The sequence below is a fragment of the Chrysemys picta genome, chromosome 1 (assembly GCF_011386835.1).
Source record: "Chrysemys picta bellii isolate R12L10 chromosome 1, ASM1138683v2, whole genome shotgun sequence".
In the NCBI taxonomy this organism is placed as follows: Eukaryota; Metazoa; Chordata; order Testudines; family Emydidae; genus Chrysemys; species Chrysemys picta.
The window spans coordinates 346,006,511-346,139,226 of NC_088791.1; the positions used below are offsets into that span (position 1 = coordinate 346,006,511).

The following is a 132,716-nucleotide window of genomic DNA, read 5'->3' on the forward strand; positions in this document are numbered from 1 at the left end:
AGCACCAGTCGCTGACATTATCTGAAACTGCACCTCCATGGTGAACAGAAGGAGAGGAGTCGTCTTCTGAGTCAGAGGTTCAATCCTATGTTTTTCGTCCTCTGAGCCACTTTCACTGCTCCTCCTCCTGCCATTTCCACTCTTCCATGGATCCACTCATGGGAGTACCATTGAGTGGTTGATGAGGAATTCACTGGGGGCCTACGCCTATCCAGTGGGGTCTTTGGAATCCATGGGGCTTTCCCCCCATTTACATATTGTATTGCAAGCACTCCAATTCAGTTACCTCGGAAAGGGAAGTGGCACCTACCCACTGGCCACACCTGTACTTCTTCATGTAGTGTCCCTATGGGCGCTCCACTGTAGGTGTGCTTGCATCCCTGCGCTGCTAATTGGAGAACTTCAGTAGCAGTGTCCATTGGGCTCACACATGCATTGTCTCTCCTCGTGCTGCGCCACAAGGCTAGCCCATGTGCATCGGCTAGCCCTCCTCAGTTCCTTCTCAACCACCTCTGGCTAGAGACAGAGCCATTAGCAGTCCATTAAGACTGTCATCTTAATCTACATACCTATAGTTAGTTAGTCTCCTAGTTATAGTTATAGTTGCGGTTTTTCCCCTTAAAAAGAAAAAGAAACTTTATTTTTCCTCCCATGTTTTCTTACCCATTGGGGATCCTTTCCCCTAACAAGGTATGCCCCCTTTGCTGGGCTTCGAAAAGTGCTTCACTTGTAAAGAGAGGTTTCAGAGTAGCAGCCGTGTTAGTCTGTATCCGCAAAAAGAAGAACAGGAGTACTTGTGGCACCTTAGAGACTAACAAATTTATTAGAGCATAAGCTTTCACATCCGAAGAAGTGGGCTGTAGTCCACGAAAGCTTATGCTCTAATAAATTTGTTAGTCTCTAAGGTGCCACAAGTACTCCTGTTCTTCTTTTTACTTGTAAAGAGGTGATTCCAATTGCAGATAAGTGCACTCATTGCATTCACTGCCTCAGGGAAGGCCACATACAATAGAAGTGCGGTCTTTGCCAACAACTCTGGCCAAGATCCTGCAAAGAGAGAGAGCTTTCCCAGAAGATTATCTTCATGGAGGCAGCTAAAACACCAGTTGCCTGGCAGACATGAGTCTTCCGTACAGCCTTCTACACCTAAGGACTGAGGGTTGAAGAAGCAGGCTGTGGAGATCTCTCACAAACCATCTAAGAAAAGAGCAGGAAGCCCCCATAGTGAGTCATGAGATAGCTGCAAGCGCTCACCATCTCATTCGGTATCTTTGGCAATGAAGCCATCTCAGTCTGGCACCCATGGCTCATGGAAACTGACAGCAACTGGTACCGCTGACAAGTCCATGGATTTGATGGGCACAGGCACAGAGTCATCAGCACCGAAGGACAGGATTAAGCACTCCTTTAAAAAGACGTTCCTGGTACGCAAGTCCACATTGATACCACCAGCAATGGTTCACCCAGCATAGAAGCGACCGATGTGGACAAGATCTTCGTCCCCCCAGCACCGCCACCGATACCAGGATGATTGGTAAAGGCATAAGTCTGCCATTCAAGAAACATCTGCATGCCGGATGCACCCGAGTCCCCTCCTCTCAGTAATCAAGACCTCTGCACCAAGCCTCTACCAAGCACTGAAATTAGCCCCGCTGCCATGCCATGCCATGCCATGCCATGCCATGCCATGCCCCTCTGCTCTCTATTGAGGGTTCAGACAGTTATCCTGAGGAGGTAGTGTTGTAGTACTCCTCCCTCCTCATTATGGTGCTCACTACCAACAGAGCCCAAGGATATACCCACAGATGGCTCCACCACCACCATCCTGGTATGGCAACACATGGGCACCACCTCCAGGCTCTATGCCATCACCATCCCAATAACCATATTGGGACCTTTGGGCAGCACACTGCCAGCATGCCTCACCCAAGCTCTGACCCTCGCCCAAGAACCCTTGAGGCACACTCCCTGGGCTGCACCATCCAGGGCTTTGGAACCATCTCACAATTTAGAGGAACAGGAAGCCAATACTGATGAGGAAGTGACTCCAAGGACCATATCCTCCTCCTCTCCAGATGAACCTGTCATGGCTTCTCCACCATCTTTGGTGGATGACTTTCATCTCTTCCTGGAACTGGCAAAGAGGGTGTCAGACACTCTCCAGATTCCATTGGAGGAAGTCAAGGATACCCACCATCAACTCCTTGATATTCCTCATTCTCCCGCCTCCTCAAAGATCACCCTTCCAAATAATGAGGCCATTTTAGACTTGGCAAAGTCTGTGTGGCAAACCCAGCATCAGTGGCCCCAACCTGCAAGCGAGCAGACAAAAAATACAATGTGCCCGCCAAAGAATCTGAATTCCTATTCTCCCACCTGCCACCCAACTCCATCGTGGTGGACACTGTCAACTCTCACAGCCAGCAACACCAGTCAAGGGCTTCTACCTACGACAGACATTGGAACTACAGGCCAGTCAGCCTCACCTCAGTCCCTGGAAAAATCATGGAGCAGGTCTTCAAGGAATCAATTCTGAAGCACTTAGAGGAGAGGAAAGTGATCAGGAACAGTCAGCATGGATTCACCAAGGGTAAGTCATGCCTGACTAACCTAATTGCCTTCTATGATGAGATAACTGGCTCTGTGGATGAGGGTAAAACAGTGGATGTGTTATTCCTTGACTTTAGCAAAGCTTTTGATACGGTCTCCCACAGTATTCTTGCCAGCAAGTTAAAGAAGTATGGGCTGGATGAATGGACTGTAAGGTGGATAGAAAGCTGACTAGATCGCCGGGCTCAATGGGTAGTGATCAATGGCTCCATGTCTAGTTGGCAGCTGGTATCAAGCGGAGTGCCCCAAGGGTTGGTCCTGGGGCTGGTTTTGTTCAATACCTTCATTAATGATCTGGAGGATGGCATGGACTGCACCCTCAGCAAGTTTACAGATGACACTAAACTGGGAGGAGTGATAGATACACTGGAGTGTAGGGTTAGAATACAGAGGGACCTAGACAAATTAGAGGATTGGGCCAAAAGAAATCTGATGAGGTTCAATAAGGACAAGTGCAGAGTCCTCCACTTAGGACGGAAGAATCCCATGCACTGCTACAGACTAGGGACCGAATGGCTAGGCCACAGTTCTGCAGAAAAGGACCTAGGGGTTACAGTGGACGAGAAGCTGGATATGAGTCAACAGTGTGCCCTTGTTGCCAAGAAGGCTAATGGCATTTTGGGCTGTATAAGTAGGGGCATTGCCAGCTGATCGAGGAACGTGATCATTCCCCTCTATTTGGCATTGGCGAGGCCTCATCTGGAGTACTGGGTCCAGTTTCCACACTACAAGAAGGATGTGGAAAAATTGGAAAGAGTCCAGCGGAGGGCAACAAAAATGATTAGGGGGCAGGAGCACAGGACTTATGAGGAGAGGCTGAGGGAACTGGGACTGTTTAGTCTGCAGAAGAGAAGAATGAGGGGGGATTTGATAGCTGCTTTCAACTACCTGAAAGGGGGTTCCAAAGAAGATGGATCTAGACTGTTCTCAGTGGTAGCAGATGACAGAACAAGGAGTAATGGTCTCAAGTTGCAGTGGAGGAGGTGTAGGTTGGATATTAGGAAGAACTTCTTCACTAGAAGGGTGGTGAAGCACTGGAATGGGTTACCTAGGGGGATGGTGTAATGTCCTTCCTTAGAGGTTTTTAAGGTCAGGCTTGACAAAGCCCTGGCTGGGATGATGTAGTTGGGGATTGGTCCTGCTTTGGACTAGATGACCACCTGAGGTCCCTTCCAACCCTGATATTCTATGATTCTATGAAGTGCCTTGATTAATTTGGTAGAAAAGCGTTCTCAGGCACACTACAATTTTGTATTGCCGACTACTAGGCCCTCACAGCGAAATACAATTACATAAATTATTTGAGCTGAATGACTTTATTGAAAAGATGCCAGAAGCACATTGTGACTCATTCAAGGCCATTATCCAGGAGGGTCAATTAGTAGCTAAGACATAACTGCAATCTGCCCTCAATGTGGCCAACATGGCAGCTAGGTCCATCTCCTTTGTGGGTATGAAGCTCTTTGCCAAGAAGACTGATGCCTCCCTTCACACCCTGAAAGACTCCAGGGCTACCCTGCGGTCATTGGGTATCTCTGCACCGAGACAAAAGAGATTACTTAGTCCCCAATCCCAGCACAGACCACAGACCTCTCAGTACCAAACTCAGCGCCACTAAGAGCTGCAAAGAAAGAAAGGGAAATTCCCTAAACACAAACCACATGGCCCACAACCTTCATTGCAGCTCTCTACGTCTAAGCACCACTTCTGATGGGCAGGTCAAGGCACTGTTAGACCACTCCCCTTAATTGACACAGCCGACCATTGTTCCACACCCATTTGTCCACCGATTGGCAGCATTCTGCAGTGCCCGGGAACACATAACATCGGAGTGATGTGTCCTACTGATCATTCTAACCGGGTACTCCATCCATTTTACCTACCTACCCCCTCCAGAACTCCCTTCCCAGTCCCTCTTCAGGGACCCTTCTCATGAGCGCTTACTACAACAGGAGATAGATCGCCACCTCCAGTTAAGATCCATAGAACCAGTACCTCTTTTTCCTACTCCCACATGGGAGCTGAACCTTGTATTGAAAAGACTGATGAGGCCCACCTTTGAACCCATGGCCACCTGTTCACTAACATACCTATCCATGAAAAGGGCCATCCTGGAAGCAATTACATCAGCCAGGAGAACAGGAGAGATAGCAGCTCTGATGGTGCATCTTCCCTACACAATATTTTTTCCGGACAAGATTATACTGAGACTGCACCAAAACGCATGCACTTTTGGGCAGGTAAGAGTTTAATTTGTGGGTCTCTATGCTGAAATGTAAAGATATGCTCCCAGAATAGGCTAGGCAGGAATTCTCCTTGCTAGTGGATAAGGGAAAATTGATTTAGAATGTCTCAGTGCAAGCTTCTCTGAATGTAGCTGACTTGGCTGCCAGGTCCATGGCTTCAGCGGAGGCCATGCATAAGAATTCCTGGTTGTGGTCCTTGTGGCCCCCACAGGAGGTCAAACAAACTATGCAGGATCTGCCCTTCAAAGAATCTTAGTTCTTTTCAGAGCAGGCTGATGCTAAGCCCCATGGGTTACAGGACTCAAGGGCAACAAGTTGTACACTCCAGCTCCTTCCAGGAAGCACTTCAGGCCTCAACAACCCCTCCGGTATTCTGCTCGCACTCTCCAACAAGACCTGCAGAGAAAGAAGTTTTAAGTGTAAACCACCTCCTCCTCCTACCTCTGCTTCAGTGCCAGTTCTCAGGATGCCAGACCCACCCTCTTTTTCCTTTATTTGCAAACTGCCTTTCCTATTTCCTCAGTGCTTGGTCCCATATCACCATGCATCGTTGGGTGTTGAGCACGACAGAAGTGGAGTACACCCTACAAATTATTTCTACCCCTCCTACTTACCCTCCCTTCCCATCCCTCTTCAGGCACTCCACTTCTGGTCCAGGAGGTTCAATCTCTCCTTCAGGTAGGAGCCATAGAGGAGGTGACACAAAATTTAAGAGGGAAGGTTTTCTACTCCCATTATTTCCTAATCCCCAAAACCAAGAGAGGACTCGCACCTATTTTACACCTGTCTCTGTTCAACAATTATCTAAAAAAAAAAAAAGGTTTCACATGGTAACCTTGACATGCATTATTCCCTCTCGGGGTGCTGGAGACCAGTACACCATCCTCAGTTTAAGAGATGCCCACTTTCATGTATCAATATACCAAGAGCACAGAAAGTTCCTCATTACCAGTTCACAGTGCTTCCATTCGGCCTATCTGTAGCTCCTTGAGTGTTAACAGAACATGTCTTCATGGTAGAAGTGTTCTTTAGGAGACTAGGAGTGCAAGTCTACCTTTAAATGAATGACTGGCAAGTCAAGGGCTGTCCAAAGCTTCGGTTATATCCAGTGTTCATCTCATTCAGTCAGCCTTCAAGGCCTAAGGACTACTGATCAATGCGGACAAGTCTATCCTCTCTCTAGTAGAGAGGATAGAGTTTATAGGGGCTATGTTGGACTCTACCCAGGCCAAAGAGTCAAGATTTCAATCTATTGAATCTCTCATGAGATTCCTCGAGATTCATTGAATCACAACAGCCGAAAACTGTATGAGGCTGTTAGAAAATATAGCCTTGTACAGTTATGTAGTACCACATGAGAGGTGGCACGTCAGACTCCTTCAGATGTGGTTGGCCTCAATGTACTCTCCAAGCTGACTGCATCTGGATCCTGTGCTTATGGTACCTTCCCAGGTTCTAATTTTGCTGAATTAGTGGTTGAATCCTCTCAAGATTTGTGTGGGCGTTCCCCTCCTCTGCCTTCAACCATTGGTGATTCTGGTCTCAGATGTGTCGGCTCTAGGGTGGGGAGCTCACCTGGGGCCACTCCAAACTCAGGGTCTTTGGTCCTCAATAGAGCTTTCTCTTCATATCAATGTCAGATAGTTCAAAGTGATTTGTCTTGCCTGTCAGGCTTCCCTACCTCATGCCAGGGGGAGAAACCTGTTTGTCCTTATGGACAACATCATAGCTATGTTTTACCTCAACAGGCAGGGAGGAACTCAGTCATCCCTCCTGTGTCAGGAAGTAGTTCAACTATGGGAATTTTGCATAGCTCTTTCAGTCAACCTCGAGGCCTCTTACCTTCCAGGGGTGCAGAATAAGTTAGCAGATTTTATGAGCAGGTCTTTCTCCAGTCACCACAAATGGTCTCTTCACCTGGATATAGCTATGTGCATTTTCCAGCAGTGGGGGACACCACAAATTGACCTATTTATGAACAAATACAACAGAAAATGTCTTCAATTCTTCTCTCTAAAAGGTCATAGCCTAGGTTCCATCACAAATGCCTTCTTGCTATCCTGGGACGGGAAAGCTTTACTATGTTTTTCCCCCACTCCCACTCCCACACAGAGTGCTACTAAAGATCAAGGGGTCCCATACCTGGGTTATATTAATAATCCCAGCATGGTCCCACCCAACACTGGTTCTCCACTCTACTGGAGCTATCAGTGGCAACTCCAATCTCACTCTCGTTGCACCTGGATTTGATCTCCCAGGACCATGGTCAGTTGCTCCACCTGAACCTGCAATTCCTTCATGTAATGGCCTAGAGGCTCCATCTCAAAGAGCAGGCTTGTTTGGAGCAAGTTTGCCAGGTCTTACTAGGTTGCAGAAAGCCCTCCACCAGGGCCACTACCTGTCAAAATCGAAGAGGTTCTCTATCTGGGCTTGTCAAACTGGAGTCTCGCTGATGCATTTGTCCATCCAACAAATACTTGACTATCTGCTGCACCTGAAACAGCAAGCCACGTTCACCACAGCAGACACACAAGTGGTGCTGCCGGCACCATTCTTTTTCTTTAGGATTCAGCTGCTGACAAGCCACATTGGCTTGTATCAGTTCAGCGGGTATCAATTCAGAAGGTCATGGCACGTGGGTAGAGGGACTGCAGGGACCCCCTTTTCTCCTCTCTTTATTCTCGCTGACCATCGTCAATGCAGATAGTAAGGTCCACAAGGGCATCTAGGCCCTATGGCCCTATGTATCTCTACATGGACCAGTTCATCTTTAATTTGTTCCTGCAAGCCCCACTGCAATTAGTACAGGTGTGCTGCTTCATTCCACTCTGTATCCACTGTGAGGTGGTGGAAGTGTGCTGCGCAGGATGCCACTGTGCCTTGCCCCTGCTGGAGTCTCCTCAGGGTGGCCTCAGCTGTTCAAACTCAGTGCGGGTCATCAAAGATGGCTGATATTGACTGCAGAAAATCTTCCCAGTTTGACAGTACCAGGCTATGGCCTTCTGGCAGAGGGAACAAAAGAACATAAGAATGGCAATACTAGGTTGACCAAAGGTCCATCTAGCCCAGTATCATGGCCAGGTCGTGCACAGCCAGACCTAATGATCAGAGCCAGAGTCCACACTCACGAGCCAGGAGTCAAAAGTCAGCTGTGTCAGGATACTGGAAGGTCAAAAGCAGGAGACAAACTTAAGATCAGAACCATGAGTCAGGCCATGTCAGGATATCTGGGGCTCGGAGGAAGGAGGTCAACTGAAGATCAGAACCATGAATCAGATGCCACGAAATCAAGCTGGGGGAGCAGGAAACACAAGGTGCATAGTCCAGAACAGGGAGGGGCCCAGTTGTTCAGACACCTTCCTCTTCTTGCTGCTGGCTTCAGTAAGGCCAGCAGGCCCATCAGCTGTTTCAGGACTCTGCCAATAGGACCTCAGGGGCAGAGCTTCAAACTGGGACTGGGCTTCATGGGCCCTAGGTAAGCAGTTGGCAGCAGGCTGCTGGGTGGAGGATGGAGTTTGGCTTCACCCTGTGGACTCAAATTCAAGACCCATGAGTCATGACATGCAGCTAGTTCTTTAGGTGTTTGTTTATAAAACAAAACAAAACAAAAGATCATCTTCTGTTCCACTTGATGATGATGATACTCCACCTTCTTCTTCAGCTTCTTCTTCATGTGCCAAAGAAGGAATTATTAAATGGCAAAAAATGCATTAATGTGGAGATAAGGTTGGGACAAAATACAACATGGTTTTACAAAAGGTAGATCGTGCCAAACCAACCTAATATCCTTCTTTGAAAAGGTAACAGATTTTCTAGGCAAAGGAAATGTAGTGGATCTAATTTACCTCGATTTCAGTAAGACATTTGATACAGTTCCACATGGGGAATTATTAGCTAAATTGGAAAAGATGGGGATCAATATGAAAATTGAAAGGTGGATAAGGAACTGGTTAAAGGGGAGACTACAACGGGTCGTACTGAAAGGTGAACTGTCAGGCTGGAGGGAGGTTACTAGTGGAGTTCCTCAGGGATCTTATTTAATCTTTTTATTACTGACCTTAGCACAAAAAGTGGGAATGTGCTAATAAAGTTTGCGGATGACACAAAGCTGGGAGGTATTGCCAATACAGAGAAGGACCGGGATATCCTACAGGAAGATCTGGATGACCTTGTAAACTGGAATAATAGTAATAGGATGAAATTTAATAGTGAAAAGTGCAAGGTCATGCATTTACGGATTAATAAAAAGAATTATTGTTATAAGCTGGGGACGCATCAGTTGGAAATAACAGAGGAGGAGAAGGACCTTGGAATATTGGTTGATCACAGGATGACTATGAGCCCTAGGTAAGCAGTTGGCAGCAGGGCTCATATGGCCGTGATAAAAGCTAATGCGGTCTTGGGATGCATCAGGCGAGGTATTTCCAGTAGAGATAAGGAGGTGTTAGTACCGTTATACAAGGCACTGGTCAGACCTCATCTGGAATACTGTGTGCAGTTCTGGTCTCCCATGTTTACGAAGGATGAATTCAAACTGGTACAGAAAAGGGCTACTAGGATGATCTGAGGAATGAAAAACCTGTCTTATAAAAGGAGACTCAAAGAGCTTGGCTTGTTTAGCCTAACCAAAAGAAGGCTGAGGGGAGATATGATTGCTCTCTATAAATATATCAGAGGGATAAATACCAGGGAGGGAGAGGAATTATTTAAGTTCAGTACCAATGTGGACACCAGAACAAATGGATATAAACTGGCCATCAGGAAGTTTAGATTTGAAATTAGACAAAAGATTCTAACCATCAGAGGAGCAAAGTTCTGGAACAGCCTTCCAAGGGAAGCAGTGGGGGCAAAAGACATATCTTGCTTCAAGACTAAGCTTGATAAGTTTATGGAGGGGATGGTATAATGGGATAGTCTAATTTTGGCAATTAATTGGTCTTTGACTATTAGCGGTAAATATGCCCAATGGCCTGTGATGGGATGTTAGATGGAGTGGGATCTGAGTTACTACAGAGAATTCTTTCCTGGGTGTCTGGCTGGTGAGTCTTGCCCACATGCTCAGGGTTTAGCTGATCACCATATTTGGGGTTGGGAAGGAATTTTCCTCCAGGGAAGATTGGCAGAGGCCCTGGGGTTTTTTCACCTTCCTCTGCAGCGTGGGGCATGGGTCACTTGCTGGAGGATTCTCTGCACCTTGAAGTCTTTAAACCATGATTTGAGGACTTCAGTGGCTCAGACATAGGTTTGATACAGGAGTAGGTGGGTGAGATTCTCCTGCCCTATGCTGCTGTATACACATGTTGTAGGCAACAGGTTACTGGAGGGTCACATGTTACTTTGTTTATGTAGCCCAAGGTGTATGCTGAGTTGGGCCCTTTCTGCCTTCTACTCACCTCCAGCTGTGACTCCTGCCTTGGCTTCAGCCAGGCTTCCCCAGCCATGCCCCAGGTTGACCCACTCTACTTCTCCAATGTGGTCCTCTCCCTGACATGCCCTTCCCCCTACCAGGACATGTCCAAACAGAATGCCCCCTTATGGAATGTGAGTATGCGCAGGTATGGAGAGCAGAACAAGGACCCATTAAAATAATGGTCCTGTATAGATCAATGGGACAAAAGTACAAGGTCTGTTGGACTTTCTACCAGGGCTAAGGCAGCTTCTATGGTTTTTCCCAAACACGTTCCTCTTGTGGAAATTTGTAGAGCAACAACCTGGACTTCAATGCATACTTTCACTAAGTACTACTCATTAGACTTAGAGTCTATATCAGATGCAAAGTGTAGTATGGCTGTTCTACAATCATTGTTCAGTTAGGACTCCATATCCCACCATTTTGGGTTACAGTTACTGCTTGTTCGTCTATCCCATGAGTGGGAGTATGCAGAGGCCCCGCAAAGAAATAATTAAGATTACTTTTGTGTAACTGGGGTTCTTTGAGATGGACTCTGCATATGGATACTCCCCGCCCATCTTTCCCCATTTCCTTGGAATCCTACTCACCAAGGGATCTGGGATGTCGGGGAAAGGAACTGAGGTGGCTGGAGAGCCACACCCTTTTATACCCTTACCATCTTGGGTTCCACCGATCAGAGCATCCCATGAGTGTGAATATGCAGAGTCCATCTCGAAGAACTCTGATTACAGGTAAATAACCTTCATTTTTCTAAGATTACCTTTCATAGGCCCTTGCTAGGACAGCTCTCTCCTCCCCCATCCCCCACTTCTCCAAAGGCACAATGTCTGGTTCTTTCTGACCAGTCTTCTCCCTCCTAGCCCCTGCTGGGAGAGAGGATATTCCTTTCAAAACAGCTTTGTCTATCATCATGTTAGAAACAGGATGCAGAAGAAAGAATTTCTCACTTGGGAATTTTTTTCTGTGAACCAAGTCCAAAACTACACATCCCTCACACTTCAGTTACTGACTAACCTAAGCTGAAGTTATAGTTTTGCTAAACTTTGACTGGAGAATAACGGAGAGGAGTCAGTGGAAAAAGTTGGAAAATTCTTAACTACTACTGGTAGGCTCTAAGTTGATTTACATATAGAGGAAGACTACCGATCTGGCCTGTACTGATGGAATCAGTCTGCAGGAAAGAATGACCCAGGTATGGAACTCTATTTTTAAACTGGGATTTATTATAAAATCAAAAGTATTTTAATTCATTTAAATTTTCACTTGTTGACCAGAGAATATTCCATTGAAAATGTAATACAGGTTGATTTGGTGCTACAGTATATACATTTTTAATGATCAGTGTTATTCCTCAGCCAAGCATAGTTAGTCCGATTTTATATCTAAGTGCATAGTCAGTTGGTCTCCATTCTATGTTGTGTGTTAGAGAAGTTCATTTAATTTTAAATCAGATCTTCAAATTTTATCTGGGTGAATGGCTTGAAGGTAATACACGTTTCTGCTTCAAGAAGAATGTTGTTTGGGTTGCAAAGTCAAGCACTTAAAAATTAGGAAAATGCCACATTTAAGATTCCCATTATATCTTTGTGCATCCATCTTGAGTGCTGAATGAAGCTATTAGTTCCATTTTCTATTGTTTGAATTTGTCTAGCTTCAATTTCCAGCCATTGGATTTTGATATATTGACAGATTAAAGTGCTCTCTAGTATTAGATATTTTCTCGCTGTGCAGGCGGATATTGTGCACAGAGTTCAGTAACTGCTCCAGAGGATTCTATTTCGACACAATAAGAAAACCAGGAAAAACATGCCTTCTTAACATACCAGAAAAGAAAATATTTGGAACACAGACGTGTGGTAATGGTAAACTAGAAGATGAGGAGGAATGTGACTGTGGTATGGATGAGGTTAGTAATTAAATACTTTAGCTTCATGCACATTTTACAGAAGTATTGTTAAGATTGGTTTATCCAACTTCAAAACTACTCCGCGAGACATATGGTTTTATGATGGAAGTGCTGTTCATGGTTCCATAGTTAAGACTAAAAGTTGAGGTTTGCATTTAAAATAGGATTCAACTATTTTTTTATTATGTATGAAGAACACATCTTATGCACATCAAAATTACAGCTTTGAGTACAAAGAAAATTACTCCTTGAGTACACAATAAATTATGAGGATATTTAAAAAAAAAAAAAAAACAGGAATACATTTCCCCCTTCTGTTTAATTAATCCATAAACTCAGGGACCACACCGTATGACTGGAGAATTGCTTAATATAGTACCTATTTTTAAGAAAGGGAAAAAAGCGATCCAGGAAATTACAGGCCTGTTAGAATGACCTCAATTGGAAGCAAGATCTTGTAACAAATTTTGATAGTGAAAGTAGTTAAGTTCATAGAGGTAAACAGCAATTAGGGTAAAATACAACATGGTTTTATAAAAGTTAGATCATGCCAGAGCAATCTGATCTCTTTCTTTGTGAAGATTACTGATTTTTTAAGACAAAAGAAGTGCAGGAGATCAAATCTACCTGGATTTCAGTAATGCATTTTATACAGTTACACATGAGAAATTATTAGTTAAATTGGAGAAGATGGGGATTAATATGAGAATTCAAAGGAGGATAAGGAACTGGTGAAAGGGGAGACTGCAACACATCATATTGAAAGGGTAGCCGTCAGGCTAGAGGGAGGCTACTGGTGGAGTTCCTCGGGGATCGGTCTTGGGGCCAATCTGATTTAACATTTTTATTGGCACAAAAAGTGTAAGTGTGCTAATAAAATTCGCAGCTGACACAGTCAGGAGGCCAATATGGAGGAGGATCAGAATATCATACAAGAAGATCTTGATCACCTTGAAAATGGACTAACAGAAATGGGATGAAATTTAATAGTGCAAAGTGCAAGGTCATGCACTTGAGGACTAAGAATAAGAATTTTTTTTAAAAGCTGGGGACTTATCAGTTGGAAACAAAGGAGGAGAAAGTCTTGGGGTGTATTGGTTGATCACAGGATGACTATGAGCCGCCAATGTGATTCATCTGTGAAAAAGGCTAATGCATTCCTAGGATGCATCAGGTGAGGTGTTTCCTGTAGAGATAGGGAAGTGTTAGTACCATTATACAAGGCACTGGTGAGACCTCATCTGGAATATTGTGTGCAATTCTGGTCTCCCATTTAAAAAAAAAAGATGAAATCAAACTGAAACAAGTGCAGAGAAGGACTATTAGGATGATCAGAAGAATGGAAAACCTACCTTATGAGAAGAGACTGAAAGAGCTTAGCCTAACCAAGAAAAGGCTAACAAAGAAATGGCTTAACCAAGAGAAGGCCTAACCAAGAGCAGGCTTAGCCTAACCAAGAGAAGGCTGAGAGAAGATTTCATTGCTCTCTATAAATACATAAGAGGGATAAATAGAGGGATAAAGAGGGAGAGGAGTCATTTAATTTAATTTAAGCACCAATGTGGACACAAGAACAAATGGATATAACTGTCCATCAACAAGTTTAGGCTTGAAATGAGATGGTGGTTTCTTACCATCAGTGGAGTGAAGTTCTGAAACATCCTTTCAAAGGGAACAGTGGGGGCAAAAAACCTAACTGGTTTCAAGATTGAGCTTGATATGTTTATGGAGGGGGATGGTATGATGAGACTGTCTACAATGGAATGTAGCCAATCTGTGACTGAAAGTAGCAAATATCTCTAACAGCCCATGATGAGACAAAGATAGGGAGGTATCTGAGTTACTACAGAGAATACTTTCCCTGGTGTCTGGCTGTTTGGTTTTCTGCAATGCTAAAGGTCCAAATGACCTCTTTATTTGTGGTCAGGAAGGAATTTCCCCCCAAGTCAGATTGGCAGAGACTCGGGGTAGGGGGAATTTGCCTTCCTTTGCAGCATGGGGTATGGGGCACTTGCAGGTTTAAACTAGAGGAAATGGTGGATTCTCTGTAACTTTAAGTCTTTAAATCATGATTTGAGGACTTCAGTAACTCAACCAGAGGTTATGGGTCTATTACAAGAGTGGGTGGGCAAGGTTCTGTGTCCTGCAATGTACGTCCAGACTAGATGATCATGATGGTCCTTTTTGGCCTTAAAGTGTATCAGTTTGAGCCCAGAACTGATCATAAGGTCTACAACTTCCATTCAAATCAACAGAAGTCATGTATAATGAGCCACCACTTTGTGTACATTTCTTGTGTGAATTCTACTGTATGTATTACTTGCCTACAAACAGGATGAAGCCCTTTGTATACAAACCTAGCCCTATCTTCCATGGCCACAGAGAGCCCTTTTGCAAGAGGCCTGTGTGCTTCCACTGGTAAACAGATGTGGGGGGATTGTACAAAGGGTGTGCAACGCACAAACCCCCTGCAATCTTTACTTCAGCCATTGGGATGTAGCTTTTGTGGAACAAAGAACTGGAAGTCATTGAGTCCAGTCCCCTGCTATCGCAGGCAATCCCTTCATATAATCCCATCAAGTTCCATCTTAAAACTAGTTAGTTTGCCCCCTACTACTCCTACTGGAAAGCTGTTCCAGAACCTCACGCCTCTGATAGTTACTTCTAATTTCCAGCCTGATTTTATTTATGGCCAGTTCATTGTCCTGGGTAGCCTGGCTTCTTTCCTTTTTATGTATCTTCAGAACGCATGCCAGACTTACTTGGTCCTAGTGTTTAAATTTGATTTCCTAACACTTGTGTTAATGTAAACGCTCAAGTCTTGTATGCAGTAGTCAAGTCTGGAGAAAGACTGATGGGTTAGCCATGCACACAGGGGGAACTGATAGTTTTTTCTTCTACTTCTTCCTCTTACCCCACTAGTGGCACTAAACCTGGACCCCAGCAGGAGTGGTCAGAAGTACTGGACCCTTACTTCTTCTTTGAATGCTGTCCCTGTGGGTGCTCCACTTCAGGTGTTGGTGCATCCCAGCACCATCGATCACAAATTTATGGTAGCAATGTCCATGCACTAGGCTGTCCTCAGCTGAAGATGGAGCTCTGGGGCAGTGTTCGTCACTCTCGACAAACCTTTAGAAAAATAAGTTTCAGTAGTCATTTAAAAAGTTATAGTTAGTGCTGGTGCTAGTTTTCATTAAAAAAAACATTTACTTTTCCAAGTTTTACCCTCCTCGTAGTTTCCCCGCACTGGGGTTGCATAACCATTAGAGATGCCTGGCTCCCCAGGCTTTAAGCGATGCTGCTCTTTCCATGGAGCAATGCCCATTTCTGACAGGCACTCTTTGTGTGTCCAAGGTCTCAGGGAGGTGCGTATCCCGCAAAAACGCGCCTACTGCAGTAATCTGAAATAAGAGCCCGGCGTGACCAGGATCTCTGCTTTAAAATGGTACTGATGGAGAAATCTCTCCAACCAGAGGCAGACCAATGGACCTCTTGGCAGGGACAGAAGACATGCCTTCCTCTAAAAGACTGAGGAAGAGGGCACAGTTGTCTCCGCAGAGAGCACCACAGAAACATAGGCGGTCTCTCCCCATTGGCACCGATGGTACCGACATCAGAACCACCACAAAATCTACTGCAACAGAGCGATTTGTCTGTCTTGTTGGCACTGCAGTCCCTACTATTTGGTACTGAGGGCTCTCCTGTAAGTTATAGAGGAGATCCCCTACTTCTTATAACGCTGTACACTCGTCCAGTGAAGATGATGATGATGTGCAAGAACCATGCACTTTTTCACCACATCACTCATCACCAAAAGAGCGACGACCACCCTGGAGCCAGATGGAATACAAATGCCCTTACAACCAGATAGCTCAACTGTGGTACGGACCACTGTGGATGTATCCACCAATAGCCTTCCCAATGCAATGGGCCCAACTCTAGGCAATTTACCAGGGCCTCCACTCCAGGCCACCCACGGCTCATAGAGGCGAGCTGATGTCTAATCCCACATCTCCCATCCTGCAGTCAATGGAGGCTCAGGATGTTGGGGATAACACAGAAACAGGCACAGATTGGGAAATGACATCTCCAGCTCACAAGTCTTCCTCCTCCCGAGATGAGACAATTATGCCACCGCTGCCTATCTCGGTGGATGACTTCAAACAGTTTCAGGAACTGTTTAAGTGGGTTGTCCGAAGCCAGGACATCCTGTTGGAGGAAGTGCAGACAAACCAGCACAAGTTGGAACAAATTCTACAACCTTCATCTGCTTGCAAAAGTGCTCTGCCCATCAATGATGTGATTTTGAAACCAGCAGAGACAATCTGGCAGACACCAACCTCAATTCCGCCGGCATGCTAAAGGGCGGATAAAAAGTATTCATCCCCGCCAAAGGGGTGGACTTCCTCTTCTCACACCCACCTCCCAACTCCTTGGTGGTCAATGCAGCTAATCAACGTGGCAAACAACAACAGTTTAGATCGACTGAACAAGATAAGGAACACAAGAGGCTCGATCTCTTCAGGCAAAAAGCTTACTCCTCGGCGACATTTCAATTCCAAGTCACCAACTATTCAGTCTTGTTGGCTAAATATGATTATGATAACTATGGCAAACTTAGCTCATTCATGGTGGCGCTCCCCAAGGAGAAATGATCACAATTTCAGGCCATTGTAAATGAGGGTCAACTCATAGCTGTCTCAGAACAATGGTTGCACTCTTCACTCGAATCCAGAGAAACTCTACCTTCAAGCGTAGCTCCTGTATGGTTCGATTGTGGCGAACTAGCCTGCTTGGAACAAGTTAAACACATATTACTAAACAGCAAGAAAGTGACCATGCATAATAACTTTCTTCAAACATGGAAAAGATTCCCTGCCTGGCGTGAAGAAAAATATGCGACGGCCTCCACAGCGTTACTACCATTAGTAAAAAGAAGAACAGGAGTACTTGTGGCACCTTAGAGACTAACAAATTTATTAGAACATAAGCTTTCGTGGACTACAGCCCACTTCTTCGGATGCATATAGAATGGAACATATATTGAGGAGATATATATACACACATTCAGAGAGCATAAACAGGTGGGAGTTGTCTTACCAACTCTGAGAGGCCAATTAATTAAGAGAAAAAAAAAAACTTTTGAAGTGATAATCAAGCTAGCCCAGTACAGACAGTGTGAGAATACTTACAAGGGGAGATAGATTCAATGTTTCATAGAATCATAGAATATCAGAGTTGGAAGGGACCTCAAGAGGTCATCTAGTCCAACCCCCTGCTCAAAGCCGGACCAATTCCCAGCTAAATCATCCCAGCCAGGGCTTTGTCAAGCCGGGCCTTAAAAACCTCCAAGGAAGGAGACTCCACCACCTCCCTAGGTAACGCATTCCAGTGTTTCACCACCCTCCTAGTGAAATAGTTTTTCCTGATATCCAACCTGGACCTCCCCCACTGCAATTTGAGACCATTGCTCCTTGTTCTGTCGTCTGCCACCACTGAGAACAGCCGAGCTCCATCCTCTTTGGAACCCCCCTTCAGGTAGTTGAAGGCTGCTATCAAATCCCCCCTCATTCTTCTCTTCTGGAGACTAAACAATCCCAGTTCCCTCAGCCTCTCCTCATAAGTCATGTGCTCCAGACCCCTAATCATTTTTGTTGCCCTCCACTGGACTCTTTCCAATTTTTCCACATCCTTCTTGTAGTGTGGGGACCAAAACTGGACACAGTATTCCAGATGAGGCCTCACCAATGTCGAATAAAGGGGAACGATTACGTCCCTCGATCTGCTGGCAATGCCCCTACTTATACAGCCCAAAATGCCGTTAGCCTTCTTGGCAACAAGAGCACACTGTTGACTCATATCCAGCTTCTCGTCCACTGTGACCCCTAGGTCCTTTTCTGCAGAACTGCTACCTAGCCATTCGGTCCCTAGTCTGTAGCAGTGCATGGGATTCTTCCGTCCTAAGTGCAGGACTCTGCACTTGTCCTTGTTGAACCTCATCAGGTTTTTTTCGGCCCAATCTTCTAATTTGTCTAGGTCCCTCTGTATCCGATCCCTACCCTCTAGTGTATCTACCACGCCTCCTAGTTTAGTGTCATCTGCAAACTTGCTGAGAGTGCAGTCCACACCATCCTCCAGATCATTAATAAAGATATTAAACAAAACCGGCCCCAGGACCGACCCTTGGGGCACTCCGCTTGAAACCGGCTGCCAACTAGACATGGAGCCATTGATCACTACCCGTTGAGCCCGACGATCTAGCCAGCTTTCTATCCACCTTACAGTCCATTCATCCAGCCCATACTTCTTTAACTTGGCGGCAAGAATACTGTGGGAGACCGTATCAAAAGCTTTGCTAAAGTCAAGGAATAACACATCCACTGCTTTCCCCTCATCCACAGAGCCAGTTATCTCATCATAGAAGGCAATTAGGTTAGTCAGGCACGACTTCCCCTTCATGAAACCATGCTGACTGTTCCTGATCACTTTCCTCTCCTCTAAATGTTTCATAATTGATTCCTTGAGGACCTGCTCCATGATTTTTCCAGGGACTGAGGTGAGGCTGACTGGCCTGTAGTTCCCCGGATCCTCCTTCTTCCCTTTTTTAAAGATGGGCACTACATTAGCCTTTTTCCAGTCATCTGGGACCTCCCCCGATCGCCATGAGTTTTCAAAAATAATGGCTAATGGCTCTGCAATCTCACCCGCCAACTCCTTTAGCACCCTCGGATGCAGCGCATCCGGCCCCATGGACTTGTGCACGTCCAGTTTTTCTAAATAGTCCCGAACCACTTCTTTCTCCACAGAGGGTTGGTCACCTTCTCCCCATGCTGTACTGCCCAGTGCAGCAGTCTGGGAGCTGACCTTGTTCGTGAAGACAGAGGCAAAAAAATCATTGAGTACATTAGCTTTTTCCACATCCTCGGTCACTAGGTTGCCTCCCTCATTCAGTAAGGGGCCCACACTTTCCTTGATTTTCTTCTTGTTGCTAACATACCTGAAGAAACCCTTCTTGTTACTCTTAACATCTCTTGCTAACTGCAACTCCAAGTGTGATTTGGCCTTCCTTATTTCACTCCTGCACGCCTGAGCAATATTTTTATACTCCTCCCTGGTCATTTGTCCAATCTTCCACTTCTTGTAAGCTTCTTTTTTGCGTTTAAGATCAGCAAGGATTTCACTGTTTAGCCAAGCTGGTCGCCTGCCATATTTACTATTCTTTCTACACATCGGGATGGTTTGTTCCTGCAACCTCAATAAGGATTCTTTAAAATACAGCCAGTTCTCCTGGACCCCTTTGCCCTTCATGTTATTCTCCCAGGGGATCCTGCCCATCTGTTCCCTGAGGGAGTCAAAGTCTGCTTTTCTGAAGTCCAGGGTCCGTATTCTGCTGCTCTCCTTTCTTCCTTGTGTCAGGATCCTGAACTCGACCATCTCATGGTCACTGCCTCCCAGGTTCCCATCCACTTTTGCTTCCCCTACTAGTTCTTCTCTGTTTGTGAGTAGCAGGTCAAGAAAAGCTTTGCCCCTAGTTGGTTCCTCCAGCACTTGCACCAGGAAATTGTCCCCTACACTATCCAAAAATTTCCTGGATTGCCTGTGCACCGCTGTATTGCTCTCCCAGCAGATATCAGGGTGATTAAAGTCTCCCATGAGAACCAGGGCCTGCGATCTAGCAACTTCTGCTAGTTGCCAGAAGAAAGCCTCGTCCACCTCATCCCCCTGGTCTGGTGGTCTATAGCAGACTCCAACCACGACATCACCCTTGTTGCTCACACTTCTCAACTTTATCCAGAGACTCTCAGGTTTTTCTGCAGTTTCATACCGGAGCTCTGAGCAGTCATACTCCTCTCTTACATATAACGCAACTCCCCCACCTTTTCTGCCCTGCCTGTCCTTCCTGAACAGTTTATATCCATCCATGACAGTACTCCAGTCATGTGAGTTATCCCACCAAGTCTCTGTTATTCCAATCACATCATAGTTCCCTGACTGTGCCAGGACTTCCAGTTCTCCCTGCTTGTTTCCCAGGCTTCTTGCATTTGTGTATAGGCACTTAAGATAACTCATCGATCGTCCCTCTTTCTCAGCATGAGATAGGAGTCCTCCCCTCTTGTGCTCTCCTGCTTGTGCTTCCTCCCAGGATCCCATTTCCCCACTTACCTCAGGGCTTTGGTCTCCTTCCCCCGGTGAACCTAGTTTAAAGCCCTCCTCACTAGGTTAGCCAGCCTGCTGGCGAAGATGCTCTTCCCTCTCTTCGTTAGGTGGAGCCCGTCTCTGCCTAGCACTCCTTCTTCTTGGAACACTATCCCATGGTCGAAGAATCCAAAGCCTTCTCTCCGACACCACCTGCGTAGCCATTCGTTGACTTCCACGATTCGACGGTCTCTACCCCGGCCTTTTCCTTGCACAGGGAGGATGGACGAGAACACCACTTGCGCCTCAAACTCCTTTATCCTTCTTCCCAGAGCCACGTAGTCTGCAGTGATCCGCTCAAGGTCATTCTTGGCAGTATCATTGGTGCCCACGTGGAGAAGCAGGAAGGGGTAGCGATCCGAGGGCTTGATGAGTCTCGGCAGTCTCTCCGTCACATCGTGTATCCTAGCTCCTGGCAAGCAGCAGACCTCTCGGTTTTCCCGGTCGGGGCGGCAGATAGATGACTCAGTCCCCCTGAGGAGGGAGTCCCCGACCACCACCACCCTCCTCCTCCTCTTGGGAGTGGTGGTCGTGGAACCCCCATCCCTAGGACAGTGCATCTTTTGCCTTCCAATCGGTGGAGTCTCCTTCTGCTCCCTTCCCTCAGATGGGTCATCTAGTCCACTCTCCACATTAGTACCTGTAGCGAGAACATGGAAACGATTGCTCACCTGTATTTCCATTGCTGGTGCATGGACGCTCCTCTTTCTCCTTCTGGAGGTCACATGCTGCCAAACCTCCTCACAATCCTTCTGTCCCTGCTGCGCCTGCTCTGAATCTTCAGAACAATGCGGCCGTAGAAGCATCTCCTGACGTCTGTCCAGGAAATCTTCATTTTCCCTTATGCAACTCAGAGTCGATACTCGTTTCTCCAGCCCTCGAACCTTCTCTTCCAATATGGAGACCAGCTTGCACTTTGTACAGACAAAGTCGCTTCTGTCCTGTGGAAGAAAGACAAACATGGCACAACCTGTGCAGGTTACAACAGCTGATCGCTCACCTTCCATATCACCGTTCTCTTAAGAGCTTCCTCAACTGTTGCAGGAACTACTCAGAGAAACCTGCAGATGAAAGCCTCGGTGCGCTCTCCCCACGCGAACTCCCAGGCAATGGCTCAGCCATTCCCAGTCCTTATTCAAACCGGAGTTGATTGTGTCTAGTCTGCATATCAATTCTAGCTCAGCAGTCTCTCGTTGGAGTCTGTTTTTGAAGTTTTTCTGTTGTAATATAGCCACCCGCAGGTCTGTCACTGAATGACCAGACAGGTTAAAGTGTTCTTTAACGAGAGACTGCTGAGCTAGAATTGATATGCAAACTAGACACAATCAACTCCGGTTTGAATAAGGACTGGGAATGGCTGAGCCATTACAAACATTGAATCTATCTCCCCTTGTAAGTATTCTCACACTGTCTGTACTGGGCTAGCTTGATTATCACTTCAAAAGTTTTTTTTTTCTCTTAATTAATTGGCCTCTCAGAGTTGGTAAGACAACTCCCACCTGTTTATGCTCTCTGTATGTGTGTATATATATCTCCTCAATATATGTTCCATTCTATATGCATCCGAAGAAGTGGGCTATAGTCCACAAAAGCTTATGCTCTAATAAATTTGTTAGTCTCTAAGGTGCCACAAGTACTCCTGTTCTTCTTTTTGCGGATACAGACTAACACGGCTGCTACTCTGAAAACTACCATTAGTGTCAGAATACCTACTGGAGCTGAAACGTTCGGGTTTAGCAATGAGCTCAATCAAAGTCTATCTTGCGGTCATTTCAGCATTACATCATGAGTTTGATGGGACCTCGATCTTCGCACACTCCATTACTAAACACTTCCTCACGGATCTCCAGAACATTTACCCAGAAATTCGCCAACCTACTTCGGCCTGGGACTTCAATCTGGTATTGAAGTGCCTCACCAGACTGCCATTTGAACCATTAGCCACCTGTTTCCTCCTACATTTATCCATGGAAGTGGCCTTTTTGGTTCCTATTACTTAGGCCAATCCTCCCTACACAATATTCCTCAAAGACAAGGTCATGCTACGTCCGCACTCAAACTTTTTACCAAAGGTAACATCATGCTTTCGTGTGAACCAACCAATCCATCTTCCTATGTTCTGTCACAAGCCTCATGGGACTCCAACAGAGACTGGCTTCCATTCATTGGATGTCAGACATGCATTATCATTTTACCTGGAAAAGACCAAATCTTTCTGGAAATCTTCTAGACTTTTCGTTTCCACTACCGAGTGTCTGAAAGGCTGCACAATATCCACTCAGAGACTGTCTAAATGGATTTCCATGTGCATTCAACATTGCTATCGTATTCTGAACACGGACCCCCCTATGCACATGAGTGCATTCCATATGATCAGTGTCTACCTTGATAGTATTCCTCAACAATGTTCTGATATTAGAGATTTGTAGGGTGGCCACTTAGGCTTCTGTCCACACATTCATTGAGCACTATGCAATCACTCAAGACTCCAGGGCTGATGCCATAGTTGGCCTAACCATACTCACCTCTATGACTCAAATGAACCCGAAGTCTTTCCTGCATTCTCAGGGGCACTGCTCTACAGTCACCTGAAGTGGAGCACCCACAGGAACAGCACTCAAAGAAGAAGAGAGGATTACTCACCTTGTGCTATAACTGAGGTTCAAGATGTGTGTCCCTATGGGTGCTCCAATACCCACCCTCCTCCTCTCTGCTTTGGAGTTTGCAGTAAGGATTCTGCGGTAGAGAAGGAACTGCAGGGTTCAGGTTGTGCTTGCGCTAGATACAGCACCAATGGCACTGCAAGACGCCTACTGCGCACGCGCGACCACCATGGATACTGCTACCGTAAATCTCTGATCAGATGTCAGTGCATTCCAGCGCCATTGAAGTGGAGCACCTCCAGGGACACACATCTCAAAGAACCTCAATAACTGCACAAGGTAAGTAACCCTCTCTTCTGATGCAAACGACTATTGTTCTGAACATAGGGCACTGGCCCTCTCAATGAAAGTCAATCCTGATCTGAGAAGGTCCCTTACCGCATAGTAAGGCATTTGATACTGTCTCGCATGATATTCTTATGAATAAACTAGGCAAATACAATTTAGATGGGGCTACTATAAAGTGGGTGCATAACTGGCTGGATAACCGTACTCAGAGAGTTGCTATTAATGGTTCCCAATCCTGCTGGAAAGGCATAACGAGTGGGGTTCCGCAGGGGTCTGTTTTGGGACCGGCTCTGTTCAATATCTTCATTAACGACTTAGATATTGGCATAGAAAGTACGCTTATTGAGTTTGCGGATGATACCAAACTGGGAGGGATTGCAACTGCTTTGGAGGACAGGGTCATAATTCAAAATGATCTGGACAAATTGGAGAAATGGTCTGAGTTAAACAGGATGAAGTTTAACAAAGACAAATGCAAAGTGCTCCACTTAGGAAGGAAAAATCAGTTTCACACATACAGAATGGGAAGAGACTATCTAGGAAGGAGTACGGCAGAAAGGGATCTAGGGGTTATAGTGGACCACAAGCTAACTATGAGTCAACAGTGTGATGCTGTTGCAAAAAAAGGAAACATGATTCTGGGATGTATTAACAGGTGTGTTGTGAGCAAGACACGAGAAGTCATTCTTCTGCTCTACTCTGCTCTGGTTAGGCCTCAGCTGGAGTATTGTGTCCAGTTCTGGGCACTGCATTTCAAGAAAGATGTGGAGAAATTGGAAAGGGTCCAGAGGAGAGCAACAAGAATGATTAAAGGTCTTGAGAACATGATCTATGAAGGAAGGCTGAAAGAACTGGGTTTGTTTAGTCTGGAAAAGAGAAGACTGAGAGGGGACATGATAGCAGTTTTCAGGTATCTAAAAGGGTGTCATAAGGAGGAGGGAGAAAACTTGTTCAACTTAGCCTCTAAGGATAGAACAAGAAGCAATGGGCTTAAACTGCAACAAGGGAGGTCTAGGCTGGACATTAGGAAAAAGTTCCTAACTGTCAGTGTGGTTAAACACTGGAATAAATTGCCTAGGGAGGTTGTGGAATCTCCATCTCTGGAGATATTTAAGAGTAGGTTAGATAAATGTCTATCAGGGGTGGTCTAGACAGTATTTGGTCCTGCCATGAGGGCAGGGGACTGGACTCGATGACCTCTCAAGGTCCCTTCCAGTCCTAGAATCTATGAATCTATCATGAGTGCAACTCTTCACCCAAGAGTCTCCATCAGTGAATGTGATCAACCAGCACAGTTACATTGTCAGAGTGGAGTGGTTACCAGAGGATGAGTTGACAAGAGTAAGGCCTGTAGAACTTGCTGCTGGACTCAGCCAAAGGGAATCCACTCTGCAATTGTGAACCTGATGGGCTCTTGAATCTTGTTCCCCTGCATGCTGATCTGGTGTCTCTGAACCAAACTATACTGCCCCTAATTTCAGCAAACCATGGTACTTCAGGAACGCCTTGTGATATGCTTGTCCACCCAGAAATCTTTCTGTTTGACTGAGCTATTGTTCACACACTCATTTTACAATCCATGTCCAGCTCCTTATAACTACTCTGGATACCATAGCAAAGAGGTTGAATTCTGGCTTTAAGTGCAAAGTGGAACTCAACCTAAATTATGATATCATTGCCAGCACCCCCATAATAGATGTGTTGTACTAATTTAGATGGAATATATGAGTCCAAAGAGTCAAAGTTGTTAACATAACCCAGTCACTGTCCAACGTTAACCAGTGTTAAACAAGGTTTGGTATACAGACACCACAACCTACTTAGTATCATGGCAAGCACCCCAAATCCATTTGACCTATTATTAAAGATGCAGAAGAAAAGGAAAAACAGTTCAAGCATTTGAAATGTAAGGTCTTAGAAAAGGCTTTTATTTTAACAATATCCCTTATTCTTTTTCCTTAACTGGACAGAGATTTTAGAAGGAAAAAAAACCTCATTTGGCAGTGTTTTAGAGGTGTCAAAGATGGTAATAACTATTCTTTAGATGGTGTCAAAGAGGAAAGTCAGTTGAAATGGGCTGGAACTGTTGTTTTAGCATTTTTTCTTGAAGTCCGATCCTGACAAACCAAGACAATCACACAAAACAAGATAGAAAAGAACAGCAAAGATAGAAAATGCAACTTCTATTTCTGGTGCTGACCCTTACTTACAACCTTATTATGGGAGAAATACAGACACAGCACACGGGCTTATCAGCCACTCTGAGACCTGACAAACTTGGGCTGTTTAGGGCATTGTTTTTAGCTGCCTTTCTGCTCACAGGCTTACAGCCATGTTGCAAAATATACAGTCTTGGCCCGCTAAGCCAGGCTGTTATTAAACAGAAGGAAAAAGAAGAGCAATGGAAAAGAGAAGAAACAAGGTGGGAAAGGAAGAGGGCAAGCTGGGGAAGCTTAGGGGTGGGAGTGGAGAAAGATGAAGTATCACATCCGAGCTGGGGTTCAGGATTTAGTCAGAGCATGTGGAGGTGTCAGTGCCCTTCTGGGTTCCTTTCTGTGGCCTACGTTGGTCAGTGGTATCAGTAAAACCCTCTTTGTTTAATTTAATTCACTCTGTCTCCATCTTACATCTTTTCTTAAACAATTTCATATAACAGGTCATTGTGACAATTTATAAACCTTCACTTTCTTTAGGACTTATTTCCCCTTTCGTGAACAGCTGACATATATCCTCTCTATCTGGTACTATTCTCTTCTTGGTTCTTTTAGACAGAGTTAAAAGGGTTTAGTCTTTTCTTCCTGGGAACTGGAAAACCAAGAGATACACTCTTGTTTGTGGTAATTATTATACAGCATCACTTCAAAGCCTAACTCACTTAAGGCTTGTCTGTACTTGAAATGCAAGAGTGCCACATCTGCAGCACTGCAGTTCTGTCTACATCATGGTGTTGTTTATACCAGGAATGATTTCAGCTTAAATATGTCACACAGGGGCGTGGATTTTTCACACACTTGAGTGACTTAGCTGGATCAACCCAACTTTTTAGTTTAGACCAGGTCTTACACCATCATACACCATGATCTACTTACGTGGGAAGCTTCTGGGGCTAGGGACATCAAGCTCAGCTTTCTTCAGCCTCTTCAGGTTCCCTTCTCAGAACTCTACTAACGTTTCCTCTCTTAGCCCATTCTCCAGGCAAGTCTAGCCTGTGATTGTCCTGTCACAATTACTAGATCTCCCTCTTTCAAGATCCACTTTCCAACTGTCACCTTGACCAACCCCTCCCGGGGTTCAACAGCTTGGGTAACTTCACTGGGGTCAGTGTGACATCAGTGCTAACTCAACTAAGCACCACCCATTGTCTGCAGCTAATTTGCATGTCACTGTTCTATTGGTTATGACGACTCTGGTATGAGGAGTGACTGTACACATGTAGCTTTCTTGGGCAAATTCACGGCTCTTTAAACATTATGTGGCTGCATATTAGCTTGGACATCAGTGCTTAAAAGGCTCCCCACCTTAAAAGGTTGCCTTGGCACCACTCCCATTTTGGCAACACAGCCAGGAGAACTAAGGCAGAAGTACAGGGGGTGCCCTTAAACCATGGAGACAGGGACTATGCTATCCCCACACCTAATATCACATAGTACCAGTCTCACTAACATAACCCTGCAAGCCAGTAAGTCAATTACAAATTCAGTGTTGTGTCAGAATCACAAGTACACTTTGGTTTCTTTGTGCTACTCTAGTGTATTGGTGAAACTAGGTTTAAAAGTTTATATTAAAATAAAACTTTAATTTTGTTTCCACGTATCTTAAAATCATTAGAAATATCACATATATCTGTGGTACCTATGTGACCCACGTCACTGTAATGACTAGCACCTCTCCATCTTTTTAAACATAAGAACGGCCGTACCGGGTCAGACCAAAGGTCCATCTAGCCCAGTATCCTGTTTATCGACAGCGGCCAATGCCAGGTGCCCCAGAGGGAGTGGACCAACAGGCAATGATCAAGTGATCTCTCTCCTGCCATCCATCTCCATCCTCTGACAAACAGAGGCTAGGGACACCATTCCTTACCCATCCTGGCTAATAGCCATTAATGGACTTAACCACCATGAATTTATCCAGTTCTCTTTTAAATGCTGTTATAGTCCTAGCCTTCACAACCTCCTCAGGTAAGGAGTTCCACAAGTTGACTGTGCGCTGCGTGAAGAAGAACTTCCTTGTATTTGTTTTAAACCTGCTGCCCATTAATTTCATTTGATGACCCCTAGTTCTTTTATTATGGGAATAAGTAAATAACTTTTCCTTATCCACTTTCTCCACATCACTCATGATTTTATATACCTCTATCATATCCCCTCTTAGTCTCCTCTTTTCCAAGCTGAAGAGTCCTAGCCTCTTTAATCTCTCCTCATATGGGACCCGTTCCAAACCCCTAATCGTTTTAGTTGCCCTTCTCTGAACCTTTTCTAGTGCCAGTATATCTTTTTTGAGATGAGGAGACCACATGTGTACGCAGTATTCGAGATGTGGGCATACCATCGATTTATATAAGGGCAATAATATATTCTCAGTCTTATTCTCTATCCCCATTTTAATGATCCCTAACATCCTGTTTGCTTTTTTGACCGCCTCTGCACACTGCACAGACATCTTCAGAGAACTATCCACGACGACTCCAAGATCTTTTTCCTGACTTCTTGTAGCTAAATTAGCCCCCATCATATTGTATGTATAGTTGGGGTTATTTTTCCCACTGTGCATTACTTTACATTTATCCACATTAAATTTCATTTGCCATTTTGTTGCCCAATCACTTAGTTTTGTGAGATCTTTTTGAAGTTCATCAAGTCTGCTTTGGTCTTAACTATCTTGAGCAGTTTAGTATCATCTGCAAACTTTGCCACCTCACTGTTTACCCCTTTCTCCAGATCATTTATAAATAAGTTGAATAGGATTGGTCCGAGGACTGACCCTTGGGGAACACCACTAGTTACCCCTCTCCATTCTGAGAATTTACCATTAATTCCTACCCTTTGTTCCCGGTCTTTTAACCAGTTCTCAATCCATGAAAGGACCTTCCCTTTTATCCCATTTAATGTATTTATACTCAAACACACCTGTGAGATAGTATTTCTCTATTGCCCGATTTTTACAGATAGGGGACTGAGGAAGAGAAAAACTTAGTGACTTGTCCAAGCTCCAGCAGAGCAGGGAATTGAATCCAGTGTCCTTTGTCCCAGGCTGCTGGACCATCCTTCCTCTCTTGGTAGCATTGTCTTTGGAGTCTTTGTGTAGCAGAAATAGCAAATAATAAGAATGATACTTTATAAAAATGCTGTGTAATTAAAACTATGGTTAGGTTAACCATATTTCCCAAAAGGAAAACGGGACACCATGTTGGGCTATCCTGAGCCGCCTCCTCCACCCTCCCCACACTGAGCTGACCCCAGACGCTCATCTGGGCCCTGCCTGCCCCCTGCATGAGTCTATGGCTGGAGCTAGCATTGTTGCTCGCTCGAGCTCTGCCTCCTCCCCTGTGTGAGGCTGGCATCACCACTTACCCACTCCTGCACATTCCTCTGCACCCCACTTTTTTGACAAAAGAGGGCATTTGTCCTGTTTGTTGGCAAGAGCAAATGGGAAAAATGCCCACTTTTGCCAAAAAGGTTGAGTCAGCTGGGACAGGGCTTAGAAAAGGGACTGCCCTGGCCAAAACGGCATATTTTGAGAAATGGGAGTTTGTCTCTCAAATTCACTGAGTTTTGTTACCCTTTGAAATCAAACAATAAATGGTAAGAGTGGTCTTATTACAGGAGAGTCCAACAACAGATTTTTAAGGTGAGGTGCCATTCATTTTGTACTTGAAGGTGTGCCTACGGAGTGGTTGTTGCCTATCCAATTGTACAATAAAACCAGGTGCTGCCTGTATTTCTGGACTTTGCTGCAAAAACTGTCAGGTAAGAAAAACATATAGTAGGTTTGTATTTAATGGTAAACTGAATGTTTAATTACTTTCTTTTAAAGTTAACACCAATGGCAATGCTATTCATTTTCACAGTTTCCTTCTCAAGTACTAGATCTGCTAATCCCATGTAGATGTGTTGGGATTAGAGCTGGGCAACTTGTTTTTAGCAAATAGTTGCCTAACCCAAAACTATTCGCTACTTCATGTAGAGTTCACTGAATGATTTTGACCAAACCAAAATATCGAAATGTTTCAATGATGTTCAAATCAAATGTTTTTGTTTTGACTTTAGGCATTTTGACAAAAGCAAAGGAGGAAAAATTTGCAAAGTTCTGGGGTAGGGCTCCCTTATAACTATTAGCCCAATGGCTAGGATCCTCTCCTGGGATGTGGGAAGCTGATATACAATTCCCCCCCTTTGGCTGATGTGGAGAAGGGACTTAAACTTGGGTTTCCTATATTACAGGAGAGTGCCCTAGCCACTGAGATATGGGGTGTCAGTGTATCTCAATGTCACCTGTTGAAGCTGTTCCATTTTTAATAAATAATTAAGTAGTCATTGGAGTAGGGACTTGAACTTGGGTCCCCTATATCCTAGGTAAATGCCCAAACTACCAGCCTAGAGAATCATTCTCACTTTCCTTCCTAGGCCCAATAACTATCCATTATCATTATGCATGAACGAATAATCATTGGGCCAGGGAAAGCTTGAGAATGATTTTATAACCTGGCAGTTATGACACTCACCTAAGATAGCAGCTAAACCTGTCAGTGACAGACTGGTGAGAGGGTGAAAGGACCCGCCCATCAACATCCTCTCCAGAATGTTCTGCCTCCATTGGCAGTGCATGTTACCAAGCCCTATCGGAATGTCTACTCAGCTTTTGGGAGTGAGCCTCCCAGCCTAGGTCATCAGACTTGTGCTAGTAGTGTGTGCTCTAGCGTGCTGTGTAGACAGTGCTTTGATATTGCGTCTTGGGCTGGAGCTCAGACTCCAAACCTGGGGTGGGTGGAGCGGGCTTGAGAGCACAAGTTCCAGCCTGAGTCAAAATGTCAAAGCACCTCAACACAGCTAAAAATAGTGCACTAGCACAAGCTCTGCTAGCACAAGTCTGTGGACCTTGGCTGGGAAGCTCGCTCCCAAATGCTGTGTAGACATACCCTATGTGACTTCAAAACATCCCCAAATTGATATTTCCCCCAATATTATCTTCCTACACGGACTTCCAATTTCTCTCGGTTGTCCTTCTCTTCCTTCATCGTCCTTCTTGGCTTCCTGCCATAGCCTGGACCACCTTTATTTCCAGAGTCATCTGAGCCTGAGAAGAAAAGGAGAGCCAAGTCTCCATCTCCCAGTACAAGGCATCCTTATTTAGACGGAAAGAAGTTCTTCTGCTCCCTCTGGAGATCTCTCTGAGATTCCTCAGATCAACTGGAGAAGACATAGTTGACAGCCAGGCTCCCAACTAAGGGTTCTGCAATAAAGGATAAAGTCACCTCCTCTAGACTCTAGAAAAGCCTATGTCAATAGCAGAGAGTTCTTGTGCTATCACTAATGCAATAAATGTGATATCTGCTGCCACAGGATCCAGTACAGTAGCAGAAAGTGCTTCCATTCAGCCCACCCTATAGATCAGTATCTTAACTGGTGAGGAAATACGGGACTCAGCAGAGAAGCTCCCTGGGATTGGAGAAAATCTTTCTCTACCATCCTTTCAGACCTTTACTTCTGTTTTCATGAGTAGGAGCCCTCTCGGAGCAATCCAGCTTCATCACACCACCTGATCCTTCCACCCCAGTTGCTCAAGAAAACTGGGGAAACATTCCAAATGATATTTCTGATAGATGTGTAGTGTTGGACACACGGATAGGCCTTTTCCCCCCAGTGCCCAGTTATTCAGAAATATTTGCCACAAGGCTGCATTTACTCAAAGATTCATGGAATCCTCTAGAATCAACATAGGAGGATGCATCCAGACTCTACTTTCAGGTCACAGATAAAACAAAACACATTCTTACAGATCTACTTTGCTACCCCAGACCTGTCTTTCTTTCTGAAAACAGAAATCTCAGCCTCTGTCTCCGATTTCTCCTTGTGGGTGTCCAGCCATCTGCTCAAGCTCAACATAGCTACGACATAACTCTTCAGCTGTTTCTCTCCAGCCCCTCCACGCCCTCCCCACTACCGCCTTTCTTGATCACTGGACAATACCATCATGTCTGTCCCTTAGGCCGGTAACCTGGGTGCCATCTTTGGCTTAGACCTCTGTCTAGGACCTCAAATCCAGGCAGTTTGTAAACCTTGCCAATTCTTTCTGTATAACATATCTAAGATATGGCCTTTCTTTTCCAATCACATACCTAAAACTCATCCTTGTTTCCATCATCTCAATTCGATTACTGCAACATCCTTTTCTCTGGTCTTGACAAATGCAATCTTTGCCCACTCATATTCTTTCAGAATGCTGCTGCAAATTTCATTTTTCTAGTCTGTCACTTTGATCATGTCACCTGCCTCTTTGCTTCCCTCCACTGACTCCCTCTTCTCTATCACATTTGTCTTCACCTAATTGTCTTTACCTTCAAGGCCCTTCATAGCCAATCCCCACAATATCATCTCATTTGCTATTGAGCGCTCAACGCTCAACTCTAATCTACCCATGATGCCAGCCTCCATTACCCACTTGTTAAATTTTCAAACAAGGACTTTCATGCTTTCTCCCATGCTGCCCCTCATGTTTGGGAGGAGCTCTCCATAAACATTGATTAAAACTAAGCAATTACCCTCCAAAACCCATCTCAAAACTCTCCTTTTCCTTAATGCCTACCAAAAATTGACAGTAGTTAGGCCGCTGGTGAGCTGATACCACTGTCTAGCTAGCTGTCCAATACTGTCAGACTGTTTCCTTGTATGCTCCCACATCTATCTGTATCCATCATTTGTCTCTTGTCTTATACTTGGGTTCTGGCTCTTTGGGGCAGGACTGTCTTGTTCTGTGTTTGTACAGCACCAAGCAAAATGGGGTCTGCTTCCTTGACTACGTCTCCTAAGTGCTACAGTAATACCACTTGTACTAAGTGCTCATTCTGGAGAGGATATAGATAGATGGGTCCCATCCCCTTCTCCCCAATGACTGACAGATCCAGTTCTGAACACTGTGGGTGAAGTGTCCCCAGCTCTAGTCTCAGCAGACTCAACATGGAAAAAAATTAGTAGATGGGCAAAAACTATTTTTCCTTTCTTCATTGTTATTGATTAAAAGCATGAAAAGTTGATCATCATTTGAGAGTGGAAAAGAATCACACATTTTAAATATTGGAATTAGAGCGCACTCCTTAATAAACAGCACAAGGAGTATTTATGTTGCATCTTCCTCTTATCTTATCTGTGTTAAAATAAATGGCAAGGAAACTGCAGGTGGTTTTTTTCTTACCTGTTAGATGTTTGGGGACTTCTAAAACAAACATTTTAAGAAGGTAAATGGTGGCTCATGAAGTAGGCCTCCAGAGAGAAATCACATCCAGATCCTTGTATTCTTATTTTTAACAGTTTCATAGACAAGGGAAAATATGCAGAGAAAGTATTGGTGAGTGTGACCTTCCTGAGTACTGCAATGGGACTTCAGACTGGTGCCCAGAGGATGTATTTAAGCAAGATGGAACTCCATGCGGTGACAATGACTGTTGTTTCCAAGGGAGATGCCGTAACCACGAGAGACAGTGCAAAGCTGTATTTGGCAAAGGCAAGACCTGCATTATTATTTAGAAAAACACATAGCCACATCAATTAACTCTTACGAAATTGGCCAGTTCTTAAATGATACCTAATCCCAAGAGGGCAAACCAACTTTTTTGGCCAGGGGGCTCTGCACAAAGGAGAGAGAGTTTGTGTGCCTGCTGAGAGTGGCTGCAGTCTTGGTTGATCCTGCCTCACATCTGCTAGGAATCTGTCCTTCTCCCTGAGCTTCCCCGTCTAATCAGTGGATTTTGCATATCACGCCTACAGATAAGGATTGTTATTCTATAATACCAATCACTGAAATATCTAAACAGTCTCACTGTGCCCTACTTCCCCTGTTGGTGGATTCTACATGCTTCCTCAGCTCAGGAAGCAATAGAAGAGGTTTGGACTGGCTCCTAGTACACAAGACAGCTGACTTTGGGAACAGGTGGTTTGGAAAGTTGGGGTAGATATCTTCTTAAGTGGTATGAGTGTCTTCTTTGGCTACAGAAGGTGCTAAGTGAGAGCTAATGAGATGGGAAGCATTTTAAAGAGGAAAGAGTGCTGAGATACGCAGGAAGAATGTAGTCATTCTCAATATCTACTTTGGTGTGATAGGGTGGACTAGATCTGGAGGCCCCCTGCTGGAGGCCTTGTGGCCCTGCCACTTCATTCCCCAGAAAAGAGCAGAGAAGTCCTCCAGTCAGCCAATCAGAGGAGCTGCTGGAGTGACCAATCAGGGGCCAGAAGTGCTATATAAATGGAAGCAGCAGAGGCAGAGCTGCCAGTTCCTTCTGGTAGGTCAAAGAGGGAGGACTGGGTGCCTGGAAGAGCAATAGAACCATGGACAGGTCAGTGCAGGCAGGCTGACCCCAGGGGACTGAACCCAGAATCTAGCCAGACTGGGGGAGGGCTGTGATGGGCCCTGCTGTTCTGGTTGAAGACTGAGCCCAGGGAGGGCTGCTGAAAGGACATCAATGGAATGTACTGAGATGGGCCCCTGTTGGGCTCTTAAAGAAGGCAGTGCCTCTGGAGAGGAAACCTTGGTTCTATGTCCATATACCAGGGCCGTGAAAAAGAACTGGTGATTGTATAACCCAGAATGGGGGACTGTGTCTGACTGAAGGGCTGAGTCACTGAAGACCCGCCCAAAGAACCATCAGCCGGGGAGGCACTCATGAGAAGCAAATGCAGCCCCATTGTAAGAACTGAAAGAAAAGCAGGCATACACCCAACCAGAAAGGGAGCACCTGTGAGATATGGGTGCCTTGGTCATAGTACAGGGGAGTCCAGTGTTAAAACATTTTATTCCAGGTACTTCCTAATCCCAAAGAAGGACTGAGATCTCTGTCTTATAATAGACCCAAAGAAACTCAATTCTTTGACCCTGGCTCAACCAGGCTATCTTCAATTATCTGAAACTCAAAAAAAAAAATAATCCTGCTAAAAGTGGAAACTATCAAATTACAAAGGATGAATATAAACAAAGAACACAAGTATGTAGGGAAATATTAGAAAGGCCAATACACAAAATGAGACTAAACTAGCTAGAGACATAAAGGGTAATAGGAAAACATTCTACAGCTACATAAGAAGCAAGAGGAAGATCAAGTAAAGGATAGGCCTGTTACTCAGTGAGGGAGGGGGAAACAATAACAGAAAATATGGAAATGGTTGAAGTGCTAAATGACTTTTTTGATTCAGTTTTCATCAGAAAGGTTAGGAGCGATTGGATGTCCAACATAGTGAATACCAGGGAAAATGAGGTAGGATGAGAGGCTAAAATAGGGAAGGAAGAAGTTAAAAATTACTTGGACAAGTTAGATGTCTTCAAGTCATCAGGGCCTGATGAAAAACATCATAGAGTACTCAAGGAGCAGACAGAGGCGATGTCTGAGCTATTACCGATTATCTTTGAAAACTCATGGAAGATGGGAGCGATTCCAGAGGACTGGAAAAGGGCAAATATGGTGCCCATCTATAGAAAGGAAAACAACCACCCAGGGAATTACAGACCAATCAGCTTAACTTCAGTCTCCAGAAAGATAATAGAGCAATTAATCAGGCAATCAGTTTGCAAACATCTAGAAGATAATAAGGGGATAAGTAATAGTCAGCATGGATTTGTCAAGAACAAATAGCCAGCCCAACACATTAGCTTTCTTTGACAGAGTAACAAGCCTTCTGGCTGTGGGGGAGTGGTAGATGTGGTATATCTTGACTTTAGTAAGGCTTTGATACTTTCTTGCATGGCCTTTTCATAAACAAACTAGGGAAATTCAACCTAGATGGAACTACTATAAGGTCTCTGTATATACATGATCAATGGTTCACAGTCAAGCTGGAAGGGCATATCAAGTGGGATCCCGCAGGGATCAGTTCTGGGTGCTATTCAGTTCAATATCTTCATCAGTTATTTAGATAATGGCATAAAGAGTACACTTACAAAGTTTGTGGATGACATCAAGCTAGGAGGGGTTGCAAATTCTTTGATAGATGGGATTAAAATTTAAAAATGATCTGGACAAACTGGAGAAATGATCTGAAGGAAATAGGATGAAAATTCAATAAGGACAAATGCAAAGTACTCCACTTAAGAAGAAGCAATCAATCAATTGCACACATATAAAATGGGAAATGACTGCCTAGGAAGGGGGTACTGAAGAAAGGGATCTGGGGATCATAGTGGATCACAAGCTTAAGTGTTATAGCTTCAAATGGAAGAGAGTCAGACTCTACATAAAGAGTAGTAATGTAGCTACAACAATGGCTCCAGTTCATCATATTTTAGAATAACTGCTACAGCTAACAAGTATCAGAGGGTTGCCGTGTTAGTCTGTATCCACAAAAACAACAAGGAGTCCGGTGGCACCTTAAAGATGTCGGAGAAAAACAGAGTTCTCACTATTTGTTTAGGTATAGCAAGTCAGATGCTTTATTAACTCTCACAATTGCGCAGAGGGAGAGAGCTAAGCAGGTCTCTCAACAGGTAAACAATTACAGCAAGCATTTATACCTTTTGTTACAGACAATAATGAGCAACAGTTGCATTTTGTTTATACATAGGCCATCTTGATATCTCATTTCCTCACTTGTTTTGACTCTTGCCAACATACAATATTTTCTATACCTTATCTACACAAGGTCTTCTACACCTTATCTATACCAGGTCATAATGACTTCTTACACAGTTCTTTCTCACCCACCTCACACAATTCTCGCTTCTACAAATCTCGCGTTATCAGGGTTACAGTTAGCCTGACTCTTGCTAACGAACTGTCATGTATTGCATCCCCTTCCTGTCAGTTCTTTCTCTGCTTCCACAAAGACTAACAGATATATTTGGCCATAAGTTTTCAGATGCATCTGAAGAAGTGAGGTTTTTTACCCACGAAAGCTTATGCCCAAATATATCTGTTAGTCTTTAAGGCGCCACCAGACTCCTTGTTGCTACAGCTGAAACTTTTAGACCTTTTTTATCAGCAATTAATGTCCATCTAGCAGCTATATTGGTATACGACTCTCTCATAGATAACTATGTTGTGTGTGAATACAGACTTGTTAAGACCTTCATGAAAGTGTTCAGTAAATCTTCCTACACGTTGAAGACCCTTATCCAGCATGGAACCTCCAATAGCTAATGAAGCTTCCCTTTGAGCCAATAGCAGAATGGTGTTTATTTTAACTCTCAGTTAAAACAGCCGTTATCATAGAATCATAGAAATGTAGGACTGGAAGGGACCTTGAGAGGTCATGAAGTCTAGCCCCCTGTGCTGAGTCAGAACCAAATAAACCTAGACCATCCCTGACAAGTGTTTGTCCAATCTGTTCTAAAAAAACCTCCAATGGGGATTCCAAAGCCTCACTTGGAAGCCTATTCCATAGCTTAACTAACCTTATAGTTGGAAAGTTTTTCCTAATATCTAATCTAAATTCCCTTTCTGCAGGAAGTGAGATAGCCATAACATCTGTGTAGTTACGGCGGGCTGCTCTGTGTTGAAGTACTGTAAATTCCTAAGGTACTAGCAGCATACTTAGTGTACAGCAACTTTGAAGCAAGTCCCGTAGGTGGTTCAGCAGCTAAGCCTTGTAGATGATAGCCCTGATAGGTCCCAATAATCACGCAGCCCAATGGTTAAGTGAAAGGGTAATGCACTAGGGCTGGCAGGGAAGGAAAAGTCTGCAAATATGCTAGGTATAAAGGCTTAAGAGTTACAGTTCAAAGTTCATAATAGGAGGTTCTTGTTTTGGGCCGTTGGGCAGTCCTATTGAAAATCAGGGTTCTTCAGGATAGTGCCTGGGGTGCCCTTTCCAGTCCAGTCCCTATTGAAGTGAATAGGCTCTTGCTGGTTTCCAAGCTATGCTCAGTTTCTCTCATTGGGGCCCTCTGCTCTGGCTTCCTGTCACTGCCCCATAAGTCCCATACACACTTGCTCCCAGCTGTAACATTCAGCAGTCACAGCCTGTTCCACAGGTGGCTCCGCATACAGTTCCTGGAGTTTCTTCTTTGCAGCTCCTGGTTTGTCATGTGGCTGCTGCTTTTTAAACAAACAGAGCCCAGCCCCTTCCTGGTTCAGGACCTTTTCTCCTGCCCAGAGAAAAAGGAAATACAGTGTGAAGGGCTAATGGGGATTGAAGTCTCTTGCTTAGCCAATCCATCACATCTGCTAGAAGAGAGTAAATTGCAGGCCGTCATGGTTGACCAACCATTCACTGTTTTTCATAAGGATAGAGGAGAGCTACATCTGCATCCCTAATGTGGTGACTGAGTTTTAACTTTATCTGTCAATTAACTCGCTAGTATTTTTTTCTAAGGCCACACCTGTGCAGGATAAAACATGCTTCTTATTGTAGGTGCCCAAAGATCTTTAGCTTATTATTTCAATAGGGCTAAATGATTCAGATAGTGCTGTAATCTATTCATTTCTATCCTGATAAAAAGAAACAAGTCCTCAGGTCTCCTACACGCTCCGAATTAGTTAAGCTGTACTTTCACGAGACCTACACTTTGAATTCTATCCAGAATAGGGTCTGATGCTAGTCACATTCCACTAGGACCAAGGCAGCTTCAATGGTATGCCTTAGACATATTCCTTTTATACAGATCTGTAGTGTTGCAACTTTGAACTCTTTGCAAACATTTTACAAAACCCTATTCTTTGTATTTAGGATCCAGATTGGATGCATAATTTGGCAGGGCAGTACTTCAGTCTCTCTCTGTTTTATAGGACCCATCTCCATCCAAAGGGAGTACTGCTTGTCTAATTGTCCCACAAGGTGGAATATGCAGAGGACACTCGAAGAAGAAATGGAAGTTATCAACCTGTAGCCAGAATTCAAGTTGTACTCTGTATATTCACTCTCCACACTCAACCTTCCTCTTCTTTAGAGTCCTAAGTACAACCTGAGAATGGGAGGAAGTGGTGGAAGTCACTGAGGTGGGTGAAGTGCCATGCCCCCTGTTATAGCCTTGCTAGGGTGACCAGACAGCAAATGTGGAAAATCGGGACAGGGGGCGGGGGTAATAGGAGCCTATATAAGAAAAAGACCCCAAAATTGGGACTCTCTATAAAAGCGGGACATCTGGTCACCCTAAGCCTTGCCCTCACAAAATTCAGGAACAGTGAGGGCAGGGGTGGGAGAGTATGTAAGAGTTCCAACCAGCACTGCTACCTAAAGGTTCCATCATCATATCTGCACTAGGAGTGCCTCCCATGAGTATGAATATGCAGACTTCATTCCAAAGAACTCTGGTTACAGATGAATAACTTCAGTTTCCCCTTAACTCCTTGAAATGATTGGAGGAATGAATAGAATACATTGTGTGCTTTATTTCTGTCTTGTCATTTACCTTGTGCTTCCCCCCACCTCCCCTTGCAGCAGCACATCTGGCCCCATTGAGTTGTTTCAAAGCAGTGAATACTAAAGGTGACCGGTGTGGCAACTGCGGTGGGGATGGACTTACTTACAATAAGTGTCAAGACAAGTAAGTTATATATATATATATATTGATGTCTCTGATCCACTGGAAAATGTACTAAGAAGAAACCACTGTAAAAAACAAACAAACCCCCTTATTTTAAGTAGTGTCGGAAAATAAATCAGACAAGTGAGAGGAGATGCAGAGGGCATTTTACGAGCAGTACAGTTTGTTTAAACCCTTCATGTTCACCCCCACTGTGTTTAATAAGGCTTGATTTTTTTTAAAGGTAGTTATACATATTCTTCTGTGCAGGCTAGGAGGAGACAGAAGCAGCATTGGTACTAGCAATGTGACTCTTCCAAACCATAGCAATTATATTATGACTCCCTCTTACAAACTCCCTCATTTCCTAGCTCCCCTTCATCACTTAACCTGTGGCTTTTAAGGCCTTCTCTCCTAGATCAGACCAACCCTCTCATTAATCAAACAGGGGGAGGATGATCATAAGGCTGATTGAGGCTAATCCAGGAAACAAAGGCTCAAGCAGTCCCCAAACACACAGTCCCAACTGATCCTGTAACTTTAAGTAACCTGAAAGAGAGAGAGAGAGAGAGAGAGAAACAAGCAGTCAAACAAACTCACTAACCTCAAGATTAGTAGTCCTGAACTGCCCGTGGGGTGCTTTTCTCTTGTTAAGTTAATAAGAGGTATTATTTTCCCAAATTACTGAGAGTCCAGAAAACAGGACTGCTAATATAAATGGGAATAAAAGGACAATGAAGGGGTGACCTGTCTCCTCTCCATCCAACCCCACCACCTTTTCTCACACAAGGATCTGGGCTGGCAGTTTAGTTTAATAAGAAGTCAAGAAACTTTAATGAAAGTTTGTTTCATCAACACACAGCCCATTTGGGCTCCTTTCTTGGGGTAAGTGTCCAAAAACAAACTTAAAAACAGATTTTCCCCAGTCACTTACAGAATCCCAAAAATCTATCCCAGGTCATGCCTCTTACCTCAGAGCCTTGGCAAATGAAAAAGGTTCCTTCCCAGGGTCTCTTATCCATTTGACTCTGAGAAGCTGCAATCTGTCCATCCTTCCTCCCCAAGAAATGCTTCAGCTCTTTTATAGGGGATCAGCTGCTTGGGGTTCCTTCCTGTGCCAGGTGTCTTTGGTTGAGTTATTTAGCAAGACTGCTCCAGGCTTCGTCTCCTCATATTGGGTTTTTCCTCATATTGGGTTCTTCAAGACTCCTGCAGGGCAGCTCTCTCACTCCATCTCACTCCTTTTCTTTCTCACAATGGGCCAAAGAACTTTGTTTCAGGATAGGTGAGTTCTGTTGGTTATCAGGAATAACAGTTTATAATTGTTTACTATGCTCAATCTTAACTTAATCCTGTGAACTCAAAGAAAGTATTGATATTATTTAGAAGAAGTCATTTGACGAGCTGTTTTAAGACAGGCCAAGTAATGAATGTTAAGAATCTTAAATCCAATTAAATCCCAACCTTTTCTGTTTACCAATAATTGATATTCTCTCCAGGAATTCTATGTTCTCCAGGAATAAAGGGTCTAATCATTTGGTACATAACAGGAGAAACTGTTAACAAAAAGCATTTCAGTATCACAATAAAACCAGTTTTTTAATCTAATCTATTGACAGGATTCCAGTTAACTTCCTGTCACCAATCTATATTGAACTCTTCAGAAGGTTGCCCTTGGATAGGTTTTCATGAGCTTTCTCTGGTGACAGCTTCTTTGTTCTTCTTATGTATCTGTAGCACTTTGTTTGTAGAGATAGACAGGATGAATTGATGGGTGTTATGTGTTGTAGCAAAGGCTGAGGGTGTTCATTGCAGAGTTTTTATACTCTTCTTCCTATTGTCGTGAAATTATAGGAAAATACACCTCTCTAAGTCTTGTCATCCTTTCACTGGCTCCATGCCTTCGAGGGCTGGTTTTAGTGACACCTGCAGCTTGTAAATATGCAGTCTGCTTAATGACTATGCAATGAATGAAGAATTAATATGCTTCTAATTGTCTTTATTCTTCTGTGGCAGGAAAATCTCAGATAACTTGTAGAGTTTTAATTTTCTTTTTATCCTGTCTATTTTCTGAGATATTCCTTCAGTTATATTAGAATTCAACAGGAGATAAAATTCTGTTCTCAAATAGTCCTAATTCTCCTGTTCTTTATGTTAAAGAGAGCTTGTAGCTTAAATAGTTATTAAAGAAATTGTTATTTCTTAATAATTTTGGAGAGATGATTCTTTTTGTCTTCCTGAGTTCGGTGAGGGAGTTGCTTATGTACTGTTAAATAATTAAGTAATCCCTCACCAATATAAATATTCTATACTTTAAATAGCTTCTTGTATTATTAATCAGTTTAGTAGTTTATAGTACTAAATTCCATTCTGGTACATATAACATTTGACATAGCAATGATATTAGGAAATTATATTAGAAGCTTTGCATTTAGGTAACATATTTACAAGTATGCATTTCATAGAGATGTTTGCCATTTCAACATGTAAGAAATAAACAAAAGGTTTATAACATTTCCAACTATATACATTTTTCTTAAAGGCTTTTCTTTGCGAAAAGAGATGGGAAGGGTTCACTTTCTGCTTAGAGAACACATCCCTACATTCCTCTGTGAAATATCCTGAGTAAAGAACATCCTCACATTGTGTTACATGACCAGGTTTTTCCTAAAATATCTTCTTTACAATGTTTGTTTTCTTGAGATAAGGATTTATATGTCTACTGAACGGGTATCTTATACCAGGCAGAAGTGCCCTGATCTTGATAAGACACTCTTTTCATTTAGTTGCCTTTTAGACCAAATGGTTTTGCCAGTTGCTATTTTTAGAATTAAATCTCCTATCAAATATTCTATAGAAAGCACCCATTACAACAACCATATTTACATCTATATCCAAATAATTAGTATAAAGAAATTGGCATAGAAAGTTAAAGCAAAATAAAGTTCAAAATGGAGCTTTACTGAGTTTGTATATTCCCTCTTAGGAGTAATAAATATGGTCTGATCTCCCTGGACATTTGGGGACATATCCCCAAGATAACAGAAAGCAGAAGTCTCTTGGAATTCCTTTGATTAGCTTGAACATCTCATAACATAACTAACTAAAAACATAACATGCATTGTCCTATTCACCAAGCATCCTGGCTACAACATACATGTAGATGTATCTTAATATTCAGGAAAAGTGCAAATAACTTTGTAATTAATTTATATTGTAAGAATAATTTAATAAATACCCATTTTTGTTTTGATATTGAGGTATTTCCACAGACCACTCTCTGAGCACATTCCCCTTGCCTGAGATTCTCCCAATCTTCAACCAGATCTTGGGCATGGTGAACCAACCATGATTAAGGCTCTATGTTTGTCATAGCAGTCATGGAAGTCACAGATTCCGTGATCTCCATGACTTCTGCAGCAGCTGGTGTGCCTGGCCCGGGGGCCACCTGAGCAGCTTGGGCAGCCTCTGGGCCAGGTGCACCTGCCACTTCTGGGGCAGTCTCATGCCGCCACGCCGCCCAACAGCAGAAGTTTGGGGGGGGGCTGGGGTGCGGGGCAGTGCTTACCGGGGGAGCCCCAGAAGGGTGACATGAACTCCCCTCCCTCAGCTCCTAGCTCCACGTGCTGCCTCCGCCCACAGGCACTGTACCCGCAGCTCCTATTGGCCACAGTTCCCAGCTAATGGGAGCTACAGAACCGTGGCTTGGGGTGGAGCGGAGGCAGCACAGGGGTGGGCAAACTATGGCCCCCGGGCCAGAGGGCTCAGTGCACTGCCCTTGCCTGTAGGCACTGCCCCCCGCAGCTCCCATTGGCTGGAAACAGGGAACCGCAGCCAATGGGAGCTTCGGGGGAGGTACCCACAGGCAAGTGTAAGCGCGTGGAGCCCTCTTCCCCCCCCCCCCCCCGCCCCTGCCCCCAGGGGCTGCAGGGACATGGTGCCAGCCACTTCCGGGAGCAGCGCGGGGCCAGGGCAGACAGAGAGGGAGCCTGCCCTAGCACCTGTGCGTGCCGCTGCCACCCCATAGCTGCTCCAGGTAAGTAGCGCCAGGCTAGAGCCCAAATCCCTCCTGCACCCCGCACACCAACTCCCTGCCCTGAGCTCCCTGCCTGCATCCCAACCCCTTTCGGCACCTCTCCTGCACCCCAACCCCCTGCCCTGAGCCCCCTGCCACACCCTGCACCCCTCCTGTACCCCACTTCCCTGCCCTGAGCCCCCTGCCACACCCCACGCCCCTCCTGCATCCCAACCCTCTGCCCTGAGCTCCCTGCCACACCCCTCCTGCACCCCAACCTGCTTCCCTGAGCCCCCTCATGCACCCTGCACCCCTCCTCTGCTCTAATCCCTTGCCCTGAGCTCCTTCTTACACACTGCACTCCCTCCTGCATCCCAACCCCCTGCCCCGGCCCTGCATGCAATTTCCCCAGCTAGATGTGGCCCTCGGGCCAAAACGTTTGCCCACCCCTGAGCTAGGAGCTGGGGTCGACGCTTCCCAGGAGCTGGGTAGGGAGCCTGCCCCAGCCCTGCCAACCCCCTCCCCAGCATCCACTGTGCCCCCTGGGCCGTCCTCCCCCCTCTCCCAGCACCCGCGGCGCACTCAGGGCCGCCCTCCCAAGCCACCCCTACCCCAAGTTTTAGTCAGGGGTATATAGTAAAAGTCATGGACAAGTCACGGGCCGTGAATTTTTGTTTACTGCCCGTGACATGTATATGACTAAAACATAGCCTTAACCATGATTCTTCAGTAGGTCTGACTGAGTTTGGCTCCTGCAGGTCTTTCCTTTGGGAGTTATGACCAATGGGTAATACAATGACCAGGCAGATGGTGCTGCTGCCACCACCACCTCTGTCGTCCTCCACTTCCTGCCAGCAGTAAAGATGAGTGACCTACTACACTGCACCTTCTCTGAGCTATGAGGAGCAGAAAGGGCTGAAGTGCTGGTTTGTAGCAAGCAGGGTCAGGATTGCAGGAGAAGTTGGCTGCTGTCCAAGACTGTAGGCTCTATTTCTTGAAAGACTCTTCAAACCCCTTCCTTTCTTCCCTGAAAACTTGCTTCCACCCCTTCTGCTTCCTCTTACCACACCATTAACCTCTGATTCCCCAGCTGGTCACCTACTCCAAAAAGATCACATAGAATTATAGAAATGTAGGGCTGGAATGGACCTTGAGAGGTCATCTAGTCCACACACTCATGTTGATGCAGGGCCAAGTAAACCTAGACCATCCCTGAAAGGTGTTTGTGTAACTTGTTATTAAAGGCCTTCAATGACAGGGAATCTACAACCTTCCTTGGAAGCTTGTTCCAGTGCTTAATTGTCCTTATAGTATGAATGTTTTTTGTAATAGCTAACCTTAATCTCCCTTGCTGCAGAGTAAGCCCATTACTTCTTGTCCTACCTTCAGAGGTGGATCACTGTCCTATTTATAACAGCCCTTAACATTTTGGAAGACTTCTTTCAGGGCTCCCACCCCATCCCATCCTACCCGACCCCCAATCTTCTCTTTCATTTTGTTGGTATCTTTTAGTCTGTAAGAGACAGTGGGAATTGCAGCCTATGATGTAGATGGTTTGCAATGTCTCATGTGACTCAATAGATCAATCAGAGATTTCCATGATCTTTGGCAGTTATTGCAAATGTATGTATCTTGGTTGGGAGCTGTTCTTCTCTTCTCAGCACTAAACATACCCAGTTACTTTAACCTATCCGCATAAGTCAGCTTTTTAAAAACCTTTTATCATTTTTATTGCTGTCCTTGGGACTCTTCAATTTGTCAATATCTTTTTTTAAAGTATGACTCCCAAAACTGGACACATACTCTAGGCAAGGCTTCACCAAGTCAAGCAGAAGAATTAATCCCATGTCTTAAATACAACTCTCTTGTTAATACACCCCAGAATGATATTAGCCTTTTTCACGCTGCACTATATTGTTTCCTACCATACTAAATTGATCCCTCAGATTTGAAACAGGACAACCATGATAGAGCCAGTGAGAACTCCAATAGAAATGAGAAAACTACCAGTTTTCATCCATACATACCAGAGCACTTTACAGAGGGTAGGAGGACTGGTGGTAGAACAGTAGACTTACAGTATAGGATCCAAATTCAGGACACAAACTCAATTCCTTATTCCTAGGCATTAGGCTAGGAGTACTGCAGAAGCAGCCATTGACATTGCTGTGCTGTCGCCTCTGTACCTTGCTGCTGCAACATTGAGCTCCTGATTGCCACGAATGGCTGTGTTCACTTCAGAATGATCAGTAATTGTGCTGGAACATTACTGGGATTAACAAGTCACACAGAGAATGGGTGTTGGAAAAGATTTATGGGAGAGACTTTGCTTCTTCCATAGTATGACATACCACAACTCTCACACAGAGTTCTTCAAATCTTGTATAAATTTTTAAGCAACTGTTCTTATTTTTTTTCTTTCAGAGATGTCTTGTGTGGAAGACTGCAGTGTGTTAATGTTAAAAAAATACCTCAGATGAAAAGTCTTGGGTCCATAGTTCAAACCCCAGTTGATGATATCTTGTGTTGGGGTACAGAATTTAATAGTGGGAGAGACATGGTGGATGTTGGCTCAGTGGGAGATGGCACCGCATGTGGTGATAACAAGGTACTGTAGTAAGTATAGTTAGATTTGTGAATGGGGTGGAATAGGGGTTAAATGGAGAGGAAGGCCTTGAACTCCTCTTCCCCACTCCAGGTTTCCTTCCCTTCTCTTACTTGAAAAACCTTAGAGATACCTATAAGCACAGCCTGTTCTCACCCAGAAGCAACTGAAGAAGACCAGCTTAACTCTTTACAAGGATCAGCAGATGTTCTATTCCCTTTTGTGTGGTGGATGGAAAAATGGTAAGTAGAGGTCAGTGTCACAATCCTGAGGTTCTCTGCGCTGTTGACAATTCCACCTCAGGGCCTAAATACTTTTAAAAATCTGTCCCTAGATGTCTTCTTCCCTCCTGAAGTTGCTAAGCTATCTAAATCCATCTTCATTTGCTCAGTATATGCTAGAGCATGACTAAAAAGACAATACTCTTCAGGAAGAATGTTTTCCCAAAAAAGTTGATCTTGCAACATGCTCTGAGTATAGTTAGACTTGAATTAAGCCTTCTCTGCCTGGGTATCTATCTGGGTTTGAACTACAAATCTAGATACAAAATCCTCAAGTGTTAAAATAGTGGTTAAAACATGCCTATCTCATAGAGCTGGAAGGAACCCTGAAAGGTCATTGAGTCCAGCCCCCTGCTTTCACTAGCAGGACTGAGTACTGATTTTGCCCAGGTCCCTAAGTGGCCCCCTCAAGGATTGAACTCATAACCCTGGGTTTAGCTGGCTAATACTCAAATCACTGAGCTATCCCTCCCCCCATCTGGGGTCTATTTCAGGAGTGGGCAAACTACGGCCCGTGGGCCACATCCGGCCCATCAAACCATTTGATCCGGCCCTCAGCTCCCGCCGGTGAGCAGGGTTGGGATTTGCCCTGCTCTGGCACTCCAGCCGGGGAGTGGAGTCGGGGGCTTGCCCCACTCCGCACAGCTCCCAGGAAGCAGCCAGCATGACCCCCCTCTGGCTCAAACCCTCCCCCCCCAGCTCCTCTGTAGAACACGGAGGTGTCGCCAGGTGGCTTTGCGCACCGCCTCATCCACAGGCGCCACCCCCGCAGCTCCCATTGGTCACAGTTCCTGGCTAACGGGAGCTGTAGGGGTGGTGCCTGCGGACAGGGCGGCGCGCAGAGCCGCCTGGCTGCGCCTCAAAGCCAGAGGGGGACATGCTTCAGGGAGCTGCTTGCGGTAATTGTCGCCTGGAGCCTGCACCCCTGAGCCTCCTCCCCCATGATCCAATCCCCTATCACAGCCCTGATATCCCTTCTGCCCTCCAATCCCCTCGATCCCAGCACAGAGCCCTCTCTTGTACCCCAAAGTCTGCACCCCCAGCCAGAGCCCTCACACCCCTCCCCATATCCCAACCCTGATCCCCCTACTGCCCTCCGAACCCCTCAGTCTCAGCCTGGAGCCCCCTCCTGTACCCCAAACCCCTCATCCCCCCCAAACCCTCGCCCCCGTACCCCAACCTGGAGCCCCCTCCCACTCCCTGAACTTCTCATTTCTGGCTCTACCCCAGAGCCCGTACCCCCAGTCGGAGTCCTCATCCCCTCCTACACCTCTACCCCCAATTTTGTGAGCATTCATGGCCCGCTATACAATTTCCATATCCCAATGTGGCCCTTGGCCCAAAAAGTTTGCCCACCCCCTGGTCTATTTGTTCCATCACATGTAAAGATACAACTGATGGGATGACTAGGCACCATGTTATTCTTCCATTGGGTGGGTATACAGAAGTTTATCCATCTAATTAGCTTCTTATATGTCCACTGTAACTGTATTTTTATTTTGATACCTGAGACTATCTGCACAATCCAGTCTCCTAGATGCATAGTACTCGTTTTCTCAGGTTAAGTAAGTAAATCAATTTATTCATGTCTGAATACTGGTGACATCATAGGAGAATTTTCTGAAGCCTTCAAGATCCATTGTAGCTGTATTTTAAAAGTGCTTTAAAGTCTGCCTTAAAAATGGGAAAAGACCCTGGAAATTTAAAAATAACATAATTTTTTCTTCAGATAGTGGCCCTGTGGGTCCTCCACTTCAGGTGCACCCCATGTGCCTTTGATCAGAGATTTTCAGTACCAGTACTTGTTTGGCCCACACATGTGTTGCAGACATCATGCCCCATACTGAGGGTATATAGAGTGCGAGCAAACCAATCTCAATTCCTTTTTAGCCACCTCGGCTTGAGAAGGAGCTTCTAGCAAGCACATTTCTAGTGTTGTCCAAAGCTTAGCTTTAGCATCTTCTAGATTTTAGTTTAGTTTAGTGTAGTTATTTATTTCTATTCTAAGTAATATATCCTACTGATTTTTTTTACTTCATTTGAGGGTTATTTTTTCCAGTCCTTCTCCCCTGTCTTCCCTTCCTCCCTACTGACGAGTTTCCACTTGGAAATTGTAACCAGGATATTCCAGGATCTCCAGGATTCAAGCACTGCCTCACCTGCTGGGAATCTATCCTGGACAGTGGCGGGCATTCCTGGTACATTTTCTGTCTGTGGGACATTGACATCCCACAAAAGTGCAATATTTGTTCAACTTTTAAGAGCACAGCTAGAAAAAAAACAGGGAGATTAGGCTCAGGCTCCTTATGTTGGAACACTTCCTTTTGCCCTACCTTGGATCCAGGCTAAGATACCGGCCCCATACATCAATCTCTTATGAGCAAGTGTAGTTCCCCATTAACATCCACACCTCGTTGTCCCAGACCTTCATGACAAAAGACATCAGAAGGTACTGGGAAGGCCCCTAAGAAGAGGAGTTCTAGTTCTCCTCATAAAGACCCTATTTGAAAAAAGCCTCTGTCTCCTCAGAAATCAACTGCATCAGATATCTCATATCCTGGACTGGGTACTGCTGAGGTTCCAGGCTTCTAAGGTACTGGGAGCCCTTCTAAGACTCCAAGCTCATCAAAAAGCCATGGTACTAAGCATACCTTGGTACCGCCTAAGTATAACTATACTAGCAGAGACTCTAAACGCTCTGCTTACAGAAGGTCTGTCAATACAGTCTTTCCTGTACTACTTTTGGTACCTAGACAAGCGACCCAGACTCCTTCAGTACTGCCGTAGTCTAATCCGGCATCTCGCGATACTTCGCTACCTCCAAAGCAGTTGATCTGTTCTATAGTGACAACTTCCACCAGGCGGGATCTGTCAAAGCAGGCTCCACCATCATGAATCTCACTCATTCTCTGTGCAAATCCATCTGGTACCATAGAAGTTTAAATATTCAAGAGACTTGATTGTCTCAGACAAGCTGGAGTCTCCCTCTTAATGGGTGTCAAATGCCTGTTGGTACCGAGATCAACAGGGTCACTTGGATTGGATCTTTCCACAGTACCATCTGCTTCTCCAGTACTACCCGAGCTAGGCAGACCTCCTCCTCTAGATGATGTTGAGATTCCCTCTCTTCCGATTCCCAAATTTCTGTGCAAGGTTCCCCTATCTGCCAACATAGGACCAATCTCCCTGACACCATTATGGAAAGAGAGGACCTAGAGACAAGACAACCCTTCTTGTTGGTATAAGCAGCATTAGCTGCCACCTCCTATGCCTTATGGATCCCCTCTGTGGCCATGCTGGGACCCTTGAGCCACCTATTGACAACAGTTTTCAAGAGCCCCAAGTCTTTCTTGTGCTGACCATGGGGGTCTCTTGCTCCATCTCTTCTTCCTCAACAAGCTCAACTGAAGGAGATGAGCAAGAGGCAAGAGCAAACAAGAAAGTCACTCCACAAACAAATAACATCTTTTCTCCAAATGAGGCCATAATACCTCGCCCACCTTTTCTGGCTGACAAAATCTTGACAGAAATCAAGAGCTGATGAAACAAATTGCTGATTTGCCACAGACACCATTAAAGGAGGTCCAAGAGTTGAAGCATAAGTTTTAGACATTCTTCATTTGACTGCCTCACCTCGAGGGACTTTCCCAGTAAATGATGCTTTACCAAAACCCATCAAGACCATCTGGCAGACCCTGGTAACGGTACCACCTACATGTAAAGGCTCCAAAAAAAAAAAAGCATTACATTTCAGCCAAAAAATCTGAACTTTTATTTTCTCACCCTTCACCTAACTCCTTGGTTATCAAGGCCATCAATGAACATGGCAGACAATACCACACTAAACCAACACCATATGATCAGGAATAAAAATGCCTCAACCTGTTTGGTCGTAAGACTTACTCATCTGTGATGCTGCAGTTTAGGATCATGGACCACTAAAATTTGATGGTGAAGAATAACATCAACTATACTGAGTTAAACAGCTTTATTGAGCACCTTCCTGTGTAACATCCTGAATAGTTTTAGGCCATCATAGCTGACGATTAGCTCTTATAGCAAGAACTTCATTATAAGCTTCCTTAGATGCAGCTGCTTTTGCAGCTCGTTCCTTTTCTATAGGCTCCTACTTTCCCCAAAGATTCCCTAGTTCCTAATAAACCTAAATCCCTGCTCCCTATACCATCATCTCATCCATGTATTGACATCCTTCCATTCTGCCTGTCTAACTGACCCTGCATGTGGAATTGGAAGCATTTCAGAGAATGCTACCATGGAGGTCCTGGACTTCAATCTCTTACCTAGCATCCTAAATTTGGCCTCCAGACCCTCTTTCCTCCTTTCTGTATGTTATTAATACCTACATGAACCACGACCACCAACTCTACCCCAGCACTGTACATAAGTCTGTCTAGATGTCTCAAGAAATCCACAGCCTTCACAACCAGCAGGCATTTCACCATATGGTTCTCCCAGTCATCACAAAGCCAACTATCTATGTTTCTAATGATTGAATCCCCCATTATTATTACCTGTCTCTTCCTAAATAACTGAGATTCCCTCCTGAGAGGTATCCTCAGTGCTAGAGGATACCATGATCTAAAAAGAGGGTCCCAACTACGGGATCATTTCCCTCTGCTCCAGTTTGATGTTCTCCTTCCCCAAGACTTTCATCCTCCTCAGCAGCACAGAGGCTGTCAGACTGGAGCTGGGATCACTCTACAGTGTCCCAGAAAGTCTCATTTGTGTACTTCTGTCTCCCTTTACTCCTCCAGTTCAGCCACTCTGGTTTCAGGAGCTCATACTCAGTCTCTGAGGGCCATGAGCTCTTTGCACCAGATGCACACACACATGCTACCTGCCCACAAGGTAATCCTACATGCTGTATTCAGTGCAATCAACTGGATAGCCCCAACTCTGCAGCTGGACTTCTGCATGCATTCTTTTTACTCCTGCAACTTTTTTATTTTTGGGGGTTTTGTTTTGTTTTAACTCAGAAGACACCAGGAACAACAATCTCAGCAGGCACTTATTCCAAATGGGAGCTGGATTTACAGAACCTCAGTCACATTTTTCTGACCATAGGGTTTCTAAAGGTGGACCTTTTGCCACAGCCACCAACAGGAAGTGCTTCTTGAGAGGTGGGCTGGGTCCTCACTCCTTGGGGGATGCGTTCCTCATTCCTTGGATGAAGGGGTTTCTCTATGGATCTCCTCCAATACTGTTGATCTTGAGAGTATTGAACAAGGTCAAACATGATGATGTCAGGGCCATCGTTTTAGTTGTCCCAATGTGTCTAAGACAAGTCTGGTACCCTTACCTGATTCACCTTGCCTCTTTTCTGGTGTTGTCTTCTGGCCATTCCCCACCTGTTGTTTTAGGACTCCAGTCGGACTTTTTCATCCCATTCTGGGAATTCTTCATCTCAGAACTTGGTTACTGAATGGTTCTCGGAGATAGAGACTTCCTGTTCTGCAGAGGTAAAACAGGTACTGTTAAACCGTATGAAGTTGTCTACACAAAACACTTACCTTCAGAATTCAGCACTGGTTTATCTGGTGACAGTTTTCACGTGTTCACAATTTCCTCTATGCTGTTCTTGACTACCATTTAGAATTGAAAAAGTCAGGACTCTCCATGAGTTCTATCAAGGATCACTTGGTGGCAATAGTTGCCTTTCATTCCTCTGTTGAGGGATTTTCAGTGTTTGCTCACCCCACAACAGCAAGATTCATTAAGATGCTGATGAACCTTTTTCCACTGATTAGAGAGCCCACCCTTGTATGTGATCTAAACTTGGTCCTTATTTGTTACATGGAATCCCCCTTTGAGACACTTGCCACCTGTCCCCATCTTCACCTGGCCATGAAAAATGGCTTTCAGGACGGTATCACTTCTGCATGAAGAGTTGGGGAACTAAGGGTGTTATGGGACGTCCACCCCACGATGGCCAAGCAAGCGCTGGATGGGCCCAGGTAGGCCTATGCTACTAATTAGGCTACAAACAAGAGAGTTAATTGATGAGGAACAGGCTCCCTTGGACAGGACAGGCCGGGCTTCTAGAAAGCCAAGTAGCTGGCTAGAGAGGAGCATGGCAGCTAGGGAAGGGCAATCACTCCCTGAAAAGAGGGAAGGAGTGTTTGTGGCTGCAGGATGGCAAGCTGCACAGACTTCCTGAAAGGCGAGAGTAGAGAAGATGAACCCAGAGGGGGAGCCAGTTAGGTAGGAAAAAGCTCAGGGAAACAGCAGTAAGGTCACAGGCAGTACAGGCCTAGGCTGCATGTTATAGGGTCCCTGTGATGGAACCCAGCATAGAGGGTGGGCTTGGGTACCCATACCAGACACTGGGTAGTGGTTCAGGGCACTGGAGATGCCTGCCAGACAGCTTGTCCGTAAATACTGTGATTTTCTCCAGAAAGGGAGGGACTTAGTAACCTGGATGGAGTACCAAGCCACGGACCTGAAGTGGTAGCACCGAGAGCGAGAGAGGACACATACGGAGAGAAGACGGGCGGAGAGACTGATGAGGAGGATGCAGCTAAGAGACTGAGCTAATCTCCAGAGCGACGAACAGGAGATGCCACGAGCAGAGAGGGAGCACTGTCACTGGGGGGCTCTAATTGCAATTCCTCCCAGTACAGTATTCTTCAGGAAGAAAGTTTCATTACAACCATATCCCAAGTTTCTCCCAAAATTATCGTCTGAATTCCATATTAATTAGATTATTCAGCTTCCAGTCTCCTTCCTGAAACCACACCAGACCAGGGAGCAAATTATTGGATGTCAGAAGGGCATTAGCCTTCTGTCTGAACAAAACAACACTTTTGAAAGTCTCCCAGACTGTTTCATTTACAGACAGATTCAGGGAATCCACAGTCTCCATTCAAAGACTCTCAAGGTGGATCTCTTCTGAGGTGTTAGCCCATTCTGCAAGATCCCAGTCTACTTCTAGAGCACTCTTGAATGATGCTCTAGTGGCTGAAATTTGTAGGGCAGCAGCTAACACTAAGCCTTGGCTCATGCAGCCAGATCCCATATGGTAGTTGACAATCAAGTTGTGTCTTCAGTGTTGGACTCCAATCCAAAGCTCTTTCCAGGGATAGGGCTCAGGAATCTGTAAATTCAAGCATCCTCAGGGACACTACTGAATGGAGAGGTTACTACCTTGAGCAGTAACTGCAGTTCTTTCAGATATGTTTCCCTATGGGTGCTCCATTATCCTCCTTCCTTCCCCTTTGCTTCAGAGTTTTATCTTGTTGGACTTCATGGTAGAGAAGGAACTGAGGGAAATTCACTAGCACAGCTCTATATATCCTCAGTACAGGGCATGAGGAAGTCTGGAGCACATGAGTGGGCCAAATGGTTACTGCTACCGAATATGTCCAATCAGAGGCGTATGGATGCGTGCACAACTGACATGGAGTACCCATAGGGATGCAGCTCTTGAAAAACTGCAGTTACTGCACAAAGCGAGTGACCTCTCCTTCTGCACAGCACTTTTATCTTCTGAACTGGTAACTTTTCTCCCCAACAGCATCAAATAAAATCTGTATTTTGATGCCGGATCCACCCTTTTCCCTCTCAGCTCAGTTTACCACCATCATCCCAGGAATTTCAGGTTGATGCCCCATCTGACCCAGTTGTTACTCAGCTCTTTGCTCTCACCTCCCCATATGATCTTTAACCATGGATCGATTTGTAAATAGGGCCCTACCAAATTAACAGCCATGAAAAATGCGTCACGGACCATGAAATCTGGTCTCCCCTGTGAAATCTTGTCTTTTGTGTGCTTTTACCCTATACTATACCAATTTCATGGGAGAGACCAGAGTTTCTCAAATTGGGGGACCTGATCCAAGAGGAAGTTGTAGTTGTAAGAGTGTCAATACCATATGAGGCCATCTTTACTTCTGCACTGCTGCTGGCAGCAACTCTGCCTTTAGAGATGGGCTCACAGCCAGCAGCCACTACTCTCTGGCCATCCAGCTCTGAAGGCAGCGCCGCCACCTGCAGCAGCACGGAAGTAAGGATAGCAGTACAACAACCATTACTACAATAACCTTGCAGAACCCCCTCCCCCCCATAACTCCTTTTTTGGGTCAGGACCCCTATAATTACAAAAACATGACATTTCAGTTTTAAATAGCTGAAATCATGAAATTTACTATTTTAAAAATCTTATGACCGTGAAATTGACTAAAGTGGACCATGAATTTGGTAGAGTCCTATTTATAAAGCACAAATCATAATCCTAAATGTCCATTTGATACTCTAGAGACTTTCTTTTGTGCAGCTACTCATTGGGAATCTCCCCAGCAATAATTTTTCTTAATCCTTCAAAAGGCAGAGGATATAAAATAACATTCTAGTTTTCTACCAAGTAATGCTGAAAATACTGGCCAAAAATGATTAAATCTGACCAGGTGACAGGGTAACAGGTGAAGGTAAGGAATTTTAAATGCAATGCAATGAATAAAAGGTGAGACAGTAAAGGAATACAAAGGAGGAGGAGGGTTACATGGTCAGAAAATTGAGCTAGGATGATAATTTTGAATTGATGGGAAGCAATGGGGAGATGCTAGAAAAAAGGATGTTGCAGTAGTCATGAGGCTATAGATGACTTTTAGCTGTTACCATGTATGGTTGCTCCTTAAAACTCAATTCATACATTCATCCAGCATTACTCTCTTAACTTGGCAGCTGATGCCTGTTTCAAGAAAGCAATAGTGCAAGGCTTTACACTAAGAATACTTAAATGAGAAATGCTATTTGCCAGAAACTGACTCTTTGAGTAGATTGTCCACATAGTTTCACCCTTTCCACTTCTTCACTGTCTCTGATATGGATTCTGAAGAAGTGGAAGTAACTCTGTTCTGCAAATGAGCACATGCATGACCTTAATGCTTCCTGTTTTCTAGAGGGTTTTGATTGTGGTGCCAAGATCACGCTGTGCTAAGAAACTCTGTAAAAAAAGTTATTTAGCATTAACCTTTCTTTTTGACCTGTAGTGTGGTTTCCACATTGAATAGCCAGTCAGAATACAGGCTTTCCTAATGCCATTCTATTATCTAATGTATATTTATTTGTGAACTTTTACAGATATGTATAAACAGGACATGTGTCAATATAACAATTCTGGATTACGATTGTAATTACACAAAATGCAGTAACAGAGGGGTAAGTAGTAAAGATTTTAACATCCTCAGAATTTCAGAGTATAATACGTAGAGCACTGAACTTAGTCTCTTAGCAGTGATGCTTCACATTAGACTTAAGATTATTTTAGTCAGATGATCTTGAAAAGCAGTAATTAAAGTATTTTGAAGGCAGTATCTTATCAACTGTACATCATTTGATGAAAAGCCCCATATGACACATGATACAGTCAGGTCTGCAAAATAGCCAGATCTCATGCCATTTTGGATTTTATTGCTAAAAAATTATTTCTATATGTTGCACTTACAGTCAGCTGGGAAGTCAGTGCAGAACAAGAAACTTGGGTGTTACAGTCTCATAGCACAAGATAAAGGTTTCCTGGGGTCTTCAAGAATAGCCCTACGTGGAGTACTTTACATTAATGCATCGTGGCGCTAACACGGATAGGATTTAGAGGGTTCCACACTTCATTGCTTCTGTAGGCCGAGTTCACTGTTTGCACAGTCTTGCATCCCTCTGTTAGAGAGTGAACTGCCACATAGGGGGAGTGGGGAAAAAAACACAAGTAACTGACTCCAATTAAGTAGTCCCCTCAGAGGCTAATGGGGAGGGGAGGGTTCTGGACCTATATAAGTAAGACCCAGATCATTCCAAGGAGGGACAGAAAGGTGTGGTGACACTCTAAAAGACTGGAATGCTGAAGCAGTACTGTTGGAAATAATTTTCCTAGTACATTTACTAAGGTTTACCATGACTTAGCTTGTACACAAGTATTCCTTTATTAGTCGAAAGGCCACTTGGTGTTGATTATATTCAAAATACAAATATCAGTATATTATATTTTAGTGACAATACAATTATAAGCATTGCACAAACATGCACAATAGGATCAGGCTTGGGATAAATCTTTTTATCTTGGTGTCGGAGAATAACAGAGTTCTCACTTTTTGTTTGGGTACAGCAAGTCAGATACTTTATTTTCTCAAGCAATTGCGTAGAGGGAGAGAGCTAAACAGGTCTCTCAACAGGTAAACAATTACAGCAAGCATTTATACCTTTTGTTACAGACAATAATGAGCAACAGCTGCATTTTGTTTATACATAGGTCATTCTGATATCTTGTTTTGCTCACTAATGTAGACTGTTAGTCTACATTCCATATTATCTACACATTATCTACACAAGGTCGCAACAACTTCTCACACAGTTCTTTCCCACTTGCCTCACACATTCCTCGCTTCTACAAATCTCACGTTATTAGGGTTACAGTTAGCCTGACTCTTGCTAACGAACTGTCATACATTGCATCCCCTTCCTGTCAGTTCTTTCTCTGCTTCCACATTGGCATGACTGCAGAGGAATAAGAAAAAAACGTGACAAAGGAACCCCTAACATTTTGCCTTTTATAACATTATAATAAGCAAGTGATGTCATTGCTGATTATCACACCTTAGCTAAAGCCTGATGAGTCAGTTTATGGCTGAACCCTGTCCTCTGGACTGACTGAGACAAGATTAATGGCTGGACTCCCCCTCTCTTCCAGGTTTTCTTCTTTTCTTATTTTACTGTATTTCTCCCTAGCTACTGGACTAAGCAGTTCTTTATAATAAATTAAGGAAGCATATACAATCAATTATTTACTGCACCTGGTACCCAATTAACCATGTTTTCTTTATTTTTAAAGAATTGTTTACTGCATCTGAACCCAAACTTTACAGAAGATAATGCTGGTATTTCAAGGATCAGTATAAATTTAACACAAATATCCTTTCTTCTCATTTCACCCTCTCCACTTCTCATTCTTTTTGGTCACATGTTTTGGGCTTATCACTTGCACTAACATCCAAACTCAATTTAAAATCATAATTTACAAGGTCTATATTCCTACAAGTACGTAGGGGAAAACAGCTCCAGAAATGGTCAGGAGAAGAGAAAAACACTGATGGGGGAAAAAACTAAATACTCATATACGCCTTTTTAAGTATAAGTACATTAATGATATCTGCCAAACTCCCTGGTCCAGGTGAGAATCCACCAGTTCACATCTTCCATTTCTCCCTATAAGTTCCTTGTGCCACCTTCCAAACCACCTTTATTTCAGGAAGTCGCTGCAACCTCCCTGCCCCTTCCCTCATACCAGAGGCTCTGTGTTACCCTCTATGCTCTGCCTTCCCTGCCCCCAACCCCTGTGGCAGGGGCTCTGTGTGTGTCTCCTCTTCTCCCCACCCCCACCCCCACCCCCAGGATCTTTTTCTCCCCTGGGATGGAAGGGAGGGACAGACAGCTTGTTTCTTGTTTCTTCCTCCCCCAACAACAACTATGGAGCGGACTTTGGAGAGGCTGCACACACAGAGAGAGAGGAAGGAAGAGAAATATTGTGTAGTTGTGTTTAGGGCCACTTCATTTTGCTCAGCCAAAAACTGAGGTCAGGTGTCCATCTGACAGCAAAGATCATAATATCCAGGCCAGCAGAAGATGATGATAAAACATTTTCGACCATCATTGTTACCTGGGATTCCTTGGTTTACTGATGGATACAGTACTACCCATATTGCTCACAAAGGGGTGTGGGACTTGCAAATCTCTGTTAACTAAAGTCCTTTGAGCTCCTTAGATGAATGGTGCAAAATTCTTGAGTAATTTTATTTCTTCTGAGTAGGCTTCTCATCCACATACAACCATGTCTCCTCTTCTATATTGTCTCTTGTTTTCTCTCCCAACAATTTTCATCCCTTCTTCAACAAGAAAATGATAGAACTTGAGGCCTATGAACTTTGGAATTTCTAGATGAACTTCATAGGAATGTTTACAAACCCTATATTTTATGGCAGTCCTATTACAAACAGCCCTTGTTCTGTCACTTACTTAGTGAAGAGACTGAAAGGCTTCAGAATATTAGCAGAATGGGAAAACCTCAGAAAAAAACTTGCTCTCTGTAGTAGGAAGAGGGCCTGAAACATAAGCCCATATATCAGAGGCCTGATATGAGGCCTGAGGCCTAAAGTAGTTAAAACCTTGCTGATATGAAGCAAAGTTAAGTTGTGAGTAAGAGGCAGGCCCTGCTCACAGAATTTGGCAAGCATAGGGTTGATATTGTAAAAACACATATTCCTAAGAGGTGCTAGCACAAAACACTTACGCAAGCACATTCTAGAAGGGTGGTACAAGAACACCCCGAAAAACACATTCCCCAAAGATAACAGGAACATGCTGACCCATCTTAAGGATAAGGTCAAGATGACAGCATAATAAATATAGATGTTTTGATCTAACCTATAGGTACAAGGCAATGGGTGGCACCCTGATACATCAAGGGTGATATGTAACTTGTTTGTATTGGTGTATAAAGATGTATCTCAGCGGGAGTGTCTTTGTCTGGCCTAGGGGATAGTGGAAAGTCCTGCCACCACCTGAGCCTGTCCATTGTCACAAGCGTATATGTGTTAGTGTACCTGTAACCATTGAGCTGGGGCATTAGCACCTTGCTTCATCGGGAATAAACTTAACAAATGCCTTCGCTACAAGCCAAGTCTGGATTTATTAGGTGGTTCGCTTGAGGTTTGCTGTGCCAGCTGTCTGCGCAGAGCTGGGACAGCACATGGTAAAACACACGTGAGAAAATGCACAAAGCCAAACATCTGACAACACTCTCCTCAGTAAGACCGAATCTATCCCATGCTAACTTTAAGGCTATTAACTGTAGGTAGTATCTTAGCTTATACTCCAAAATTAATGTGAGGAATCAGGAAGAGATTAACATAGTTATTTCAAATCCTTTTGCAATGACTGACAATGAGAAACAGGAAGACTTAACTTTCCCTCAAATTCCAGTATGCAATATTTATGTGTATCACTACAGCAAATTTCTTCTTCGAGAGATGTCCCTGTGAGTGCTCCACTCCAGGTGTTGGTGCATCCCTGCGCCTTTGCTCGGAGATTTTTGTAGCAGTACTCGTACCGGCCATGCATGCGCAGAGCCTGCCCCACGCTCGGAGTATACCTTAATAGTATGCATGCGCGGCTGGTCTCCTCAGTTCCTTCTCTACCGCCCCTGGCCTGAGATGGAGCTCAGCAGACTCGTTAAGAACTTCTTTCCTCTTGTTACAATTACCCTTCTAGTTAGTTAGTTTGTTGTTAGTTCCTTGTTAGTCATAGTTAGTTACCATTTCTATCTCTTTCTTCAAAAAAAAAAAATTTATTTGTTCCTGTCAGCCGCAACCACTTCGGACATGCCTGGCTCCACAGGCTTTAAGCGCTGCTCTACCTGCAAGGAGCATATCCCTCTGTCAGATGGCCACTCACAATGTATAAAATGTTTGGGGGAGACCCACATCCCTCAAAGATGTGCCCACTGCAGTAAACTTAGCTCCAGGGCACGGAAGGACAGGGAGCTTAGATTGAAACTGTTCCTCCTTCAGAAATCCCTAGGGTCAGCTTCAGACCCAAGTGCTGATTCTGGCTCCACTGCCCACCACAGCCCCCTCGCCTCAAAGAAGCACAAGGATACCTCGACGATTGCCTCCTCAAAGCCTCAACGTTCGACGAAGCTCTCCGATTCAAGCGGCTCACCGTCGATTGTTTCCTATCTCTCGGCCTACAAATAAACAAAAACAAATCCACATTATGCCCCATCCAGCACCTGGAGTTCATAGGAGCATACCTTAACTCCCGGACGGGATTGGCATCTCTCCCACCCGACCGCTTCAACTCCATAAGCCTACTGGCCACAAAACTTCGCAAAAGTCCGCCGATCGCTGCCCGAGACTGTCTACAACTACTAAGTCACATGGCCTCGTGCACTTTCGTGGTCCAAAATGCACGACTATACATGAGGTGCTTCCAAGCATGGTTGGCCATGGTTTACAGACCAAATGTGCACTCTCTAAACAAGCCTCTCTCCATACCTTTCCAAGTCAAAGACTCTCTACTGTGGTGGACAGCTCCCTCCAATGTCTGTGCTGGAGTCCCTTTTCTCCAGAAGGCTCCATCCCTCATACTGACTACCTATGCATCCCTGACAGGATGGGGTGCACACATGTCTCACCACACAGTCCAGGGGCAATGGTCTTCATCCAAAACCTCCCTGCACATAAATGTCCTAGAACTTCAAGCCATACACAATGCGTGCCGTTACTTCCTCCCACTAATCAGGAATCAACATGTACGCATAATGACAGACAACATTGCCTGCATGTTCTATGTAAACAGGCAGGGAGGAGCTTGCTCCCACTCACTTTGCACAGAGGCTATGAAGCTCTGGAATTGGTGCCTTGCGAACAACATCCGGATATCAGTTGCCTATCATCCCGGAGTGATGAACACCACAGCGGACAAGTTAAGCAGATGCTTTCCCTGAGATCACGAATGGGAGATAGACGAGAGAATCATTCACAACATATTCCATTTTTGGGTCACCCAACCATAGACCTTTTTGCAACTGCAAAAAACACTAAATGTCCCGACTTTTGCTCCAGAGCGGGACTGGGCAAACATTCCCTGGGAGATGCATTCATGATCCCATGGCACCAGAACTTACTCTGTGCTTTTCCCCCGACATCGGTTCTCAACAGAGTCCTGATAAAGATATGAACAGACCTTGCCAAGGTGATCCTGATTGCCCCGTCGTGGCCCAGACAACTGTGGTTTCTGTTCCTCACTAGAATGTCTATTCGACCACCAATTTCGTTGCCCCTCATCCTGAACCTCCTATCACAGCAACATGGCCGATTTCTTCACCCCAACCTCTCCATGCTTCACCTCAAAGTCTGGTTCCTACATGGTTCTCCCAAAATGAACTAGATTGTTCTGATCAAGTTCAAAGAGTGCTCCTAGATAGCAGAAAACAATCTAGTCGCACCACCTATCTATGAAAGTGGAAGCGATTCACACAATGGTGTTCAGCTGAGCAACTTTTTCCTACGTCGGTACCTCTCCCGCTCATACTTGACTACCTATTGGACCTTAAGCAATCTGGCCTTTCTTTCAGCTCCAGCAGAGTCCATTTAGCTGCTATTACCCCCTTTCATGACAGAATTGACGATACCTCTGTTTTTGCTCATCCAATCACCAAGTGTTTCCTCAAGGGACTCCAAGCCCTATACCCAGACATTAAACCGCCTACCACTCCATGGGACCTTCATTTAGTACTATCCTGCCTAACTCAACAACCATTTGAGCCCCTAGTCACTTGCTCCCTTTTACACCTTTTGATGAAAACAGCATTTTTAATGGCAATTACCTCCGCCAGACAGGCAGGAGAAATAGCAGCTCTTATGGCAGACCCACCATATACGGTATTTTTCAAAGACAAGGTTACCCTTAGATTATACCCCAGATTTCTTCCAAAGGTGCATTCCTCATTCCACATTAATGAGCCGAAACACCTACCAACCTTCTTTCCGAAACCACATGAAAACTCGTTCGAAGCCACAATGCATACATTAGATGTACGCAGGGCCTTGTCCTTCTATTTGGATAGAACCAAACCTTTTAGAAATTCTTCTAGACTTTTTTGTCTCCATCGCAGACCGTTCCAAAGGGACTCCTATTTCTACCCAGAGACTTTCAAACTGGATTTCACAGTGCATCCGATTGTGCTATCAGATAAAGACAGTTACACCCCCAGCCGGCATCAGAACTCACTCCACTAGATCTCTGACTGCCTCTGTGGCTTTCTTATGCAAAGTTCCCCTGGCTGACATCTGTAAAGCAGCCACTTGGTCCTCTGAACACACATTTGTTAAACACTATGCCCTTACTCAGGGCCCTCTCTCTGATACAGGATTGGGCAGAGCTGTACTATCTACTGCATTCCTATCAGATCCGAAGTTCCTACCTCCTTGAGACACACTGCTTTTAAGTCACCTGGAGTGGAGCACCCACAGGGACATCTCTCGAAGAAAAAGAGGAGGTTACTCACCCTGTGCAGTAACTGACATTCTTCGAGATGAGTGTCCCTGTGGGTGCTCCACTACTCACCCTCCTCCCCTCTACTTCAGAGTTGGGGTAGCCTCCGTTGTAGAGAAGGAACTGAGGAGACCGGCCACGCATGTGTACTATTAAGTATACTCAGAGCGTGGGGCAGGCTCTGCGCATGCGTGGCTGGTATGAGTACTGCTACAAAAATCTCCGAGCAAAGGCACAGGAATGCACCAACACCTGGAGTGGAGCACCCACAGGGACACTCATCTCGAAGAACATCAGTTACTGCACAGGGTGAGTAACCTCCTCTTTTAAATATCATCACCTCAATGGCAGAGGAGTCACTGGGATTCCTGATAAGTTGTCCAAAGTCCCAGCATGATACAGACTAGATAGGATACCTACTATACAGGTATAAGGCTTGGGGAGCAGGGGCTAGAAGCCTGCTCCTTTGGCTCCAAAAATCCAAGTCTTTACTGCTTGAGATAAAGGAGAGCTCCTGTAGTAGCTACTAATGGAACTGTGAATCTCATTAAAAAACAACATGACAGTCAGTCCATAAATGTACCCTCCTACCAGTTAGCCAATGTTCAGCCTGAGCAACTGACATGCTCAGGAGTTGGTGTCTAGCAGTCAGACGCTCGTCTGTAAGGTGATCTATGCAGACCACAGATGCAATTACTATTTAAATCAAACACATACAAACAGGAAGCTGGGACAAGAAGCCCAGGATGTACGTGCCCTAGTCTCAGCTGGACTGTGAGGGAGTTAAACTCTTCAGTGGGCAGCCTGTAAAGTTCACCTTAAGTGCCAAGCTGTGGAGAAGACTTGAGAGTTGTAGCACATTAGCTGGCTGAATGGTACTGACAGAGGAAGTCATAAGAGATTAAAGGTTTCAGTAGGAAGCAGGTGCTCCTGGGAAGAAGAAGCACGGCTTCTGTCTAAATGGAGGGGAGAGGATTTTGTGTGTGGATTGGAGCCTGGAAATGGGACAACCACTCTCTTCTTTAATCCCTTCAAGAAAGGGGGCCCTGGACTATTTGCCTGTCCTGATTAAAGGGAATGGAGAGGTACTCATTGATAACCCTGAGAAAAATAAATGTGGTTTATGAAATTCTAGTAGCAAAAATTCAAGTAATGCCTTTACTAAGAATTTTTCTTCAAACCTAGTTCTACAGTATAAAAAACATCTGGCTGATTTTTGGCCTGACACAAGGTCACTCTAGTACTGAGTATTAACCCAAGTTCTAACCAAGCTCTGTGGGGCAGAAACTGTCATTTATCACATATTTGTGCACCAACTAACACAAGGGGAGTCCAACCTTCTTCTGTCCTTTAGGCACTACTGCAACGTAAATGTTAAATTATAACAACCAGCATTGTGTCCTGTCCTTGATTTACACCCAGAAGTAGAAAACCTGTTTTATAATCCCATGGCTCCTTCTTTACCTTACATCAGTCAATGAGCCAACTCCTGCGTTCTAAGTTGCATTTCTAGCACCAGATGGAGCAGTGCAAAAATAGAAACAGTAGCACTTGCTTGACTGAAAATGGAGTTCAAGACCTACAAGTTAATAAAGCCAGCTTCCCCGGGCTCTGAAGGTAAAACATACTCCTCCAAGATAAAAATGCCCAGATCTCTACTTTTTAAATTACAAGCCAGAGAGAAGGAAGAAACCAACTTTGCCATATGCAATCTGCTGTTGCTTTCTCGCTTCCTATCTTTCCTCTTTGGGCTTTCCACATGATTTCACTAGGGCTTTCAATAACATTAAAATGTCTTTTATAAGAAATTAATAACTACACATTGGATTTTCTCATCTGAGGGGAAGTTTGCTCTATTGTGTATTCTGTTTTCAAAGGCTTTGAGATCCCTATCAGATTGAGTATGCAGTGATTCCATTAAACTTTGTCTTTCAACTGCAAAATACAGCCCTAATGAAGTTAAACTAAAGGAGAACTGATTTAAGTGGTTTGAGAAATTGGTTCAATTTTTAGATCTTTTGGTCAGCCACTAGATGATAAAGATTGCACGCTAATAAACCAGTCAGTACATTAACTCCTCCTGCCAAAGATGGAGACTCTGGATAACTAGTTATCTTGGTGCTCCTATCAAGAGACTTGGAGAAACCTAAAATAGCATCTAAGAAACCACCATTCTGTCTTTTATTTGGTATGTGATGCTATACAGTACAGGGCAGTAAGATTGCACCAAGAGCTCAGGAAGGCCGTATTTTCATCAAATTGCTTATTTGGTTCATGTTATTTATACCCTTATTCTATTTCAGATGTGCAACAGTAAGAAAAACTGCCATTGTAATTTTGGTTGGGCCCCTCCAGACTGTACATTAAAAGGCTTTGGAGGAAGTGTTGACAGTGGACCCCCGCCGACTACCAGTAGTAAGTGCTGTGTAAAACTAAGCACTCTATATTTTAACCTGTTTTTTAGTCTAAAGCCAGGAATCTGTAACCTGTATTCTAATGTGGTCCTTGCAGCTGTCAGCCACGCCTTTGTCACATCCAGTCTATACTACAGCAGTGTGGTCAGTTGGAGCTGCCCTTGAAAGGAGCTGGAAGTCATTACTTATATAACACTCAAAAGGCCTGATTCTGATATCCTTACTCATACTAAGTGTAGCCAGATCCATAAATTATGTATTAATTATATTGATTACTTAAGAATTCTCAGTTATCACTCTGAGATTTGACAGGTTCTTGTCCCAAGATCGGGCCCAGTATTATTAAAATGACTGTATAGTTGGGAGCCCTGATGTGCACAGTTGCGATACTGTCACTATTCTACAATAATTTATCAATACATTTAGCAAAGTCACAAACACTCGAACCCAGTAAGGTGAATAGAGATAATACAGAATGTACATCTGAACATCCATATACTCACACCATCCCTTGAAGAACAGCCTGAAATGTTAACCATTATCTTCCTCATCACCTCCAATGTTCATCATCCTGGCACCTCCCAAGGGCTACACCTCTCTCTCCTCCCACACACAGGCTTGGATGCAACTTTTATAATATGTTACACTGATGCCACTATGGCTAATCCATATTCAATAGGAGTTTCTCCCCTCTTCTTTATTTGTATTCCTTCACCCTACTAGTGTTAAGGTGCCCTTCTCCTATTGGTTAGTATACTAATGATTTCAACTTCTTATCATATACATCAGTTCGTTGCTATGGCACTCTTGTGCTCAGATATCTGCAGATGTTCTCTCCAAAAGCCAGTGTTAGCTCGTGTTCCTGTGGTTGGCCGGTGTCATTATGGACAAAATTCCCCCTTACACACTCTATTTCAAGTTCCCCAAAACTTAGGGGTGAAGTTTAGGCCATTTATCTGTGCCACAGTACATAGGTCACAAGCCTTATGTTAACTGCTCAAGCCCATGTCTTACAGGTTACAGGCCTGTAGGTTCCTTGCATTACTGCCAAATAAAATAAATGCTAAAGCTAGCCCCTTGGGCTACACAAGTAGCACCTTACTTCACACTGGATCACTGGGAACTTGTGGAGTTAAGGTACTATTCATCATGAATGAGTGGATCAGAATCGGGCCCTAAATAGACACCAGAGTAGTGTAAAGAAGGTGATGCACTTTTTTCCTGCCTACCTTCCAGGGGGTTCCTACCCAAACCCCTTGAATTTTTCTTCTTCCTTATGTAGAATTTCTCCATCTTACCATAACCCTAAATCCCCCAGCCCTAGTAGTCACCCATTCCTTTTAACTGGTTATTACTTTCCAGTTTTTATAAACTCGCTGAATTCCCATATCTCCCCAATTCTTCCAGTGATTGTCCACATATAGTCCATTTCTGGGGTGCATCTGGGGTAAAAAGGACTGTTCCAAGTTGTTGAGCACCAAGTAATTTCATCTTAAAAGTGACTAAAATTTTATAGTCTTGAATAATAAGAACTAATAGGCCAAATCTTAATAAATGTCTCTCTTAATACCAATTCAAGGACATGACTCCCACTGTTTTAGTCACATGAGGTTCTTTGCCAGGCCTTAGCAGATACCACAACTAAAGACAAGCAAAATAATCATAATTATTAACTATGACTATTCTTAAAGAGAGGGAAAAAATTAAAACCAAAAGAGAACACAAACAATAAACTATGGTTACTTCTCTTACAATCTTGTCTATATGTTTCTCTGTGGAGAGCTTTTGACAAAGATTACACCTTTTCAGAGTTGGTCTACCCTTGGAGGGGGCCAAAGTACCTCATTTCCCAAAGTTGGTAGTGAGCCTTATCTCAGTGTATCATAGATAATAAAACAGTTTATAGATGGACAAAAGGCTTTTGTTTAAGGGCAGAGGAGCCCTTTTTGAGTAATAATGGATAACATAACAGGTTATAAATGAGCAAAAGTGAGTAATCTTAACTACGTGCTATGAAATCAAAAATAGTATTTAAATCAGTTACTCAAAAGAAGTCATTCAAGGAGCTTTGTTGAAAGAGGCAAATCAATGAAACCTTAAATCCAAATTAAATCCCACTATTTCTCTCTGTTTACCAATGTTAATTTATGTCTCCTGCCCAGGAATACATAGGTGTCACTGGGCCTTAGTGGGTCACAGCTGAGAATATCAGATTCAGGACAAACAGCTGAGAAATAGGGCAGAATCACCCTAAACTAGTGGTTATTTTATTATTAGATATACTAACCCAGTGACCAAAGTAAACTTCTGTCTCACCACATAGATTAAAAAGAAGTCAAAATACAGTCGTCTTAGGCATTCTGGCCCTTATCTCACCACACAGACACTGGACACTATGATGAATGGTTATTGAAAGCCAATGTCATCTCATATAGGGTCCTTCTAATCCCGAGAAATCAGCCACTTAGCCAGGTCAATATCGCAATAATCACTCTGCTTCCAATCCTTTAGTAACTAAAATCTAAAGGTTTATTAATAAAAAAAGAGTTAAAGGATTAATAAATCATATGCATACAATAATTGCAATGTCATTATATCAGGTTTGTAGCAGTGATAGTAGAGACTGCTGGCTTGTAAAGTCTCTCTGGTAACTTTCAAAAGATTGGAAGGTCCTCAGTCCATAGTTCAATATGCTCATTTTAGTTGTAAATCCAGGGAATAGAGCACGAAAGAGACAAAATAAGAGTCAACACAAGGGTCTTTTATATGCTTTGCCATGTGCCTGGAAATTTTATGTTTCAAACAAAGCTCACAGCCCAGTTTGTGGAAAGTTACTGGCACAAGATGGAGTTGTGACATTCTATACTATGGAGGAGCGTACTGTAACCCCCATATTCCTCATTTTCATATAATTATGATCTTACATATAAAGCATGCCTTGTGAGGTATCAGGGGAAAGGTTATGATCTACTGAGAGTCCTTTCTCTGTCCATATATGTGTATCGTTAATGCATATGGAGTTATGAGAATTGTGTTGTATGATGGTCACTAAAGCATGCTGTAAATAGGGGAATCAGCCAGATATTAGCTCCCCAGAGGCAACAACAAGGAAAGTAACCAATGCCTGGGTAGGGTGTCAAAGAACCCATCAGCAGCCATTGCCCAGCAAGGGAGCTATAATGCAATGACTCGCCTGCATAAGGCCACACCAGGGGAATTACTCAGCCTTGCTTGAAGAGATTCAGCAATGCCCTCCAGATATGCCTAGACTTGTGCTTCCCAAGCACATGGACTGAGAGTATAAAACAGACAGAGTAGACACATACTGGGCCCTTCTCCTGCCCCCATCTATGCTGCAAGCAACCACTGAGAAGAAGACAAGATTCCAACACTGCAATATCCAGTGGGGTGAGAAAAACTCACTGCTGCCCAGTCTAATAGGGTTGAGAGTTTAGACAGCGTGCTTATATTTTATTTTATTTTGGTAACCACTCTGACTTGTTATGCTTTGACTTATAATCATTTAAAATCTATCTTTATAGTTAATAAATCTGTTTGTTTGTTCTACCTGAAGCAGTGCGTTTAGTTTGAAGTGTGTCAGAGACTCCCCTTGGGATAAGAAGCCTGGTACACATCAATTTCTTTGTTAAATTGACGAACTTATATAAGCTTGCAGCATCCAGTGAGCATAACTGGACACTGTAAGATGGAGGTTCCTAGGGTTGTGTCTGGGACTGGAGATATTGGCTAGTGTCATTTGGTTGCACAATCCAAGGAGCAGCTTACATGCCAGAGGCTGTGCGTGAACAGCCTTGGAGTGGGGGTTCTCACAGCAGAACAGGGTAAGGCTGGCTCCGTTTGGAGTGACCTACCAGATCACCGGTCTGGATAACACCAGAGGGGAGCATCACAGGAGTCCAGGGTCACATGAGCATATCAAATGTCCTTACATGGCTTGATGACTCACAGGGGGTAGCCATTGGCCCCTTGGAGGCTGAGTCATCTGCCAGAAGATCTATGTAGAGGGAATGAGTTTCTTCTATGGCCCATTGTGAGAGCTAAGTGTCTTTAATGGGCCATCAACTTACAGCTGTCTAACCATGATGTACATCTTTTTCTGGTGTGTGTTACTCAGGAATACAGCACATATGTAAGATACCAGTGCATAGCTAATATTCATAATTTCATATACAAAAATGATACATGCATATAAACAGGATAATCATACTTAGAACATCACAACTTTTCCATTGACACCTTACATGCCATGGTTGTACAAGATTTGTTGCAGTTGTCTAATATTGGCAATATCAATGATATAGATGGTCATATTTCAATCACACAGCATCACAATAGGCTAAATAATTTGGTTTAACAGGAGAAGCTGTTATATCTTAAATGACAATAGAATTTCAATGTTTGCAGTGTTGTTGTAGCCATGTTGGTCCCCGGATATTAGAGAGAAAAGGTAGTAAAGTAGTATCTTTTATTGGACCAATTTCTGTTGGTGAAAGAGACAAGTGGGCTTCTTCACCTCGAATGGTCCCTTAGAATATGTGTTAAATACTTATGCAAAACAATCTGTTCCACCTTGTATTTAGCTGTGACACTACAAGTACTACCTTTCCCAGACCTGAAGATGTGCTCTGCATAGCTTGAAAGCTTGTCTCTTTCACCCACAGGAGTTGGTCCAATAAAGATATTACCTCACCCATCTTGTCTGTCTAATAGCATTTCAGTACCATTAAAAAATCATTACAAGAAAAACATTAAATTTAATCCTGTAACAGGGCTTTACAACTTCATTTCACCATACATGTTGAAATCTTGATGATGTTGTCATCTGAACTGAAAGGTTGCTTCCTCTTGATGCTGCTCTTTGGCTGTTTTCTCCTTAGCTGGCTTGCTTGTAGAGACAAGCTAAGCAGAGATGAGAGGCTATAGTGAATGCTGTAAAGTTGAGGAAAGGAGCAGAGAGAATTTGCTTATTTGAGAGGGTTTTTACACCCTTCTCTTTCCGTAACTTCATGGAAGGCGGAAAACAACTTTTTCAGGCTAAGCTGGATTCAAAATTTTCTGTTGTCATCCTTTCATTCGCTCAGCATCTTCATGGTTTGGTCTTGTAACCATTTCAGCTAGTGAATGGTGATCTGCTACTACTTGTGCAGTGGGGCTGTAATTTTTCCTAAACTTGATAATTATACTGCCTTTCTTTTTGTGGTGGGAATTTCTCTGAACACCGTTTAAAGTTAGAGTTATAACTGCTGGAATATATACAGCTTGGAATCCCCATTCACAGGCTAAAAATCCCTTTAGCCTGGGTCCAGCACTTCCCCTCAGTTCAGTCTTTGTTCCTCAGGTGTTTCCCGGAGTCATCTTTTGTGAGGAGCGAAGAACACCAGATGATGTCACTCCCTGCCTTATATAGCTTTTGCATGTGGCGGGAACACTTTGTTTCAAAGCTTAGTTCCCAGACCAGTCTGTGGAAAAACACTGACATCCCAAGATGGAGTCTAGAGAGATGTGGTCACATTGCATGTCTTTGTTGAGTCATAGCAGCTATTATTCGTAGGCTGTCTGTAGCAGTTCTCAAGAAAGCTCCCCAGGTGGGAGATAAGCTGCTTCTAAGGCCTATTGTTTTTTCCTAATACCTCATTGCCCTGAATAGGCCCTTCCCCACCCAGCTATCTAGAATGAAAGCCTCTTGTCTAGTGGGCATTCCCCAGGTGTAACTGCATTTTGAAATACAGATATATAGTCAATATTCACAACTTCAGATACAAAAATGATATATGTATACAAATAGGATAATCCTATTCAGCAAATCATAACATTTTCAATGACATCTCACATGACTTATCTTTCATAAAATGCATTATAATTATGTCATAATAATAGCATAATAATATCACTGTGAATAATATGGGGTGCAGTGTCACAGGATGTTTCCTGATGGGGTTTCCCATGAAGCCAGACCTTGGTTTTTCCATTTTTACCCAACCAGGTAACCCTTTTATTTTGTAATTCTGACCACACCTAACACCTTATTCATATGCATGAAGGTGTCAATGCTCTTTTCCTTTTCAGTACTTCCACACTCCATGAATATAGGGGTGCACGATTGGGATGTGGTCAGGAGAGACTTTCAAATATGTTACAATCAGGTGTCTCACAGTCTTGGACAATACATTGCAATGCATTTTTCCATAACATCACCTATTTGCACATCTTATGCCATAACCTTGTGACCTTGCTGGCATAGGTTTATTCCTAGGTCACTCACTCATGTCAAACATTCTTAAGCCTGGCTAGTATGTCTAAGCTAAAATCTTACAGGTCTCAGCCTATAGGCCAGTGGTGGGCTGCAGGAACGTGCTGGCTGCCGCTTCCCACTGCTCCCATTGGCCGGGAACGGCAAACCGTGGCCACTGGGAGCTGCAGATGATCAATGTAAATAAACTGTCTCATGGCCTGCCAGCGTACTAGCCTGAGGGGCTGCATGCAGCCCATGGGCCGCAAGTTGCCTTCCACTGCTGTAGGCCTTGTGTTTCAGCCTTGCTTTACTTATATACCTAATACACACTCATCACTCCAGGAGGGTGGCCACAGGCTTGGTGAGGCCCCTCACGAAGAGTGCTGCGGGCTTCCGATACACCTTTGTTATAGAGGAGATGCCACTCACTTCTCCGAGGCCATGCCACTGAGGAGTGCCACAGCCCGGGTCATTGCAGCAGAACTCCTAAAGATCTTCACCTTGGGGGGGAAGGGGGCCTGCCCCGTGAGATCCTGACCAACCAGAACACGAATTTTACATCCCGAATCTTCTGAGAGGTTTGTGGCCTCCTGGGGATCAAAAGACTCCGGACATCCATATACCATCCGCAGACACATGGTTTGATTGAGCAGTTCAACCCAACATTAAAAAGCATGCTCTGGAAGTGTCCGCTGGAAGAACTTCACCACTGGGACCAGCTTCTTCCTCCCCGTTACTCGCCGTTTGGGAGGTGCCGCAGGCCTCCACTAAATTTTCTCCATTTGAGCTGCTATGTAGCTGCCAGCCACGGGGATTGCTGGATCTCATGAGGGAGACATGGGAGCAGACCCTGTCCTGGACCAAGGGTTTACTCCAATATGTAATACAGCTCCAAGAACTCATAAAAGAGAACCTCCGAGCCATCCAAGGAACCCAGGTGAGAGGATATAATTGGGACATACAAGTGCAGACCTTCAAACCAGGAGATCAGGTCCTCATACAGCTCCCCTCCGAGGAGTCAAAATTGCTGGCTCGCTGGCAGGATCTGTATGAGGTGATCTGCCATACAGGCCCTGTCAACTATGAGGTCCAACAGCCCAACTAGAAAAAGAAGCAACAGATTTACCACATTCATCTTCTGAAACCCTGGTGCGAAAGGGAAGGGCTATTGATCATCCTGTACCCCCTGGAACCCAAACCGGGGCTGCAGGCTATCATGGAAACAGAACCTGAGACACCCCTGCTCGGGGATACACTCTCAGAGGACCAGCTGAAGCAAGCCCGGTGTCTCATTGAGGCTTTGCCTAGGACTTTCATAGCTATGCACCAACCCTGGAGAGGTCATCCATTGAACAACCCAGCTGCAACAAGTAGGAAGTGGAGGAACAGGAGGTCCAAGCTATGTTGGAACTTGGGGTCATTGAGCGATCTTTCAGAAGTGGTGGAGCCCTATTGTGCTTGTTCCCAAGCCGGACGAGACCTGGCAGTTCTGTATCGACTTCCGGAGGGTCAGTGTAATTTCCCAATTTGACGTGTACCCAAGGCCGCAGGTAGACAAGCTCCTTGACCACCTGGGAGAGGCACAGTATATTGCTACCCTTGATTTAACAAAGTTACTTTAAGGTGAATAAATGTTCTTTCTCCCTCCACACAGCAATTCCTAGCCTCTCCTCCAGCAACTTCAACACACTTTCATTTAATCCCTCTCTCCTGCACAAATATGCAGTTACACACACACACTGGTGCTGCTGACATCATGGAGATAGCTGGAGGCACCCAGAGACATGAGTTCAGGCTGCTCTGTAGTGTATGTATCACCCAGAATTCTTTTCCCATGTGGTGCTTTGTGTGTCAGTGCCACTGCCTTAGAGAAGTGTTTTTCTGTCCATGGGATGGTCATGGGGAAGGACCCTGTCTGGCCTATGTACTCCTTCCATGCTTCCTGTGGGTCCGAATCTGCCCCCAGAAGGTAGTTGGTGCAAAAGGCAGTGGCTCTCCTCTTGAACTGAGTGAGTTAGCTATTGGCATATAACAGTAATGATGTATGATCTGTACTGGGTATCTGTTCATTTGTGGCTGCAGTTCTGGATGTTGGGTATGAAATTTAAAGCTCTGTCTAGCCCGGGATCCAGGTTTTGAGAGACTGCCTCTCTTACAGTAGCAGCTAACATTTCTGGTTGAATTACTAGGGTCGGCAGAAGCAGAGCATTCTCAGTTGAGAATGCTTACATATTTGTAGACTGTTGCCATATTCCCCCTTAGTCATTGCTCAACCTAGTATCTCTGTTACTTTTTCCTTGTGAATCAAACCCTCAAGATCCCGGATAGTTTCATTATTTTTTTTCACTCCCTCTAATTTGTAAATATCTTTCTGTTACTGTAGTGCTGAAAAATGAACTCAATTCTAGGTGTGGTCACTCTAGGCCCATATAGAAAAGAAGTATTCTCTCTTTACTCCATGATCTGATGCTTGTGCATACACAACCTGAAACTGCATTCGCTTTTTTTTTTGGTCAGATATATTGCATCATAATTCACGTGCAATATGCCAACCACACCGCTTGCCCACATGCTGCCAGGGAGGGATAGCTCAGTGGTTTGAACATTGGCCTGTTAAACCCAGGGTTGTGAGTTTAATCCTTGAGGGGGGCCACTTAGGGATCTGGGGCAAAATCAGTACTTGGTCCTGCTAGTGAAGGCAGGGGGCTGGACTCAATGACCTTTCAGGGTCCCTTCCAGTTCTATGAGATAGGTATCCATGATTAGGGGGGAATGCACAGCAGAAACAAACAGCAATGCTGGCATATTTTGTGCAGACAAAACAAATTTGGAGGCCCTCTTTGCTAGTATTGTTAATGTACATATGAGATAGCTGTATGTGTGTGTGATGCATGCACACTTCTTACAGGGACAAGCATCTGTTTATACGGAAATGTTTGTTACAGTTGTATGAGTAAGTCCTAAGTGCAAACAAAGTGTAATGTTCCGTGTCTGTTTCTTTCCAAGTTTCCAATAGTGACATTGCCATCATTATGGGAGTAGCAATTGGAAGCATCCTTCTTCTTCTTCTGGTTCTCAGCTTTGCTGTGCATAAGAGAACTCAAATTGCTCAGGTCTTTAGCAGGTAAGTAAAATTCCATTCATATTTACACTATAGAAGGTTATGACACTTTTACTTATTTCAAATCCCAGCTCCCCCAGTGTTACACTTGGCTGGTCACTTGCAAAAGCACCTCTGTTATATTTACTAACTGGTCCATTACTAGCCTAGGGTGCTGTCACAGATCTGTTTGGGCTCCCGGCTGCTGGACACTCACCAGACTGCTGTGAGGAAATCTAACTTAGAGCCACTTGGAAATTTTCTTCCAAAACTGAGTTTAGTCAGAAAATGCCAATTAGGCAAAATAAAATGTTTCATCAAATCTAGTACAGATTCAACTAAATCTTCATCAATCACCATCTCACCGCAGTGCCAGGGGATGGGGAAGGACATCACTGGTGTGCTTTACCTTCCCACCTTTCCCTTAGCTCCAGGGGGACAGACAGGCTCTGAATCGGAAGCTCTGCCTCCCCACTTTCCCAACTGGCTCCAGGGGACAGACAGGCAGAGCATCATGACAACACCTTACTTGCTCTGGGAACTTGAGGGGATTGGCAGGGAAACAGAGTGAAGGGGCTCTCTGTCTTTCCAGCAGCAGGGCTGGAGGCCTCTTCTCAATTTATTGTGAAATTGACTTGAACCTTCCTTGAGGGTAGCTGGGAAGCTAAAAAGTTATGTTTTGGTTGTCTCAAAGTGGATTTTTTCTTCAAAGTCCTTTCTTCAATTATTTTTTGTGGATTTGACATTTTGTCCAGTTTTGGGATTAAATATTCTCAAAACCTTGAAAGTTTTAACAGAAAGAGACCTTCTCACACACTTCCTCTTTTTGCCCACTTCTAATCCACATATTGAATCCCACATGCCCTTTGCTTGCTGGGACAGGGTTGAGCTTAGGCACTGTTCCTGGCTTTGTGCCTCTGGCCACACACTCCTGGAGCAGATCTCAAGTAGGAGACGCCTCTTGGCAGCAGTGACATCTGCAGTCGAAATGCCTAGGTCCTGAAACTAGTGCGGTCTCCCCAACAGCTTTAGCACATTCACCAGAATCCCAACGAAGCCTTCTGGTTTACAGTTTACCTTTTCAGGGGTACCTCTAGTGAAAGCCAAGAGACATACACAGACTTCCCGTTAGTGATGGGCATACTAGCTATCTCCACTGCCTTTCTAGGTGCCAAATCTGTATTGGTTTTGGGAGCAGGTCTAGGAAGAACAGGTAGATGAAACTTAGACTCCTTATCAGTGGGTACTCCCTGTGATCCTCATCAGACCCAGGCCTGCACAATCCCCACATATAACAGTCTTTGGTAACTGAAGTGCCCTGTTGACTTCCATTACAGCCTATTCTCCTGATAGGCCTTCTTGGGAAGAGACCATAGGAGACTCCTCTAAGGCTTCAAAGAAGAAGTTTTCCAATTATCCTATGGGAGTTGTCAGCTTCAAGAGACCTAGATCACTTCAGAGAATTGATGCCCAAAAAAGAAGTGTTGTTGAGGCTCCAAGCTCCTTCAGTATTGAGCGCCCAGTACCATCTAAAAAAAGACTTCCAGTAGCTCTAAGTCTCCTGGTACCCACTACTGATGGGAACCACCGACTGACCCATGCTGGGTGTCCAGTACCAAAGAAACCATACAAGAGACTCTGATATTTCAGAAGTCTCAGTACTGACCTCTGCACCCTCCACACCATCCATGGCTTCTGCATCACAGAAAACTACTGTGCAGTCAGATCGTCAGATGCCCACAAAGACCAGATTAGCACTGGTACTGACACCTCTTGGCTTAGACTCTAACTAGTCCCCCTCTATTCAGTTGACCTCTGGTCCTGCAGAAGTTTAGCTTTCCTAAAGACCTCTTTGTCTCAGATGAACCCGACTCTCCACTGCTCATAGGTACACAGGGTCTTTCGGTATCCCAGTTGTCCTCTATGCTGTCTTTTTCCCTGGTACCAACATACCACCCTGTACTGAAAATACAATTCATAGGGGCATACTTAGATTCATTGACAGCCAGGGTCTACCTCCCCACCGACAGATTCATAACATTAGCATATCTAGTCAGGACCATTCAGGGGAGTCAATGAACCTCCGTAAGGAACTGTGTACATTTCCTGAGTCATATGGCAGCCTGCACCTTTGTGACTGATCATGCAAGACTATGCGTCCACTGCTTCCAGAGCTGGCTCAGAATGACCTATTTCCTGAGCAGGCAAGTCATGTTTTCCCTCCCCATGAAGAAGTCCCTAGACTGGTAGAAAAATCAATTCAAAGTCTGTGCTGGCATTCCTTTCATTCGCCCACCTCCAACAACAACCTTCACAATGGATACATCTCTCTTGAGATAGGGAGCTCACCTCAGTACTCTCACAACTCAGGGTAGATGGTCACCTCAGGAAACCAATCTCCACATCTACCTTTTGGAACTTAGGGCAGTCAGGAATGCTTGCTTTCATTTCTCACCTCTCAATGGGGCAAATCAATTAGATCATGATGGACGATATGGCCTGCATATTTTACATCAATAAACAGGAAGGAATAATTACCCAAAAACATTCCAGTATCTGAGATATTGTAGGGCTGCTACATGGGCTCCTTTACATACATTTTCTAAGCACTATGCCTTGATCCATCCCACCAGATTCAAGGTGGCACTTAGTAATGAGGTACTATTGTCAGTTCTGGGCTTAGTTCCGAAGCTCCCTCCTCCTTCTAGGGATACAGCTCAGGAGCCACCCGAAGTGGAGCACCTATAGAGACACTACTTGAAGAAGAGGTTTCTCAATTTATGCAGTAACTGCAGTTCTTCGAGATGTGTGTCCCTATGGGTGCTCCACTATATTCCCTTCTCCTCTACTTCAGACTGTTCTCAGTAGGATGTTTGGATGGAGAAGGAACTGAGTGCGGTTCTCCCGTACAGCTCTATATATCCTCAGTGTGCAGCACAAGAGTGCATAATATGCACACGCAGGCTGAATGGTCACTGCTAATGGAAAATCTCCAATCAAGGGCTTGAGGCGTATGCGCACCTGAAGTGGACTAACCTATTCTTCTGCAGGAGATAGTCACTCCTCAAAACAAAAACAGAAGAACTAGCACCTTCAGCAAGAAAGGGAAAGGGGTTCATTCAAGGTACTTCCTTGTCCTAAAAAGACAGGACCCATCTTGGACTGCAGGGAACTGAACAAATTTATCTGCAACCTGAAGTTCAGAATGGTGACCTTGTATATTGTGCCTTCTCTAAATCCAGGAGATTGGTTCATGGTCCTTGATCTTAGAGATGTCTACTTCCATGTGAATACTCAACCAGCACACAGGAGATTCCTAAGGTTCATGGCCAGCCAGCAACACTACCAGTATCAGGTCCTTTCCCTTGGACTCTTGGCAGTACTGAGAGTTTTCATTGAGGTACTGTAGGTGTGGAAGTTTACTTTAACCAACACCGGTGGTGATGTACCTTTACTTGGACGATTGGCTTTTAAAGAGACAATCTTACCAGGAAACACAGGAAGCCACCACCATGCTTCTAGACCTGGTCAGAAGGCTCAGTCTCAAGGTGAACCCGGGAAAGTCCACCTGCAGCATGCAGATAAATTATCAGAATGTCGGTGGACAGTGTGAGGGCAAGGGTATACCTGTATAATACAGGCCATAGAACTTCCCCAAAATAATTCCTAGAGCAGATCTTTTAAAAAAACATCCAATCTTGATTTTAAAATTGCCAGTGACGGAGAATTCATCGTGACCCTTGGTAAATTGTCCCAATAGTTAATTACCCTCACAGTTAAAAATGTATGCCTTATTTCCAGTCTGAATTTGTCTAGCTCTAACTTCCAGCCATTGGATCCTGTTATACTTTTTTCTGCTAGATTGAAGAGCTCATTATTAAATATTTGTTCCCTGTGTAGATACTTATACATTGAAATCAACTCACCATGTTACCTTCTCTTTGTTAAACTAACTAGTTTGAGCTTCGAGTCTATCACTATGAGATATATTTTTCTAATCCTTTAATCATTCTCTTGGCTCTTCTCTGAACCCTCTCCAATTTATCAATAGCCTTCTTAAATTGTGGGTACCAGAACTGGACATAGTATTCCAGCAGCAGTTGAACCAGTGCCAGATACAGAAGCAAAATAATCTCTCTACTCTTAATCAAGATTCCCCTGTTTATGCATCTGAGGATCCCATTGAGAGAGAAAATTTTTAAAAGAAACTATTGTAAAGCCAGGCTGTCAAGAGCCCTACTATATAAACCTTGGAAGGAGAGGAAAACAACAATCTTTTTAGACACTTCTTAAAATTGCTCTCAATATATTTTCTATACATAACAATACTGCAATAAATGCTATTTTAGAAAACTTCTAACTTGACTGCTTGTATCTTACACAATTCTTGCAACAAAGCCTATCTATTCCCCTTTTACAATAAGCCTCTGGTGGAAAATTGCCTAGATTTAGGAGTTGGCTATTGAACTGATCTTTGCTCTGTTAGTGTTACATTTTTTGCCTGTTTGATTGTCAGTTCATTGAAAGTGTATCTGCATTTTATCTACACTCAGTTTGATTAGCAAGATTGCTCGGAAACTTTAAACATAAGAATGGCTATACAGGGTCAGACCAAAGGTCCATATAGCCCAGTATCCTGTTTTCAAACAGTGGACAATGGCAGGTGCTCCAGAGAGAATGAACAGAACAGGCAATCACCAAGCGATTACCATCCCGCCGCCCACTCCCAGCCTCGGCAAACAGAGGCTAGGGACACCATCCCTGCCCATCCTGGCTAACAGCCATTGATGGACCTATCCTCCATGAACTTATCTAGTTCTTTTTTGAACCCTGTTATAGTCAATTTGTGAGTCTCATAGGCTCTTTTTACCGTATGTGGACTGAATGACAGGAGAAACCAGAGGCTGTCAAAGTGGATCCTGAGATGCACTGAGAGAGCATATTCAACGAGAGCTCAAGTATCATTTCCCTTAGAGATGTCCCTCGTATTGTCATATGCAGAGAAGCAACTTGGAGCTCTGTACACACATTCACAAGACACTATACTCTGGTGCAAGCAGCCACTTTGGATGTGTATCTGTGCAGGGCAGTTCTGCATTCTGTTGTGGCCTAGGATTCCAGGCACCTTCCTCCTCAAAAAAGACACTGCTTGTGCATCAGCCGCAGTGCACTACACATAGGGACAAGTACTTGAAGGACAGTGGGATACTCACTTTGTAGTAACTTGAGTTCTTTGAGATGTTTAGTTCCTATGAGTAGTGAACTACCCGCTCGCCTTCCCCACTGCCTAGGTTCCTGGGTGCCTACCAATAGAGAAGGAACTAAAATGGTGGCAATCTGGCAGCCCCCTTTATTCCCTCAGTGCAGAGCATGAGGAGAGCAAGGGTGTATGCATGGACCAGACAGACACTGCTAGGGAAAAATCTCTGGTCCTGGGTGCATGGAACACATTTACAATCCTGAAATGCACTATACATAGGGACAACATATCTCAAAGAATTCAAGTTACTACAAGCCCCGTCTCAACCCGAAGACTCCAAATGGGTTTCTGGTTGCATTTTATTTTATGAGATTGCTAATTCCAAGCCCTCCCTCCCCCCAGAGCTACAGCCCATTCTACCAGATCAGTCTACATCCATAGTTCTGTTGAAGAATGTTTCACTTGCAGAAATCAAGAAAGCTGCCACTTGGGCTTCACTTCGCACCACCTCAAAGAATTATGCTCTGGTTCACTTCTCTGGGGCAGATGCTGCCTTTTACTGTTCTTCAGTCTTAGACCAATCTCCAAAACACCCATCTCCTGTATGGAGTACTGCTGGGGAATCCCTTGAAGTGGAGCACCCATAGAAGAAGAAGAAGAAGAAGTTATTTACCATGTACAGTTACTAGATGTTTGTCCTGATGGGTGCTCATCTACCCACCCTCCTTCCACTCTGTTTTGGAGTTTTGTCATGCTGGGACTTTGTGGTAAAGAAGGAACTGAGTGCAGTTTGCCTGGCACTGCCCTATATATTCTTAATATGGGGCACGTGGGTAGCTAGGGTACATGTGCAGCTCCAACGGGCACTACTACCAAAAGTCCCCAGTCAAAGGCTCATGGACCCCTGAAGTGGGTCGCTCATGGGTACAAATATCTGGAAGAACGCCAGTTACAGTGCAAGGTAAGTAAGCTCCCCCTCTCTCCACTTCCCCCTCCCTGCAAACAAGTAGTTTCTCCCATCCACAGCCAGCCTCCTTAACAACTCTCCATTGTCTTTTATCTGGTAGGGACGTGGTTCAGCCTCTGTGAGCAAATGGTGGATTCCGCATCCATATAGAGGCATACAACAGTTTTATAATAATAACTTCAAAACATCAGTCAGAATTCATAAGGTGTACATACACAGATTCCCCAAGCTGTCATACTTGCATTCCTAAAAACTGCAGAGCAGGACACTATTTTTTTGGAAAGTGAAAAATTCAGTTTGCCATTTTTGGGTCTGAGGCTTTCTTCCCTTTTCTCTCCCTCTGTTATTCCACCCCTGACACACAGATATTTATTTTCATTGGAGAGTGTGGAGAAGATAAAATAAAAGTGTGAGAAAGCGGGGGGAAAGCATTTCTTGCACTCTTACTGTTTTCCAACAGAAAAATGAAAGAAAATGGAAGAGAACCCCCACACATCTGAAAATGGAGAATGAATATTTTTAATCTTCAAAAATCAAAACAACATTTTAAGTCAAGACAAAAAAAATCAAAATTTCCTGTAGGAAAATCAAAAATTTCCATCAAAAATGAAGTTTCCCTGCAAAAAATTCAGAGAGAACAAAACCTCATTTTTTCTGCTGGAAAACTTTCCATATGAAAATTTTTGACTGGATTTAGTAGCAGCATAGATGGGAGCTAGCCCTCCTCCCAAATTTTCCTCATGTATGTTAGAACTGTAGTGCCTAAATGGGACTATTTAAATGCTATTACTAAGCAAAGGAAAATTCCTTTTTGGTTTTTAAAAAAAAGAAACTAAATTTAATGTAGAAAAAGTTAATACAGAGTTACGGTTACACAGCTAAAAAAGATAAAATGACAAAGGGATGATGGCTCAGAATATGATGGGATTGCCATACAGCATTTAATGTCCTGTTTCTTTCAATAAAGAAAAAAATGTGATTATTCTATTTATTTCTAAAACTCACCTGGTACATTCCAGAGACTAGCTTCGCTGGTCATCAGAATGCACTTTTTTTTACTTTGTTCAGGACCTATTATAATAGCATCATGACTGCAGATTTAATAAGAAACTTGTGTATGAGTGTAGGAGCATCTTACCTGATCTAGCATTGGGTGCTTCAGCTACCTCAGTTTCCCTTCTGCCTCCAGTCTTCCACAGCTAGTGGGCTGCTCTGGTGCCTTAAGTGGGTTTATTGGCATTTTTCCCTCTGGCCAAACCTCAATTTAGCATCAATCCACTTTCAGGGATCAAAGGTTATACAAAGTGCTATGGAAAACCTGGAGTGAGGAGTTCCAGAGAGATGGAGGCTGGCAGGAGCCAACATTTGCACACTAATGCCAGTTACTTAAGGTGAAAGAGCAACCCATTCACCTAGACTGGTTTAATCTGAAATGCAGAAACATGATTAACTAACATTCTGTCATGTAACACAGCTGGTTTGATAGATGTTAGAAGCATCTTCTCAAAACCATGCATAATAATTACAGTTTCAGCTTGTTCACAAACTCTATTGTCTAAACAGCATGTGGTTTGTATTGTAGGCCCTCCAGAAAAAGACAGACAACACAAGGTAGTTCTGATGCTGCGGGCACAGTAAGTGTTTTTCATATAGCTCACTTCAGTTACTCTTTAATATGTGAAGAGCATATGAGCATTTTCTAGTCTGGAAGATAATCAAAACTTATCCTCCTTTTTTGCAATTTGAAAAATGATCATGTAGATCTGAAAATAATACAGCCGAATATGACAGGAGGAGCACAGTAGTTTTGCAACTACTACAGATAAGGTTCCCAAAGCCATTCCAATTATCGTTTTATTTTTAGCTCCTTGTAGCTTTCCAAAACATTCACATTTGGGGGTGAATTTTTTGACACCCATGGATTGTTTTTATTTTGGTTGGTTAGGTTTTGGTTTGGTTTTTTAATTGTAAGCAAAAAAGTCATTAAGCTATTTTACAAACAAGGAGATTTGGAAACATATTTTCCCAATGCAAAAAAAAAATAATAATCTGCAAGCGTTCTCTCAACAGTTATAACACAGGAACATTTTGGGGTAGCAAGTTGATATTTGGCAAGAAAAAAAGCCCTGTTTATACATCTCAGTACTGTATTAGCCATTTTGGCCACATGTTTAGCTAATTATCCATGAGGACCACCAAATCTTCTTCAGAGTCACTGCTTCTGAGGATAAAGTCCCCCATTCTGTAAATATGGCCTACATTCTTTTTTCCTAGATATATACATTTATATTTAGCCATATTAAAAATGCATATTGTTTGCTTGTGCCCATCTTACCAAATGGCCCAGATCATTCTGTATTAGTGACCTGTCCTCTTTGTAATTTACTGTTCCCCCAATGTTTTGTTTGATCTGTAAACTTAATCAGTGATGATTTTATGTTTTCTTCTGGGTCATTAATAAAAACATTTAATTAGGGCCAAGAACTGATCCCTGTGGGACACCACTAGAAACACACCCATGCCCTCTGAGAGCAATTCCGGGCACCAGGGCCATCCCTGAGGGGACGGGAGCCTGGGGCAGAAGTGATGATTCATCACTTCTGGGACGCTGTTACTTCCGGGACCGACTGTGCCGGCCCGTGCAGGGCCCCTCAAAGCACTGGACCCGGAGCGGTTGCGCACCGCTGTAGGAACCCTGCAGCCCACCCAGGCAATTTAAAAGGGCCCGGGGCTCCTGGCTGCCGCCACCACTACTGCAGCAGCGGTGGCAGCCTGAGCCCCCCGGGCCCTTTTAAATCTCCCAGGCCCCTGGGCAATTGCCCTCTTGCCCTCCCCCATCGGCAGGCCTGAACACACCCATCTGATGATTGCCTATTTACAATTACTTTTTGAGACCTAATAATTAGCCATATTTTAATCCATTTAATATGTGCCATGTTAATTCTATATCTTTCTAGATTTTAAATCAAAATAGCCACATTTCAGGGCAACTGCACCTGTATTTCCCACTCATGGTCCGGCAACGGCACCCATTGTAGGCTCCTGGCTTTTCAGCCATCATCTCTCTTGGACAGAGACCTACATCTTTCTTTTTCCTGAGCGGGGTTTTCTCAAGCTGCACTGTTCCCTGTCTACACTGTGAGTTTCCTAGCAAGCCAGATGGCCTAAATTGACCTATGTCTGCAATTTGCTTTCTCCTCAGAGGTTATGAACAATTGTAATTGCCCACAGTTCTAAGTTACCACACAGCCCTTTCTAAGCAAGCACATTATTCTTAAAGTGAAAGCATTAAAAACACAGATTAAAATACTACAAGAATTTACACGCATGTTAAAAATCTTCCCAGAGGTCACTCCACTCCAACTCCACCCCAATGGCAAGTATCAGTCCTTCCAAACCTTCCCCACACCCACTGGGGACAAAAGGTCCTGTCCATTTTCTGGATCAGAAAGAATGCCCTGAGTCAGTTTAAACTCAGGCTATTTATCCAAAAGTCCTTTCTTTGTCTGTTGGCTTCTGGATAATCCAGTTTGAGCAAGTATATGTAAGCATCACCCACGGAGGTGTACTTCTCTGGAAGTGTTACAATCTGAGTGAATTTACCTAATCACCCCTCTTCCTCCCCACCCCCCATTGTTCTTAATTCCAGTTACCTTTCCCATGGCATTACTTATAGTCCCTGTTCCACAACGGTACATATACTTAATACAGTAAGATATCCCAAAGATAGTGCAGGAAATTGCCATATCTGTTACAAAAATATCATGTGGTACCAGATCAAATGCCTTACAGAAATTGCTGTATATTACATCAACACTATTAGATTTATCCATCATGTTTACTGTTTTTAAATATTGGAATAACATTCGCTTTCTTCCAGTCTTCTGGAATTTCCTCTGTGTTCCAAGACTTATTGGAAACCAACATTAACAGTCCAGCAAGCTTCTCACCCAGCTCTTTTAAAATTCTTGGATGCAAGTTATCCAGACCTGCTCATTTAAAAATATCTAACTTGAGTAGCTGCTGTTTAACATCCTTCTGAGATACTAGTGGAGTGCAAATGTAAGCGGGGGAATGGTCCCGCTATTGTGGGGAACTTTCCTGGCTTCTGCACTACCCCGGTGAAGTGGACTAGCGAAAGGATCTGAGTCCCCGCTCCCACTTCCTTTACCCAGAGGCCTCCCTGCCCTTGAGGGCTCCCCTTCCACTCTCCTGTTTGGCTGAGTCCTCGTAACCCCAACAAGGCTGGGCCCAGGATTCCTGGGGGGCTCGACCCCCAACCCTGCTGTGGTCACCTAGGACAGGGGCTAGGGTGTCCCCACTCCGGGGTACTCTCTCTGCACTGGGCACCTCCCTGACCCACTGATTATTCCATACAATTTAAAGCAAATACAAGTTGTTTAATTAACAATTAATTTTAAAAAAGAATAAGGAAAAAATGGGAAAGGTTAAAGGAAAACACATCACCCCACTCTGTGGCAGGGAACATTACAAACAGTGTCTCTGGAACGTCAGGGCAGTTCAGTCTGTTCCTTGTAGGTCCCAGGCTCCTTCTCAGGCCCTGTCTGTGCTGCAGGGACGCTGTGGGTTGGACACTTGCTCTGGTGGTGGCCACACGCTCTCAGGCTCTAGGTGGCAGGACCCTTCTTCCCAGCGTCGCCCCCGCCCGGTCGGGGTTATGATCCCCCTGCAAGTTTGGCCTGCAAGGCCTCTTGGCTGAGGCGTCTCCCTGTGCTGGGTCCACTGCCCAGGGTCCCCCTCACTCTCCCCAGCTGCTCACCACACTCGGACTGCACACGGCTCCGGACTGCCCCAGCCCCAGCTCCGGACTGCTCCAGCCCCGGCTCCAGCTCCACTCTGCCTCAGCACGGCTGCTGCTGCTCCTCTGCCTTCAGCTCCCTGTGCTGCTTCTCTGGCCTCTCTGGCTCTGGTTGCTGCAGCTCTGCCCCCAGCACAGCTCTGCTCTGCAGGCTGCTTCTGTGACTCTGCTCCCAGCTCTGACCTGCTTCCTGGCTGCTTGTCTGGCCCCTCTGGCTCTGGTTGCTACAGCTCTGCTCTCTCTGGGCTGTGCTCTGGCTTTGGGGCTGCAGCTCTGCTCCCAGCAGCTCGGCTCGGGCCCCTGCTCTCTCCTTAGCTCGGCCCCACTCTGTCTGTCTCAGGCCATTCCAGTTCACACGGAGGACGGGACCCCCCCGGCCTCCTGACTCTCTGATTAGCCTGCCCGCCCTGTCAATCAGGCTGATCTGGAGCATTGGCCTCTCCCCATTGTTCCTGGGGACAGTCAGTCTCAGGCTCCTGATTTGCCATCGACCCTTCCCCTTTTAGTGCTGGGAGCAGCCAACCAAAACACCCCCACTGAGTGTTAGTAAGGGGGCAACAGTCCCCTTACACAAAGAGTATTTCCTTTGATATGACTACATCATCTGGTTTATTTTTACCCAAGTATACAACAGAAATATTTATGAACACTTCTGCCTTTTCTGCATTATTATTGCTAGTGCTACCATTTCATCTAGTAATGAATGAATGTGATGATTAAAATTCTTTGTGTTGCTAATATACTTTAAAAACTCCTTCTCATTGTCCTTAACTATGCTGGCCATGTATTTCTACTTATGTCCCTTTGCTTCCATTATCAATTTTCAACAATTTCTAGCTTCTGATTTATATTCATTACTTTCAACTTCTCCTATATTATTTTTCACAGCTGCCTTCACTTCCCCTCTAAGCCAGATTGTTTTTTTTTTAACCAATACAGTCATCTTCGTTATTTGTGGGCCTTTGGGACATTTAGTAAGGTGTTCTTAAACAGTTCCCAATTATCATTCACATTTTTCTGATTACATTCTTCCTCCCAACTGCTTTGGCTTATAATTGTTTTCAGCTTTTTGAAACTAGACCTTTTAAAGCATCAAATATATATATCACTGGTCTGGACTTTATTCTGTTTGCACATTATAAAGGTGACCAAGTCATGATCTCTTGTACTTAATTTAGCATTAATTTTGAGTTCTGTGATCAGTTCCTTTTTATTGGTCAAGATGAGGTCTAATAAAAAAAACTCCTCCATGCTGAGTGCAACACTCTGAGTTAGGAAATGTTCGTCAATAATATTTAGAAATTCCAAGGATGTTTTAGTAGTGGAAGCATGATGATTCTAGCATTTGTCACTCAGACTGAAGCGTTAAGGTTGCATGACTAAATACTCAAAAGTCAGATGATGCCAAAGTTAAAATTGCAACCACTACCTTATCTTTGACCAGTTGTGAGTACACTTTTATTATACATTCCTTAATTACATGGTTTTATATTATTTTTCTAATAATCTAAAAATCTAATGTATTAATCACACAGTTGCAACTTTAGATACGCATGTAGCATATTTTAGTCAGAGTCCAATGTAGTTCATAATTCTGTAGGTGTGGAATTTGGCAAGGAGCTCCTGCTCCAGGTGCTAACATTCTAAAATTCTGTTCTCGCACATAAAAAGAAATCCATTGGTCGGGGTCTGACTTCTGATTTAACCACACCCACCAAAATACCTGAAACTCTGTTGTTTTGTTCAAATTACACTCTCTATATTAATTTGGAACTGCCCCACAGCTTGGTTTGCTGCTTCTATGACAGAACAAACAGCCTCTCAGCAATCTGTTCTCCAAGGGGGAGGGGAGAAATATAGGCCACCCACTCTGCACCCACAGCAGTCTTTCTACCTCCTCTTTAACCTTTCCTTCATCTTCAAGGAATATCCCTGTGGATGCTCCATTTTAGGTGAATGTGCTTTCCTGAACCTGGGTTGGAGAATTTCAGTAGCAGTGCCCACTTGGGTCACACATGCACTCTCCCCATCTCGCACCACTTATGGTGGCTACATAGCGCTGTGCGACCAAACCACCCTCAGTTCCTTCTCCACCACAGAGTGCATATCTGAACTCCAAAGTAGAGGGGAGGAGGGAGAGACACCCATCTTGAAGAAACTCAGTTACTGCACAAGGTGAGTAACCTCTTCTTCTTTGAGGAATGTCCCTGTGGGTGCTCCATTTTAGGTGACTGTAGAGCAGTGCCCCTCATTGGAAGGATGGGGCTTCAGAGTTGGATCTGCAAGTGATAAGACAGTGAGTCCTAACAGAGCATCTGAAATAAAGTTTTGCTCGATTGGACCTCATCTGGTGGTTGTCTGAATGGGTGAGGGGTGGCATGAGGAGTAAATGTCCCCTTCCTCCTCATCATCATTCTCACTGGAAAAAGGAGGGGTCGATTTGGATGGTGGTGTAGATTGGAACAGTACCGAGTGTGCCAGAGTAATATCAGTACCAAGAAGGGGAGATTCCGGGGTTGCCGAGACTAACAGGTCTTTGTGGAAAAGGAATTGTAGAACTGCGACTCACCACTGCAACGCCTCCTGCTGGCTGTCCCGGGGATTAGCTCTGTTCGCCAGTGTGCCCTCTTCTGGTTGTGCCTCATTACCGTCACTTGTGCTCCTGGACCTGTGTCGCACCATAGACCATGGTGTCCTCTTCAGGACACAGCCCTCCGGCTGTGCCACACTCTGTGCTCCCCACTTCTAGGGGAATGTCACAGTCCCTTAGTCCAGCCACTTCCTTAGTGGCAAGTTGGGGGAGGGGGAGACCCAGGCCTGCCACTACTCCGGTTCCTGACTCAGGGACCCTGTAGATGGCCGCTGCTTGCGGCGCCCCCTTCGACTCCTCAGTAGATTTTTCTGGGCCACTTCCCTGCGGCCCCAGCACCCTCTTTGCCCGTGCCTGAGGGCCTCAGCCTGCAAATCCCTGCAACGTGCCAGGAGCTGCCTTTAGCTCCCCAGGTCTCTGCCTGCAGCACTGCTCTGTCCATGGTGCTTGCTGCCTTCAACCTCAAAGACAGCCAGTCCACCTCTCTCCTCAAGCTCCAGGACGGACTGAAGGTGCTCTACTCCCCAGCCCTTCTTATATGGGCAAGCCCAGCCCTGATTGGCAGCTCCTATAAGCCCTTCTGTGATTGGCTGCTTCCTGCGCAGCCTCCCTAGGGCTCTATTAACCCCTTATGGGCCAGTGTGGGGCAGACACCCCATCACAAGACGTTTGAGCATCAGTACCGCAGAGGATGTTGGTGGTGGTGCCACTGAAGTTGTAAAGGTTGTTGGTACAACAATGTGGCTGTGCTATGCAGGGATAGAATGCAGTGATACTAAACTGCCTGGTGCTACATGTTCAAGCGGCTCTGTGGGTACCATGGAGGAAGAAGTAAGCTTCTCTTTGCCATTCCTCTCAGAGCCCATCCACTTAGGGTCTTTGGGTTTTGCAGTATCAGCAATACCAGAGGATCCCGCTGACTCGTAGGTGCTCAACAGCACCATGGTCGGTACCGAGAGTGTCAAATTAGCTACGGATTGTTTCTTTTTAGCTGATTCCCTGGAAGGAGAGTTTGTTGCTCACTTTTTAACCACCTTTTTTGAGGACAGTGATTTCCTCTGTGAGGATGACAGGGAATGTCTGTTGGAAGCCGTCACTGGGGTTGGCAGAGACCAGTGTCTGGGGGAGGGGGAGGGTCTGTGGTCCAGGGTTGGAAGCCAGGCACACTGACTTTTCCATAAGGATAAGTTTCAACTTGAGCTCCCTTGCTTTTCTGGCATGAGACTTGAGATTGTGGCAATGGGAGCACTTCTGAGGTACGTGTCTCACCCAGACAACAGATACATTGAGAGTGCCCGTAACTCCTGGCAAGAAAGTAATTTAAACCCTGGGGATCCAGGCATGCCCCATCAGTAGCATTCCCCCAGATGAAGGAGGTTAAAGCTACACTACACTAAAAGGGTGAACGGAATCTTAACCAATAATATATATTTTTTTAAATTGAAAGAAAATAAATGGGGAGAGAGGAGGATAGCTATAGCTAAAGAACTCTACTCTAAAACTATACTAACACTAACTCCAAGAGGTAAATGTGAAGCAAGCAAAGAGATGCAGCCATGGCTCAGCCATATCCAAGCAGAGACTCTCTAAATGGATTTCCGGGTGCATTCATCTTTGCTACCATCACCATGAACTGCAACCCCAACCAGGGGCTTGAACACACTCTACCTGATCGCTCTCCACTTCGATAGCCTTCCTAAACAGTGTACCCATCACAGACATCTGTAAAGCAGCACCTGGGCCTCAAACCAAATGTTCACGGAGCATTACACAATTGAGCAAGATTCAATCTCAGATGCTCTGTTAAGACTCACTGTCTTATCACCAGTTGCAGATCCAACTGTGGAGCCCCATCCTTCCAGTGAGTGGCATTTCTCTACAGTCACCTAAAGTGGAGCACTCACAGAGACGCTCCTTGAAGAAGAGAAGGTTACTCACTTTGTGCAGTAACTGAAATTCTTTGAGATGGGTGTCCCTGTGAGTGCTCCACTACCCGCCCTCCTCCCTTCTACTTTGGAATTCAGATATCCACGCTGTGATGGAGAAGGAACTGAGGATGGTTTGATCGCACAGTGTTATGTAGCTGCCAGGAGGTGGCACGAGACGGGGAGAGTGCATGTGCAACCCAAACGGGCATTGCTGCTGAAATTCTCCGATTGCAGGTGCAGGGATGCACATTCATCTGAAGTGGAGCACCCACAGAGACATCCATCTGGAAGAAACTCAGTTACTGCACACGATGAGTAACCCTCTCTTCTCCTCTTCCCTTTCCTCCATTCCTGGAAGCAATCCAGAAACAGACTTGGGCCACAGGTTTCAGGTGGTGCAGCCCATGCCTGAATCTGCAAACAGTCTGAAACAGTTGCATCACGCAGAATTTCCCACCACATCTCCAAAGGACTTGAAACAGAATTTCTAGACTGCTGAACTGGGGTGCCAATAGAAATGAGATACAGCTTGCAGCACAGTACACATGGCCCTGCTTGCAGTACTGTATATGCCAGTTAATCATGGGCCAGGAGAGAGGAGAGTCATTTAGATGAAAAAGACAAAGTAAAATGTGCACACCACATATTACAGATTATGTGTAACCAGGGCCGGCTCCAGGCACCAGGCAACCAAGCACATGCTTGGGGCGGCACCTGGTAAGGGGCGGCCAATATTGGGGTGGCGGGGGGCAGCGTGGTGCGGCATGGCATTCCGCGGGGGGGGGGGGGGCGCTCCGGCGGCCCGGCGGGGGGGGGGGCGGGCTCCGGCGGGGGGGCAGCACGGGACACGGCACTGGGGGGGGGTTCCGGTGGCGCTTGGCGGGGGGGCTCGGCGGGGTGGCGCTTTTTTTTACTGCTTGGGGCAGCAAAAAAGTTAGAGCCGGCCCTGTGTGTAACAACCCAAAGAACCAGTGAAAGTTTGGTGATGTAGATAGGCCATAACATCTGCAGGTAATTTAGCTGTGTAAATAATTGCCTTATCCCTTGAAGTGAATATAGGGGAACTGTATTACTGGTTGATAAGAAAATATTTAGCATTGTATATGGGTGCTGTCAACAGTACACTTAAGTAGGCAAAATTAGCGTAAGTATTCAAGAATGAAAACCATGTTAAAAGATGTTACAAGGCCACCTACATTTACAGGCAATTTAGCTTCCTACTAGAGTGATCAAACGATTGCAAAAAATAATCACAAGCGCAAGATTAAAATAGTCATGATTAATGGTAGTTTTAATCACACTGTTAAACAATAATAGAATACCAATTTAAATTTATTATAAATATTTTTGGTGTTTTTCTATATTTTCAAACATGTTGATTTCAATTACAATACAAAATACAAAATGTACAGTGCTCACTTTATATTATTATTTTATTACAAAGATTTGTACTGTAAAAAAAGTGCAATCTACAAGTCAAAGCATGAAGGAGCATACAAATATTTAGACTATGGCACATAAATACCTTGCAACGTTGGCTACAACAGTGCCATGCGAACGAACCCCTGTTCTCACTTTCGGTTGACATTGTAAATAAGAAGTGGAAGTGGGCAGCGTTCTCTCCTGTAAGTGTAAACAAACGTGTTTGGTTTAGCAATTGGCTAAACAAGAAGTGGGACTGAGTGGATTTGTAGGCTCTAAAGTTTCACATTGTTTTGTTTTTAGTACAGTTATGTGAAAAAAATTCTACATTTGTAAATTGCACTTTCACGATAAAGAGTTTGCACGACAGTACTTGTATGATGTGAATTGAAAAATACTATTTCTTTTATCTTTTTTACAGTGCAAATATTTGTAATTAAAAATAATAATATAAAGTGAGCACTGTATACTTTGTATTCTGTGTTGTAATTGAAATCAATGTATTTGAAAATGTAGAAAAATATCCAAAAATATTTATAATGAAATCTATTGTTGTTTAAAAGTGTGTTTTAAAACTGCAATTAATCACAACTATTTTTAATCCAGTTAATTTGCTTTGCATTAATCGCTTGAGTTAACTGCTATTAATTGACAGCCCTACTTATTTTTTAACTCTTAATAATATATGGAGATATACCTATCTCATAGAGCTGGAAGGGACCCTGAAAGGTCAGGGAGTCCAGCCCCCTACCTTCACTAGCCAGACCAAGTACTGATTTTGCCCCAGATCCCTAAGTGGCCCCCTCAAGGATTGAACTCACAATCCTGGGTTTAGCCAGCCAATGCTCAAACCACTGACCTATCCCTGCCACCTGAGCTAAAACAGAAGGAAGGCTGTGCTGCTAGTTGGATAAAAAAGCAGTGTATGTGGATACTCTCAAAGGTATTGCAATACAGTGAAAGTAAAAAGATAAGTAAAAAGGTAATGTAAAAAGTCTAAGGCCCCAGTTTTGTGTTCCTGCTTGAATGGCCATGGCATTCTCCCTAATGGAGCTACTTGCTGGCCTGGGGCATAAGTGCCTAAAGTTATACTGGAAATTTTACATCAGTGTAACTACTCACGAGTGAAAATGCATTGCAAGATGCCACACACACACATGTAGAAAAATTGTGTAGTGATCTATGAAATTTGAAAACCAGTATGTAAATATGCAATGCAATATCGCAAGGCACTCACACAAGGAGCAGAGTTAAGGTTGTGTATGCAACCGGCTGAGACCTGGAGACATCTTTATTTTTTATTGTCATTTTATGCATTTATTTATTTATACCTCAAGCAATCCTGGACTGTGTGGTTATTTATATTTTAATTTTGTAATATCTTCTAAGGGATAAGATTGATGAATACACCTCTACCCCAATACAACGCTGTCCTCGGGAGCCAAAAAATCTTACCGCGTTATAGGTGAAACCGCATTATATCGAACTGGCTTTGATCCGCCGGAGCTTGCAGCCCCGCCCCCCCCCGGAGCGCTGCTTTACCATGTTATATCCGAATTCGTGTTATATCGGGTCGCGTTATATTGGGGTAGAGGTGTAGTGAGACTTTTATTATAAATCTAATGAAAGAAAGAAAATGTCCTGACTTGAGTGCTTAGCTATACAACATTAAGGTCTCTTAAGGGCTTTTTTGAAATGTTTTGGCATAGTAATTCAAATCACATGGAAACTGGTAGGTTTAGCAAATAATGTTTCCATATCAGTCAGTAGCACATACAATCATAGTGGCTGAAAGAGGGTCTTTGTGAAAGTAAAACTGGAAACGTGACTTTGTTGTACTAACAGGGGTCGGCAACCTTTCAGAAGTGGTGTGCCAAGTCTTCATTTATTCACTCTAATTTAAGGTTTTGTGTGCCAGTAATACATTTTAACATTTTTAGAAGGTCTCTTTCTATAAGTCTATAATATATAACTAAACTATTGTTGTATGTAAAGTAAATAAGGTTTTTAAAATGTTTAAGAAGCTTCATTTAAAATTAAATTAAAATGCAAAGCCCCCCGGACCGATGGCCAGGACCCAGGCAGTGTGAGTGCCACTGAAAATCAGCTCGCGTGCCGCCTTCGGCACCCGTGCCATAGGTTGCCTTCCCCTGTACTAACTTTTGCCTTGTCAAAAGGGAATATGACTACTTAGAACTCTGAATGCCAGATTCTGAATGACTGTAGGCAGGATAAATGTGGTAACATAAAGTTTGCCAGTTAGATAGATTATGCTTTAATCATTTTACTGTTTTGTTTTTTTAGAAGATCCTGAAGAAAAAAAGCAGTATTCGGTCTAAAAATTAGAAGCGAAGCTATTTGTTTAACAAAACACAGGATACTGGATGTTTGAAAAAGCAATTGTTTTTTCATCAGTTCAGCCACTGAAAGAGCATGTGAAACGCTGCTGAGATAGTGGTGTGTCAAAACTCCCAATTATGTGGGATTCATAAAGAATTTCCTTTTTTTTTTTTTTTGAAACTGTCAATTTATTTTGTTCTTCTATTCCACTTTTTAATTTGAATAAACAGGTTTTGTACTTATTTATGCTTCTCTTTCTGTATTCACATAAGTGTCTCCTCATAACTTCATAGAACCTCCCCCCCGCTCCCAGCACCTCCCACCCACCGGCAGCCCCACCAATCAGCACCTCCTCCTTCCTTCCCCGCATCTCCCGTGATCAGCTGTTTTGTGGTGTGCAGGGGAGGGAGGAGGAGTGAGGGCACGGCAGGCTCAGGGAAGGGGGCGGGAAGAGGTGGAGTGGGGGCAGAGCCAGGAGTTGAGCAGTGAGCACCCCCCAGCACATTGGAAAGTTGGCGCCTGTAGCTCCAGCCCCGGAGTCGGTGCCTATACAAGGAGTCGCATATTAACTTCTGAAGAGCTGCATGTGGCTCCGGAGCCACAGGTTGGCCACCCCTGAGCTAAGGTATGGAATGGCCCACCAGAGATGTCTGCAGCTCCTCGGTCTCTTTCGCTGGTGCTGAAGAAAAGGCCTAGGCCCTCCAGGTTAGGTACCTTGCTTGGGTGTGTCAATACCAAGCCAAGTAGGGGCAGAGACTGTAGAAGACATTCAGGTATGAGTCTCTTGCTAGTGCACTCTTCAGCTAAGAAGAAGGGATCCCCATCTCTGGAGCTTGTGCCAGGTCTGTGAAGGGCATCCCCTGAAAGATCTCTGCAGCACAGCCATCAGTCATTGCCACTCTCGACCACTCCAGAGGCATATGGATCTGCTTAACTGCTCGTAACGAGTATCCCTGGTGGTGTAGGAAGGCTTACAGTCGGTACTGAAACCTGCAGTTCCTATCTCACCGCATGAGGAACTTGTGGTACCATTGCCTCCCAAGCTTCTGTAAAAGGTAGTGCAATTGAAACACAAGCCTCCCTGGCACCACCATCCCCAAGTTCAGGCTACCTATCCACAGTCCCAACTTGTTCTGCTCCCCTGCTGTCATTTGTTCTGGATTCTTCTTCTTCAGACTCAGAAATGTGTTTGTCTGTGTCCCATGCAAGACAGAGAGCATACGCTCCATCAGAGACATGGAGACCATGGGTTATACAGGAATCTCAGCACTGACCTCCTGCTAAGGGGCAATGGCCTGGTCAAGGATGGGTTCCAGGGACATATCAGTGGCCATTCCAGACACCGTTTGGCATCCCTCCTCCCACTAGGACCTCCCCGCAACCATCTTGGTCTCTGGGGCATCGGCACAGAGGGCATCATTCTTCAGGACTGAGATCGGTACTGAACAGCCAGAAGTCACTCAGGCAGCTTCCCCACCACAAGTCCTGGAGCAGTCACCACTTCAGAATCCTGTTGCATCCTCATCCTTGTCACCAGACAAAGCTGTTGAGGGCAGCAAGCGATTCACCCCTGCCAGAGGACCACAGAGCTCATCAAGATCTATTGAGAAAGGTGGCCTGTGTTCTTGACATTCAGACAGAGGAGATGTGTGAGTGGTCTCACAAGTTGGTGGACATCTTGATATCAGTGGTCGTTACCAGTGTGACTCTGGCATTTAATAAAGCCATTATGGAAGTAGTTAAAGTAATGTGGTAGACACCCTCCTCCTTGCCTCCTACAGTAAAGTGAGTTGAGAGGAGGTACTACATCCCCTCTGTCTAAGGCAGTGTTTCCCAATCTTGGGGCGCCGCTTGTGTAGGGAAAGGCCCTAGCGGGCTGGGCCAGTTTGTTTACCTGCCAGGTCCACAGGTTCGGACAATTGCGGCTTCCACTGGACGCGGTTCGCTGCTCCAAGCTAATGGGAGCTGCTGGAAGCGGCATGGGCCGAGGGACGTACTGGCCGCCACTTCCAGCAGCTCCCATTGGCCTGGAGCAGCGAACCGCGGCCAGTGGGAGCCGCGATCAGCCGGACCTGCGGACGCGGCAGGTAAACAAACGGGCCTGGCCCGCCAGGGGCTTTCCCTACACAAGCGGCATCCCAAGTTTGGGAAATGCCGGTCTAAGGGATATGAGTATTTGTACTCTCACCCTCTCCTAGGTTCCTTGGTGGTGTCAGCTGCTAATGAATGAGAAAGACAAAGACACCAAACATGAATGCTGAAAGGAATAGATTCAAAGAGATTAGACTTGTTTAGATGCAAACTTTATTCCACAGGAAGTCTGCAACTCAGGATTGCAAACCAACAGGCATTCCTGATTCACTAAGACTTCACTCTCTGGGAAAATGTTATAAAATTTAAAGATGAGTTACCAGAGGACTCTACGCAGGAGTTTGCAGTAATTGTGGAAGAGGTCAAGCTGATTACCGGAACTGCTCTCCAGGACAGTTTAGAAGGCACAGACTTGGCTGCTTGAACATGGCATCAGCTATTTCTTCTTTGAGTGCTCGCTCACGTCCATTCCATGTTACATATGCGTGTGCTGCGTACACTGTCGCTGGAGATTTTTCCCTTAGTGGTATCTGTTGGGCCGGCTCTAGCACCCTCTGGTGCCGCATGTTCATGCACCAGTATAAGGGGCCTGGCCATCCCTGCACCCTCTCAATTTCTTCTTACTACCCGTGACGGTCGCTGGAACAACTTCTCTTGTTTCCACAAGGCATTCATCAGTGGTTCCGTTATTCTCAAATGGAGTTACCTTCCGTTTTTATTTTTTAGTATAAGTGTACATAGTGTATATAGTAAACCCCCTCTTGTAGCTTAGAGGGGATTCCTCCACCCCTGGGGCTGGGCATGGCCCGGTCTCCGGGCTTCAAACCCTGTGCCTCCTGTGGCAAAACTATGCCGGTGAGCGACCCACTCTCCAATTGTCTTAAGTGTCTGGGGGAAGCTCACATACAAAAGTGTTGCCAAGTCTACCGTGAATTTTAGCCTTGTACAAAAAAGGACAGGGAGTCTAGGCTAAGGGCTATCCTGATGGAAGCCGCACTTAGACTCGTGTCAGAGCCAAGCCAGTCAGACTCATCACCGAGCTCCTCAGCTTTGGTATGGAATGCTCCTCCAGCAACACAGGTTTCTCAGCATTGTTCCCCTTCTCCAGTACTGAGAAAGAAGCACAAGAAACAACTATCTGAGAGGGGACACTCCCTGGAATCAAGAAAGGACAAGCAAGGTGAGTGTAGTAGAGTATGACCTGTGTTGGGCCACTCCCCCAGCTCCACTTCACAAGTGGCACCATCGACTCTGCCCTGCTTGCAGGTGCCATTGAGTCCCGGTGCCAGACCATCCACTGACACCAGGGTGACATCATGGCACCAGCGGGATTGCAGTGCCATCCACCCCGGAGGCCTTCGTAGCAGCCAGGGACCTGTTGATTCTCCTTTTACCACCCACCCCAATAAGGCAATCCTGGCACCAGCAAGCATGTCGAGCAGAAGGAGTTTGTTTACCCCCCAAGCTCCTATCCAGCACCATGTTTGCTGGTACCGACTAGAGGGAAACCAGCCCTGCTGACATCAGTGAAGACTTCCCCACTCTGGCACCATTCCCCAGACCCTTGGCACTGGGTAGTGGAAGTGAGGGGTACCGCCTTCCCATGGCCTCCTCAAGCGGACTTGTCCTCAGAGTTGGAGGTGAAGACCTTCACCCAATCAAGGAGCCATCACCAGTACGTGACTTACATTCCACCAGATCTTGGTGCATGTGCCCCCCCCCACCCTGGCACCTGGCCTGGAGGAAAGTGACCGATGCAGGTCCAGTCACCATTTTGGAATCTGTGGGTTTTTTCCCCAGTACCGGGACCACCTTCCAGCCGTTCATACTCGGTGGTGTCCGAGAGAACGGCTCCTCTACTGCACCATGCGGCACCCGACCCAGACTCCGGTACCGAGCCCAGTACCAACACTCAGGCCTGCGGGATATGGTAGGTGCAAAAGAAGAGGAGGAAGGCTCCCCCTGCCCAGTGCAGACCTCCTCCTCCTCTTCCCCAGATGAAGCCGTCTTGGGACTGAGCAGCTTGGTGCCATAGGATGATTTTAGAGCTCACCAGGAGCTACTGAAAATGGTGACTTCCAATGTGGGGCTAGAGGTGGAGGTGCTTAAAGAGTCCTCCCACAGTCTGACATTTTGGCCACGGCGGCCCCATCAAAGGTGGCCCTATCCCTCAATGAGGCCATTATGGGTCCCATCCTCTCTGTCTCGAACCTCAAAAAGAGCAGAGAAAAAGTACTGTCTTCCTGTCAAGGGATACAAATACCTATATTCCAACCCCCCACCCCCAGGATCCTTGTGGTCACAGTGGCCAATGAGAGACTCATAGGACCCTCTGTTTGAGCCACTGGCATCATGCCCTCTGTTGTATCTCTCCTGGAAGGTTGTTTTCCTGGTAGCGATTACCTTGGCCAGGAGGGTCTCATAAATCAGGGCCCTTACATCTGAACCCCTGTATGCGGTGTTCTTTAAGGAAAAGGTTCAACTGAGCCCCCATCCAGCATTCTTCCCAAAGGTGATCTCGCAGTTTCATAGTAATCAGGCTATTTTCCTGCCAGTTTTCTTCCCAAAACTGCAAAAGAATACAGAGACGCACTGTCTACACACTCTGGATGTCTGGCTTTCTACATTGAGAGAGCCAAGCTCTTCTATAAATCCATGCAGCTGTTTGTGGCAATAGCAGACAGGATCAAAAGCCTACTAATTTTGGCCCAAAGAATTTCATCCTGGATCACTTCCTGCATTTGTACATGCTATGAGTAAGCGAGTGCCCTGTCTCCTGCCATCTTGATTGCCCATTTGACGAGAGCTCAGGCTTCATCAGTGGTGTTTCTGGCCACGGTCCCGATACAGGACATCTGCAGGGCAGTGATCTAGTCATCAGGACATACTTTCTCCTCCCACTACATCATCACCCAGCAGGCTGTGGATGACGCCAAGTTTGGCAGAACACTGTTTCAATCCTTGACCCACCCTTCTGCCCCTCTGTCAGAGCTAGCCAGCAAGAAGGAACTGAGAGTGTGTGGGGCCAGCTGGGCCTCTTATACAGGTGCATGAGCACATGGCAGCAGAGGGTGCTAGAACTGGCCCAACAGATACCACTGAGGGAAAAATCTTCGGTGGCAGCACATGCAGCATGTGCACACCTAATGTGGAATGGACATGAGCAACACATCTTGAAGAACAACAGTTAAGGAAAGATTAGTAAGTGGTTTTTTTTTCTGTGAGGAGATGTTTGTGGTTGCAGTTATCTGGGCTCCCCCAGAGGTCTAACAGACTATCCAATATCTCCATTTCTAAAGTCTCTCTTTGTTCTCGGATAAGAAGGACGATAGGCTCCATAGCCTGAAAGATTCCAGGGCAACATTAAAATCACTTGGAATCTATACTCTGGCAACAAAAAGGAAACAGTTCCCTCCACAACAGTCATACAGATGCCAGGGATTTACTCCCTGTTCTCAAGCTCCAACAAGGAGAAAGGACAGGAGACAACCTCCACTACCCTCCTCTTCAGCATCAGTATGTTCATCCTTTCCAGCTACCTCATCTAAACAGGCATTTTGATGGGTTGGTCCAGGGCAGTGTGCCAGTTACTTTAGTTCTATCTTGTTCCCACCTCTTGTCTACAAATTGCTTATCTGCTTCCTAAGTGCTTGGGCCCATGTAACATCAGATCTGTGGGTCTCAAGCATGCTCGAACTGGTATATGCCCCCTAGTTCATTTCTACCCCTCCTTCCAATCCCTTGTCCCTTTTCAGGGACCCCTCTCACCAGATTGTCCTTCAGCAGGAGATCCAGTCACTCGTATGGGATGGGCCATAAAGGAGTGCAGTTGTGCTTCAGGGGAAAGTTGTCTATTCCCGCTTCTTTTGTATTCTCAAAGCAAAAGGAATTAACAGACCTATTTTAGATCTAAGAGAGTTGACCAAATTCCTGAGGAAATCAAAATTCCTCATAGTTACCTTAGTTTTGCAGAGACTGGTATGAATATATTTTCCACAGACTCAACCCTTTAACTGTACAATATTGCTCCAGAATATAACCAAGCTATTATTAAAATTGTGTTTCTAGCCCTAATGGTTGAAAGAAAATTTTTAAAATCGTTTTAAAAACTTACAAAATCTCCTCCGAAATTTGAAAAACAGCTTGAAATAATAACTCCCAGAAGTGAGAACTACTTTAATTCGTCAACTGGCTGTTAACACTGAAACCTAATAATTACTGATCTAAGGCTTTTCTACAACTAAAAATTGAAATGTCTTGACTTTGATATGATTAATGGCACAACTTTAATGTTCTCTTCCTGAATTTTTTTAATGGAGAAAATATAAAATTTTATATGGAAAACCGAATAATATGTAGGTGTGGCAGGGCAGGGGTGAAACCCCTTAAATGCCCTGCTAAAATGCTGGCTAAGCCCTGCTTTCGGGCAGAGAGGCCAGGGGCAGAGGCTCAAAGCAGCCAGCAGGGAGCCCAGCTGCGGGTCCTAATGAGGGCTGGCTCACTGCAATAGACTGAGCTAAGCAGCGACAGCTGGGCTGAAGGCTGGGAGGGCTATAAAAGCCCTGAACAACACTCAGTTGGGAGGCTAGCCTAGAAGGGGACAGGAGGCTACAGCTCTGTCTCCTCACCACAGGAAGGGAGCCTCAAGGGCCAAGAGATCCTGGAACGGGTTAGAAAGGGGATAACTATTGGGGGATAAAGGGGACTGCATGGTGGCACTGTAAAATAAAGCACAAGGGTGAAACACCAGAAGAAGGCATGAGAACTCTTATTTTACCAGCCTAAGCACAGGGCAAGAAGGCGGAAACCTGTGCGGACCCTGTAACAGTAGGTTTAACAAATAATGCTGCCAAATCAGTCAGTAAAATATAAAGTGACACTATTTCAGAGGAGCTCTATATGAAAGTAAAACTGGAGAGATGACATACTTATGCTGTTAAACTCTACCTTTTGGAAAAGTGGAATCACTTTTTGAATGGAGTATGACTGAGCACTAAATGCCAAATCCTGATAGACTATGAACAAGATAAATGTGGGAACATAAAAAGACAATATATGCTTTACTTGTTTTACCTTTCTAGGAGACACTGTGTGGGAAAATTGAAAAAGTACTGTTTGTCTTGTAACACCTGTGTGCTTGAAGTGGCACTCTGGCCCCCTCTAATGGTGGTTAGGCCCCTGAGAGATTGACGAGCCTACAGCAGCCTTGGCTAAAAGATATCTTTTATCTCATGCATTAGCAGCTCATGCATTTAGCTCCACAGGGTACCCTGGTTTGATCCCTGCTGCCGATGCCCCTTCTTGGGTCAGTGTTAGTGCCATCTCCATGGGATTCATGGAGAGATTGTTTTCTTGAAACTCTGTCAACATCAACAAAAAGTAGAGTCATGAGTTGGCAGAATGTGGCTTGCAGATGGGAGAGATGGGAAGGCAATGCAAATAGGTTTGAAGGTGGAACTGGAAGGAGCAGAACACGGCCTGCTTGAGGGGGCGGGCGATGCACTGAGGGTGGTTTGGGAAGTGGAGCAGGGCCCACAGGGACAGGAGGTGACTTAGGGAGGCATGTTTCAGAGTAGCAGCCGTGTTAGTCTGTATCCGCAAAAAGAAGAACAGGAGTACTTGTGGCACCTTAGAGACTAACAAATTTATTAGAGCATAAGCTTTCGTGGACTACAGCCCACTTCTTCGGATGCATGCCCACTTCTTAGGGAGGCATGTTCGCTTTGCCTGGGACAGATCATACCTGCAGGGGCTAAGTGAATCTGGGCCATGCCCCAGAGAGCAGAGCCCCAAAGAGAGGGCTGGAGAGGCAGCCAAATGCCGGGTTAAGAACAAGGGGGGACCCCAGCCCTGCCCTGTGTTACCAGGACAGCCAGAAACCTCTTGCCAGTCCCCTAGTAGCTGAGAGACACCAATAGAGCTGCTGCCAAGACTATCTAACCGGAGAGGAAGCACCCAGCATTGCTTCTGCATTCTGTTCAGCACCTGGGAGTGTCCTCTCGCCCGGGCAGGGTGAGCGCAGAAGCAAGTAATGCGGGCAGGTTCAACAGAGTGCCAAGGAATTGCTCAGCTAGACAAGCCAGCTTCCCACTCTTTGGAGGGGGATTTTGATCAGTTAACATTTCAGTGGCCAAAGGCTCAAAGACCTATTGACAGATGTTTTTCTTGCATCACCCTCACCCAGGGAGTAGCACCTGTCCTGATCACTAATGGCTTTTACTAAGCAGAAGATCATAATTTTTTCCCATAGGGGCAGTTATATCCTTTTCCCTTCCAGCCTCCCCACCCCATTAGATCTGGCTTTTCACCCCATTAGATCTGGCTTTTCACCTCCTCCCTGCCTCCAAGGAATCGAAGCTGAGCCCCAGTTACGTGCTAAGCATTTATTCTGCCACCAGGAGCTCTAGTCAAACCCTTCTTCTCATTCATGGCCTCTCAGCCCAAGAAGTCCCGAGGACATGCCCAAGTGAGATGTAATGGCATTGACTTGGCGTAGTAAGAAGAGCGAGGAATTGATTTTATTAACACTATTGAGCTGCCTATACAAATTGGTAACTTCTTTCTCTGAATATCACTGTAATCGGCAGTGAAAGTTGCTTGATTTGTTCCTGGTCACTTTGACATTTATTTCCTTGCTAGGGAAACCAAAGTCACTAAACCTAATAACAAAATTGCTAAGTTGGCAGCACTGCATGGTAGGGTGGAGTAAGGAGAGAGGAACGAGGCTGGCTGAGGGGGATTCATGTGGGAGCCAATCAGGGCGGGAGCCACCAAGGTATCTTTGGGGGGAGTGAGGCAAATGGGACGTGGCAAACGGCAGGTTCAGGCGCGGGGTGGGAGGGTCTTGCAACTAGGAAAGGGCGGGGATAGGATTGGGTGGCAGTTGGCGTGGGCCTGAGGCAGGGAGGGGACCAGGCTGGCACTGAGGGAGTTGGGGGCTGGCCCTGAGGGAATAGGAGCAGAGGGGGTGGGGCTGGCCCTGAGGCAGTGGGAGGGGTGGGGAGGGGGCTGGGCTTGTGGCACTTGGGCTGGAGCAGAGCTGGCACTAGGGCAGTTTAGCAGAGGGGGTGGGGCTGAGGCAGCGGGAGAGAGGGGAGGGTGCAGGGCAGGCACTGAGGCAGTTGGAGGGAGGGGAGGGGCTGGGGCTGCCACTGAGGCAATAGGAGCAGAGGGGGCGGGGGCTGGGCCTGAGGCAGTTGGGCTGGAGTGGAGCTGGCACTAGGGCAGTTGGGGGGGGTGGGGCTGGCCCTGAGGCAGTTGGAGGGAGGGAAGGGGGCGGGCCCTGAGGCAGTTGGAGGGAGGGGAGGGGAGGGGGCGGGCCCTGAGGCAATTAGAGGAAGGGGAGGGGAGGGGAGGGGACGTGGGCCTGAGGGAGCTGGAGGGAGCTGGCACTAGGGCAGTTGGAGGGGAGGGGGCAGGACTGACCCTGAGGCAGTTGGAGGGAGGAGAGGGGACGTGGGTCTGAAGTAGCTGGAGGGAGCTGGCACTAGGGCAGTTGAGCCGAGGGGGCGGGAGACGCTGTCTCTGCTCTTGCTGCAGGTGCTTGGCCGGTGTCTGTGAGGAGCCGCGGGGATGGGGCTGCAGGTCTGGGCCCTGCTCCTGCTCCTCAGCCCAGGTGAGACGGGCAGTGAGTCTGGTGGAGATGCCAGAGCGGGTAGATATTTGGGGTCATGCTTGCAAGGCAGAGGCCAAGCAGGGAAGGGGGGAGCCAGGAATCAGAGCAGGGCTGTGAGGGAAAACGGCCAGAACAGGAGGAGGAGCAGGACTGAGGCACAATGCAGGGAACAGGGGCTTGAGGGGAGGGGAAATATGGGGCTTGGGGGCAGCAGGGAGCACTGGGGGTAAATCAAGGAGGTGGGGGATTTGTGAAGTTGGAGCAGGGTGCAAGGACGGGAGATTCAGGAGGTGCCAGAGCAGGACTACGAGCAGGATCTGCTGAGAGCAGGTCAGGGCCCGGAACCAGGCAGGCGGCAGAAAGGGGCTGGGGGCCTGGGGGTTCATGGAGGCAAACTGGGAAGGGGGGAAAGGGACTCTTTCAGGGGCAGGGAAAACTGAGCACAGACGACCAAGGTGGAGGTTCGAGGAATGGGGCAGGGAGGGGTTAGAGCCAGGGGTGACAGGCTGTGAGGCGTATGGATCCTGGAGCAGGGTGACCTTGAGCATCAGCTGGAAAGGGGTGAGCTGGAAAAGGGGCTGGGTGGGAAGTGGCTGAGGTAATGTCTCTCGAGGCCGGTACTTGGCTGGTGTGTGAGAGGAGCTGCTGGGGTGGAGCTGCCTCCTGGGGGTTCCATGGCCGGGCTGATGCTGGGACTTTGCTCCTGCCCTTGGTCAGATCAGTTTAGGTGGGGAAGGCTAAGTGGTGCCTCTCCCGGGGAGGGCGGGGATGTGTGGGGGGGAGCAGTGTGGCATTGCAGGGGGAAGGGAAGAGGGCCTATTCAGTGAGGCACGAGGAGGGCTGGTGGGAGGGCCCACTAGATGGGATTCAGAGGGAGTCACCGCAGGGAATGAGGAGCCAGGCCCACTGAGTTTTTGGGGGGATGAGAATGATTTTTGTGGGGGCAGAGGCTGAACAGGATGGGGGAGGTGTAAGGATTTTTCTCTTTTAAGGGGGCCGATCTGACCAGAAGACTTCGGGGAGCCTTACAGTATACCTCCCACTGAGTTCCCCCTTAAGCCCGTCTATCAGAGCTAAAACTAAAAGGAACCACCACACAGATGCAAACTCACAAGAACACTTTATTTACTAAAGGAGAGGGAAGGAAGGGGAGGGGGAATGGATTAACACTCTGGAGATTTGGAATGGAAACACACACACAAGCATACACACTCAATAAGGCATAGATGTGCTTCTACCTTTTCAGATGCTGCTGATGGAGAGGCTGCAGAATTCACACCAACAAACTCGACACTGGACACCCACGGTGGATCACAGGTGAAGAAGACAGGTATGTAACCCTATCTTAGACCCCCCCCCCATGCCCCACTGCGTCGTCTATGGTTGCAAGTCTGAGCTAACTAATCGGACCAAGTCCGCGCATGCAAGTATGCTTCCCAAAAGAAAATAACAACAAACTTCAAACAACAGTTCTATTTAGCGAGTGGTTACTGCAGGCCAGTAACCAGTGTGACAGGGTGTATCATATCACAGAAAGAGCATTGGATACCTGAGGTCCCAAAGATTCAAGAGCTCAATCCCCCTTGGCTCCTCTCCTCATCTGCCTTTATAGGAACCTGTTGCTTCGCAACAACAGATTCCCGCACTTTCTGTTTTCCCGCCTTTTCTCAGCGTAGGGGAACAAGAACCTGTTACAACATGGAGGTCACCTTGTTCTTTTTCAGACGAAGATGGCCACCTAATAAACAATACTTTAAAACCCAACTTTGGTGTGTGTCTAGGACCAATAATTTGGCAGGATCAAAACCAAAACTAACAGAGGAGGGGGAGAGGTGTGGAGTAGGGAGTTTGGGGGTCATGGTGTGGTCAGAGATAGTGTGGAGGGGTAGGGCGGGACCCACAGAAGGCTTTAAGGATGCTTGAACAGGGAAGGTGGTGGGGGCTCCACAAAGAGTTAGTGTTTTGCGGGGGAGCCGAGGTATGGTGATTTTGAGGGAAATAGGGTTACTGAGGGGGTTTTAGAGCACTCCAAGGGGGGGCTGCATTTCTTATTTACCAGCTGATGATTGATTTTTTTTTTTATTTGAGATTTGTGTCAAGTTCTTTTTAGAAGGAAATTCTGGTTCAGTTAAAAATGCACAAGCCACATTAATTTTTTTATTAAGTTGAACTAGCTTGAATTCTATGGATATGTAAAAAATATATTAAAATATGTTTTGCATTTAAAACAGATCTCTTAAAGAAAGTAAGTATTATCTGGAGTTGGCAAATTAAGTTTCATTGTTTGTGGTCTCTGAAGCCTTCAAAATTTTAGAACTAGTAGAGCTCCTCCCTCATACATAGTCTTTATTCATATTTTGAAAGCGGAAAATGAGTTTTTGTTTTTTAATCTCCCACTGGTTTCTTAAATTTGAAAAAAAATAGTCATTGAATTGAACTAGTTGAATAAACTGAAATGAAGAAAATATTCTCTCTGCACCTGCAGAAGAGGATACTGGTGTCAAAAGCTGGTTTAGAACTTGAACAAACTCTGGTTCCAGGTGCTTAGCCAGTGACTTCCACCAGTTCAATGGTTTGACTTTCTTTAAACTTGGCAGCAAAAATGTATTGCTTAATATTGTTGTTGTAGTTAAATTATTTTAATAGATTGTAATAAGTTTAGGCCTTTAACATAGGTTGTCAATCTCAAATTTAATTTTAATTTTTTTAATAAAATAAAACTTTAGTTACTTTAAATTAAAAAATCTTGTTTAAATTAAAAATCTGTTTTTTTTTTTTTAAATCATCAATTTTTATCCACCTTCTATTAAAATGTAACCCTTCTGCCCGTCTGAGTTGGCAGCAACAAGGGCCGGGTTCAGTATTCAAGGGCCAGGTTCAGTATTTAGGGGTTTCATTTTAATAACACAATGCAAAACTGGCTTGAGCCCCCACCCAGTGACCTGGGACAATTACATACCACCCCCTGGGCGCCTCTAAGAGGCAATACTTTCCCTTTTGCAAGCACGGAGTTTGAGTGTAGCAAAATTCTTTTAATAAAGGAGGGAAACAATGCGGCATTATGTTGGGGAAACATCACAAACAGGATTTATAACACAAACCATGAGCAAAAGACCTAGCCTCCCAAGTAAGTTTGGCAGTATTTTTTTTTCCTTAGGGTCTTAACTCCAGCAACCGAAAAAATTACCCAAAGTCCCAAAAGTTCAACACCCCAAAAGTTTCTTGAGTCCAGCAACCCAAAAATTATCCAAATGTCCAACAACCCAAAAGTTTTTGTCCCTGGTTAGTGCAGCCCCAGAGTTCAAAAGTTTATTTTCAGAGTTTTACCTTGCAGCCGGGGGGTCACAGCAGTGTTAAGGCGCACCTTATGTGGTCCGAGGCTGACTGCCCCATCTTTTCATGGGGCTTTGCTGCAGCCTTTACTGAAAGCCACTTCACCAGCCGCTTCGCTTCACCAGCCGTTCCGCGAACTGCTCCGCTTCGCCAGCTGCTCCAGTAGTCCTGCAAACCGCTCCGCCAGCTTTTTAGTGATTGCAGCTTGTAGTAGGCCTTGCACCATTGGCCCAAAGTGAATTCAGCTTAGCAGCCTGTAACTAGACTCCTAATGGAATTAAAATTAGCTCTGATATTTTACAGTAGAGAGAGAAGGAGGTACAATTGGTAGTCCATTCTCAGAATGGAGAGGGGTAACTAGTGGTGTTCCCCAAGGGTCAGTCCTTGGACCGATCCTATTCAACTTATTTATAAATGATCTGGAGAAAGGGGTAAACAGTGAGGTGGCAAAGTTTGCAGATGATACTAAACTTCTAAAGATAGTTAAGTCCAAAGCAGACTGTGAAGAACTTCAAAAAGATCTCACAAAACTAAGTGATTGGGCAACAAAATGGCAAATGAAATTTAATGTGGATAAATGTAAAGTAATACACATTGGAAAAAATAACCCCAACTATACATACAATATGATGGGGGCTAATTTAGCTACAACAAGTCAGGAAAAAGATCTTGGAGTCATCGTGGATAGTTCTCTGAAAATGTCCACGCAGTGTGCAGAGGTGGTCAAAAAAGCAAACAGGATGTTAGGAATCATTAAAAAGAGGATAGAGAATAAGACTGAGAATATATTATTGCCCTTATATAAATCGATGGTACGCCCTCATCTCAAATACGGTATATAGATGTGGTCTCCTCATCTCAAAAAAGATATACTGGCACTAGAAAAGGTTCAGAAAAGAGCAACTAAAATGATTAAGGGTTTGGAATGGGTCCCATATGAGGAGAGATTAAAGAGGCTAGGACTCTTCAGCTTGGAAAAGAGGAGACTTCGGGGGGATATGATAGAGGTATATAAAATCATGAGTGATGTGGAGAAAGCGGATAAGGAAAAGTTATTTACTTATTCCCATAATACAAGAACTAGGGGTCATCAAATGAAATTAATAGGCAGCAGGTTTAAAACAAATAAAAGGAAGTTCTTCTTCACGCAGCACACAGTCAACTTGTGGAACTTCTTACCTGAGGAGGTAGTGAAGGCTAGGACTATAACAGAGTTTAAAAGAGAACTGGATAAATTCATGGTGGTTATGTCCATTAATGGCTATTAGCCAGGACGGGTAAGGAATGGTGTCCCTAGCCTCTGTCTGTCAGAGGGTGGAGATGGATGGCAGGAGAGAGATCACTTGATCATTGCCTGTTAGGTTCACTCCCTCTGGGGCACCTGGCATTGGCCACTGTCGGTAGACAGGATACTGGGCTAGATGGACCTTTGGTCTGACCCGGTATGGCCTTTCTTATGTTCTTATGTTCTTATGTAGTTCAGGCCCTCAAAAGGGGCCCATACCATCAGGTACAAATACCTGTCCCCAGCCTCTCTCAATTCACTGGGTTTTGGAACCCATGTTCCTTGTCTAGCGAGTGCTACTTAGTTGATGGCGAGTCCCTCTGTCATAAAACAGTTTTATTGTCCTAGATTTACATAATCAGGGTAACAACACTTTATTCTTCCTGCCCCAATAACAGAGAAACTGGGGATCCCACAGCAGCCAAAGTGACCCTTTCGGCCCATGCTAGGTGGGGTGAGTGTGCCTATGCAAACAAGATTAGCCCTGAAGTTCTTTTTCACAACTCGCCACAATTTACCTCCAGATGTCAGGATAGAGCTCATCCTGACTCTGCTTACATCCTTCCCCCAGCCAAGAATTTGTCATCCCGACAAATCACACTCCCTATTATACCAACTTACTGGTTTTCTTTAAAGGGCCTTAGATAGCCCACTTTAGCTTCCACAAACCTGTGTGCTAAATGTATTGGCTTCTTACTAGTCACCTCAGGTGCATTATAAGTTAACCGTTTTACTGGTTTTGTTACCCTGTTTTGTTTATTGAGAATTTTTGTTGCTGTGGTAGGGGGGACATTCTCTTGAGCGATGGATGGAGAGGTTTTTTTTGAGGGCCCCTTGGCTACTGGCATAGGCCCCTGCATTTTTAGTTCTAACAGTGGAGGGTCCAAGGTACCCAGGAAATTCTCCACCTGTATGTCTCCACTGTCCAATAACCTGTGTGTGTCATCACATGGGGGGTCCCACCAGCAAAACAGTGGTGTCAAAAATGGGCCTAAATACTTCCGCCATGGGGTTTAGGGTGGAAGAGGGGGAGCTCTTTTTTGGTTTAGCTGATTGAGACTGAAATTTCGTCTTTATTTCAGGATACACCGTGGTTGTGTCTTTTTTTTTTTTTTTAAGACTTACTTTCAGATGTACTACATAGGGGTAGGTTAGCTGCAGGGGGTTGGCTGTCCATGTTGGATGGCGGCTTTGGTCCAGCACCTTTGTTCTGCCTGGTTGCCTTGTTGTGGCCCATTTCATAAGAGGTGCCTACCAATTTTCCCCCAGGGAGCAAAAGGTTTTTATGCACTGTGTTTGTCTGCCCAGGACCCTTTTTAGGTTTGATTTTGTAGACCGGCAGGTCTCCTAGCTTTTTCATCACAAGTAAGGTATTGCCTTTCATTTGTTAGCTATTTTGTGTTTGCCGGCAATATCCAAATTTCGCAGCAGGACTCTGTCTCCCGGCTGGAGCTCTTGCAAACGTACCCTAGCATCATATGTTTGTTGCGGTCTGCGTTCTTTCGAGCCGCAGATGTAGCTAAGTGATAAGCATCCCGCAGCTTTTTTTTTAGTCGGGATACATATTGCTGATGAGTTTTATAGCTATTTTTATCCTCTGATACACCAAAGCACAGGTTTATGGGTAATTTTGGTTTTTGCCCAAACATCAAGAGATATGGGGTGACTTCCATAGCATTGTTTCTTGGGGAGTTGTAGGCATACACCAGAAATGCAACATGTTGTCTTCAGGTTGCCTACTGCTCTGGTTGCAAAGTCCCCAACATAGCTAATAGGGTTCGGTTGAACCTTTCTGGCTGAGGATTACCTTGCGGGTGATAAGGCATTGTCCTAGACTTTTTAATTTCCGCTATCCTCAGCACCTTCTTCAGAAGGTGACTCTCAAAATCCCGCCCCTGATCCAAGTGATTTCGGGCTGGGAATTCATAAACTGAGAAATATTCTTCTCACAATACTTGAGCGACAGTGGTGGCTTTTTGATTATGTGTGGGATATGCCTGCGCATACCACTTAAAATGGTCAGTTACTACTAGAATGTTCCCAACATTCCTCTTGTCTACTTTTAAAGACAAGAAATCAATGCATACCAGCTTTAAAGGTTTGTTGCTGGTGATGTTCTTTAGATCATCTGCAGCTCTTGTGGGCAGAGTTTTTCTTTGAACCCATTGAGCGCAGGTCTTACATTTTCTGTGAACATTTTCAGCCATTCGGGGCCAATAGAACCTACTATGAATAAGTTTCAGGGTCCTCTCCATCCCTAAATGTTCAAAGTCATCATGCAGGGCCCTCATGGCCAGGGCTCTGTACTTTTTCAGCAGCACTAGTTGAGCACGTTGCTTTTGTAAAGGGTTTGTGGTTACTCGGTGTAGCACTCCCTGAATTAGTTTTAGTTTGGTCCATTCTTTCAATAGTAGTTTACCCTCTGGGTTAGGTGGGACAACCGCAGCTGGGCTTTGCCCCTGCCTTTTGGCAAGTAGTGTATTACGAATGTCAATATTTTGCAGCTGGGCTTTCTGCCAGTCAGCTGCATTGAGCATGGGCAAGGGAGATTGGTCCAATGCAATATAGTTCACTGAAGCAGAAGGCACGCATTCAGGGGGCAGGCTCAAAGCTTTTGCAACACATCCATGAAGGCTCTCATGGGCCTCTGGCTTTCGGCGACTTACACTGCAAATAGCTTTTACTCCATCCCTGAGTATTACTGCAACTTCTGGTGCCTGCGGACGCCTGGACAATGCATCTGCATCTACATTGCTTTTCCCTGATTGGTATTGAATGCTGAAGTCATAGCTAGCCAAAGCAGCCACCCATCTTTGCCCTGTAGCATTCAGCTTAGCACTTGTTAACACATAAATTAGTGGGGTTGTTGTCTGTCCACACCTGGAACTGAGCACCACACAAGTAGTCTTGAAATTTTTCAGTGATGGCCCATTTTAAGGCCAAGAACTCCAGCTTGTGGGTGGGATAGCGAGTTTTACTATTAGACAGTCCTCGGCTGGCAAAGGCTACAAGTTTACATTTGCCTTTCACTTCCTGGTACAGGACTGCTCCCAGACCCTCCAAACTGGCATCAGTATGCAGGATAAACGGCTTGCTTGGGTTAGCAAAGACTAGGACCGGAGCATGAGTTAGGCAAGTAATGATTTTTTGAAAAGCCCTTTCACATCTCTCATCCCACCGTGGCCCAAATGGTTTGAAAGGGCCATAGTGTCTTTGCACAGGAGGCTTTGGGGACCTCCCCTTATTTTTGGTCTTAGATTTGTTTTTGCTGGACTGGTATTTCTTGGTAAGATTATTTAGAGGTTTTACAATTGTAGCATAGTTTTTCACAAATCTGCGGTAGTAGCCACTAAACCCAAGAAAGGTCTTGAGTTTTTTGTAGTTACTTGGACATGACCATGTAGGGAGTGCTTCTATTTTATCGGGATCAGTACTTACACCCTCTTGGGACACGATGTGACCCACATACTTTACTGAGGTTTTGCAGAACTGGCATTTGTTAATTGAAAGCTTTAAACCATCATTCGCCAACCTAGTAAGCATTTTAAGAAGTCTTTCTTCATGCTCCTCCAAGGTTTTCCAAACACAATCAGGTCATTCAAATAAACTAACACTTGCAGTAAATTCATGTCTTCCACAACTTTTTCCATAAGATGTTGAAATGTGGCAGGTGCTTTAGAAATTCCTTGGGGCATGCGTTCGAACTGATAAAACCCTAATGGGCAGATGAAGGCGGTTTTTTTCTTATCTTCTTCTCCCAGAGGGATTTGGTAGTATTCACTTCGAAGATTCAACACAGAGAACCACTGGCTTTGCAGCAAACAGTCTAAGGCATCTTGAACTCGGGGCATTGTGTATTGGTCAACCACAGTAAGGCGGTTTAGGGTGCGGTAGTTAATACACATTTGGATTTTTTCCTTCGTTTTACGGACCAGCATCCTGTGTTTTGTTAAACAAATAGCTTCCTTCTAATTTTTAGACCAAATACTGCTTTTTTTTCTTCAGGCTCTTCTAAAAAAACAAAACAGTAAAATGATTAAAGCATAGTCTATCTAACTGGCAAACTTTATGTTACCACATTTATCCTGCCTACAGTCATTCAGAATCTGGCATTCAGAGTTCTAAACAGTCATATTCCCTTTTGAAGAAGCAAAAGTTAGTACAACAAAGTCACATTTCCAGTTTTACTTTCACAAAGACCCTCTCTCAGGCACTATGGTTTTATGTGCTACTGACTGATATGGAAATATTATTTGCTAAACCTACCAGTTTCCATGTGATATGAATTACTATGCCAAACCTTTTTTATGTAAGGTTGGTGGTTTATGAAAGACTCCAGGTTGGAGAGCTCTTTTTTGATGTTTTCCTGTTTGCTGTATAGGATGCTGATCAGGTGGTTCACCCGTTTCTTTTCCGGACTTTACTAAAATAAGACAGGAGATCTACATTACACACTTCACCTCTCTACCAAGGAAAAAGGACGGTAAGCTGTCTAAAATCCTACCTGCCACATGGGGCCACAACAGTGGTACCCCTAACTCACCCAGCAATATCATCAATTTATCGAGCTACACACTCAACCCGGCAGAAGAGTCTGCCCTATCTCGGGGACTCTTTTTTTGCCCCACCACCCCTACGAACATGATACAGTTCTGCGGTGATCTGGAAGCCTACTTTCGCCATCTCCGACTCAAAGAATTCTTTCAAGATAACACTGAACAGTGCACTGATACACAGATACCCCCGCCCCCACCAATAGTACAAGATGGACTCCTGAGGGTCGAAATGACAGTCTGGACCTATACTGGACCTATAGAATGCTTCTGCTGACGTGCACAGGCAGAAATTCTGGAAAAACAACATTGCTTGCCTCATAACCTAAGTCGTACAGAACGCAATGCCATCCACAGTCTCAGAAACAACCCTGACATTATAATCAAAGAGGCTGATAAAGGAGGTGCTGTTGTCATCATGAACAGGTCTGACTACCAAAAGGAGGCTGCCAGACAACTCTCCAATACCAAATTCTACAGGCCACTTTCCTCAGATCCCACTGAGGAATATACTAAGAAACTGCACCATCTACTCAGGACAGTCCCTACACTAACACAGGAACAAATCAACATACCCTTAGAGCCCCAACCGCGGTTATTCTATCTACTACCCAAGATCCACAAACCTGGAAACCCTGGATGCCCCATCATCTCTGGATTTGGCACTCTCACTGAAGGACTGTCCGGATATGTGGACTCTCTACTCAGACCCTATGCCACCAGCACTCCCAGCTATCTCCGTGATACCACTGATTTCCTGAGAAAACTACAATGCATTGGTGATCTTCCAGAAAACACCATCCTAGTCACTATGGTTGTGGAGGCTCTCTACACAAACATCCCACACACAGATGGAATACAAGTTGTCAGGAACAGTATCCCTGATGATGCCACAGCACAACTGGTTGCTGAGCTCTGTAACTTTATCCTCACGCACAATTATTTCAAATTTGGTGACAATATATACCTCCAGACCAGTGGCACCGCTATGGGCACCCGCATGGCCCCACAATATGCCAACATTTTTATGGCTGACCTGGAACAACGCTTCCTCAGCTCTCATCCATTCACGCTCCTTCTCTACCTACACTACATTGATGGCATCTTCATCATCTGGACCCATGGGAAGGAGACTCTGGAAGAATTCCACCATGATTTCAACAACTTCCACCCCACCATCAACCTCAGCCTGGACCAATCTACATAGGAGGTCCACTTCCTAGACACTATGGTAAGAATAAGTAACTGTCACATTAACAGCACCCTATACCGAAAACCCTCCGACCGCTGTGTCTACCTTCATGCCTCCAGGTTCCATCCCGGATGCACCACACGATCCATCGTCTACAGCCAAGCACTGAGGTATAACCGCATTTGCGCCAACCCCTCAGACAGAGACCAACACCTACAAGATTTTCACCAAGCATTATCAAAACTACAATACCCGCACGAGGAAATAAGGAAACAACTCAACAGAGCCAGATGTGTACCCAGAAGCCTCCTGCTGCAAGACAAGCCCAAGAAAGAAACCAACAGAACTCCACTGGTCATCACCTACAGTCCTCAGCTAAAACTTCTCCTGTGCATCATCAGTGATCTACAACCTATCCTGGACAATGACCCCTCGCTTTCACAGGCCTTGGGAGGCAGGCCAGTCCTCGCCCACAGACAACCCGCCAACCTTAAGCATATTCTCACCAACAACCATACACCGCACCATAGTAACTCTAACTCAGGAACCAATCCATGCAACAAACCTCGATGCCAACTCTGCCCACATATTTACACCAGCAACACCATCACAGGACCTAACCAAATCAGCCACAACATCACTGGTTCATTCACCTGCATGTCCACCAATGTAATATATGCCATCATGTGCCAGAAATGCCCCTCTGCTATGTACATCGGCCAAACTGGACAATCCCTACGTAAAAGGATTAATGAACACAAGTCAGATATTAGGAATGGCAATATACAAAAACCTGTAGGAGAACACTTCAACCTCCCTGGACACACAACAGCAGATTTAAAGGTAGCCATCCTGCAGCAAAAAAACTTCAGGACCAGACTCCAAAGAGGAACTGCTGAACTTCAGTTCATTTGCAAATTTGACACCATCAGCTCAGGATTAAACAAAGACTGTGAATGGCTAGCCAACTACAAAAGCAGTTTCTCCTCCCTTGGTTTTCACACCTCAACTGCTAGAAGAGGGCCTCATCCTCCCTGACTGAACTGACCTCGTTATCTCCAGACTGATTCTGGCCTGCATATTTATACCTGCCTCTGGAAATTTCCACCACATGCATCTGACGAAGTGGGTATTCACCCACGAAAGCTTATGCTCCAATACGTCTGTTAGTGTATAAGGTGCCACAGGACTCTGTTGCTTTTTACAGATCCAGACTAACACGGCAACCCCTCCAGTATTTTCAAAGTACAGGTTTAAAAATCCAGATTATATTGAGGATATAATTACGCAGACTGTATGTAGTTGAATCTTGTGAAACCATCCAAACTCTAGTGTACCTCTTTAATCTAGTGTCCTGAATTCTTGAACCTAGTGTCTTGAGTTCGTTAATGCTAAAGGTATTTGGTTTTGGAGAGTCACCAGGTTTTAAAATACAGCAGATTCTGCTTAATAGCAATCATGATATTAACAATTGAAGCTTAATAGCAACATTTTGTGGGGAACCAATTCCGTCCCATTGACTTTAATGTTAATGAGATTCAGATATTGACAACAGGATGCTGCTTACTAACAACTTTTTTCAGGAGGAAAGGCCTCAGCCACAGGCAGGTTGCAGCCAGGGGAGGAAGCACTGGGTCTGCACAGTATCTCTTCCTGCACTCTCTAGGCTGTGTCCTGCTCTAGCACCAGGGTCTGGGCTCAGCACATCCCTGGCAGCAGCATACCTGCCAGCAGTTGGGGACCTATTGCCCACACAAGAGATAATGGCCTAGGGTACCCGCATCCTCTCCTGTTAGTGGGGGACCAGACTCAGCACATCCCAGCACTTCCTTGCCTCGCTGCAGCCCTGCAAACCTGCCTTCCACTTATTGGCAACTTCTGGATAATGGCAACTTTTTACTGGAAATTGAGAGTTTGCTAATAAATGAATCCACTGTATCTGTAAGAGAGCCACACTTCTAAAAAGTTTGCTAACCAGTGTCTTGCCCATGTACCAGATATGGACTGGCTACAGAGCTTCCTTCTTAGCGAGGTACATCAAATGTGTTCATCACAAGACCCTTGAATGCTCTGCCAGAGGTGGCTGAGGCTAGCTTAAATAACAATGCTGTGCACAGTGCCACCTAGTGGTGAAACAGTATAATACAGTCTAGCATTCTATTACATCTCCCCTTTTAAGTTCTACATTCCTACCATTTGCAAAATTTACACTATCATGCTGTCTTTGAAGTTCAGTACGGATCAGTCTGTTAAGCATGTCTGAATTCTATTGGTTTTCTAATACATGACCCAAATATGTAAAAACTTGGTCATCTGACTGTCCATTAGTTGCAATGACTAGGTGTGATCAGTCTGGAATCCTTGAGTCGTCGTCATCTTTTTTCTTTCTGAAGCACAAACTGTAGCTGTTGACAGTTTTTGTTGAATTCTCCACGGTCACATATGATCTGGGCACTATATTCTTTTTCTTTATGATGGGTGCAGTTGTACATTCTTTTTCTCCATCCAGAACACAGTCACCAGATTCTAGACCTGGCAGTTCTGAGTGATGTCTGTTGTAAAAGTGTTCATAAGCTCTTTTAGCTCTTTTATCCAATTTGGCTACTCTCTTCACGTCTGGCCACTTTGGGGATAGATTCTTTTCCAAAGATGGAACAGATTTCTGAGTTGGCTTCCCATCAGGATTTGGGCTGGACTATATCCAGTAGCTGCTGGTGGTGTTGATCTGTAGGTCAGAGTTGCCAGGAATGGATCTTTCTGCTGTAGGACTTTCTTGGCTGTCTGTACAGCTCTCTTAGCCTTTCCATTTGCTTGTGGGTAATGTGAGCTTCTAGTAATATGGTCAAAATCATATTTTGTTCAGGATGACTTAAATTCTGCTGCATTGAATTTTGGTCCGTTGTCTGTTCTAGTTGTTCTGGAATACCAAAATGAGCAAAAGTGCACTTTAGTTTATCAATAACACTGCAACATGTTATGTCTTTCAAGTACATTATTTCTATATACCTGGAAAAATAGCCCACTACAATCAGGTGATGATGTCCTCTGAATTTGCATAAATCTGCAGCTAGTCTCTTCCAAGGTCTGTCTGATACAGGTTTTTGTACACTTTATGGTGCAGCATTGTCTCTTACATTGATTTTTACTGGATCTCCTTTCAAAGTTCTTCCACCTTTCTTACTAGGCCCATTGTGGCTGCCACACTTTGACTGAGAAGATTGGTGGTCTATGAGCTTTTGATCACATGCACCCTGAATGCAAAGGTTTTGTCTTTGTAAGTTATTTTTGTGGTGAACTGGCCCAGACAGTTCAGAGTATCTCCAGGGCTAGTCCGAGCTGTGTCAAGTGACTTCAGCTTTGTGAGGGCTTGAAGGTTATTGTAAGTCCGTTCTGAGACGACTGTAAAATCAGCTCCTGAGTCAATTTTTAAGTCAACAGTCTTTCCGTGAATATTCAGTTTCACTCTCCAGGAAGACTCTGTGTCATCACATGTGATGGATCGCAGGAATAATGGTTCTTGATTATCTGTAATATAAGTCAACTCCCTGAGTGCTTTGGTGTGGTAAACAGCTACAAAATGTCCATAATTTGTGGATTTATTACACATTTTTCCTCTGGCTGGACATGCATCATCTCTTGGGATTTGAGTTTTTCCACACCTTGTGCACGTAGGCTGGAATTTAAAAAAATAAAAGAATGGCAACACTGGGTCAGACCAATGGTCCATATAGGTATCCTGTCTTCCAACAGTGGCCAGTGACAGTATGATCCCCAAAGATGTAGGCAAAGACCACCCAAAAGAAGATCAAATTCTTCGCAGCCCTCCACATCACAGCAAGCAACTTGAATAAATTACCTTTAAATTAGCTCTGTGGGCTACATCCAGTCTACTGGAACTTCCCCAGTATTCCAAGAGTTATTGGAAATCAATATTAACATTCTGGAAGAGAGTTCCTTGGCTAGCTCTTTTAAAACTCTTGGATGCAAGTTATCTGGACCTGCCGATTAAAAATGTTTAACTTTAGTGGAGCTGCTTAATATCTTTCTATCAGAATGGAAAGTGTTTAATCATCCTCATATGATATGACTACATCATATGGCTTCTCAAATACAGAACAGAAATATTTATTGAACACTTCTGACTTTTCTGCATTATGAATAAGTCTATCATTTGTATCTAGTAATGTACCAATACCACTTTTAGAATTATTTTTGTTCCTGAAACAATTCTGACTTATTGTCCTGACCTCTGCTGGCTCATAAATTTCTCTTTGTGTCCTTTTGTTTTCCTTGTCAGTTTTCTACAGTTCCTAGCTTTTCATTTATATCCATTCATTATATTAATTATATTCATCTGCATGGCTGCGTACACCTGCTTCACTTGCAGTGCCTGCAAGCGTGGCTCTACTTGATCTATCAACCGAACAAGGTGGCCATTCCTACCAGAGGTATCACCTTCCTTGACTGGTAGTCAAACCTGGAAACGGACCTGGTGGGTGTTCCATTCAGTCCTCCCACCCCCAGAGCCATCATTGTGACGGATGCCTCCTTCTTGGAGTAGGGTGCTCATATGGACAACCACACTACTCACGGTACCTGGACCCCATGAGAGGCCAGACTACATATAGACATTGGAGCTGAGGGTGGTCTGCATGCTAGACCTTCCTTCTGCTCATACACTTGCTCGACATATAGATAATGTCAGACAATATCACCACTGTGGTCTATATAAACAAACACAGAGGAGCAAGATCTTGTCTCCTCTGTCTGGAACTGGTGCATCAGGAACCGCATCATGATACAGAAAAGCCAGAAGTGTTCAATCAATATTTCTGTTCTGTATTTGAGAAGCCATATGATGTAGTCCTATCATATCACATGATCATTCTGGTTCAATGGCTCTCAAGCCAGGGGTAGCACCCCCAATTCCAGCACCTATGTTCACAACACCTTTGCCAACAGACTAAGCAGAAACTTCTCAGCAAACCATGAGTGGGACATCCACAACACAGTCCTAAGTGAGATATTTACACAGTGAGATACACCTTTTTGCATCCCGAACGATCAGAAAGTTTCACCTACATTGTTCCAGAGGAGCCATGCGTCGCGGCTCCCAGGGAAATGCCCGTCTGCTGTCCTGGATGAATGACCTCAAGTATCAAGTATCAGGGGGTTGCCGTGTTGGTCTGTATCTACAAAAACAACAAGGAGTCTGGTGGCACCTTAAAGACTAACAGATTTATTTGGGCATAAGCTTTCGTGGGTAAAAATCTCACTTCTTCAGATGCATCCTTTTTGCACGGATGCATCCGAAGAAGTGAGGTTTTTACCCACAAAAGCTTATGCCCAAATAAATCTGTTAGTCTTTAAGGTGTAATCTGACCTCAAAAATGCCTTTCCTTCCATTCCCCTACTTCCACAGGTCGTAGGGAAGATACATTGCAACAGAGCCAACATCATTCTCTTAGCACCCTACTGGCCCAGACAGTTCTGCTTCACAGAACTTCTAACAATGTCTGCCTATTACCCAAGGTTTTCTGAACCCAACGCTATTGGTAACTTTACTCTTCACAAGGGCGTGGCAGGAAATAAATCAATGAAGTCACAGCCATCCAACCCATAGATGGTTGACACAAGCAGTACAAGAGTGCTCTTACTTAAAGCTACACTTTATTTAGTCTCAAGCACTTACACACATCTGCAACAGGTTAGTAAAATACCCCAACCCTTAATAATTAATGAAGTCTGGAGCGGTTTTCAAATGGTACAGTGACAGACGTCCGATGGCCCATCTTCCGTCTGCCATTGGGGACCCTCAGATGTGTCCACAAAGTGATCCATCTAGCCCAGCAGTTCTCAAACTGTGGCTCTTGACCCAGTTTTAATGCGGTCACCAGGGCTGGCTTAGACTTGCTGGGGCCCGGGACTCAAGCCCAAGCCTCACTGTCTGGGACTGAACCCCAAGCCCTCGGGCTTCAACCCTGGGTGGGGGGGCTCAGGTTACAGGCCCCCTGCCTGGGGCTGAAGCCCTTGGGGTTTGGCTTTGGCCTCCCCACCCAGGGCAGTGGGGCTCAGGCTTTGGCTGTGCTCCCCCCACCTGAGGCAGTGGGGCTTGGATGGGCTCAGGCAACCCCCTCCTGGGGTCGTGTAATAATTTTTGTTGTCGTAATGGGGGCATGATGCAATGAAGTTTGAGAACTCCTGATCTAGCCCAAACTTCTCCCCCCTTATCATGCATCTGAAGAAGTGGGTTTTTTACCCACGAAAGCTTATGCCCAAATAAATCTGTTAGTCTTTAAGGTGCCATCAGACTCCTCGTTGGTTTTGTGGATACAGACTAACATGGCTACCCCCGATACTTATTTATTATAACAATAACGTCCATCAAAAAAACTTGTTAAGCAAGCAGTTTCAAAGGTTAAGCAAGAGGTTTCCTCAGACCGCTAATTAGACAGATGTGTTTTTGCAAAGTCTGCATGTTTGAGGGTCCTGACAAACATTATTTGCTAGTATTGTTACATAATTTACACATGAGATAGCTCTGTCTGTTTGTGTGTGTGAGAGACACGCACCCTCCATATAATGACAAGCTATGATTGCTACTTAAATATTGATTACAGTTGTATCTGTAAGTCCTGAATGCAAAGTGTAATGTTCTGTGTTTTTCTTTCCAAGTTTCCAATAATGACATAACTTTGGGAACTGTAACTGGAGGCATTCTTTTTCTCCTTTTGGTCACCAGCTTGGCATTATTTAAAAGAGCTCAAATTTCTCAGTTCCTTGGAAGGTGAGTAACATTCCATTCATGTTTAAATCGTGACAACATTGTGACACTTCTAATATTGTCTAATCCCAGCTCTGCAAAAGTACCTCTGCTACACTTCCTAACTGGTCCATTATTAGCCTAGGATGCTCTGACAGATCTGGTCACACTCCCCCTGGTGGACACTGAGACTACTATGAGAGTATCCATGTAGTGACTTCCATGTGCCCTTAGCTTACTGGAGCTGAGCAGAGTTTAGCCACTGTTCCTGGCTTTTAGCCTCTGGGCCAGCACTCCAGGGGCAGACCTCATGTATGACACTCCTCAGGCAATGGGGAGCAGGACCACTGCAGTCCAAATGCCTGGACCCTGAAACTAATGCCTCTTCCCAGCAGCTTTTGCACATTCCCCAGAATCCCACCAAACGTGCAGGCCTTTGGGTTTACAGCTTACTTCTTCTGCGACAGTGAAAGCCAAAAGAAAATACAAATTTTGCACTGGATTCTACACCACCACTGCCATTTAATTAGTATGAAAAATACACAGACTGATACAAATGACAAACACACTAATGTGCATTACCCTGCCTCATGCTCCTCACCAATCAGGAGAGTTCTTTGGGCTTGGGCAGAGTCTCTGGAGTGTCCAGGATCCTCTTCCTGCAGCTCCTATACTCTCTTCGGAATCATGGAGCTGTTTCATCCCAGCTAGCTTTCTTTTACTGTGGTTGGTCTGTGGTTAAATTTAACATCCCCACCACTGCTATGAAAACCTGCCTGTCTCTTCCTCTCTCCTGCCCAAAAGTTCATGTCCTTCCAAAAGCTTTCCTTTTTGTTCCTCCTATGAATCCTTTTTAAACCCCTGTTATGTCACCTCTGTCCCATTGTCCTGTTTGGGGATTTTGCACTGTCTTCACTTCACCCTTTCTGCAAACCACTTAGAGGAAGTAGCTTCTCCCAGCTCCAGCCACTCTCCATAATAACGTTCTGTTGTCCATCTGGTAGGGACGTGCTTCAGCACATCAGAAAATGTTGGATTCCATGTCCACAGAGAGGCATTCCCTGATACAACAAATCTGTAACAACTTCATAACATCAACCAGAATCTATACATTTTAAATAGAAAGATTCCCTAAATCAGTGGTCGGCAACCTTTCAGAAGTGGTGTGACGAGTCTTCATTTATTCATTCTAATTTAAGGTTTTGCGTGCCAGTAATACATTTTAACGTTTTTAGAAGGTCTCTTTCTATAAGATATAACTAAACTATTGTTGTATGTAAAGTAAATAAGGTTTTAAAAATGTTTAAGAAACTTCATTTAAAATTAAATTAAAATTTAGAGCCCCCCAGACCGGTGGCCAGGACCCGGGCAGTGTGAGTGCCACTGAAAATCAGCTTGCGTGCCGCCTTCAGCACGTGTGCCATAGGTTGCCTACACATGCCCTAAATTGTCACAGATGTGTCTATAGTGCCAAACAAGTGGCTACGAACAACCCATATCAACCTAGAGGAACTGTGAAAGTTTGGTGACATAGATAGGCTCCCTACATTGGTAGGCAATTTAGCTTCATAGTTAACTGCCTATCACCTGAACCAAACCTAAGTTAGTTGGTTGGAAAGAAATAGCAACATAGATGGTTCTTCTTCGAGTGCTGTCCTTGTGGGTGCTTCACTCTAGGTGACGGTGCGTCCCGGCGCCGTTGATCGGAGATTTTCGGTAGCAGTGCCTGGTTGGGGCGCACGCTCTCAGTTGGTATCTCCCGTCTTGTTGGAATCTTTCTGAGTGCGTGCGCCCCGCACCCTCCTCAGTTCCTTCTCAACCGTCCTCGGCTGAAGACGGGATTTGGGGCAGTGCTGATTCTCTTCCCTGGTCTCTGTAGGAAACAGTAACAAAGAACATAGAAAGAATTATTAGTTACATCCCAGTTGTTTCCCTTCCTTTAGTATAGTTACATATTTAGTTACTTGGGGATTTTTTTTTTTTTAACTCAGGCTTGTCTCCTGTTGAGACACTCTCCCCTGCCATTTCTAGTTCAAAATGACAGGAGCTTCAGGATTCAAAAGGTGCGTTTCCTGTCAGGACGCCATGCCACGGTCGAATGGGCACTCACATTGTGTGAAGTGCGTCGGGGACACCCACGTCCCCGCAAAGTGCCTCCACTGCACAAGCCTCAAGTCAAGAGCTCGTCGGGATAGGGACCTGCGGCTCAAAATGCTGATGATGGAAAAATTCTTACAGCCGCTTTCAGAGACGGGGAAAGTTAAACCCGCTCCCGCACGCTCCCCGGCCAGATCAGAACCAGTTGGGAGCATTGCTTCACCCTCCCTGGAGCAGAGGCAAGAAGCAGGACAGTCTCAGAGGAGAGACTTCAACAGGGGTAGCGGGTCTCCCACAAGATTCCTATCCTCTGTGCTGACAGTGCCAAAGGCAGGCGCCTCAGCCTTTTCTAACACCTCAGCCGCGGCTCTGACAGAGCGCAGAGGCAGGGACCCGACCTCCCATGCCGGGAAGGTCCTCGTGGCACCAGTCCCCTCGGCACCGCAAACCGATGCGGTGCCGACAGCGCGCTCCTCCTCAGCAACAAAAGCGACCCCGGTGCCGGCAGCACACGCCTCCTCGGCACCGAAAACGGCCGCGGCGCCGGCAGCGCGCGCCTCCTCAGCACCTAAAATGGACGCGGTGCCAGCAGCAGGACCCTCCTCGGCACCGAGAAGAATGTCGGCACCGAGCCTCTCTTCCACCCGGGCACCGGCAGCGGACCCCCTGCAGGGCACCTCCAAGCAGTCTGCAGCACTGCTGTCACTTTCACTTTCTCCTGCTAATATGCTAGAGCACAGAGCAGGCTCAGCGCAGCCCAGGGAGCAGGAGCAACAGTTTCTCAACCAATGTGACCTTTTAGTGCCACCTGAGCCTCACTCTCTGCTCCTAGATACACAGGGCTCGCTTTTTGACCAGCCACTCTCTCCACCTGAAATGGCTTTCACTGCCAGCAAACTCGATTTACAGCAGCAAGCGGAGTTCTCCCCTCCTGCTTCTCCTCCTCCTCCTCCTCCTCCTCTCCCACCTCAGGTCATGGCTCAAGGTCACCAGCCTCAGTTTCCCTACTTCGCCCCCCCATGGGGGACACCTGGGTTCTCATACCCTATGCCTAGGCCTCAGTGGTACCCTTGGCAACATCCTCCTACCAATCATCCTCCTTCTGTGCCTCAATCTCCTGCTCCGGCCACTTCTAGGGTTCCTGAGCCCCCTCCTGAGTATGTGAGTGATGCACCATATCCTGACTCACCGACCCCTAACTCTCCATTAGCCCAAGACGGAGCCCACCTCCCTCCACCTCCACAGACCATGGACGACTGTAAACAATTTCAAGAACTTTTCAGGAGAGTGGCACTCAGTCAAGATATCCCCTTAGAAGAGGTTCAGGAGACACAACACAGACTCCTCAGTATCCTTCAACCATCTGCGCCCTCAAAGATCGCGCTCCCTATAAACGAAACACTCCTGGAGCCAGCTGACACTTTCTGGCCAACCCCAGCTTCCTTAGTACCAACTTGCAAAAAGGCCGAACGCAAATACTGTGTCCCTGCTAAGGACGCTGACTTCCTATTTTTTCACCCACCATCGAACTCTCTTGTCATGGATGCAGTTGCACAGAGGACAAAACAATCACAATATCGACCCACCCTGCAGGACAAGGACCTTAGACACCTTGACGTCTTGGGCCACAAGGTTTATACGTCCTCCACACTACAATTCAGAATAGCGAACTATTCTGCTCTCCTCGCCAGCTACAACTTTGATAATTATAATAAAGTTTCTGAATTTGCCTCCTACATTCCAGAGGATAGGAGAGCAGACTTCCAATCAATCCTGACTGAGGGCCAACTGATTTCCAGAATGGCCCTACAAGCATCTCTAGACACGGCGGATACAGCAGCCCGTACTACTGCGACTGCTGTGGTTATGCGCAGATCTTCATGGCTCTCTGCATCTGGCATCCTCAAAGAAGTACAGACCAAAGTGGAGGACCTCCCCTTTGATAAGGCCAAACTTTTCTCCAAAAAAACTGATGAACTCCTTCACACCATGAAAGATTCTAGAGCAATACTGCGCACCCTGGGCATTCACCCATCTCTTCCCAGGAGACAATGATACCAGCCCTACCAAAGACCACGCACACAACAGTACTATCGTCCTCAACCCAGACCATATGACATAACTAGGAATCGTGCTAGACCCCCTAAGCGCAGACAAAATCAAAATCAAGCCACCACCTTCTGTTCATCGGGAAATAAACAACAGTTTTGAAAAGTTGGTTGAGGGTCTGCACGACCACCCCTCGATTCCACCACTTACTTGCCCATTTGGCCACTGCCTCCAGAATTTCCAACGTGCCTGGCAGCGGATTACACAGGACCGCTGGGTCCTCGAAATAGTTCAGTCCGGTTACTCCATCCCTTTTATATCCTACCCTCCTACCCTTCCCCGTCCCTCTTCAGAGATCCTACTCATGACCACTTACTTCGCACAGAAGTGGCGCATCTTCTACAACTAGGTGCAGTGGAACCTGTGCCAACACAACATCAAGGGACAGGTTTCTACTCCCATTACTTTCTGACTCAGAAAAAGACTGGAGGATGGAGGCCTATACTAGATCTACGTCGACTGAACAAATTCGTGAGGGTACAAAGATTCAAGATGGTCACACTGGGCACAATAATACCTGCACTGGATCAAGAGGACTGGTTCACAGCCCTCGACCTACAGGACACTTATTTTCATATATCAATTCATCCAGCTCACAAATGCTTCCTACCATTCACAGTCGGTCATGACCACTTTCAATACAGAGTTCTTCCTTTCGGACTCTCCACAGCACCGAGAGTTTTTTCCAAGACTCTAGCCGTGGTCGTGGCTCACCTCCGCAAACATGGGATCACGCTGTTCCCCTACCTGGACGATTGCCTCATCAAGGGCAACTCCTATGGCAAGACACTTCAAGCTACCCGCTTTGCCATCTCCCTCTTTCATAGCTTAGGCCTCCAAATAAACATCCAAAAATCCACCCTGACACCTACACAACAGATCGAGTTCATCGGAGCTCATCTCAACTCAATCCAGAGCAGGGCCTCGCTCCCATATCACAGATTCCTCGCTATCCCGCAGCTCATATGCACGCTCTCTATTTGTCCCAGGACACAGGCAAGACTCTGCCTACAGCTCCTTGGTCACATGGCAGCCACCACCTTTGTGGTTCAGCACACCAGGCTATACATGAGGTGTCTCCAGGGCTGGCTCAATTCCAATTTCAAACCCAACAGACACACCTTCGGGATGCTGCTAACTCCTCCTCCCAATGTTACAGCTTCCCTACATTGGTGGACAAGACCAGAAAACCTCTGCACGGGGGTTTCCTTCCAGAAACGATCCCCAACGCTCATGCTCACCACGGACGCTTCCCTAATCGGTTGGGAAACGCACCTAGGGGGACACAGGGCACAAGGCCGGTGGTCCGCAACAGAGACACACCTACACATAAATCTCTTAGAGCTCAGAGCAGACAACATAGCATGCATGAACTACATAAACAGACAAGGGGGAGCACGATCACATTCCCTTTGCATGGAAGCTATCCGTCTATGGAATTGTGCATACAACATCAAATACAAATCATTGCTTCCTACCTACCAGGCTGCCACAACACTACTGCCGACGCACTCAGCAGGCACTTCTCGACAGAACACGAATGGGAGCTGCACCCTGCAATACTTCAACAGCTCTTCTCCCTCTGGGGTACCCCGTCAATAGATCTCTTTGCCACGACCCAGAATCAAAAATGTCCCGTTTTGTTCCAGAGCGGGACTCGGGACTGCATCCCTAGGAGATGCATTCCTCATCCCGTGGAACAACTCCCTCCTGTATGCCTTCCCACCAATCCCTCTGTTACACAGGGTTCTTCGGAAGATCGCGGACGACACGGCCCGGGTCATCCTTATTGCCCCGGCTTGGCCAAGACAGACGTGGTACCCTACCTACTCCGCATGTCCTCCCGTCACCCACAGGCTCTCCCCAACAGGTCAGATCTCCTTTCCCAGGACAATGGATGGGTTCTTCACCCCCAGCTCCAAAAGCTCCACCTCACAGCCTGGTTCCTTCATGGTTCCAAACCCATGAACTAGCCTGTTCCGAGCAAGTCCAATACGTCCTCCTGAATAGTAGGAAAGACTCCACTCGTAAAACCTACCTGCAGAAGTGGAAGCATTTCGCCCTCTGGTGCTCATGTAATCACTTAACGCCCAATATGGTGACCCTCCCTAACATTCTAGACTACCTCCTGAAACTAAAACAGGACGGACTTTCACTCAGCTCCATCAAAGTGCACCTGGCAGCGCTTACCACCTTCCATGACCTATTAGAGGGTTAATCACTCTTTACCCACCCCACCATAAAACGCTTTCTCACGGGCCTGCAAAATCTCTACCCTGAAATTTACCCAACGGCGGCTGCATGGAATCTTAACCTCATTCTTCACGCTCTCATGAAACCTCCATTCGAGCCCTTGGCTACCTCCTCTCATCTCCATAGGTCCATGAAGGTGGCTTTCTTAGTTGCCATAACGCCGGCAAGGAGAGTAGGTGAAATGAGCGCCCTGATGGCCCACCCTCCCTACACAATCTTCTCCAAAGACAAAGTCACTTTGAGACCACATCCTAAATTTCTTCCTAAGGTGGTATCTACCTTCCACCTCAACCAACCTATATACTTACCTACTTTCTATTCCAAACCTCACAAGACTCCGCAAGAGGCAACCCTGCATACTCTCGATGTCAGGCGAGCAATCGCCTTTTATTTAGACAGGACTAAACCATTTCATAAGTCCCACTGACTCTTTGTTTCCATTACTAAAAGTTCGAAAGGGATGGCTATCTCTAAACAACGTCTGTCCAAGTGGATCTCTGACTGCATCAGATCCTGTTACCGCGTGCAAAATCTTCAACCGCCCGAAGACATTAGAACTCATTCCACTCAAGCTATGTCGACATCCATTGCCTTCCTACACAACTTTCACATTCCTGACATCTGCAAAGCAGCTACATGGTCATCTGAACACACGTTTGCAAAGCACTATGCTCTCACGCAAGACACCACGGCAGACACCATAGTAGGCCATACAGTACTATCTACAGTACTCACTGCCGCATCTCCAAAGTCCCACCAACCATAGTGGGTACTGCTACACATTCACCTAGAGTGGAGCACCCACAGGGACAGCAGAGTGGGGTTCACCAACATGGAGCTGTTTGTGAATTGGGCCTGGGTAAATAAAGATACAGTGATTTAGTTGTTACAAAGATCCAGTGTAAGTATTCAGGAGTGAAAATGCATTGCAAGATGCTACACACACACACAGAGTTATAGAAAAATTGTATAATTTATTAAATTTGAAAAACAGTATGTGAGCATGTAAATAGAGTATCCGAAAGCACTCACACAAGGGGCAGAGTATGGCTGCATGTGCAACTGACTGAGGCTTGAAGCCAATGGATTTATTTTCTTACCATTGTATTTGTCAGTGGATATTTATTTATATCCCAGGGTGCAGTAAGTAATCCTGGACTGCATGATTTGTATTTTAATTTTGTAATAGATTCCTACGGTATAATATGAATGCATAGTGAGATTTAAAATAATCCTAAAGAGAGAGAGAAAATTCCTGACATCAGGATTTAGCTGTGCAACTTCAAGATTCTTGAGTTGTTGTTTTTTTTTAATTGTTATGGCATGAATACCTAGCACATGGAAAATGGTGGATTTAGCAAACAATGTTTTCAAATCAGCCAGTAGCAAGTAAGGCCATAGTGCCTAATAGGAGTTCTTTGTGAAAGTAGAACTGGAAATGTGAGTGGGTTATACAAACTTTTACTTCTTTAAAAATAGCTCCTCTTTTCCCAAGGGAACATGATTGCTTATAATTCTGAACGCCAGATCCTGATGACAGGATAGATATGGTTATATAAAGATTGGCAGTTACATTTGATTGTGCTTTACTCATTTTACTCTGTTGGGTTTTTTTAGACGATCCTGAGGGAAAAAAGCAGTATTCGATCTAAAAAGTAGAAGGGAAGCAATTTCTTTAACAAACCACAGGATACTGGAAGTTTGAAAAAGCAGTGTTTTTCTTATCAGATCAGCCGCTGAAAGAGCATATGGAATCCTGCTGAGATATTGGTGTCAAAATTCATGGGGAGTTTCATTTTTTTGAAACAGTCAGTTTTATTTTGTTCTTCTGTTCTACTTCTTTATTTGAATAAACATGTTTTGTTCTTATCTGTGCTTCTCTTCTGTATTCACGTATCTCCTCAGCACCTTACAATAAAAAGAGCTGGTTTACAGCAACCAGTCAACCAGCTGCTGAACTAAACAGAGGTCTTTAATGCAATCTTCAAACATAAGGTTCAGACTCAGAACTTCCAGGGGCAGTGAATGACGTGCACGGAGAAGACAAAACTTCCAAAAAGCTGAGTGAGTGAGCAGATAACAGCCATGCTTGGAAAGTCACAGGGCATGTCTACACAGCCTGTTGAAGCAAACCTCCCAGCCCAGGTTGACAGATTTAGTGTCCACCTCTCTCTCTAGGCTTCAAACCCCAAGCTGCAACTTCAAAGCGCTGTCTACAGAGCTATTTTTAAAGCACTAGTGGGAGCCCAGCTACCCCAAGCCTTTTGAGCCAGGCTGAGAGGCTCACTTCCAAGAGCTATGTAATTATACTCACTGTGGTCTTAGCAACAAAGAGAATGTTTAGGAAAGAAATAATGCCTACCCTAGTTTTTAATACTATACAATGAACTGTGTGAAACTAATAATTTAGATAAACTTACAGTATGAATCCTGAAGCCCCGACTTAGGCAAAATCCCTATTGACTGTATTAGAAGTCTTGCTCGATTAAAGATGGCAGGACTTCCCCAGAAACAGTACTGTTCCATTTTTGTTTGTTTGTTTACAATACTTGGCCGTTCCTAGCACTTCAAGCCTGGTACAGCAACTAGGTTGAAATCAGGACTTGGTTGTGTTGAGTTAAATGCCCATCACGGTAGCTGGCCACAATCACGATGTAAGCAGGGTCTGAATGAGGTCTCACCTGACAGCTAGCTGGGAGCGGGAGGGACTTCAGGAGCAAACTGTACTTACATGAACACACCTACTCTGCCAAGCAAATAGGGCTGTGTTGCTCAAAGTGATCAACTTTGGCTATTGTTGGGTTACATATCACTTTAGTACAGAATGCAGGGGCAGTGAGATGTTATCAATGTAATCTTTATTGTCTGAGTAAAGGGGAGCAGAACTGTGCTTAACCTATCCCAAATGAGGGGGTCACCCTCATCTGAAGGGAACTTGCTAAACCAGGGGCTCGAATGCCAGAGCCTTATGAAAAAAGAGGGGGGTAGAGACAAGTGTCCCAGCTAGGAGCTGTGGATTCTCCCTAAGGGTCCCTTCTCTGGCTTAACCTGTTCCTCCCCACTGTTCAGAGATAGAGCTAAATAATCTCTATTAGGAATCTTTTGTTATTTTAAGTGCTCAATAGAGCTGAAATCACTTGTGGTGGGACAGCATTTCCTCCTACCCTGCTTCAGGTTCTCACCACTAAGAGCTGACAATCACTGAGTGGTGTGGAACCTCAAGAGACTGACTTGCAGAGGTCACAGCAGAGAGGCAGCTGGTGAGTTGGCCAGCAGAGAGGAACGAGTGGCTGGCGGGGTGACCAGTGGAGCAGAATGGCGGCTGGTGGGGTGGCCAGCCAGCCAGAACCAGTGTTCAGATGGCAGAGCAAGCAAGGCACCTTCTTCCACAGGTGCAAGGTGAACTCACACAGATGCACCTCTGACACCTGGGTCCTCACTGACCAAGAACAACCACTGTGTGTGGGGTATGGTGAGGGAGCAGAGAGGGGCTCAGTAAAGGAACTTTTGGTTGTAGAACTCAACATGAGGCAGAATGCATTGCCTCACGCACTCTGGGGTGGGTGTTCTGCTCATAGTTTTGTTTATGAATCCTACTTGCGACATTTTCCCTAATTAATGTCAGGTGACTTCCCTCCTTTCTTTAAAAGTTTATTTTCTACACTCAGACTCTGTGCTTGCAAGTAGAGACGTTTTGCCTTTCAGAGACGCCCAGGGATAGTGTATAATTTTCCTAGGTTACTGGGTGGGGTCTGAAACTGGCTCTGTGCTGTATTGTTGAAAAGGAACCCCTAGATACTGAACCTGGCCCTGGTAGCTGCCAGGTCCACCTGGCAGAAGAGTTACAACTGACTTGAAGAGACTTTGACATTGACTATACATAAGCAACAAACTGCTTGCAGAATGTGACATTCTTGCTTCCCAAAGGCTCTTAGAAGGTTCCTAATCTGGAAAAGACAACTGAAATATTTTATCATCTTACATCATACTCCTCTTAGTTATGAGGAGAGATTAATAAGACTGGGACTTTTCAGCTTGGAAAAGAGATGACTAAATTGGGATAGGATAGAGGCCTATAAAAGTGTGAAAGGTGTAGAGAAAGTGAATAAGGAATTATTTACTCCTTCACATAACACAAGAACCAGGATCACCCAATGACATTATAGGCAACAGATTTAAAATATACATAAGGAACGGAAGTTTTTCTTAACATAATGCACAAAAGGAAGTATTTCATCACATAATACACAGTCAAGCTGTGGAACTCTTTGCCAGATGTTGTGAACACCAAGACTATAACAGGGTTTATAAAAGAACTAGATAAGTTCATAAATAAACTAGGGACATGCAACCTAGATGGAGCGACTATAAGGTGGGTGCGTAACTGGCCGGAAAACCGTTCCCAGAGAGTAGTTATCAGTGGTTCACAGTCATGCTGGAAGGGCATAACCAGTGGGGTCCCACAGAGATCAGTTCTGGGTCCGGTTCTGTTCAATATCTTCAATTATTTAGATAATGGCATAGAGAGTGCACTTACAAAGTTTGTGGATGATACCAAGCTGGGAGGTGTTGCAAGTGCTTTAGAGGATAGGATTATAATTCAAAATGGTCTGGACAAACTGGAGAAATGGTCTGAAGTATACAGGATGAAATTTAATAAGGACAAATGCAAAGTACTCCACTTAGGAAGGAACAATCAGTTGCACACGTACAAAATGGGAAATGACTGCCTAGGAAGGAGTACTGCAGAAAGGGATCTGGGGGTCGTAGTGGATCACAAGCTAAATATGAGTCAACAGTGTAAGAACTGTTGCAAAAAAAAGCAAACATCATTCTGGGATGTATTAGTAGGAGTGTGGTAAGCAAGACACGAGAAGTAATTTTCCCGTTCTACTCCGCGGTGCCTAGGCCACAACTGGAGTATTGTGTCCAGTTCTGGGTGACACATTTGAAGAAAGATGTGGACAAATTGGAAAAAGTTCAGAGAAGAGCATCAAAAATGATTAAAGGTCTAGAAAACATGACCAATGAGGGAAAATTGGAAAAAAAAATGGGTTTAGTCTGGAGAAGATTAGACTGAGGGGGCCATGATAACAGTTTTCAAGTACATAAAGAATTGTTACAAGGAGGAAGGAGAAAAATTGTCCTTCTTAACCTCTGAGGATAGAACAAGAAGCAATGGGCTTAAATTGCAGCAAGGGAGGTTTACGTTGGACATTAGGAAAAACTTCCTGTCACGGTGGTTTAGCACTGGAATAAATTGCCTAGGGAGGTTGTGAAATCTTCATCATTGGAGATTTTTAAGAGCAGGTTACAGAAACAACTATCAGGAAGGGTCTAGATAATACTTAATCCTGCCATGAGTGCCGAGGACTGGCATAGATGACCTCTGGAGGTCCCTTCCAGTCGTATGATTCTATGGAGGACAGGTCCATCAGTGGCTATTAGCCAGGATGGGCAGGGATGATGTCCCAACCTCTGTTTGCCAGAAGCTGGGAACGGGCAACAGGGGATGGATCACTTGATGATTCCCTCTGGGACACCTGGCATTGGCCACTGTCAGCAGACAGGATACTGGGCTGGCTGGACCTTTGGAGTGACCCACTCTGGCTGGTATGTTCCGAAACATTCACACAATGCAGCCAGCCTGAGGCACCCACTGCCCGCAGACCGTCCCTGGGGGACAGGTCCAGCCACGGCTGTTAGCGAAGCTGCTGAGGGACGCGACCCCCCGCCCCGGGTGCCCCGAGCCGCTGCCTGCTCGCAGCTGGGAGCGCGGCCGCTTGCCCTGTCACCGGGCACTGGCCTGCGTCCCACAGGCTACGGGGCTGGGTGACCCCTGGGCCTGACCCCGCATGGCCACCGGCAGCCAGGCCCCGCCCCGCGCACGGAGCGCGCCCAGGCGGCTCCAGCCCGTCGGGGGGAGGGAGCCGCTTGGGCGCATGCGTAGAGGGGCAGATGCCCGCGCAGAGCCCGCCCACTTCCCGGTTCACCAATATGGCTGAGATCGGGGGAGTGGAAGGAGCCTGGGCGTGGCGGCGGCTGCGCAGCCGCAGTGGGCGCGCTCGGGGCGGCCCGCCGAGGGAGGAGCCGGTAGCCCCCGCCATGCAGCAGGAGGGGGTAGAACTCCTCTGTCACGGGACGTCCTCGCCAGAGAAGGAATCCTGGGGTCCAAGACGCGTCACGTGTTGGAGTATCACGTGACTGGCGTGGCTACCGCCCTGGAAAAGTCGGTCACGTGGCGGGGAGGGGTCATGTGACCTTGTGGCCGTTGGGCGGCGCGCGCCTGCCTCGGGATGGCGGAGGAGTCTGCGGAGGATTGGCTGCTGGAGTCCTTGCGGCTGTGAGTGACCCGGGAGCGCCCCGAGACCCCGGCCGGGCCCTGCCCCCTCCCCCATAGGCCCGGGGCTCGAGCCTATGGCCCGGTCGGGTCACGCGCCGTCT

General features: G+C 45.2%; 1 protein-coding gene and 1 long non-coding RNA gene across 2 annotated transcripts; both read left to right on the plus strand.

Moving 5' to 3' along the window:
* The first annotated feature begins 38,908 nt into the window (after positions 1-38,908).
* LOC122172147 (disintegrin and metalloproteinase domain-containing protein 29-like) lies at positions 38,909-93,071 on the plus strand. The gene is made up of 7 exons (XM_065596388.1): positions 38,909-39,006; positions 45,425-45,608; positions 54,986-55,063; positions 64,252-64,363; positions 73,622-73,739; positions 81,465-81,516; positions 92,946-93,071. Exons 2-7 carry the CDS (start codon positions 45,477-45,479, stop codon positions 92,985-92,987), a joined length of 534 nt encoding a protein of 177 aa, XP_065452460.1. The 5' UTR covers positions 38,909-39,006; positions 45,425-45,476; the 3' UTR covers positions 92,988-93,071.
* A 9,483-nt stretch (positions 93,072-102,554) lies between these two features.
* On the plus strand, positions 102,555-119,915 carry LOC135983640 (uncharacterized). Its single transcript, XR_010601356.1, has 3 exons — positions 102,555-102,687; positions 103,934-104,017; positions 119,726-119,915. It is a non-coding gene; the product is annotated as an uncharacterized LOC135983640 (long non-coding RNA).
* Positions 119,916-132,716: the final 12,801 nt, after the last annotated feature.

Coding starts and splice junctions, on each gene's coding strand:
- LOC122172147 (XM_065596388.1), top strand. CDS start 45,477: ATGAAAAGTCTTGGGTCCATAGTTCAAACCCCAGTTGATGATATCTTG. Junction 45,609..54,985: donor CCGCATGTGGTGATAACAAG/GTACTGTAGTAA, acceptor GAACTTTTACAG/ATATGTATAAACAGGACATG. Junction 73,740..81,464: donor ATTGCTCAGGTCTTTAGCAG/GTAAGTAAAATT, acceptor TTTGTATTGTAG/GCCCTCCAGAAAAAGACAGA.